The sequence below is a fragment of the Pituophis catenifer genome, unplaced genomic scaffold, assembly GCF_029215685.1.
Source record: "Pituophis catenifer annectens isolate HBS135680 unplaced genomic scaffold, rPitCat1.0.hap2 SCAF_1, whole genome shotgun sequence".
NCBI classification, from domain to species: domain Eukaryota; kingdom Metazoa; phylum Chordata; class Lepidosauria; order Squamata; family Colubridae; genus Pituophis; species Pituophis catenifer.
Genome location: NW_027256881.1, coordinates 298,581,735 through 298,725,913, shown reverse-complemented (window position 1 = coordinate 298,725,913; position 144,179 = coordinate 298,581,735). Strand labels below are relative to the sequence as shown.

The 144,179-nt window shown below is 36.8% G+C and overlaps 1 protein-coding gene across 2 annotated transcripts; it reads right to left on the bottom strand.

Moving 5' to 3' along the window:
• Positions 1-25,461: 25,461 nt before the first annotated feature.
• ESRRB (estrogen related receptor beta) lies at positions 25,462-124,745 on the bottom strand. 2 transcript variants are annotated; one of them, XM_070931419.1, is made up of 8 exons: positions 124,696-124,745; positions 118,426-118,488; positions 73,546-73,955; positions 56,780-56,896; positions 40,416-40,526; positions 37,623-37,784; positions 27,831-28,100; positions 25,462-25,706 (listed from the first exon to the last, which is right to left on the bottom strand). In XM_070931419.1, exons 1-8 carry the CDS (start codon positions 124,743-124,745, stop codon positions 25,462-25,464), a joined length of 1,428 nt encoding a protein of 475 aa, XP_070787520.1. The 2 variants fall into 2 exon arrangements, with proteins under 2 accessions (XP_070787520.1, XP_070787521.1); XM_070931420.1 differs by lacking the exons at positions 56,780-56,896; positions 118,426-118,488; positions 124,696-124,745 and having other exon boundaries at positions 73,546-73,942.
• Positions 124,746-144,179: the final 19,434 nt, after the last annotated feature.

The following is a 144,179-nucleotide window of genomic DNA, read 5'->3' as shown; positions in this document are numbered from 1 at the left end:
CTGGATCTTTTTGATTCAGACAGGTTTTGCCAGTTATTAACCAGTTAGGGTATGCAGTGGTGCAGTAGCTTAATGATGCTGGAACAGCTGGGCACAAATGGTTGACACTCTGGTGGATCAAGACTGGCTTCATGAGATGGAGTGAGTTCCCATCACACATTCACTAGCTCCTGCCCACCCCACAGTTGGAAAGCATGCAATATTAGGAATAGATAAAGGGGTACCACTTTGGTGGGAAAATCCTAGCTGCATTCATGTATATGCAGAGAGTGGAAGCACCACTGCTGGACCTCTCACTTATGTAGCAGTCTGAGATTTCAGAAACAGCTAAGATGATCTTTTAACAATCAGATCCAATATCTAACAAGACTGGATTTATTTGTATGTTTCTTGGTTATTTATAAGATTTAAAACCATCACAGACTGGAAACCTAATACATCAGGTTTCAGTAGCTTCCTTAAAACCTCAGCTATGAGGTCTATGACTATGAATATTGGAAGTCCACTCAGAGAGCAAATCTTAAAGATTCCTTGAATGTGGTTGAAATCCAGATCTTGTTTGATACTACATTGATCTTTGTGAGTACCTGCGCTGTAAGCTCACTCCATCTGAATCTATAGCAAGGACACCCATAGATGGAACTAAACTTGCAGATTTCCTCTTTGTAAAACAGTTAGAAGCTGGCATATTTCTGGAATTATACAAAAAATTATACAGTATATCTCAATGAGCTCAAGAAAGTTTATAAACATACCAAGAAAATTCTTTAAAAAATACATAGGTTCATCATGTACATATGAATCACATGGCAAAAGACTGATTACAATGTCTTCCATTTTCAGATCTTATTTCAGAAACTGGATGCATATTTGAACTCGCTAAGATATGGATAGCAATGTTTTCTAAATTTACGGAGGCCCTAGAAATTATAGTAAGCTATAGCTGCCATCTGAATTAATCCCCTAATTACTAGAAGGACATACCATTGTCTAGTATGTGGTGGCCGGCCAAATTACCAATGGGAAGTCAACAAGCAAAAATCACATCCATGACCTCTTGTAGTTTGTGGGCTTTGCTATGTATAGTGCTCTTTGAATTCCACGGGAAGTGTTTTTAATGACAAATTATCATTCATGTGCACCCTTAAGCTTCCTCTGCAGTTCCATGAGAAGGAAACAATGGAAGGCGAATAGATACATTGGCTCTGATTGACCAAAAATGACTAGACATTTTGAAGCCTTCTGAAACACAGCAGTCTCCTGCAGCAATATCTTGTTTTGTGCCACCTTCATTGCTCTGACAGCATGAAAGATGCTTAGTTTTATTCCTACTACTGTTGCTATTCATCATCTTCTTGTAAAGCCAAAACCTTGTGCTTGTTCCTCACTGGTTTAATACTGCCATTCCCTCTTTGGCACTGAGTGCTCTCTAGTCAGGAAGTCAAACACACCTCATTTGAAGAAATTGGGGGAGCTATTTAACAGTGCCTATTTTGCTTTGGATCATTATCAACAAAATAAGAGCGCAATCAAGAAAGCATAATGAGGACCATTATGCTTATATCGATTTTATGGACATCCACATGAGTGGGAGAGGTAACAACATAGGCACGATGACATAATCATACAAATGCTGCAACTTACTTATTTGACTCCAGCACCCTGATGGACTAAGCAATCATGGCATCTGTGTGATTGCATCATTGCGCATGTCATCAGTTTAACCTCACTGCAGTTTCCTGCTGCTGTTGCTATTTAGGATTAGGCAGAGAAGTTCCCTTATATTTTGCAGGGACTGTATCTATTAATTTTCAGGTAATGTGATGAAAGAGAGTTTGCTTTAGAAATGGTTTTAAAGGAGATGACTTTGGGGAACTTTCTACTAGTGAAGTGTGGTTTTTTTGCATGTGTTGATTATCAGTTAGTCAAAGTGTGTGTGTGTGTGTTATTCCTGTCTTTTATATGTACCATAATATCCCCAGCAATCTTAAGTCTCCTTGCCTTCTTATGTTTCCCTTAAGTACCAAAGGTAAGCACCCTAAGCAGGGGCAGGTTTCAAAACCCCTCGCTATCGGTTTGCTCGATAAATCTATAAATTCTGTCTAAATAATAAAGAGCATGCATTGTCCTATGAGCTTGTAGTTCTTCAGATCCCTTCTAGAGAGCTAAGTCAATTAAGACGCATAAATCAATCTGTAAGTTGGTTCATACTTAACCACAGTGTGGCATGCTTGTTTTTAGTTTACCATTCTATGTAAACATACCCATTATGATTTAGTACTAGGTATGAACCAAGCCAGTATAGTTGACGCAATAAGCCAGTGACCCCCAATTTTTTGGGGCACCGGGGACCGATATTGTGGAGAAAGGTTTTTTCACAGATTGGAGGGGGTGTGGTTTTGCGTGTTGCCTGCATCCCGCAGATGGGGCTTTGCTTGTTTGTGCGGACCAGTTGCTAGCATGCTGCAGACCAGTGCCAGTCCATTGTCCAGGGGTTGGGGACCCCTGCAATAAGCCATGGTTTATAATCCTGCTTGAGCATTATGAGGAAACCCAGCCTATCATGGTGTATGTTATTGTTACATATATTCAGAAATCTGTCTATTTTCTATAGTAAATGAATTTACTATTTGGTGCATTTTTTTGCACCAAATTTTGCCTTTATATATGTTTCTTATATGTCAATTTTGAACTAGGAAGTATCACATAATATTTGGAGGAACGTGCTATCTGAAGCACAACTATTGCAGTCTGTGTATGGAATACACAAAATAGATTCTATTAGATTTATTTACTTAAAATTATAGACCAACAAAATTTATTTGACTTCCCCTCTCTTTCATTTCATTTTTTGTTTCCTTTTGGCCATTAGGTTCAGGATCTAGAAGAGAATTGTAAGAGACATATACAAGATACAAAGTATATAGTACAGCAGGAAGCTTGTTTATTCTGAAATTGCCCACATTTATTTTGAAGTGCAGAATTATATAAACATCTCCTTTAAAGTTACTCATTTCAAATTTAGAAGCCCAAATAAGGAACTGTGTGTTAGGATATGATTTGAGCCTAACAAGTTGTCCAGGCAATATATGTGTTCTGTGACTTTAATATGAATATGTATTGTGTGACTTTAAGGCTTTACTACTGAATCATTGTAATGCTGAGTCATGCTGTAATTAGTTGTAAACGTATTTAAGAAAGGTACTGTAATGGATTCAGATGATAAGCTACCATAGTGTGTGGAGTTGCTATCATTGTGCTATCATCGTTGGATGGATCTGCTACCATCATGGTTTGTGAACCAGAGTGAACTTGTTATTCTAACCAACTACTGTTTGTGTTGTAAGAAGAATTTCTGTATTACTGGACTGATTTAACTGGCAAAGACTTGGATTGATTTAAAGACTATGAGATTGTTTTTTCACTATAAAGTAAACTTTTGATAAACCAGTTTGCACATCTCTTATTCATTGCTCTCAGCAACGTTTCTCTGTGCTCTACACTCTGCTGGTTGGTAACACAACAACAATATCCTTAACACTGTGTTAATTTTGTGTTACTTCAATAAATCTACTCAAGATTGCAGCCTTACTAATGAAGAAACCGATAGAACTTTTCTTCATGCAAAATAGTGACATAATAACACCATGATGCACATACATTTATCAGTCGCCTATCCTATTTTTCATTGAATAACTGCATAAAATTCTTTCACATGTCCCTTTTGCCTTCTGCAATTTTTATGTTCCTATTTTCCTTTTTTAATAAATCACCAACTATAGTAAACTATTATAGCATTGCACCAAAGGCACCGGCTTTGTAACAATACATCAATGTTACATGTGAGATTTTGCCTATACAAGTTGTCCTTGGCTTAAAACCATTTGTTTATCAACCGTTTGAAGTTACTATGCCCTTAGAAAAAGTGACTTATGATCTGTCCTTGCACTTATAACTGTCATACCATTCCCGTCATCATGTGATCATAATTTAAGTGCTTGGCAACTGGCTTGCATCATATGGTCCAATACGATTGCAATGTGCAAACTCCCCAGCTGGTTTCCAACAAGCAAAGTCAATTGGGGAAGCTGGATTCACTTAACATTCATGGAAAAAGTGATCATAAAATTAGGTTTGCTTATGTGATGGCTCACTTTACAACCGCACTGACTTATCATGGGATTGTGGTTGTGCAGCTGTTTAGAGTAGTGGTGGGATTCAGCCAGTTCGCACCACTTCAGGAGAACCGGTTGTTAACTTTCTGAGCAGTTTGGCAAACTGGTTGTTGGAAGAAATCATTAGGGCAGAGAACCGGTTGTTAAATTAGTTGAATCCCACCACTGGTTTAGAGGCTTCTTTGTTCCACTTACGCCATTCCTAGTGCTAAGCCATGTATGAGAGGAGCCCGTATAAGACCTAAAAAATGCTATGGGAAGGGTTGATCAGACATTATAGAAGCAAATGACTTTGTGGAACCTAGGTGGAAGCTTGCAGCCCTGCAACTAGACAGAAGGGTCATGTCCTCAGCAGCCTGAATTGATCAATAGGATATGGACAGATTCCAGCCACTGACATCACCGGTGACCAAATAATCAATAAAACATGCCAGATCATAATTCACAGTGAAAAAAATATGTTGGGAGAATGGGTGAGGGAAGGACATGAAACAGCTATGGATGACTGTCTCGTGTATAAGCTGGGGATGAGAATGAGGCAACTCCATGAAATGGCAGGAAATGGCAGGGGGAAAAAAAGTAGTAACCAGGACATATTTGTGCCATGGTTAGGAATAAATGAAGAAATGCCCGGTTTTATTTGTAGTTGATTTTCAGACAGTAAATACTTCAGGTAACCAATGGATAGAATTATGGTAAATTGGTCGACATGACCCTGACTTCATTTTAATGCTGTTCGGAAAAGTGACTACTGGAAGCACATTTTCTTCTGCTGAAACAGATGCCAATTCCTTCCTTTTCCTCTTGGGGCTATTGGTAACAACTTCTTATTGTCCTTATTTATAAGGTACCATAAACATTAACCACATTTTACAGACACAGAAAGGATAAAATTCTTGCTCTCAGAGGAGATGACAGTGTTGTTCAGACTTAAAAGATAAATGTAAGATAATAATTCAAAGTGATGGTGCTGAACAGGGAATTAACGACAGTGGGTCTTTGCATATAAGCATCTGTACAGAAACCTCAGTGAAGGAGAAGAAAATCCTCTGGAGCCATGAAATTTGGAAACCAGCCCAACAGATGTTGTGTCATATGCCAAAGAGGGAAGAGTAAAAAAGGTGATGAAATAACTATTAGATGGAAGAGCAGGTAAGGGCCACATGGGGCAGAAGGACAAGGAAAGGGAAATAGGGTTTCTCCAGGAACAATTACTGTACCTTGATACCTGTGGGACACAATAATGATAGTTGCATATGCTGCTGAAAATTGCGTGCTAGGATCTGTTAGGACATATTCATTTCTCAAGCCTTCTGAATCACTTTCAAGGTCTGTAATTGTCTTCAAATCAGTCTGTTTCAAATTTTTGAAACAAAGGAGCACATCCTACTTCATTAAATCTCATCCCATCCCACACAAAAGACAATAAAATGAATTGCTTGCATGCCTCCTCCTCCTCCCTCCCTTTAAATTGTAATGTGTTATACTTACATATAATGTACATTGAAGAATAGGACCAGAGGGTGCAATAAGCATTCCACAAACACATTGTCCTACACAGTGGTGAAATCCAAATTTTTTTACTACTGGTTTTGTGGGCATGGCTTGGTGATTATGGCAGGGGAAGGATACTGCAAAATCTCCATTCCCACCCAACTCCAGGGGAAGGATATTGCAAAATCCCCATTCCCTCCCCACTCCTGGGGGAAGGATATTGCAAAATCTCCATTCCCACACCACTCTGGGGCCAGCCAGAGGTGGTATTTGCCGGTTCTCTGAACTACTAAAAATTTCCGCTACTGGTTCTCTGAACTGCTCAAAATTTCCACTACCGGTTCTCCAAAATCTATCAGAACCTGCTGGATTTCACCCCTGGTCCTACATGAAAAGCACTAAGGCTAACTTCATCTAGATTACCCTTGTGCTATATGTGCAGAGCTTCTCAAGTATTACAGCCTCTTCTTTTTGTATAATTGGTGCACACTCATTGATCATGAACAAAAGCAAAAGCTGTGATGACATGTATTTAAAATAAGAGTGGAATTAGAGCAGTTAAAAGCATGCCCTTCAAAACCGTTAGGGATAGAAATAATTTAATATTGTTCAATCTTAGAATTTTCTAACTGGTTGATTAGTCCAGTTTTCAAGATGAATGCGTTTGAAATAAAGGACTTCTCCTGTGTTTTATAGATCAGAACTGGTTGGAAAAAACAGCCCACTTTATTGAGTGGGGTTTCTGATACCACAAAAAAATCAGAACAAAAATCAAGTAGACTTGAAGAGCCTGTTTAGAATTATGCCAGATTACTGTTAAGTATAGTTAAAAATGTCTTCCACCATAAATTCATGGGGGATGAGATGCCATTTGCAAATGTCCTTTACATTCCCTAAATTCATTTTGATATTACTTGCATTCTTCTTTGAGCCCATGGTTTATGTCTCAAGGCTTCTAATGTGCCATATTCCTTCTGCAGGACAAGCTTTTGGAACTTAAATTATTAATAAGGACAGGAAGGATACTTGTGGGAAGATATGCCCAACTTCAGCTCTCTCATTTAGAACTGCTAAATGACTTCTTATCACTTTATACTAATCTTTCCTGGGGCAGACATCTACGGCCCATCAGTGTTATAGATGTCGTCAGTCACTGGCATGAACATGATTAGGGCAGCAAGGAATGGCTTAGATAGGGAACGCTTCCTTATGGTAAGCATTTGCCTGCAGTGATTGATGCTGATGTACCCTCTAAACACATCTACATTTTGCATTTTAAACAAAGCTATTGCAACGGAACTGCTCTCCGTCAATCAAGGCAACAGACGTTGCTTCCTCGTTGTCTACCTGGAGTAGATCTTTTTTCTACTAAGCTAGGACAAACAGCATGGGGGGAATACAACAAGGATATTCCACTTTGCTACTTTTAATATTCAATATTCAATTTGAACAAATGGGGGCATCTAAATAAACATTGTATATTATTCTGACAAAGTAGTAAAAAGAGGCTTCTCAATGTGGGAAAAAGTGTGGCTAGTATTTATGTATTTTAGACTTATTCATTGCCCCAGACTCAAGAGACTCTGAATAGCTTATGAAACATAGCATAATAATCAAGTAATACTGCTAATAAATAATCATAATAACCAATATCCTGGGACTTCAAAGAATTCTTTTGAAAGAATAAAGTCTTCAGAAAATGTCAAAGTAGGGACCTCGCTCTTAGGAGGTTCCCATATCAGGGGGCAAACTGTTCCAACGGGGGCAGCTCTATCCAGAATTAAAAACAGGGCTCTTTTCATGGCAGAGTGAGCAGACAGGTCCCTTAAGCTTAGCATGATGTCACCTAGACAGAAAGGGCAAAAAGACTATACAGTCCTTAACCTAAAATCATGTAATCAGAGGATAATTAGAACTGCAGAAAAAACAATTGCTACCAACCTGCCTTCCATTGAGAAACTGTATACTGCATGAGTCAAAAAGAGGGCTGTGAAAATATTTATAGACCCCTCACATCCTAGACATAAACTGTTTCAACTCCTACCCTTAAAACGACGCTATAGAGCACTGCACACCAAAACAACTAGACACAAGAACAGTTTTTCCCGAACGCCATCACTTTTCTAAATAAATAATTCCCACAACACTGTCAAACTATTTACTAAGTCTGCACTACTATTAATCTTCTCATCGTTCCCATCACCATCCTTCCACTTATGACTGTATGACTGTAACTTTGTTGCTTGTATCCTTACGATTTATATTGATTTGATTGTTTCCGGATTGCTTATTTGTACCCTATGACTATCATTAAGTGTTGTTACCTTATGATTCTTGAAGAACATATCTTTTCTTTTATGTACACTGAGAGCATATGCACCGAGACAAATTCCTTGTGTGTCCAATCACACATGGCCAATAAAAAATTCTATTCTGTTCTATTCTATTCTATTCTATTCTATTCTATTCTATTCTATTCTATTCTATTCTATTCTATTCTATTCTATTCTATTCTATTCTATTCTAACTGCATGGTTAAGAGAAGAATGGGACTTGTAATAGTACAATTAGTATTTTTTAAATATATTTTGAGGACACTCAAACAAGTGTCAATACTTAACAGGAAAGTCAAACAACCTCCATGGATAAGCCCATTGACAGATAAGCTAACTTTCAAATTTTTAACCAAAACACCATGAAAAAGGCTTCACCCATAGATAAATCAACTGGGAAAATGGAATCTGTTTTGCAAAACAACTTTTATTGATACAAAATATGAAAAAAAGAAGACCTTCAGAATATATTGAAATAACAAATAAGAATTTTGAGAATTGGCTTCTCATACCCTTCTCTCATTCTCCGTTTCTTTATTCCTTCTTTTTCATTTGGTCCATGAGCCATTGGATTCTTTCCTTTGGACCTCAGCATATCACCTATGAGAGATGAGAAAGGAAAACAGATCGAGTGGGTCAATGGTAAGATGTTCGCTAAATTTCTTTGAGATAAAGATGAGGTTTGTAGAAAGGCCTCTGTTGCTAAAGCTTGGAAGCAGCTGACAGGAGTAAGTAATGGTAATCATAATTTGTAGTGCATTATCCACAAAGCAGCCCAGTGACAAAGCTGCAATAAAGAATGTGTCATGGCAAGTGACATTCATCATTTGTCCCTAATGGGCATTCTCTTCACATTTTTTTTGTCAAGAAACTAGAGCTCATTTCCTTTCCTCCCTCCAACTTGAGTGAGCGGAGATCACATTTGAGTAAGCAAATTGAGGAAGCTGGACACAGTTCCCCGGAAGACACTGCAAACTTAATTCCTCCTTTCTTCCATTCTTTGTTGATTATAAGTAATAAGTAAAGATATTCATTCATTCAATTTCTACCCCACCTTTCTACTCTAGCAAGTACTCAATGTGGTACTCATGCTGCTGGCTTATATTTAGGAATGTGCAATTGCTGTCTGTGTTAGTTCTCTGCTAGTCTATGAGTTTATAAGTGGATTTCTAATAAAAATCAGGGGAAATCTGCACGTTTTTGCTATTTGTTGTTGTATGTAGGGCTTTAAATAGGACAAAGAAGATCCTACAGCAGAGGTAGGGTGAGTCTGAGTGTGCATAATAGACAAGAGGTCTCCAAGAAAAGGTTGTCAGGAGACAAAAGGAACAACCACACAGGGAAATTTCCTCCAAATCAATTCCTCCCATATTGAACCTCAGCTAGTTTCAGTCCAAAGTTATGTTTAAAGATTTTTAAAAAATGGAAGAAGGAAGATCAGGGATCTTGAAAATGTCATTCACAGTAAACATCTGGACAGCAAAATCCAGCAGACAAACATCCAGGCCCCCTGATTATAGTCTTTCCTTTTAGGGTGGGGTGTATTTTATACCTCTTCAAATGGTAGCATGACTTTCCAAATTTATATCTGCATATAAATCAGCTTGTGCACATTTTGTGCCAATCTGTTAATCTTTTACTCATTCTAGCTACTTGTTAATCCTTACCAGAACAGATCTTGCCAAGCATATACACTCAAGAAAGTTTATGAGAATCTCAGATTAGGAAGTAAGGAACATATCCAAAAATCCCAGTGATAATTGAATTGAATTGAAAGCAATTGCTCCATTTCTCGTCAGACAAGTGGGATCCTTCCATTTTGCCTAAACAGAAAGCTAAGAATAGGTATCCTGTGAATTAATAGAAGGAACCTGTTTAAAGAGCAAATTAAAGGGTAAAATGGCTCCTTGAAACTTGGTGCCCGGCAGATACAATCTGGCTGTGAACCTCAGTATTCCCATCCTTTAGCTATCTTCTCTGAAATATTGCCGTCTGATGGGCCCTCAGAGAAGTTCCTTCTCCATGGACTGCCAACCTGGTTCTTCACCCAGGCTTGGGGCTAGAATAAAAGTGGGACCTGGAAATACAAGAGTATATACCATGTTTCCCCAAAAATAAGACCAGGTCTTATATTAATTTTTGCTCCAAAAGACGCATTAGGTCTTATTTTCTGGTTAGGTCTTATTTTGGGGAAAATACGGTACATTTATGCACCTATCTGGCTGACAATCTTAACTGGGGCTTATTTTGGGGGTAGAGCTTATGTTACAAGCATCCTGAAAAATCATGCTAGGACTTATTTTCCAGTTGGGTCCCATTTTCGGGGAAACAAGTTAGAGATTATCAGATATTGTGGCACTGTAGTTCAGCTATATGTTTTTATCGTGTTTGGGTTGTTTTATTTATGTTGGCTTTTAATGACTATTGTTGTGAGCCACCTTGGATTATCTTGCATAAAATAGGCAGTCTAAATAATAATAAATAATTATAGAGATGCCATCCTAACGTATTTGAAAAACAAAATATCAAGCTGTGTTCTTAGCTGTTTTGCAACATGTATTTTAAGAATAAAGCAACAAAATAATAGAAATCTCTAAACAATCCCCCTCTTTGGATAGTCTTGGATTTATTCTTAAATATAATCTCATAATCCACAATTCAAGGCATGTTTAACCACACAAGTAAACTTCTTAAAGAGAGATAAAAGACTTCAAATTTTATAGATATATGTAGAACCACGCATATACTGTACATAAGCGCTTAACTCTCTTCATGTAGGGAGAGGAAACAAGATCTTAAAAATGCATGAAACAGTCAATGTTTGAACCAAAAACATCCTCATTGAACATTTTACTATGACAATTTACGACAAGCAAACATAACCTATAACAAGGAGACAACGAATGAAAAGCTAGATCAGTTCTGACAACAAAGTAAAGCCTTTTGTGAAGCATCCTCATATATACTTTGGTTCAGCTCTGCTTTCAAAAGAAAGCAAAACTTGCTGACCTAAAAGATACTTGTCCTGGCTTCTAAGTATAATGGAAGATGCTCTTTAAAGGAAAGCAAGTTCCAGCTTCCTTTTAGTAGTTTTCATATCATGTTGCCATTAAATCAATACCAGGGATGAGATGCAAGCTTTTTATCCCTTGTGCCCTAGCCTTGCCAAAGTGTCCTTCATGTTAAGCCAGAACTCCAGAATTCTCATCATCATAGTGGAAAATGCTGCTTTTCATAATCTCATCCTGGGAAATACAGGCAGAAGTACAGAAGCCTCCATTCTTATCACATGAATTAATGCATGTAAGCAGTGGTGGGATTCAAATAATTTAACAACCGGTTCTCTGCCCTAATGATTTCTTCCAACAACCAATTCACCAAACTGCTCAGAAAGTTAACAACCAGTTCTCCCAAAGTGGTGCGAACTGGCTGAATCCCACCACTGCATGTAAGCATGTTTCTATGAGCTCATATTCTTGGAATGCTTTATCATGGCAATTTAGATAGTCATAACTGGTTCCAAATCTTTGCCTAATAGTCATCAAGAAGGTAAGTCCCTGAAACATTTTCTATTGCTGAATGATCACAGACATGCAATTCAAGTGCTTATGTACTTTCAAAAGAATAGCAATAGCAATAGACTTACAGGTATATACCGCTTGACAGTGCTTTACAGTCCACTTCATCAGGATCAGCCACGATCCGCGCAGGCCGCTGGCGGGCCACAACAATGTAGAAGTTGCAAGAGACCACACAGTTTGCCATGCCACTGCACTATTTTCTTATACAAGGTCAGTTTTGTATTAGATCTTATTACAAAACTATTGGAATTGTGCAGGGAAGGAGAAAAGCCAAAGGAATGAGTTGACAGAAAAGATGGAAAGACATAAGATCAGTTAGCTACAGTGGTGGGTTCCTCCCGGTTCCGCCCGGTTCCACTGAGCCAGTAGCTCTGACGATATGATGTCACCGAACCGGTTCTGCCCCCCCCCACATTATTCTTACCTTTTATTTGGCCCCACCCCCAATCTATTGCTGCCTCCTGAGTCCCAGCTGATCGGCTAGAAGGAAAAAAACTGTTTAAACTCTTGCCGCGGGGCTTCAAAGGGCCGTCCTACAGCTGATCAGTGGTAAAAGGCAGTTTGGTGGTAGACCGGTGCCTCCAAAAACAAATGAGTAGACCGGTGCCTGCAAAAATAAATGAGTAAACCGGTACAGCTCTGCAAGCAGTTAAAAGCCTGGTAGACCAGTACCTCTGCTAAATCCTAAAGAATTGTCACATGACCATCAAGCCACGCCTACAAAATAAGCCATACCCACAGAACTGGTAGTAAAAAATTTTAGAACCCACCCCTGGTTAGCTACCCCTGGTTAGCTAGTTAATTAGCAATTAACTTTGCTAATAAATAAAGCAAGAGAATCTAAGAAAGAAGTTACTTCTGTTATACAGATATAGTCTTCAATTTACCACCACACAACTACATGCACCTAGCATGCATTTATGGTGGTTGCAGCAAGGTCATCTGATCACCGTTTGTGACCTTCCAGTTGGTTTCTGACAAGCAAAGTCAGTGGAGGAAGCTTGAGTCACTTAATTAATAATTTAATAATTTAATAATTTTAAACTATTTTAACTGATGTTGTTTTGTGCTTTTAATAGGCTGTACACTGCCCTGAGTCCTTCGGGAGAAGGGCGGTATAGAAATAAAATTATTATTATTATTATTATTATTATTATTATTATTATTATTATTATTATTATTATTATTATTATTATTATTATTATTATTATTGACCATGTAATTCGCTTAACAATGGTGGCAAAAAGGGTATGACTCCTTCAGTAACCACCTTGGAAATTCTGGTGCCAATTGTAGTCATAAGCTGAAGACTTTTATTTATCAACCAGTCACTTGTATAGCACCAGCTTCCAAGCACTTGGGGCAGTTGACAAACATGCACAATATAAAAGAATAAAAATAAACTAACAGTAATCTCTCTACCAATTAACCCCAATTAACCCTAATCTCAGAGAGCAAAGGGTTCCATAAAATGGGGTCGATAACGGGTGGGTTCTAAATTTTTTTACTACCGGTTCTGTGGGTGTGGCTTATTTTGTGGGCGTGGTTTGATGGTCATGTGACAATTCTTTAGGATTTAGCAGAGGTACTGGTCTACCAGGCTTTTAACTGCTTGCAGAACTGTACCGGTCTATCCATTTGTTTTTGGAGGCACCAGTCTATCCATTTGTTTTTGGAGGCACCGGTCTACCCATTTGTTTTTGGAGCATTCTGGTCTACCTATTTGTTTTTGGAACGCACCGGTCTACCACCACACTGCCTTTTAACACTGATCAGCTGTAGGGCGGCCATTTGAAGCCCCAAGGCAGGAGTTTAAACAGTTTTTTTCCTTCTAGCCGATCAGCTGGGACTCGGGAGGCAGCGAATAGATTGGGGGCGAAGCCAAATAAAAGGTAAGAATAACGCTGGGGCGGGGGGGTGAGGGCCCAGCTCCCGAACAAAGAGAACCGGTTCAGTGACATCATATTGTCACCACTACTGGATCGGCCGAACCGGGCCAAACCGGGAGGAACCTACCACTGGAGTAAGGGCCTTAAGTAAAGGCTCTTTTGAATGCATTTGTAGGTTTGGCTGAATCTGGGCAGGAGAATTTCTTGTTAGTAATTAAGTGCTAAGCTATGTAGGACTTTATAAATAATAACTAGCACCTTGAATTGGACCCAGAAGCATATTGCAAACCAGTGCAGTGACTTAAGAACAGATGTAATGCTACTAAACTAGATCCTACCTATTAGGAGCCAAGCCAACGCATTTTAGAACAATTGCAGCTTCTGAGTTGTATTCCAGGGCAGCCCAATATAAAGCATGTTGCAGTGGTCAACCCACAGGCTCATGTTGGTATGGAATGGATCACAGTTGTACGGACTTTCCACTTCTGATTATGTTTGGTTTTAATCATTACGAAATCATTAGAAAAGGTTTTAATAGTGTAAATATATGTTATCTGCAAGATTTAGTAGCTTCGGTGATGTATTAAAATTGAAGTCAATTTACAACTTTGAAAATGGAATTGTTTGAAGTGATTTAATCTTGCTTTATCATTTTCTGCCCCAAAATAGCATTCTTCAGTCCAATATAATTATTCATAACAAGCTTGCTTGCTGTACTCAGTTGAATTGACAGGCTACAGGCTGTGCAAATCCCCCCCCCCCAATTGCCTATGAATATAACATTTATGTGCTTTGTATGGTTTTTTTTAACTTTGCTGTTACATTGAGGGTTGGGTTTATATCACTACCATCCCCACCCCTACTATTTCTTCTTCTTCTACTACTTTGCCTCTACCTCATCTGATCAAAGAATATATTAAAAACATAAATTTATATTCTGAATATTAATGCAGTTAATTTCAAACATTTAAAACAAAATTTAAAACAGTTTTTTCCTCAATGCCATCACTCTGCTTAACAACTAATTCCCACAACACTGTCAAATAATTTGCTAAGGCTGTATTACTACTATTCTTATCTTCCTTACCAGTATCTATCTCTTTCCACTTATTACTATGACCATGTTTCTTGTATCTTTCCTAATACGGTTTGATAGCTTATTAGTAACCTTGACTATCACAAAGTATTGTAACTTTTTATTCTTGATGAATGTATTTTATTCTCCTTATGTATATTGAGAGCATATACACCAAAGACAAATTCCTTGTGTGTTCAATCACACTTGGCCATTAAGAATTCTATTCTTTCTATTCTATTCTAATAAATCCATGTTCATGTTATTGCACAGAACAACTTTGGGCAGGAGTTACTTTTATTAAAATTATGTTGTTTTGGTGGTATTTCTGAAATAAGCAGTCTGATTATCGTATGGCACATACTGACATATTTCTCCATTATTTTTGCTAAAAGTTAGAGCAATATTATATGACAACCACAAAATGTAACCTGAGGCTGATCATATTGATGAAACAATTTCTTATTTTCTGTCTGGAGTTAAAACGAAGAGCATTCCATATACGAAATGGTGAAATGAGAGGGTTGGTCCCAATTTATAAGCAAACTGATCAATTTTAGAAATCAAAACTATTGTTTTGCACTCTTTTATGCTCCATGAAATTTTGTAATACACTTATAAGCTCAAAAACATGAAAATACATACAAAACATTTCAGATGGGTAGGAAGATGTGTAGGAAAATAGCTTTAAAAGTCAGTTTATAAATTTACATCATTTTGTATTACCGGTATATTATTAAAAATGTCAAAACCACTATGAATATTAGTGTCGTTTTTAAAAAGGAATAAATTGATATTCAAATGGGAGAGGACTGACTTATGAAAGAACAAATGTGTGCACAGGGTATGGGCAAAAGAACCAAAATGGCAGCCACAATGGTGTGATTTGTTTGTTTGTTTATCAAACTTGTACACCACCCATCTTGTTGAAGGTGACTCTAGGCAGCTTGCAGACATTGAATAAAATACAGAATAAAACATTAAAATGATAGCGATTAAAATATAATTAAAATAAAACTAAACAGGATGGAGAGGGAGAGAACAAAGTGCTCATAGAAGAGGAGGTGGGGTGTTGTCTACTTCATCAGTCACCTCAATGTGCCACAGCCCCATTAGGACCTTAGGCTAGTTGAGATAGCAATGTCATCAAGTCTTTCAGAAGGGTGGAAATGTATCTTGGGGGGGGGAGCAGGGAAGATGTTCTAAAGGGCAAGAGCCACACTAGAAAAGGCTCTTCTTCTAGATCCTGCCTGCCGAAATTCCTTGACTGAAATTCTGTGGCACAAGTGAGGCAGGCTAATCCCATCAGAGTGAGCCAAACCCATGCCATGTAATGAAGGTCTTTAAAGCAGGGGTGAAATTCAGCAGGTTCTGACAGGTTCTAGAGAACCGGTAGTGGAAATTTTGAATAGTTTGGAGAACCGGCAAATACCAGCTCTGGCTGGTCCTAGAGTGGGATGGGAATGGGGATTTTGCAGTATCCTTCCCCTGCCATGCCCACCAAGCCACACACACTAAGCCTCACCACACCCACCAAGCCAAGCCCACAGAACCGGTAGTAAAAAAAATTGAATTTCACCACTACTTTAAAGGTGATAATTAACACCTTGAATTGGACCCAGAAGCAAATTGGCAGCCAGTGCAGCTCATAGAATAGTGATGTAACATGGGATATGTGACAAATGTTTTGTCATTTTCTGTACTTACCGTATGTTGCACAGACAAAAGCAAACTGTTCTCTGCATATTGGATTCTCACGTATATGGATAAAAATTCTTCTTTGATGATGAATCTACTTATATACTGATTTATCACTAAATCAATGTGGAATGCAGATTTCCTTTGATAATTCATCCACATTGTCATAAGGGAATACTATGATGCAAAAAACCTTTTTCTGTTAATGAGTTATATTCTGGCTGTGCAATTCAAATTGACATACATCAGTCTTTCTCAATTTTTCTTCTGCTGCCTGAACCATGTGGAAACTGTGATCTGGGCACATCTGAAATATTCCAAGGTGGGAAAGTCTACATTAAGAACACAGGTAGTCCTCGACATACAACCACAACGGAGCTCAGAATTTATGTTGCTAAGTGAGAAATTTGTTAAGTGGGTTTTGTCCCATTTTACGACTTTTCTTGCCACATTGGTTAAGTGAATCACTGCAGTTGTTAAATTAGTCAAACTATTGTTAAGTGAATCTGGCTTCCCCATTGACTTTGCTTGTCAGAAGGTCGCAAAAGATGATCAAATGATCCTGGGATATTGCAACAGTCATAAATATGAACCACGTGTTAAGCATCTGAATGTAAATCACGTGGCCATGGGAATGCTGCAATGGTCATTAGTGTGAAAAATGGTTCCAACTCACTTTTTTCAGTGCCTTTGTAACTTAGAACGGTCACTAAATGAACTGTTGTAAGTTGAGGACTATCTGTAGTAAAAAAATTAGTTAGAACAATAAAGAATACAGTAAATAATTAACTGCATAAAACCGAACAGCAAAGTAGAAACCAGATCATGTCTGAATAGAATAGAATAGAATAGAATAGAATAGAATAGAATAGAATAGAATAGAATAGAATAGAATAGAATAGAATAGAATAGAATAGAATTTTTATTGGCCAAGTGTGATTGTGTGTCCAATACATACGCTCTCAGTGTACATAAAATAAAAGATATGTTCATCAAGAATCATAAGGTAACAACACTTAATGATAGTCATAGGGTACAAATAAGCAATCAGGAAACAATATCAATACAAATCGTAAGGATACCAGCAACAAGGTTACAGTCATACAGTCATAAGTGGGAGGAGATGGGTGATGGGAATGATAAGATGAGAAGATTAATAGTAGTGTAGACTCAGTAACTAGTTTGACAGTGTTGAGGGAATTACTTGTTTAGCAGAGTGATGGCATTCGGGAAAAAGCTGTTCTTGTGTCTAGTTGTTCTGGTGTGCAGTTCTCTATAGTGTTGTTTTGAGGGTAGGAGTTAGAACAGTTTATGTCCATATTTTCACAGCCCTCTTTTTGACTTGTGCAGTTTACAGGTCCTCAATGGAAGGCAGGTTGGTAGCCATTTTTGGTAGCATATGATAAACATTGTTCATTCTCCTATTTAGGCCACTTGCTTTTATTAAAGCAGTTGCTTTAATAGTCCTCTCTCTTCTCCAGGATGGACGGGCATGCTTATGAACTCCAAATTATACCATGGATTAGAATTGGCCACAATTTTAATTTTCCAATGTGTCATTGGAGACAATGCAAGAAATTTAAATGGTAACTAATTCAATTGCCTGGCTACTCAAAGCAGATTTTTTAAAAATATGGAAGACTGGCCAGACTGCAGCCAGACAGTGGGCTCCATTACAATACCAGGATCACTGAAAGTACAAAATGCCAAGCAAAGGACCTGGAAAGTAAAATAAAAAATTATCTCCGAAATAAGGTTCATTAAAGACAGGTTACCAAGTTACAGTGATTCATAGCATAAGAGAAGTGGCTAGCACCAATGTCCTTCCAGTCAAGTCATCTAAGGTAGTAGACTCTGACAGTGATCAGTCTGGACAGCCATTAACAGAGACAGAAGTCTAATTCTATATTTAGAGACTTTTAGAGTACACTCATTGAAATAATAGCACTTACGTCATAACTAACTTAAGGCTCATTGATTTATGACCGAAACTGGAATGCAGCCCAGAGGATGCAATTGATTCACAAAATGTGTGGAGTTTTTTTTTTTATTATTATTATTATTATTATTATTATTATTATTATTATTATTATTATTATTATTATTATTATTATTATTACTACATTCACTGATTTTCCAGCCAGGTTTTTTTTTTTAACTACAACCAAAGATTTCCCCTCCCCTCTTCATTTTCTACTGAGAATTGTTCCTTTAGCTACCGAATATAATCTGTTCTAATTGCACTTGGAAATAAAATCAGAACACCCCTTCCAAACTTAAAAGAAGAATTTATCCCAAGCTTATCTGACCTGGAAAAAGCATCTCTTGAGATTGCCAAACTAAGTGAAATTATGAGTTTTTGCATAGCTAGCACAATTTCATGTTGTCCACTTCTGTTTTAGGAGATTTTTGAAGTTTCCTGAATTCTCAATAGCAATAGCTATAGCACTTAGATTTATATACCGCTTCACAATGCTTTTTATAGCCCTCTCTAAGCGGTTTACAGAGACAGCAGATTGCCCCCAACAATCTGGGTCCTCATTTTACCCACCTCGGAAGGATGGAAGGATGAGTCAACCTTGAGCCTGGTGAGATGCAAACTGCCAAATTGTAAGCAGCTGGCAGTCAGCAGAAGTAGCTGCAGTACTGCATTCAACCACTGCACCACCACCACTCAAATCCTCAAATCCTGAATTCTCAAAATAGGAGATAACCCTCCTCTTGTGCCTCTAACACCCTGGCTGTGTTAGCTGTGATCAGGAATTGACAATTTCTTGTCATCCTCCAAATGAGAACTCCAGTCATCCTGACCCTAACACCTGAGGAGATTTTTACTGCCTTTGTAAAGGCCACTGTGGTTGGGACCAAATAAATGTCAGAGTGAAGATCATTCCAGAAGGCAGGTGCCCGGAACAGAAAAGACATACCTCCTAGTCTTGGCAGATGGTATAGTTTTAGGGAAGAACCCTGGGCACACCCACCCTGTTAGACATGTGGAACAATCCAATAGCATTGGCGGTGATTCCCCAGGCCTTGTAAGACTTCATGGTGATAAATAGGACCTTGAATTGCAGATTACAGACAGCCAGTGCAGCTTGCAAAGTAATGTATTACACTGTACGCATATAGCGGTATACCCATAAATATCCTGCCACTACATTCAGGATAAATTGTAGCTTCTGGGGTGCCTTCAAGGGCAGCCCATGTAGTGCACATTGCAACAAGCAACCAGGAGGCAGGAATAACAGTGAGTAAGGCCCTTCAATCCAGGTATGGGTGCAATTGGTACACATTACAAAGTTGTGCACCAAAGTTGTTCTCCTGCCTACAGTTGTTAGCTGCCATCTCTCAATGTCAGCAGCAAACAACACTGACATATAAATAGTATTATTTTTTAAAAAATGGAGAAGCAGACTTTTTTTTAACTCCACCACAAGACCAGGTGGGCTATAACTATTTGCTGCTCATATCCCCCGAGTCCCAAAATAATGTGTCATTGCCCAATTTGGGAAGATGTTCTACAATAGAGACCAGTGGTGAGTTGCCCCCGGTTCGCACTGGTTCTATAGAACCAGTAGTAAAACCAGGAGGCTCTGCCCACTGACCCGGATGTCATGCACACTTGCTTCGCTCACGCGCGGGTGCGGCCCCATTGCAAACCGGTAAGCAAAGGTAAGTAGAACCCACCCTTGATAGAGACCTTGTTATTTCTGGAGAGTAGCCATAGGAGAAGCCTAGAAACTTTTAGGGATTAAAGGGAGCAGTGAACTCAACATTCAAAAGGTGCTTCCTACAAACTTCACCCCATATGTTCAGTTGCAGATACTGGCAACAAAGTGGGATGAAAGAGGATTGCATTTATCCTTTATCCTTGGGGCCGACTTGAAAATGGAACTATGGAAACTATGGGATGGCTAAGATGAAAATCCAGATGCTCCTTGAAAAGTGAGTTTGCAAAGAAAATAATTAGTGTGAAAGCAAACTTGGACTATATAAATGTGAGCTGAGGTAGGTATATCCAAACCGCTATCGGCTGGACTAATTTACATGTATGCTTATGGCACTAATTTAGGTGTTTGGTCTATAATAAAAGGGAGAGTGCAAGGAAGGGCAAGGGTACCAATGCCATGTGTGTGAGCATGCTAGATCCATGATGGTAAACTTATGGCATGTGTGCCAGAGGTGGCACGCAGTGCCCTTTCTGTGGGCATGCAAGCCGTCACCCAAGTTCAATTTTGCTGTGCATGCGCGCGCACCTCCCACCAGCCAGCTGGTCTTCGGGTCTCTGCCACACATGCGTGGGGGTGGGCCTCATGTGGGGGGGGTGTGCAGATGCGCAGGAGCATGTGTGAGGGGGTTAATTGGTTAATTGATCTAACATGCATGCACGGGAGGCGGGCCACATGCAGGAGGCCACGCATGCATGTGTGGGGATCAGGCGTGGGGGCCACACACACATTGCATTTTGGGGGATTCGGGTGCTTTGGGCACTCGGTCCGGAAATGGTTAGCCATCACTGTGCTAGATGCTTCAGAATATGCAATAAATACCATTTCAACCAGTTTTCTTTGTACATTGTTTTATTTCTCAGTTTGTTTGAAATTATCTGCAGCACAAGAATACATTTTTTAAATTTAAACAGGGCCTTTTTCTCCCCCCACAAAGAGAATAGTAATTGAGTAGATATTGTTGATTTTGCTTCTGAACTGTGACAGTTTGCTTCCCATTTTAGAGGGAGGGGTGTGTCTTAAGCATCAAGCTATAGGAGCTGAGCCTGGTTTGGGCCACATTCATTAAAGAATGGCTACAAGTTGGAAATACAGCTTGAACATGTAAAAAATTCAACCGCTTACATTCTTCAGTCTTTCTTTATAATCTCCCCCCTTTCCCCTCTTCTTTTAGAGTTGTTTTAGCTTGGTTTCTAAATATAGTTTTAACAGTTTCAGAATGGGCATCTAGTTATGAAGAACAATACAATAACCCCTATTTGGCATAAACAGTATTGTTTGGCTGGGGGTTTGAAGTTCCTTTACATTCCACTCCAAAGTAATGCCCATTATTTCTCAGATACAAGTGGAATGAATGATTGAATTGATCTCCATCAAACCAAGGAAGTGATTTCCCCCCCCCCTATTCAAGGCCAGAGATCTCTGTTTCCAGAGAGGAATGTAAAATAAGAGCAGCATCTGTTGCCTTCTGGGCTCACAGAAAAGGTTATGTTTCACAGACAACTATTGTCTATGTATAAATACGCAAAGCTTTGGAAGGGAGAGAGTACATCACAGGATTTGGGTGTAGGCTCAGAAGAAGAATGATACACCTCTTTGGGAAGGTGCAGAGTTTTGCTAGCGTCATCACTATATCCTAATGAGGGCACTTACCTGCATGCCTTGTCCTAATCTAATCCTGGATTAGCATTTGGATAAGATTTCTGAATTGCTTACTCCATGGAAGCTATAATTGTACTTGCAGATAACAAACCATTCTTGTACTTAAAGAGACTTTCCTCACACTGAACCATTGTATATGCAAGATTGTTTAAACTGCTGTAAAGAACAAAATATATCTTTGCACATTCACAAATACACTTCCGTATGGGATTGCCTGTTCTCTATTGCTGGTTGAGGGTATTCAGCCCCTCAGAAATCGCTGCTGTGGCAAACTATTGTAGTCTTCCTTTGGGACATGACTGAACATGCTAAACCAAAACATGCTGCAAAAGCCCCCTTATATCCTATATAAGGCAGACTGGATCACCTACAAATACGAAGGAAAATGCTTTTCTTTTTCTTGTTCTCTTACGTTCACTGAATATTATATGGTCTATTTACTAGAGTGTTGCAGCTGTCGGCTTTAATGATCCTAAAAGGGCCCAGTGAATAGCAGAGAAACAGGATCCTCATTTCTTCTAAAACATATTGTACATCAGTAGAATATATTCTAGATGGCTCAAAGATATGAGCCCAGTTTTCTTCCATGTCAGAGTCAGAGATTCTGCTGTTACTGACAATTGAATGCTGGAAATTGTGGGTCTGGGTAGGTTAAGAATGGCCCCAGTCAGTTGCAGGGCTAGGCAATCTTAACTGATCTCAAAAGTGATTTAAGATCAAAGGTGATAAGTAATTGGATATCAGATTCCCAGCAAATCCCAGAAATGTAGGTTAGACTGGAAGCCAAAAAAAAAAGCCACTTCCATATTACTACTAAGAAAACTATGGAGAATGCACCCGTCAAGTCGCTAGGAGTTAAATTTAAGGTGAAGAGATTTTATTTTAGCTTACAAATGACTACAAGTTATGTACAATGAAAAAATAGGTTCACACATTGTACTAAATCATAATGTGACATCATCTGTATTTAGAATTAGAATAACAGAGTTGGAAGGGACCTTGGAGGTTGTCTAACCAACCCCTTGCTCAGGCAGGAAACCCTATACCATTTCAGACAAATGATTGTCCAATCTCTTCTTAAAAAATTTCCAGTGTTGGAGAATTCACAACTTCTGGAGGTAAGTTGTTCCACTGGTTAATTGATTTAACTTGTCTGGTTTTGCCTTAAAAATGCCATATGATTCAAACTCAGACTTACTCAAGATAGAATGATGAAGGAAATTGTGGCTTAAAAAATTTGTGAAGCAAATCATAGTTTCATCAGTGCAGGAACAAGAAATAATAGTTTCTACATTGATCTTCCTCCTTCCTGTTTGATTTTTTTATTATTATTATTTTCTCTAAGTGACAAGGAGGAATACTTCTTGGACATGCCTTTGAAATATACCTCTCAACTGAAATTTAAACCGTGCCTGTAACATTAGGTCATGAATAAAGAAATTATCTTATGAAATCAGACTATTGCTCCAGCTGACCCAGCATCTAATCTTTGGCAGTGGCTCTCAAAAATCTCCTTCAGTGGATTTTCACATCTGCAAACAGAGGCACCAAAGGATATACCTGGGAACTTCTATATGAGGAACAGGTAGCCTGTTTTTTCTTCTACCAATGATTACTGTCTTGGAGAAAAACTGTTGTTAGGACAATAGAAGCAGTAAGGGAACACACTGGAATTACGTGGAAAGATCTTCTCTCTCCTTTCACCCTATGTGAAGAGAGGAACGAAATTTCAAACTTTGAAGAGTAAAAATGAATCAGCGCATCCTTTGCCATTCCTCTAGAAGTGAGGTTTACACTTCCCCAAACAAAACTGCCAGGACAATATAACAAGATTCTACTATTTTAATGGACTTTGGCCACAAATAGTTGCCAGTGGGTAGCATAGCAATACTTTTTTTTATGAAGAACATTTTGCACAATTTAGTGTTCTCTTGTTTTCCCCTCTTTATCTTATTTTTTTTAAAAAAATCCTTTGGACTACAATCTCAAGATAGCAGAGACTAATTAAAAATACAAAGGTTAAAGCCTCTTTTCTCATTGCCTATGGAGAGGAGATGGGAAGAAAATGCATAACATCCACTTGGCAATAGGCTCCCCCCCAATTATGTCTTTTATTGCTTTTATTGGGGTTTTGGAGTGTGTATATGATAGTTAGTGTGTGTGTGTGTGTGTGTGAGTGTGTGTGTGTGTGTGTGTGTGTGTCAAACTCCTTTTCTAAACCAACTTCATTTGTTTTGTTACCTTGGCTCTTTGAGTGTAATTAATTGCTGGAACTCAAAAGGTGTCTGAAAACACAAACCCAAATACGATCGCCTTTTGTTGAAATATTACAAATTAGGAGAAAAGATATTAGCTGTGCTTTTGGTTCCAGGGGGTGATTTGATGAAATTCAACTAATCTCCCAAAGAGATAATCTGGACCCAGGTCAACTTGGAAGACAATTTTTGATGACCATGAGGCTCTACTTCTACCATCTTTCTCCTGGTGAGGGAAAACATACCAGCAAAGTTTAACCTGGCATTCATAAGAACTGAGAGTTAGGTCTGCAACTAAGGCTGGACAACTGCTTTTCCATCTTGTGACCAAAACTCTGGCAAGAGCTATCTGTCCTCCCAATGGCAGTTTTCTAGGAAGTAGGATTGTGATAGAAAGAAAGAGAGATAGAAGCCATCCCCATATACTGCTGACTTTGGCTTAGCCTGAAAATAATTTATTTCCCTACACGCAACTATTTAGATTGGATTCAAACAAATGGCTAAAGAATAAGAGAATAAGTATTAAACATTTCCCTTAAGGAATTTGATATACTGGTAATTCCCTTAATATGGAACATGAGTCCATATTAAGGTTTGAGATATTTTTTCCTAATCCATGAAAGGATCTATCTAATATCAGGATTTGCTGAAAGAGCTGAACAAAAGCCCTATCAGGACACGTTATCATTTTGGCTTGATTGTTGTGAGCAGTCTGAGTCTTGAGATTCATGCCAGGTGTTGAAGAAAGGAGGAGATTAGAGGTTTTAAAAATAATATCACATATAGGAGAAGAAAGGAATTGTGCTGGAAATTTTTTTGGGGGGAATAAGACAGGGTCTGGACTTGTTCTCTCTGCATCCTCTGAAACTGTAAGACCTTTCTCTCCCCAGAATGTATCGTATCTCCAGCTTGTGTAGCAACTACCACTGAGAAAGTTCTGATTGCACAAGAATAGGAAAAGCCAGATGCTCAAGATCACAGAATATCTTACACAGTCACACCTGCTCTTCCCAGTAGGAAATAGGCCTCTATGTACACATTACAAATAACTTGAATTTGGACTGAAGGTGCTCCTTTCCAAAGAAGCAACTGGCACATGGTCCTGTGCCTTGACACACTTTATCAAGTGCCAGGTCTACTGATGCCCACATTTTTTAAAAAAATCCTCTCATACCACCATGCTATAAATGCTGTATTTTTTTTAACCCCACCATTTCCTGCTTCAGATCTCCACATCCTTTCATTAGAAGGTGGAAAAAGCTAGGAATCAGCTGCCCTAGATAGTGCAAAGAGCATCACTGCTCAAGAACTCCAAATTTTCCTTGGTTCCCTCTGCAAGTGCAAGAGCTTAGTTGCGAATTTCCCACCAATTTAAAAAAAAAAAAAACTTGATTAAAAGAGTTTCCATCTCTGTACATGATAATCTTCAGATGGCAGGCTGCCAGATGAGCGTTAAATAATTCCTCCACGTAAATGATTGAAAATAAAAGCCAGCTGCCATTTTTGGTTTCCTCCACGGCTGCTTCTCTTTCCAGTTTGTTTCCTGGGCTCTCCAGGTGGGGCTGGGCACATCAGACCTTGGCCTCGAGCATCTCAAGGAAGAGTTTGTGCATGGGGACTTTGCCTTGCAGTTTGATGCTGTAGAAGTGCTGCACAGCTTTGGCAGCTGTTTGCCGCAGGAGAGGCAGGGTCAGCAGCAGCTTTCCTGCACGTCGTGGTTCCTCATGACGTTGACTCAACTCGTAGTCCTGAAGGGCTTCATGGAGAAGATCTTGTAGTTTCTGCACTGCCTCCATGTCCTCTATGTGCATTGAATCTTTAGAGGAAAAGCAAAATTAAGGAGGGAATCAGTCTAGATAAATGGGCAGGGAACATATTTAATCTCAGAACACAATGTTCCATGGTAGAAGGGAGTTATCTGAAGAACCAAGAGAAACAGCTTCTGGAAGGTGTATCCTATTTGAGAATCTATGCAAAAGGTATGTTGGAAGAAACAGACATATTACTAAATCAATCTATTTTTGCATTAAATTATGTAGCAAAGCGATTAGAATATAATTTTTGATATACCTGAGATATACATTCCTCTCTTCTTACATTTAATCTTTTTGATTTCAAAATGAACAACAACTTCAGCACTTGGAGCTTTATATCATGAGCTCAAAGACCGACCTAATTAATGTGCTACACTAACATTCTACATTCTCAAGAGATTTCTCCTTCTAGATCAACTTGAAAATACTGAAAGCTAATTTAAGAAGCCTTGAAACGTTGGATGGATTTGCCTGCTTTTTGATAATCAGATATCAGTTTGTTTGTCTATATTTCTGCTTTCTAATTTGTATACCGATACGTGGATTGGAAGAATCCTCACTGAATTATTTTCAAAGCTCTTGCTGCAATTATGTGGGCTGGTAACATGTACCAAAAAAGAAAGGCAATTAGGAACAAAAGTAACAAAAACACTAATAATATATTAAATTTATATGACTACCAAATCAGGGAGACTCAAAATCAGTCAAAACATTTATTTTACATTAAATGAGTGAAATGAGAAATATGTAGCTTTGTATATATGAAAAAGATCTTGGAAAAATAGTTGATTGTAAGCTCAGAATGTAATTTATAATTGTGTCAATTGAAAAACAAATTCTAAATCACTGGAACTTATTTTTCATTTTATTCTGCTTTTGTCAACCCACTTCTGAATTGCTCTTTTCCTGCAACTCGTACAAAGAAACGCAGCTGAGGGGGGATTTGATAACACTTTTTAAATACCTGAAAGGGTATCATACAGAAGAAGCCCCTGACCTGCCTTCTTTTGTTCGAGAGTGCAAGACATGAAATAGTGGGTTTAAGTTACAAGGGGGCAGATTTTAACTGAATGTTAGGGGAAAAAAATCCTCTTCCTAAAAATAAAAGCAGTTTAATAATCGAACTAATTACCTTGAGAGATGGTGGACTTCCCTTTATTAGATGTGCTCAAATGGAGGCTAGATAGCCATTCACATAGAGTGCTTTAATTTGGATTCCTGCACTGACTAGTGGGTAGGAGTCAGTCAATGGTACATAGCCTCTTCCAATTCTGTGATTTCATGAAAGGTTTTTATTGGCTTTCTCTTCTACCTCTGCCCACAACTCTGGGAATTTTTCCTAGTAGGACACTAGTATGAGCAGACAAAACAGTCCAAAATGCAGATTTTTGGATTGTTTTGTCTGAATTAAATTTTTGGAAGGCAATGGAATTTTACCAGCATGGTGACAATAGGGAGAACACTACTCACTTACTCTCTTTTATTTCTGAATAGAGTAGAAAGGGATTTGTATTTAGACATGGGTCTGAGGAACAGGTTTAGAGAGATGGAATGTGTTTACTGGCTGGTAAGCAAGAAAGTAATTGGCTGATAGCTCATTGTGCTCAGCTTTTGGGCAGAAAGTAAAATAACTGATTGGCTGGTAGGTCTCTGTAACTTTAGTGTCATAAATATATAAACATGCTATGCTTTTAGTGTCCTTTGAGCCAAAAGATCCAAAAATAATTAACCCACCCAGATCATTTTCAGGTGCATTTAAATAGTTCAAAAGCTCTGCAAGATGATAGGTTGGTGGAAGAGGAAAAAAACCCAAAACCATATATAGTGATTATAAAAATGAGCCAATATTATGGGATTTATTTCCAGCAAGCCAATGCTGAACTGTTATCAATATAGCTCTGACGAACTGTTAATTACAAAATCAATAACTATGATTATTTTTTCTTATAGATGTCAGGAGATGAGGAGCTATTAGTCTGAATTCAGATGGAGGGCAATTTCTTCCAAAAGTGTAACAATGGGCTTATGCCTCCTTTCAAAGCACAGGTATCATTTTTTATTCTTACAAAAAAAAATAATAATCTCCCCACATTCCCAGCTGCTGATTCTTTTGTCCATGACTTTACCTGAATTGGCGAGAGCCAGGGCCTTCAGAGTGACAAACTCTTCCTTCTCCACCTTCAGCTTTTTGTACCTCCGGACCAGCTGCAGGATGGCCAAATAGAGCTCCAAGAGCCCCGTCAAACGTGAATGTTCCTCATCCATGATGTAATCTTCAGCATAGACCAGTTTATCCTCATACGGTAATGAGCGATACACAATGCCCAGAATGAGGATTTCCATCCAGGCACTCTGCAGTAAGCTCATCTGGTCTCCCAAAGAAAGGTTAGAAAATCCTGGCAAGGCAAAGGAATAGCAGATTAAGAATATTGACCAAGTAAAGGCATCGGGTTGCTGCTTCCTAGAAAATTGGCAGAGGCAATTCATTTTTTTGTGGTTGGGTTTTTTTTTCTTTTGACATAGGAAATGAACCCCAAAACAAATGCAAAAGTGTATCTTAGGCCAGCCTTCCGAAGTGGGTTGCCCTTTGCTGTATTGTGATTGCAACTCGCAGAATTCTTTGGCTGTTACAGAAAAAATGTCCATAGACAAACTCCTCAGTGAAGTGGTTTTGACTCTGAGCCAGTCCTATAGATGTACTTTAATAAGACAGAGGCCTATTCAGATTTTCAAAAGGGAAAGCAGCTTCATATAAGAAGCTACTTCCTATTTATCTGAACATTTATTCCTAGGACTGGGCAAAGCATTCCCAAGAGATGCTTCGCCAAATACCATTCTTGAAGTGCTGGAGCAGCTGCCTTTGCTAGAAGGCCCTCCTAGATGACTCTACATACGTGTGCATATAAAGCCCCGATTTTCATCTGAATGAATAGCAAATTGAAGTGGTGGAACCATGCAAGTAAAGACAATGAGGAAAGCCTTCAAATCGGCTGCACTGATCCCTATGGAGAATGTAACTGCTTTAATATTTCAAGAGCTAAGTGCTTCAGTCTTGCCAGCATGCCTTGTAATATGCCTTTTCTGGGATGTTTTGTTCCGGTCTAGTCATTGCCGTGTTAACATAAAAAGGAGAGAAAGAGAAGGATGATGCACTATACTTGAATGCACCCTTTTGAAACCAGTTAGTTATGTTATCATAGAAAACACTACTTCAAATCCACTTGTATTAAAGCAGTATCAAAGTTGGGAGGGGATGAGGAGGATTAAAAGGGGCAAAATGGTAGTTGTAACAGCATTATCAAAGCCTAATATTTTGTACATGTGTGCAACATTATTATACAGAATGTACAAACGGAGAAAGGTCTGACCATGACTCAAAGAAATAGGGACTTAATATTAGCCATCACTGAATCATGCATTATTTCTCCTCTTTAATAAAGAGTTGAAATTTTTCTCATAGAAGAAGAGTGGGCCTTATTGGAAGATATAAGTTCTCACCTTATCTGGGTAAAATATCTTTGTAAGCCACTTCATCAAAGCAGCAACATCTAACTTTAAGAAGTCAAACATGATTTGATTGAGTGAAAGATGGGCAGCTGTATAAATGTTTTAAATAAATAAACAAACAAACATTAAATCACTATGAAATCCCAAATGCTATAACTGTATCTTCAGGACAAGGGGGAAAAAAACTACCCTACAGACAGGTGCACTGAATTAACTGTCAAAGTAAAAAGGTAAAACACAAACAAAAAGTAACAAACTGTAACTAAGTCCATCAGAACCAGTTAAGTCTAATGACTGAGAACAAATGTGATCATAAATAAGACTCTCATCTGCTTTCCAATCGCAGATCTGTGAAAAATCAAAAATAAGCTTGAAAAGGAACTATTCCGTAAATGAAAACATAAATTTAGGCATTCTAGCAAGCGTGGGAGAGGAAACGGGGAGATTTTGTGGTATAAAACATAAGGAAGTGTAAAAATAAGCTTTTTTCTCAATATTCCAATTTAAAATCCTTAAAAGTGCTAGGAAATTTACCCCAGTATCAGTAATGATTCCACTCTGAGATAAAACAATGTTACAATTATAATGATACTCAAGAGAGTATCATTCTTGAACTAATAATTCTATTTTCATTCTTGCAATATGAATATGTTTGCTTGTGGGATACTCTTTCAAAATGATTGAGAATAGGCAAGAGTCCTTGTATAAAAGATTTCCTCTCTTGCTAGTGATAGGAAAACAGAAGATAAAAACATTATTGGCAACTGCAGCCATGCCCCAATATTACAGCCATGCCCAAGATACCTTATAATATGTTAAAATACCATCTCCAAATTTGTGCCTTTCAGAATATTAGAATTGTATCTCCTAACACTTCTGAAGGTACCAATTTGGGGAAGAATGTACTAAGAGTTCAAAAGTTGGATTCCTTGTGTGAAGATTTAGTTAAATCAAAAAACATTCATGTTTCTTCTATAGAGGATACTTCAATTTAATTGCTTGGTAGCAAATTGTATATAAAAATAAAAAGTATGAGCAGTTTGGCCTAAAATTTTTCCATGTGTATTATGTATGAGATTATTCTCTTCTTATTTTAGTCTAACTGCTTTCACTGTTAGTTTAGAGTTCTTTCGTATGACTTAGTGATGTGCATGTCTCACTAACTGTGATATATCCTTATCCAGAAGCCTTTATTCCCCCCAAAAAACCCTCAGCTCATGCAGTTGTGTGTGCCTTCCTGCACTTGGGAACCAAGGGAGCCAGGATGTTTTGATTCCCTTTGCTATCAACCTGGCAATTAACAAAAGAGCCAGTGATTGCTATATTGACTGGTCGGGAGTTCTATTTTTCTATCTCAGCTATCTCAACTAAAGGAAGAGAGGGCAGAGGGATGGGTCAGTGGCATTTATTTATCACTATACCCTGTTTTGTATTTGTGTTGCCAAAGGAGGTAAGGGGTGATAATGGCACAGCAGTCCTTAGACATCCAATTTCCCTTATCGGGCCACTGAATAGAAAAGAGGCCGCAAGCCACATTAATTAACAGATACCAATCAGCTGTCACATGTTGTATGTGCGTGTATGAAGTCTGACGGGTAAGAGGTATGGATCAATAAAGCACTGGAGAAGAGGGCAAGAAGAAATTAGAGGACAGCTGAAGAGGAATCTGGGGCACTCTGGAGATGAATTACAAATTTGACCTTTGTTTGGCAAATGTGGAAAAAAGCTTCACTTGGCAAAACTGGGCTGCCATGCATTGGTGACCACCAACTTTTGCTCTGTCCTGTATCCCTGAGCAACAACCACCTACAGTCAGTCATGGCTGAGTAAAAGAGCTTTTTGACTGTTACACTACATTTACTTAGTAACATAATTGTGTTCCTAAAGCTGTACATTTATTGGAGAATTACAATATACAAAGTACACAGATTATTTTAATGTCCATGCTTCAGAAGAAGTTCTAATTTCGACAGTAAAATTAAGTTATGAAGATTGCCCATCATTTTAACGCATTAAAGACATTAAATCTACTCTGAGTCATCAAAGAACTCAAAATCTGAAGATGAAATCTAATATGAGATATTTTGCGCCAACCATATAAAAAGGTCTTCAGCCAGGTAAGGATTATATCAATTTTTAAATTCGGGTTCTTTTCTCATTTTGACAGGTACAGTTAAACATTTTAACTATGCACTTTGTGCTTGGATCTTGCATTAAGATATTCATCAGACAGTCTAGCTTGTTTTTCACTAATTTGTGAAACATCCCTTGATGAATTGCCTCAATATTGCTATATTTAACAGTACATACAACTTCAGATTTTGGCTGCAGGATTCTCCAGCTCAAACTGAAGTGGATGGTTAAAACTTCTTTCTCAGGTTCAGTTCTGTGTTCTGTCATTTATGTTTCCCCCAATCTTGTCATCTCAACTAATATTGTTAAATATTTTACATGAGACAAAGGTGCTTTTTCAGGAGGCAACTGGACTTTCTTGTTTTTTCTTTGAAGACATTTCACTTCTCATCTAAGAAGCTTCTTCAGCTCTGACAGGATAGTGGGGAATGGAAGGATGTATATTCCTTGCAGACAGCTGGTCATTTGCATCGTTTTAGAGGGCCGTTGAAGCACTTTAGGTTTATCTGTGTCCTCAGGGTCACTTGAGTAGTGCTCCTGGTTCCTGTAGTCTGCATTTTTTTCTCTTGAAATCCATTCCTACTCCCACACCATTCAAAGGGTGTCCATCCTAAATTGTATAGCTAAAAAGAACCAGGAACACTACTCAGGTGAAGCTTCTTGGATGAGAAGCAAAATGTCTTCAAAGAAAAACCAAGAAAGTCCAGTTGCCTCCTGAAAAAACACCTTTGGGACAATCATGACCTGGATGGCTGAGAATCTCTACAGAATTTTACATGAGAGTCTTTCCTTAGTTAACAATAAAAAGAAATAAGCATTGTTTATTCCTCACTGATCAGGCACTGCATTCATAATTTCTACTTCTTCTCTGGTGCTCTTGAATGACTCTCAGAGAGTCAACAGGTGCCTATTAGGCTCCTGTTGAAAACTGATTCCTTTATCCAGGCCTTCACTGAAAGTTTATTGTGGAGGAATGATTTTTATTTGTTCATTTTGCCTTCCCTTCCCCACATTTTAATGAAAGTTCTTTTGGCATTACTTTATTTCATTTTTATTGTTGGATTTTAGTATTTTTACATACTAAGTATTTGTGAGCTATTTTATTTTGATACAAGATTGAATGAAGAATAAATTTGTAATGCATTGCATCTTTTCTGAGACTCCACTGTAGTGATTTCATTTCCCATCTTTCCAATGCAAAATTTGAAGAGAAAACACGGGAAACTTTGTTTAATTCCCATAAGAAAAAAACAACTATAATTAAATTTAAGAAAAGAAACTGAAAGCAAATGTCCAATGTTGCATTTTATAAAATCTTGACTTAATAGGCTGTTTAAGTGGAAAGAAATGTCCATTAAATCCAAATGTCTGTTAAATCCAAATTTGTATCATTGACATAATTTATACCATCTGCCCAATTACAGAATTGACATTTGCATATTTGTGTCAGGAAGAGTGATTTGGATGATGTAAACATGTGATTTTCATAATTACACAAATGTCACTAATTGACACAAATGACTTACGGTACATTATGTAAATTGTCTACTGTAGTAATTTTTTTGCTATTGCACCAGGGGTGGGTTCTACTTACTTTTACTACTGGTTCGCAATGTGGCCACACATGTGCACTTGCTTCGCTCGCGCATGCATGGACTCTCCTCCACATGTGCAGAAGATTCTGCGCATGCGCAGATCGTCATTTATGACGTCAGGGCGTGTGGGCAGAGCCTCCTGCTGATTTTACTACCAGTTCTATAGAACTGGATAGAACCGGGACCAACCCACCACTGTATTGCACCAAGAGTATGCTTAATGGAGGTCTGGAGAATCAAGAGTTTACTGTATATGAAGCTTTACTGCAATTCATATTCAATAATGCAAATCAGGTTTGATCTGATTCATATTCCTAAACTGACTTGTAAAGTTGAACCAACTCGATTTGGACTTTTGATTTTGAAAAATCAACCCACATCATATTTGAATTTTTGAACTGATTTGGAAAACTGAATTGATTTGGACTTTCAAACTGATGCATAAAAAGTGTACTTTTGCCCATAAACAAAAGTCTTTCAAATTTCCAAACCATGTTTATATCTTTCTAAATCCATTTGGAAATGCAATCATTTTATGCCTTAAATCATCTCATACAGTCAATCTGAAAATTTAAAAAAAAATTTTTTTGGGCAGTTTAGAAACTAAAGAATGTTAGCCTTAGTGCAATACTTAGATGGAGAACTGCCAGGAAATTCCAGGTTTGTAGATTGGATTGGGAAGTTAAAACAAGAAAGAAAGGTATTGTATATTGTACAATTACTTCCATGTCACTGCCCAGAAAATGCATGGATGTAGTCACCAAGAATCAAGTTTGACTTGAGGGCTTTATTTTTTCAAAGATTAGCATTCTAAATTAGAACATTTTTTATTAGAAAGAAAGATTCAGTTGACTAATTTATTATATTTTAAAAAGATCATTGTAGGTGAATCGTTAGCTTAAAGTTCAGGACACATAAAAGAAAAGATGATGAAAAAGATTTCATGCATGGATAATCAAATTTATGAAGATTACAACAAATTGGTATCATTTAAAAATGATAGAAACATTTGATCTATTAATAAGTCTTAGACAAGACACCTAAGATAGGGCTTTCATATTCAGTGACAGAATGTCACCAATAAGATGGAAGATAGGAGCAAACAGTAGATATCTGTGTATACTATGATTGGTTTGTAAAAAATAATAAAGGCATCTCATGCAACTATTTGAAATGAAAGACCAGAATCAGATACAGAGTTCAAAACTCTTGCTCTGGGAGCCAGGAAAATCAGTTTTGCCCAAGCTGTGGTTCAGAATCTTCAAAGGCACACCAGATTGGACCATTTCTTTTTGGATATTAAGAATCTACAGAAGGACAACTTTTATTATACTGATGTTCTTTAATCCTCAGTTAAAGAAGTTTCATATAGGTTTAAGAACTTAAATAATAACTTTGCTATTTGGAAATAAACTTCTGGAATGTTACTTAAAAGGAATAACATTAGCACTCTTAAAAGTAAAAAAGATTTGTAAGGTTGGCTTATTTCACCAAGGTTAAATGTTTATTTTTTTTTTCTAAGCAGCTTTTAATGTTTTTTTCTGGACCGGAGCTCCTTCTCTTGAGTCAAAACTCTTCAATTAAAGCTGTAGTATTTAGGTTCATGAAGTCATAACCTTACATTCTTTTTCAACATTTGAAAGCCAGATTTTTCAAAGAGAGAAAACACATAATTTGTAGCAAGTTGAATTCATAATCTGTTAATTTATTATCATTTCTGTCATCCTGGAGGGCCATTAGCAGCTGTAATAAAGAGAGACTTAATTATAGCATCTGAGATCGCTATAGACACAGTTGCTGTCATTCCACTAGCTGTATTTCATCCTGTGTGTGGCTTTCACCTTCTTAGCCAGGGTAACACCAAAATAGGCACCTTGGGAGAGCCCCTCTCATCACAACATCTCAACAGACATTTCTTCTTCTTGCAGAGACCTATCATGGAAGTGGAAGCAACATTCCAGTCATTAATAGCTGGAAGGGATGAAATGCAGTTCAGTGGTGAGAAAAGTAAAGCAAGAAAGACCAAATGCACAGGTATAGAATAGGTGGTACCTGGTGATCAACAGCAATAATTGTGAGAGGAGTCCTAGCCTACAATCACTTAAGTATGAGCCAGCAGTGTGCTGCAGCTGCCAAAAAAGCTAATGCATTAACAGAGAGATAGTATTAAGATCATGAGAAGTGATATTGCTGCTTTGTACTCTACTAGTGAGATCACATTTGGAATACTGCATCTAATTTTGGTCATTATTCAATACACTGTATTGAATGTCTAGTCCAATGAAGGGAAGGACTAGGGATGAAATGATAATAGGTCTTCCAGTATTTGAAGGGCTGTCACAGATAGGAGGGAGTCAAACTATTCTCCAAAGCACCTGAGAACAGGACAAGATGTAATGAATGAAAGCTTAACAAAGAGAGATCCAACGTAGAATTAAGGAGAATTTTTTGTTGGTGAGAATAATTAATCAGTAGAATGGTTTGCCTTCAAAAATTGTGGATGCTCCATCACTGGAGGTTTTTAAAATGAGATTGGACAGTCATTGGTTTGAAAAAGTATAGGGTCTCCTATACTTTTATAGGAGTATAGTATAGGGTTGGACTAGAAGACCTCCAAGGTCTCTTCCACCTCTGTTATTCTGTAATTCTGAATCATATTTGATAAATCCCATAAATACATACAGTATTTTGATATATTCAGAAAAGGGGGTTTTAAGTTTTTTGCTCTCATAGCTTGATACTACAGGGAGTTTGCACTAGAATAAGGAACTTCTAGAGGCAAGTTTATGGAATTAATACAGACTTAAAACATGTGTGTTGTATATACACACACAGGGTTCTGACAAACAAAAGGGAAGTTCCACTATGCCAAGTTTAAAAAAATCTCACATGAGTGCAATTATATAGTATCACACGTAGCTGAGCTCTTCCTTTCGACTAAATATTATTGATGGATATATAATTCTTTATTAACAGGGAATGCAAATAATTGAATTGAAAAATCAGGTCAGACTGCTAACTTTTGTTAATGAAAGTACAATTTAAGTAAATGTTGTATAAAGTACTTACTGTATTATCTCATGTTGGAAATATCACAATACAAATATGGATGCCTACAGCAAAATGATGATGCACATGCAGTGAACTCATGAGGAAAAAGTTACTATTATGCACTTGACACCCGACATAGTATGTCACTCACAGTTTTGAATCATGTTGTTGTGATGCTTGTTTCATCACTTCCATCCTACCAGCCCCACTCTTCCCCACTTTTCTAGCTCCTCCAGATGCTGGGCGGTGGGGGGTGGGGGAGTTATGATGCACTGAGTTGGTAGATGTTTGTTTAAAGACTTTGATCGAATCTGCCACTAGACAAATGTACCTATAGCCTTTCATGACCATCCACATATTTCCCAATTCAGTTTCACTAACTTCATTAAAACAATTATCTTTATTATTTCACCTATGCCTATGCCAATAACAAAGAACCAGCAAGTGAATTATATGTTCAGAATTTTTATCCCCAAATGCAAAATGAAATCCAGAAATGATTCAATTATTCAAGGAACAAATTGCTTAAGTTATATGTCAATTTCCAAATAATGGACTGCATTTTACAAAATGGCGCACTTTGCTTTAATAAATAATAGAGAAGGATGCAGTCAACTGTGGATCAGAGAAAGACAACAGCAGTCCACATTGAATCCAGAAAATCAATAAATATATTATCTGGGAAATGTTCCATATATTTTAGGTGGATACATACAATGCACAGTATATATCCCAGCAGTTAAAAAAATGTGGTATTGCTGCAACTAAAACTCCATTTGAGCAACAGAGTGTCTGGTTAACTACAAAATGATCTCAGAAATTCTCAGGCAGGAAGAACATATCAAAATGAAATAATTGGTGTGAGCTTTACAGAAGCCATAGTCTGCTTTGGCCCATGATTATCCTTTCTATTAATTCTCTTCAGCCCTTGGGTCTTCAGGCTGAGTTGCCTTAATCAGTAGCCTAACTCGGTTTGTGCTGAATCAGGTCCTGGCAGATTGTACAACTAGTGAGCAGTGTAATCCCTAACAGAACAGGTCTCCTTCAAGAAGAGCACTACCAGGATTAAGATTTGCTGAGAAGCAGTGTCTAAAGACTGACCTCTTTCTCCAAATCTCTATCTACTCCAGCTTTTCAGGTCAAAGTTAAATATATAGTGCAATCGCCAGGAGCTATGGATACATTAATTTACACAAATAAATCGATAATTGTGCTGGAAATCATAGTACAAGCAAAAAGGATATTGAAGCTACAAATTGTCCTCCTGTAACCTTTGTCTGCTAAAGAATACAGATTTTCCCTGTATCCCCTATGTGCATTAGCTCAGGAAACAGAAGCAACACAATACCAATGAACTAGATATATTTGCACGGTTTTGTTTCCACTTCCTGTTCATCCTGGTGACATTGGAAAGTGGAACTCATAGATTTCCTTTTTAGTCCAAAATGTATGTTCCCCCTTCCACATATTGAAAGCAACAACAGAAAGAAACATTTTGTTATTTGTGACATGCTGAAGAAGAGTGAATTGCTCCTGTGCTATTCAGCAGACAAAGATCTGTTACAGTTTACCATTCCCCTACATGAATAATTTCATCCCCACTTTGTGTCTATTTTAGCTCTCCCTTCTTACCTGGGATGTGCTTTGCCCAGCCAATGATCACAACAAGTTCTCTGTCTGCCAAGTCACAGAGCGTTGTCAATGCTTTGATGTCACTTTCCGGCATGGTAGGGTCAGGCATAGCATAAATCTTCTCTGGCTCTGCCACCAGTAAGTGGGAGACTATTTTAGTCACTGCAAATCCCAAAGCAGAAATTAGAATATACTTGTGGTGAACTCCTACAACTAAAAAAATTAAAACCTTTACAAAAGAGAGAGCAAGACTTTTTTTTGTTTTTCTGTTTGTTTTGGATACGCTATTTGAAATGTATTAGAAATATAGTACTTTTTATCTAATATCTTCTCTTATGTTTATACATTTATATATTAATTTTGGATTCTTTCTCCAACCAATTATACCATCTATTCCATGTCTCGTAATAAATCGTTTCCTCTCGGTCTTTTAGTTCCATTGTTAATTTATCTGCTTCTGCACATTCTAGCACCTTTTTTATGATCATCGTATTTGATGGAGCAAATCTGTGTTTCCAATTTTGTGCAAATGAAATTCTGGCGGCCATAATTATGTGAAGTATAAGGTAATAAATTTCTTTCCTAATCTTCTCTTTTATAATTCCCAATAAAAATAGTTTGGGTTTCATAGCAATTTTTCCCCCTGTCATTTCCTCTAACCATTTTTGAATTTTTAACTAATATGCCTTTGCTTTGGGACATGTCCACCACATGTGGAAATATGTCCCATGTTGATATTATAGAGGAGCGAAATAGTTATTGTGTAATAGATAGGTATAAATTGTAGTGAATATAGAAATTAGTAAGTAATATATAAAATGTATGTGTATATAGTTGGTTAAAAGATAAAATAGACATTATCAAAGATGCTGGTATTGGAAAGCTGTAAAAATGTAACAAGGATGTTAAAGATGTAAATGTTGAATAAAAATTATTTTAAAAAAAAGAAAAGAAAAGAAATATACTAGTTTTTATCTTGACCCAGCAGCTCACTGGACAATTCTTCACCTGATATTGGGCCCTTTTAAAATGGAAATAGCATGCTGAACCTGTAAAATTAAGCAGGCAAACTATATATCCTACCACCAAATCTGTGACCCTTCCCTGATCCTCATATATCTTTACTCATGTTAAGTTTATTTACTTATAAAATATTTTAACCGCCCATCTTACTTTAGGATAACTCTTGATAAATTTAAGGTAATTACCGATATCTTTAAGATTCTTATATAAAAAATCAAGTTCTATTTCTGAAAATGCTGAATATTGTAACTAATCAGTGTTATATTGAAACAAATTTTGTTAGGGTATACTAGCGCATATTTTCTATAAAGGAAATGGAACTCTCCTGAAATAAAGTGAGGATGCAAAAAAAAAAGAAAAGAAAAAAGCCAATAACCTTTAACCCTGTGCCTGGGAGAAAATACAAATGAAAATACAAATGAATCATTTCTCACTTCTCTTTACAAATTTTTCTAATTATTCATATGAGCAATTTTTACGTGAAGTGCATTAGATTCTGTTAGTTCATGCACACAGAACATAATTCTTCTGATCTTGTTGAATCTATTAATTACAGACACTGCAGAAGCAACATAGATTCTCTAATGTTCTCTAATGAGGACAACGCCCCTATCACAAAGGGAGCCTTATTTTTTTCTGTATATTTTTTGCACATATATAATTTCAAGATGAACCAAGAAATTGTTAAGAGGACCCATTAAATTAGGGATGGGCAACATTTGGCAGTCAGGAATAGCATTAATTTGGAAGCGAGAAGGGAGAGAACTGGGAGATAAGAAGGGATCCCAATGGTGATTTGGATCATTTTAACATATATGGATTGAAATTTTAAGAATGGGCAGTTTTTAAATGTTTACTTTAATTATATTAAGTTTATTCTGGACCTCTTATCACAATCTTGTGTTTATGTACACACTGATTTTCAGCAATCACAATCAGAGGAGGTTCTGGGTGGAAAAAAGAAAATTTTGGGGCCATGCATGGTTGCAGGGAGATAATTTGCCAAAACCTGGTCTAGTTATTGTAGAAAAAGAGCTATGTTAATCTATGGTACTAGATAATTAATTCACAAGCAATAAAAGAAATATATTGATGAAGAAGGAGTATAATTAAAGTGTGTGCCTCATACAGGTGAAAACATTGAGCTAAATGTCCATTTGGTGTCAGCATTAGAACTATTTTTGTAGTTTGCCAAATGCTTCTAGAATTAAATATCATTATTACCCCTACGTCCTATCATGAAATACTTCAAAAATTATTATCAGCTGACTGAGGGAAAGAGTATTAGCAATGGACAAGCTGATAAATTGGCACTTTTTTTAAAAAACACCTCAAAAAAAGAATTGGTGATGGTAGGTCATCATACCTATCTGGAGGTTGATGACTAAACGGCTACAGGAGCTGGGAAATAATAGTGTATTCCTTATATTTATACAAATATTTTCCATTTTTCATAAACTATCAACCCTGCCCTCCCATTCCGACCCATCTCCCAAATTTATTCTGCCATCTATCCCATGAAAAATTGAGAGACCCAGAAAGAAAAGGTGGAAGAAAATGTTGGTTGTGTCAGTGGAAATGCTTTCTATATAACATTCAATTTAGCTTTAGACTTGCACACTATAGCCTCAGATGACCTTATTTAGGCCATGCTATTTAATTGCTGTATAATTAAAATTATTGAGAATTTGATTCTCTCAATGAAAAGTTAAGGAGATCAATGAAAGTTGAAGGTTTAATCCATAAAGAGAATGTGCAACTGGCACCTACATGGTTTTTTGGCCGGAGGAGAAATCTGTAAACTCAGATAAGTACTACTTTCAGAGTCCAGTCTTCTTTTGTACTTCTGGCGGCCTCCACGCACTCGATCCAAACGCACTCCTGCAAGCAAAAGAACGAGATCTTAAGGATCTTACATGAGATTCTGAAAGGGGGAAGGGACATTCCTTTACCATCAATAGCAATTATAAATGGAGAAAGATCGATAGTACAAAGAAAGGGGAGCGGGAACATATTCCTAGTTTAACTGTCGAATATTCATAAAATGGCTTCTAAGATTAAGTTTAAATAAAAGCATAAAATATATGTATACATCTGCAATTCTTTGACAGTTAATTGGAAAGGGAAAACAGTTTCTTCCAAGTTTGGTATATAAAACAGAAGCAAAGCTCAGTTGTTATTCCTGAAGTGACTCAGGAATTAAATAACTTCCTCAACAAATTAGCCTGCAAATACTTTCTAAAACCCAGATTTCTGAGGGCAAAAATTGTGACAGAAGATTTCATCTTCCTTTTGTACAAAAAAATGCCCAGTATGGCAAATTATCTTTGATAATATACTTGTGATAATCTAAAAAAAAACAAATTTATTTTTCCCATTCAGTAATACTGTTTTATTTCCATTAATTTCTGTATATATTTCAATTAATCTAAATATAGTTTTCAAATAATCAGCCCAATAAGAAAAAAAGACTTAAGATTGCATTATTAATTAACTCTAAAATTGGGTAAAACTGTTTTAGGTTTTCTTTCACTGAATATTAATGAATATATATTACCGGTATTTTTTCACTTCCTCTTCCAAATTAGAGATAAAAACATATAACACACCTTAAACGTTATCTCTTCCTGTCTTTCTAAATCAATAGAATTGTTTTTCTTTTGTATCAGTTGTTCACTAATATCCATGGCAACCTGGCCCAACCATTAGGCACAATGAAGCAACCATCTCAAGCAGCAAATACAGGAGAGCAGACAATGGCATTGATTTGGAAAACAGAGCTGGTCGTGGATGATGCCATCTTGGCTTTTGCCTTAAGCGGAAAAAATATTTGGGCATGATGAAGAGGACACCAATAGTTATTGACCCAATTCCCAGAACACCAGTCTGATTCTTGGGTAATCTACAGTTTGTAAAAAGGAGAAGCAATTAACCTTCATAAAAATTACTGAAAAATTGCAACCTTCAAATCACAATGAATTCTTGCAAAAATCACTCTCCTTTTCGGCTGAATCTGTAAGTACTTCCTATTTTACTTCACTGACAATCGGCATCCTTTTTATCTGTTTCTTAAACAAAGTCATGCTGAACTTTCATTCAGGCTCATAGACAAAACATTGTTCAAGGATCTGAAAACGTTACCATTTTATTTTAGGAATTTATGTATGAGTTAAAATGCTACAGCTTTGTTTATTAAGAACGCAATCAGTACATTCAGGTTTGAACACAATCAATAAAAGGCTTACAGGTCAATCTTTTCACATGTATGCTGAGATGTAAGCTGCACTGAGTTTCATGGAACTTCTAGATCATAGTGAAACACTGAAACCTTAGACATGAAATTATTTTTTTAAAGTGGGATCCTTTAAAAAGTTGAGGACCTTTAAATACCATTAGAAAAAGTATGTGACTACTTATTCTAATGCTATAATGCTATTATAGCCTAAAGTTTAGACCAGGGGTCCTCAAACTTGGCAGCTTTAAGACTTGTGGACTTCAACTCCCAGAATTCTCCAAACAGCATAGCTGTCTGGAGAATTCTGGGAGTTGAAGTCCACAAGTCTTAAAGCTGCCAGGTTTGAGGACCTCTGGTTTAGACAGACCGAAAGATTAGGCTAGATAAAGGGATGTCAAACCCAATCGCATCACAGACCATATTGTGACTTATTGTTTTTGCCCTTGTGGGGCCGGGATGGGCATGGCCTGCATGGGCCGTATCCAGCCCGCGGGCCACTTGTTTGACATGCCTGGGCTAGAATAATAGTTGACATAATTGTTGACAGAATAGTTTATAGTAACATTAGCTTAACTTTATTCCAGGTGTGTCTAACCCATGGTCCACAAGTCCCATGCAGTCTTGGACAGTTAGTAACGCAGCCCCATAAGTTTGTAAACTTTTAAAGGAAGTTTGTTGTTTATCAACTATATTATATATTTTATATGTGATCCAAGACAATTCCTTTTTACTCAATGAGGCTCAGGCAAGGCAAAAGGTTGGACATCCATGCTTTTTACTATATTTTCTCTATTTAAATCTGGATGCATCGGAGGTCCAAATCAGGACATTAATACTTTGTTTGGTTGTTTATGCAATCTATATGGCTTCCCAACCTGCAACTCTGAGTGGCCAGCATAAAATTAAAACTTCATAAACTCTCCAAAACTCCACAAAAACCTAAAAGCAAAACATATAACAGCACAAATTGAGATCAAGATCTTCAACAACACAAATTAATAAATAAATGGGATTACTAATATCCTGATCCAGTGAATTCAATGATCCAGTGGATAAAAACCAAATTTTAAAGTCTTATTTAAGACCAACAGGGACATTTAAATCTTGGGAAGTGAAATTAAAAAATGACTGTTATTCCAAAGGGCAGATGCTTTATCAGTAAAGGCATGCCTTCTGGGTCCATTAGAAGATGTTAGATTTAGATTAATAAAGAAACCCAATATATGCTTTCTTGGTTAGACGTCATGATTGAGGTAGATATAATCAAACAGTCCTTTTGCTCACCCTGTGCTATGAAGAATTTTCTAGTGACCAGAAACTTGTGTTATACCTGGAAACCTATAAGAAGCCAATGCAGCTCTGATGTTACATGGATGCATCCATAACTACCTATTCTGCATTCTGGACCAAGCACAGATTCTAAATGATCTTCAAGGATGGTAGAATACATTGCAATAGTTAAAGGGGAAGGTGACAAAAACATGAATAACCACGAGCAGCACCTCCTGAACCAAGGAATGGGAAGAGTTATACAAACACTGTTTTGGCTTATGCAAAAGACCCATTTTAAAAGTTAAGCAAAGACTCTTATTGATCATATCTCCTTCGCAAGCAGGAACTTGGAGTGAAGATCCAAATGGTGTACCAATTCTGTCTGAGAGAGTGCAACACCACACAGAACTAAGAGAACTAAGAACTAAGAACTAAGAACTAAAGCCCATAGCCACTGGAACCTGCTTAACAGATTAACAGAGTTGGAAGGGACCTTGTAGGTCATCTAGTCTAACCCCCCACCCAAGCAGGAGACCCTACACCATTTCTGCTTGAGCTTAGACAAAACCTACTTATGCCCATCCAAACACCAGGAATATTTCACTAGCATCATTTGGTTGACTGGGGAAGAGATTTATAACTGCATATAATCAGTGAACTGCTATTTAACCCTATGCTATCAGATATTATCTTTAATCTTTTTGTTTCTTAGTTTTACACTGATCACACAGATGAACATCATCATATGTCTTTACATTATGAATGATAAAATTCATCTTATCAATGCAGATTCATCCAAAAAGTAGTTTAATGTGCATATGGAATTTTTAACACATTTGCATAGCATACAAATGGTGAAACCTTTGGCTGTTTCTGAATTCCAAAAATACTACATCTGTAATCCACATGGTACTTTTCGGGGGGGGGGATATTTATTATTATGGTTTTCATAGCATCCAATTTCAAATTGGATTTCTGCCACAATCAGCTAAGATAATAATATAAAGGGATACACTATATATATATATATATATATATATATATATATATATATATATATATATATATCATATCATATCATATCATATCATATCATATCATATCATATATCTACAGTAATGTACCATATTTTCTGGCGTATAAGACGACCCCCGACTTTTCCTGTTAAAATATAGGGTTTGGGCTATACTCGCCGTATAAGACTACCCCTCTTCCAACGTACACCAAATAAAAATTAAAAAACATCAACTGGCTCACCCACAATGTAAAAGCAGCTGTGCTAGACCCAACATGGCCCCTGCAACAAGCAGGAACCTCACACAGCCACAAAAAGCCCCAAAAAAACAACTTTCACACTTTACACACACAAAATTCCACATACAGCTTTGTGAGATTTTGTGTGTTTGTGTAGTTAGAGTGAAACACTACAGAAACACACTAAATCTCAGAAAGCTGCACAAATATTATTTTATTTTATTCTATTTTTATTTTTATATGAAAACTAAATTTAAAACTTCCTAAACTTTAAATGGCTAGGTCTAAAAAAGAACAACTAAAAAAAAAACCCAATTAACTATTTTTTTTAAAGCTCCCAAAGGGGAAAAAAACTTACCCAATAGAACAGGGGTCTCCAACCTTGGCAACTTTAAGACTTGTAGACTTCAACTCCCAGAATTCCTCAGCGAGCTTTGTTTTGCTGGCTGAGGAATTCTGGGAGTTGAAGTCCACAACTCCCTGCCTGCTTGATTGCAGGCAGGGAGTGGCTTGCTGATGGAACTGATTCAGGCAAGCGAAGGAAGGCAAGCGTTGCGACTAGCAGCTAAGGTAAGCAAGTTGGAGGGGGAAAACTTTTTTCCTTTTACATGGCTCTGGCGATCCCAACTGCATTGCCTGATTAGCAGGCAAAGCTGGGATCGTCAGAGCTTGGATCGCCAGAGCCATTTAAGGCTCATCAGAGCCTTTTGGGCTGGTCTGCCTGGTTACAGGAGAATGACACCCAGCGTATAAGATGACCCCCGACTTTTGAGAAGATTTTCATGTATTAAAAAGTCGTCTTATACGACGGAAAATACGGTAATGATATTATTACTACAGTAATATAATCTGCAACTGCCTCAACCCAATGGATATGGAGTTTGTCATTCTGTCTGAGAACACAATGTATATGTGCTTATATTCATAGTGGAGAGGGCCATAAGGGTATGCAAATTGTATTCACTAATGTATATACCAATGCATACGAAGGAAAAATGGTTTCTGCTGGCTATGTTCCAATTGCCATGCATTTTCTTTTCAAAGGTGTCCGCTAAAGTCTAATGTGAAACTTTTCAGGCTAAATTCTGGTATTTGAAAAAAAAATAAGCAGATAGCAGCCAAATAATACTGAAAATAAAATATAACACAACAAAACATTAAAACATGAACCACACGAAATATAATAAACCACACAGATTGGGAATAGGTACAAATACATTTAGACCTCTCTGGAATTATCAGTATGTTTAACAGCTCTGGCCCTGAATTGTTCAATGTACATAACAGGGAACATTTGCACAAGGCTACGTCAAGTGCTATGATAACTTGACCATATCTTCCTTAGAACAAGAATTGGTTAGTAAATTGAACCACCCAAACTTCAGCTCCAGGGCCAAAACTCATTACAGGATAAGGGAAGGAGAAGATAGGGAAGAAGTCACACAATTTACTAAAGAAATATACATATATTATATTTATAATATAATATATTAAACTTATTATATTATATTTATAATATAATATATTAAACTTATTATATTATATTTATAATATAATATATTAATATATTATTACATATATAATATAATATATTAAACATTTTGCCCTCAGTACTTGGCTGGGAATGTGGCTGCACAGGTTGCAGAGGAATTAGGCATTCTCAATCAGATTAGAGAGGCACAAAAGAACTTAAGTGTATTAGAAGAGATAAGAGACAGAAGTACAAGAAGATTTAACCTCCACATCTCTTTTCCTTGTTGTGCATGTCTTTTCATTCAAGGACTTTACCTCATTAATTTCCATCAAGACATTGTTCTCCTCCTGTTCCTGCATCCTGTTTGACACTCCTTGAGACAAACACTTTAATAAGGTCACTGTTGTTTCATCCCAATGCAGACATCATCACAGACAGTGTTAAAGAGACAGGATGTAAGCTAGCTGATTTATAAACATTTCATTCAGCCTTGCAAATGCCATTCAGAGAAATTCTAAGTGTTTGGGCTGCAGAGAAATGAGCTCCTATTTATTCAACCAAACAGGCTGAATAAACAGATACATCCGTGCCCTAACAAGTTTGCAATCTCACTCAAAATTATGGAAATGCAACTCAGGAGCTACATTCTGCATGTAGCGCCTCGTCATCCTCATCCTCCTCACTGAAAACAAATGAAAGAAGCATGTACATTAGGACATTGTACAAACGTGTTGGATAGCGTAAAAATTATGAAAAAGTAATAGAAGCATTAGGCACTAGATAAAAAGATAAGCAGTCAGTCCATTCTACCACAAGACCACTCTCAAATATTAGTTCGTATGAGCAGATTCAATTCTGGCAAAGCATTGCCTGATATATCCTGGTCCTGCACTGTATCCAGGGCTTTGAAAACAAAATCTAGCACTTTGGACAGGTCCTTCAAGACTACTGGTAACAAGTTCATTGACTTCAAAATTAGTTTACCGGGATTGTCCTGCAAGCAATCTTACTCTCTCCTATTGTATCAACTGTAAACCAGCTTCCTAAAGGCAGCCACATTTTCCTCTACCTGAGGACAAAATAGATTTGTCTCTTTCTCTCTCTCTTTCTAACTTGCGCTAGCACTTGAGCGAGGAAAACTTAAATCCATAGAGTCTAAATACAATCTCTCAAACTTTAATTTCAATCTGCTTACTCTCCATCAGTCCATCTTAACTCACTTTAAGCATCTTGTTCTTTGAATGTCAATCTACTGTATGCCACAATTGTACACTTCTTTCCACCACTCCATGGCCTGACTTACACTGGATAAGAAATTCAAGAGAGAAGCAAACACTATAATGCTTGGATTTAGCAGAGATGGACAATTTACCTGATAGGAAAAATGTGATTTGTCAGATTATTGGTCATGATTTATAGATTCTGGAAATGTACATAGAATGATTTATGCAAATTATATAATTTGAACAAAAGTCTCAATTCACAGAAATTAGAAATGGAGAAGTAGATAGATGACAGAACTGAACAGTTTGCAGAAATGGGAATAGAAACAGGATGAATATACTAAGCATAAGATGCCAACAAGAGGATGCCAATTGAAAATGAGATCATAGTAAGTTTCTGCTTTTAATGATAACTGCTGAGATTTAAAGTCTGACATTAGCTAAAATTTCATAACAATAGAGCCAAGTCATGATCACTATGTGAGAAAAACTGGGAACTGTTAGCAAAAGGTTCTGCAGTGCAAGCTGTCATTCTACAATACACCTGATCTAGTTTGTTGCTTCACTAGACAGAAAACAAGAGGAAAACAAATTCTCCTGCTGCCTTTTGAAGCAGCTACCAACCATGATTTAGTACTTTTGCATTAGGAGAGGGAGGCCATCTAACACAAAGCTGTTTTAAACAGTCCCAATTAGTTTACTTGCCTAATTAAAAGAAAACAAAATTCATTCTCAATTGTAATTTATCTGAATCATTAAATCTCCATGCATTTAAATGACTTAGCATATGAAGATAACAAAATGTTTTTCCCCCCTCCGGGAAACATAACGGTGTGTGTGTGTGCATGCCTGCATGCATATACTGGTACATGGAGTGATATGAAATACAACGCTTAATCAAAAATTTTCAGAAGAGGCTTTTCAAAGGGAAAATTCTGAACATTTTCTTTTTTAGCCCTATGCCCAAACAAGGTATTTTGTTGAATATCTTCAAGATGAGCATGGATTGATCTCTAATTTCTTCTACAATTGTCTAAAAACAATGTTAGATCTGAGGCACTGGGGAAGATGCAAAATGCAGCTGGTGTGCCAATATAGTGATTTAGCTCTGTGAATGCTGTCACTTCTGACATAAATTCCTGGATGAGAAAGGGCCAAAAAGGAAAGAATGTCTATCCCTCACAAGCAAAAATGGGAATTGTTCAGAGAATTTGCTTCTAATTCTATCTCTTCTGAAGATGATGGAAACATGGGAACACCATTTAGCTCAGTTCCTGCATCTCACCATTTTTATGTAAAATCTGTTAGAGAATGTTTTGAGGCAATAAAGCCTGCACTGCATGCTAGAATGAGTCTTCCATGAAAGCCTGCTCCTCACTAAATGCAATCTAAACTGTTTGAGGATGGCCCTTGGGTATACCTTTGCCTGATCCCTCTTCTTTTGGGATGTCACTGTCTTCATGCTAACTTTATGAAAGAAAAAAAATGAATTTGATTTTATAGAAGGAAATTATTTATAGGAGATATGAGCACCTTTTGGAAACCATGACCTGTCCTGGATGACTGAGAATCTCCATAGACATAGGAGATACGATGAAAAACAGCAGACCAATTATGGTGAGGGACAAAATACAAAAGCAAGCAACTGGGCACCTCTCTGGGCACATCTGAGATTGTAAGAACTGCTGTTATTATTACCTCAAAAACGGTCTCCCACAAACCTGTCACAACCCTACAGCCAAACTTTAGGAGGCCTGGTCTCCTAGGGTTGCTCAATACCCACAAAAGAACTGCTCTAAGCTTGTCAGATGAAAACTGGGTTGTACTTCCAATAATTAAACATGAGCACTGGATCGGGGAAGGGAGTTTCTCATCAAATAAACTTGTATAATGATCAGCTTCATATGCTACACTTGTTCCTATTTATCAAGGTCAACCTCTTTCATGGTCCTTGCATCTCATAAATCACTGCCCCATCTCTATTTCTTTGGGGATATATCTAGGGAAGTATGAAATGCTAATTGTTGTTATTTTTCAGGGTACAATCTCCTTACTCTTGAAAATCTCTAAACTTTAAATGCTACCTTTGGGCATGTGGTGGTGAATGCCTCCTTATCTTGTATACAAATGGACTAGCTATATGAATACTAAAGCACGAAGCAGTACAAAGTCAATGAACTCATATCCTGAGGTTTGACTATTTTTCAAAGCTCTTGGTAAGCGTAGAGAAAAAAAAATATTTTGAACCCAAAAGAACAAATGGTTTCCTGCCTTTTAAATTAGTAGCAAGGCAGCTTTTTTTTTTTTTTTTAAATCATATAATTTTCCAGCCTGCTTGGTGATGTTTTCAGAAATTCTTCTCTTTCCTAGGCTTTCACTTTTTGCTTTGTTTTATGTTGTTTTGGTTTCTGAATAAAGTGTCATGCATGGAATCCTGCAATAAAAAAAAAAATCTGCCTGCAATATGCCATTACCTCATGTTTCAAATAAGTCTGACAATTTTCTAACCATCCTGTTGGTGCCGCTTATGTTACAGAAGTCCTTTAAAAACATCTGCGCCCATATAATTCCTCTGCCGTAAAAGGAGCTGTTCTGAGGATCCATTCAAGTGGAAATTCAGTGTGGCCGAGCCAGGTGACATCTGCCCAACAAGTTTGAGATCAGATGTTCCCTCACTGGTCTGATAACAACAGTTTTTGGAGAGAGATCTTTTTCCTTCTTTTCTTAATGGGTGTTAAACAATTCCACCATTTTATTTTCTTTCCAAAATATTGGCTAAAGACTCGGTTTGTTACAAGTGAAAACAGCCAGATGTGTAGAGATAGAACAAATAGTATAGTTACATTCCTTCCCTACCCCCAAGACTAAAATACAATTAAAATGTCCAAGAAACATCCCATACAATGGAAAATGAACTTCAGGCCTAATTTTAGATGCCATGTTGAATTTCCAGGACAGAATTTTTCTCAATTTTATCCTTATGATAAAAGAGGTGTACACACACACACAGACACACAAGGTTTGCTGTATGTTAACTTATAATACAACAGAGGGAGATAGTTGGGATCTTTATACTACAGGAGAAGTTGTTCTTAAAATAGCTCAGTGTCTTTACAAATACACTTACAGACCCTAAAATAATCTGTCTGAAAATGTGTGCTGTTCACTGAGAAAACTTTGCATCATTCGCTTCATTCATCTAACTGTGTAGAAAAATGGTATTTCTGGCACAGGACTGAAGCAGAATGCTCTATAAATACAAAGCCATTAAACCTGAGGCAACAGCAACCTGATCAGGGCTGCCTTTTAATTTCCTGACATGAGCTGGCCACTAACCCAATTACCCAGAATCCCCGGAGGAGTCTTCATCCTTCCCAGGAAGCACAAAGAGAAAGCACAAACATACTGTCTGGATGTCAGCAGAGCTTTCACTGAAATCAAATATCCTTCAGAAAACACATGGAAATCGAAAGCTGGGGGGAAGGGAACTCAGCAGGGACACTTGACAGACAGACAGTGTTCTAGAATGGCAGCGTGCCACTGAAAGGGATTTAAGGAGAAAATAGGGGGGGGTAGTAATTGTTACCAACTGAACATTTATTTTTTAACTAAGGGCCTTGCTTACAAGCAGTGGCTATAGCAGAAATGACTGGATTTCTGGTACTTGCAGACAAGACTATTCAGCGACGTAACATCTGTCTTGGTTTCTCTGGCTTTGATCTTCCCTCTGCCTTTGAGAACTGCATGACAAGCAGAGATTTAGCAGCTGAAGCATTTTTCTACAATGGAAATGCTATCAATGGGAAAGCATTCCTTGATAAAATTCAGCCTGTAAGTTAATGTTGAAGGCAACAGGGCAATATATGAAATAGTGCAAGGTCTTTGCAAAAAGAAGAGCAGCTTTAAAGTCAAGGCTCGGCTCAAACCATTTTTAGCTGAATTTTTGTTCAGAATGCAGCCAACCTACTGTATACTTATTTTCAATTCTGGAGCATCATTCAGCAAAATCAGAGCTCTGGTTTTCAATCAATTGTTAAAGAGCAAGTATGATCTCAATGTGCTTTCTCCACATACAGAGATGTGCCTTGTGGTACTCTTTAGATCTCCCTTGTCTTTATGGATGGCAGGATGATGGAGATTGTACTATGATATATTTAGAAAGCACCAAATTGGGAAAGATTTCTATAGATCAAAAATCACATCTACAACAGTCTTCGGGAATTTCCAATAGTTATCCCCCACTTGAACATAAAGCTGATCTGAAATAGGGTGATCCACATAGTACTTGATATGGAACTAAAATGTCTAATACATCCTGTTTCTAATACAAAAATCCTATAGGCAGCAAAAACTCTTAAAGGTGGTTGGGAGTTCAGTATGTGGTAAAGGCAGAAGATAACATCAAATTCCCCAAAGACAATTTCAAATAAGGTATTCTGATGTTTTCTTGCACTTCCAATACAAATTTTTAATTTTAGTTTAATTTTTAAAAAACTTTAATTCTGTAGGCTGCCTGGAATCAATGTGTATGAGTTGGATAGCCATATAAATTGTTTAATAAATAAATAAAATAAAATTACATAATTGTCTAGGTAAAAATTCTTAACACTCAAACTCATATTGCACTCATAATCTGTGTTCTGTTAACAGAAACATCTTTGGCAGCAAGTTACTGGCTACAGCAACTGACTGCTATTCATGAGACAGAACTATCAACGGTATAATAATTAGGTTGACTGCGTTGTATTCCATTCAATAGGTTTTACTGAATTTTAGCTTGCTATTGAACTTGAGCATCTTTGAATCAAATGGTAAAATGTGAGCATTACCAATATATAAGGACATTTTGGAAAATTAAGGACATGCTTCTTTGATTTGCAAGTCAAAGAGTTTGCCTTAAGACTAAGTGGTCCACAAAAGAGCACTGGGAGATGGATTGGAGAGGGAAACATTTTAAAAGACTTTCTGACATTCCTCCTTTCCTACTCCTGCTTCTTTTTCATTAGGCCCCCACAGGGCCTTGCAAATATAGATTATATCCAGAGTCCAGACCAGTGGTGGGTTTCACTTGTCTTTACTACTGGTTGCATGCGCAGAGCATATTTGATGACATCCAGGTGCATGGGAGGAGCCTCCCGCCGCTGCTGCTACCGATTCGCCCGAACCGGGGCGAACCGGTAGCAGCCCACCACTGATCCAGCCTTTTTCAAAAACAGGCTTTCCCAGAGTATAGGATTTGGTTGCATAAACTGCCAAGAGACCATTGCAATCCCGGTGCCTGCTAACTGCTCAATACTATCTAAGGTATTCATAGCTTTCCAGCAACTCTTTCTCTCTCACAGAGGAAATGTTCAGAATAGCAGTGAACCACTACTTCAGAAGCTGAAGATCACAAAAGAATGGCCTCAGCATAATACAGAAATATGAACTGAAACAAAAAATATATATGCGTATATGACATTTGATCTCAGTTATCCATTAGTGTGTCTCCTGGTTTTATTAAAATAATATCAGAATTTAAAACAAATATCTAGTGTCTTGCAAGAGCCTTGGTAGTACAGTGGTTTAATGCACCCTGTTATTAACACAACTGCCTGCAATTTCTGCAGGTTCGAATCTTACCAGGCTCAAGGTTGACTCAGCCTTCCATCCTTTCTAAGGTAGGTTAAATGAGGACCCAGTTTGTGGGGGCAATAAGCTGACTTTGTATAAATATACAAAAGTATGAAGGCTATTGCTTAACGCATTGTAAGCCACCCTGAGTCTCTGGAGAAGGGCGGCATATAAATCAATTAAAAAAAAAAAACATATCTTCCCTATTTCAAGCATGCTTGAAGGTCAAATTCTCCTGGCCAAAACCTGGAACCAATTTTTTTCCTCCAGGGTGATCTCTGAGAGCAAAACTGTATATTCAGCAAAAATACTTTATGTCACTTTGGACAATCTCTACAGATTTAAAGCCCCTGAAGGAATATTAACTGACACTTTTTTCTGTGAGAAGGATGATTAACTATAGGTTAAAAACCAACATACTGAATACATGTGCTCTGGACTTATATCTCAGAATTTAAATAGGTAGTTTTTCACTTAGAATTTTAGGTATATCAGTGAGTCTCTACTCTGCAGTATAAAGATGGAAGTAATTGAGATGGCTCTATGCTCATGCATCCTTTTAGTTATAGTGCATTGATTGGGGCTCTCTTAAAGAAAACAGCCACGATATCTGAGAAACCTATTGATTGTTCATTCTGTCCCTTCCTGCCTCTTTCTTATTCACTTTCTGCATTGCTCTACCAAGCCCCAGTATCTACATCACAAGGGTAGTCTTTCATAGTCTTGAAGTGTCCCTTTGGGACCTTACTTTTTCCCTTTTCCCTTCCATTGACCCTATTTGAAATGACAATCCTTATCTTCCGTCTTTTCTTTTTGGGGATGTCAAAAATTATTCCTCAGTAAGTGAACAATAATATGTAGATGATACATGAGTGGGACTGGAAGGCTGTGGTGCATGTGTTATTAAATGTGTGGGTGTGTGTGTGTGTAGGTCTTTGGTTATTCGGGTTTTCTCCCGCGTAAAATTGGACACTTCCAATTTATATATATACGTGTGTGTGTGTGTATGTGTGTGTGTGTGTTTTTCCTCTAGCCAGGTTTTTCCCTAAAAAAAACCTGGTGATACTCAGCTTCAATAGATTGTTAAACTGAAGAGTTTGCTGGACAATGATGTAATAAAGAATTTATAGCAAATATTCTGGAATTTGATTCCATATAATTCACTGTTGACTATTAATTTAGATTTTGAGTTTATGGAGAGATTAAACAAATTCATGGAGAATAAAGCTAATCTTGTTAGCTCTAGTCATGCTGGCTATATATTGCCTCCAATAAGGAAAGCACAAGGCAGTATGTCTTTCACTAAGGTACAGATCTGTGTGATACTATTACATTCATGTCAGCTTTTTAGCTTTGCTAGTCCAGCCAGACTTCTGTTGAGAAAAGAATGCTGAATTAGACAGGATCATAGTCTGAGGCAGCAGTTTTCTTGGGATCTTGTAATTGTACATCTACAATGATACTGATGAAAATGATCACAATCATTTTATTTAGAGAGTTTAGAGAGTTTGAAATAGCCCTAAATACTAAACATGGGGAAAAAAGGATCAATATTATTCTTTGTGTGTCTATCGGTCATTATTATAAAGATGAGTATTAGGCAACAAGAGAAACAACATTTTTTTAAAAAAAAACTAGAAAATAAGAAGACAATGTGGAAAATTGATATTTAATTACAAGACATCCTATAGTCTGGGGGTCACTTCATTTTCTGTAGTATATAGACTTGCTGCATGCCTTTCAGAATAAAGGCAAGTAGTGTTTAACTACTGGTAAATATTAAGAAATGGCATATAGGAAATAGTTTGATAGGTTAGTTTCTGGACAAGAGAAAAATGGAATATTAACTTGAATATCAACATTCTCTTCTAAACTATGAACATGTAAGTGAAGCTCCTTCCCTTATAACTGTAAAGATTGATCTAGATACAGAACGAGAAGATGCAGAGCTTCCACTCCAGTCCCTGAGAGGTAGAGTGGATACTCCAGTGGTGGGTTGCTATCAGTTTGCCCCGGGTCGGGCAAACCGGTAGCTGCGGTAGTGACGGGAGGCTCCACCCACTCGCCCATATACATCTGCGCATGCGCAGAAGCTTCTGCACATGCGCAGAAGCGTCTCGTGTGCGAATGCATGTGCGCCCATGAGCAAACTGGTAGCGACGGGTTTTGAAACCCACTAGTGAGATACTCTAATATAGCTACAGGAAGCACAAAGGAATGCCAACGACCACTTTAAAAACCAAAACCCCGACCAATTTTATGCCGTATCTCTGTAGCAAGTCAAGCAATTGTGGTTTTATTTTTTACAGAGTATTACTGATTCTTTGAACACTAAAGACGATGAACCTCTATTTCTTCCTTTCGGTAGATTTTATTTTATTTTTTCTGTATAGCCTTATTGACTGAAATAATATAACCAAAACATCTAAAACAGTTTTACATCAGGAATAGTTCCTAGCTAATTAGATACATTCATAGCTATCATGGGTAAGAATGGATGTTATGGCGAATACAGAGCTGTTGCTCTTCCACTTTATTTTAATGCATTTACAAATACCTCACTTTCCAAATCTTCCTGCAGCTTTTTACTCACTGTCCGAATGCGGGGAGAATGAAATGGCCAACACCATCAGGTTATATTTCAAGCACTGTATTTCTGAATCTTAGAGGAACAGTTTAGACAAATGGCAGCTGTGTTTATCTAGGTCTGCCATTATTCTATGAATCCAAAGATAAGCACACTATAGATCTGCGGTCATAAGTGCCTCCTGCCCCACCTCCCTAGCAGCCTCAATTCACCTGGCCAAAATTTGGTTCTGCAATTTGGCGTTCAAATGTCAAAATGTCTGCAGGCTTCAGTCTGAAATATTTGTGCATGTGTGTTTAGAACACACTGTACATCACCTGAAAGCATTTTTTTTTCCTCTGAGGAGACATTTAACAATTGGGTACAGCAACCCAGCTCAGGTTCTATTGCATTAGCTTCTGCAGCTTTTTACAATTACTTTAAGATCTCCAGCTTTTAAAATACAAAAATGATCTAGTTTCATTCTGATCTTTTTTCTCCTTTCTGCCCAAGTGCCCATTTATGTCAAATAAGGATGAAGACAGATACAGATAACAAACAGAATCTAACTCACCCCCCCTCCCCCCTTTTTTTTTAAAGGGCTATCCTAATTATGTTTTTCATCTTAGTATTCTTCGGGGCAGTCCTAGATGCAATCTGAAACTTTCACCATATCTAACACAGCCTAATTTGAATGGCTGCTACCTCTTTCACTCATTGCATCTTGAGAGCAACAATACAGAGACTCAATCACTCTAACATCATCCATCTTTTAACCTGTTTTCCTCTTCACACCTGCTGCTGCAGATGAAGAAGCCCTGAGGACTCAATAGCTTGCATGCTGTATTCTGTGGAGGATTTAATAAAGGAATTGCCCTAATAATAAATGGGCAAGAGAAAGCTGTTTCACAAATGAGATCTTGGCCTCCGCTCATCAGAGAAACAGAAATCTGTAGAAAAAAGTTTTTTTTTTCTCCATCATCTTCGTACAGCAAAACCAAGAAAATGATTTCTCTATGGTGAGTTTCTATATAGTATTTATTTATTGACTTTACCCATGGTAGTTTACAAAAATAATCAAACTATAACTTAAATAATCAAAATATAAATGAAAACAGCATGTCAGATTTTAAAAGTGACCATATATGATGATGGTAAGCCAGAACACTATCAATACATATCTGCTGATGGCGTATATACATGCACCCCTGGCCAAATATCATTTAAGGTTGGGATGAGTAAAAAATAAAAATAAAAATCAAGATGACTGAAATCCTGCAAACCACAATACTGCTTCAATAGTACTGCTCAATCTTGATTTTTTAAAAAAATCTCCCTAACTCTTCCATTATCTGAAGACCTTCCCTAGGATCATCCTCCACATTCTGAGGCAAGAGACAGTGAGATCAGATTAATTGAACTGCTCGTTTTTTAGCCATTTTCTTCTTTTGTTTCGCTTTTGTATTCAGACCGAAAGCGCAATGCAGCCCACCTTACCTTCTTTCAGCATCCCCACTTTGAGGCATTTCATAAAACGACAGGCCTGACAGGATTTGCGCCTCCGTTTTGTGATTTCACACTCATTGGTAGCTGGACAACTATATTCAATGTTCCCTGCAAATAAGAAGTGAAACAAAAGTGAGGACAGATGTAAGCATGCCCTTTAAAAAAAAATACAAATCCTGAAAACAAATAAGAACGAGAACATTCATCAAAATCTTTCTGCCGGAATCAGAGGGAGTAGAATCAGAGGAGCACCAATCTACCTAAGTTCCTTGCACCAATTCACTTTTTGCCCTTTAAATATATTAATATTAATGACAATATTGTCTGAGGATTCCTATACTGGACCTAATATGTCAAAACATAAGGGTCTAAATAAAACATTGCACTTATTTATTTATTTGTTTTGGGATAGAACAATCCCAAATGGTGCATGTGAATCCCAGTCATTTCCTAAAGAGCCTCCCTTCCCCCCTGTGAGCTGCTTTATAGTATATTAATATAAAGAAGGGTAACCAGCCCAAGGAGAGATTTGTGAGTCAACAGGACTCTATCATCAGTCTCCAATGAGAAATTGGCTGAATCACATCGATTCATAGTAAACATGTTTGGAGATAACATAATTCCAGTAAATAGTTCCATCTTTAAGACAGATAGAAATAGTGGAACTATCAGGGCAATATTTTGGCTTCACTCTTCAGAATGACTCAGAAAGCACATGAACAGTTGGGCTGGCTCACCACACTGTGAAGTGATGTAATTCATGTTTCTATCTAAAGAGCATCCTTCTGCCCAAACACCATTTAGTCTAAAGCTGAACTATATATCTGGAGGCAAATATTTCTTTCTTTCTCTTGGACACATTCATACAAGCACAATTACGTAAACGCAGCTTTAAATTTTTCTTGGCTCTGATTAACTCTAGCAATCAAGACTATTTCACAGTAGTTTGCAAAAGCCCTTTGCATGGAATGAGGTTTGATGAGATTGATGGAGAAAGAAATGCCAGAGTTCTTGGGCAATCGAGTATTAATTTCTTTTGCTTTCTTACCAAAATAAAAACACTGTGTGCACAAGCTAAAACTCAGCAAGGAAACAGGCTGGAAAAACTAAAAGTATTTCCCCATTTCAGCTTCTTAGTTTGTGGTGTTAATGGATTTTGAACAAAGTTTCCACCAGTAAACAGTCATTCCAAAGGAAGCATCAAACAAATCAGCTCGATCTTTATCTTTTATCTAAAAAATAAAAAAGATTTTAATGGGCTGCTCTAAAAATCATCTTTGTTGGTCTTAAATCAAACTTGTAAATTTTCCTGCCATTGTTGTAAGATCCCTCTAATGCAGGGGTGTCAAACTCATGTCATCACGGCGGTGTCACATGACACATCGGGACTTTTTTCCCCTTCAATAAACCAAGTGGGGGCAGAGCCAGCACGTGACGCATCTGATCTGCGGGCTGCGAGTTTGACACTCCTGATCTAATGGGTCTGCCTTAACAATTTGGTAAAGAACACATCAAAGGGAAAGGGATTCTCGGGTCATGAATGAAACGAAAAAGTAACTCCCGAGTTAATCCATCAGAGCCGATTCTGAGAGTCAAATGATTTTCAGACCTCCAGGCTGCTACTCTGTGAAATCTCCAGCAATGAAGCCCGTCCATTCCCATTCCCTTCCCTTTGACTTTCTTTGCATTGTCTGATTTTCTCAAGAGGACCAGCACTTCCTCTTGGCCTATAATATATGGTCTCACACTTAAATTCAAAAACAGTACAGTTAGAACAAGTACTGTGGCTGAATGAACTCATGACAAAAAAAACCCCTGTTTAATATACTAATACTTCAATATTAGTAACTGCAGCCTCAATTTCCTACATTTGGTGTTTTTCTCACAAAGGGCGGTATTTGCGGATTCAGAACCAGGCACAAATACAAACAGAAAACACTCTGAAGAGCAAATTACATGGTATGCTAAATATACTCCCTGTACCATCTTTACTCAAAAGTAACTATGAATGCTGAACTGGATTAAGGTCACTGTGCATCGGAGGGGAGGAAGAACCCTCCCCTTTCGATTTATGACTACCACATCAGAATCTATCAGAGGCAGCAAAAAATTATCCACTCTACTTAGAGAGCGATTCTAGGAAGATGGAAACTATGTGTATAAAAGGAGGATCAATCTTCTGGATACCATTCCAGTCTGTAATATCATAACACTGAAAAAGGTGATTTAGACTGAAAGTATCCAACCCTTTCTTCATGCAAGAATCCAAATTAAAGCACTCATGACAAGAGATTGTTTAGATTCTTATTGGATACGTTCAGTGGAAATGAATCCACCACTTCTTTGATGACATCTAATTACACATTAAACTAGTCTTAATGTTCAGAAGTATTTATCATTTGACTAGAATTAGACTTGCGGTAAAGTAAGATTGTTATTTTCCAGTCAGTACTCTGGGATGATAGAGAACAACCCTTGATATTTAAAGAGTGCTCTGATAACCTCTCCCACTCTTGTCTTTTAAGAGCTACATATTCCTAATCCCTTCAGTTTCAAAACTGTATTTATTTTTGAAACCATATTATACTGTTACTTCATATTCCATTTATAATCAACTATTGTTCCGATACTGTTTTCTCAAGTACAATTTTGTGTGTGTGTGAGTGAGTGAGTGTGTGTATATATATATTAAGTGTTTTTCTATCAAGATACCTGGTCTACCCTAATATGTGGGAGGAAGCATTCTGCTTCCCTTTCGCCTTTCAGCTCCAATCCAGGAGCCCTCAAGCAGTCGCATTCACGACAAACCATTTTATATCAAATTTATATTTTGCTGATAAAGATAAATAAAGTCTCCCTTTATTTCTTTATCAGCGAAGTATAAAATAAATAAATATATATATATATATATATATATATATATATATATATATATATATATATATATATATACTTTTTAATTCATAGGTTTAAATGTATGATATTTTTGTAATCAGGGTTTTTTTTCCTATGTAGATAAAGTTGTTAAATGGCCATGGTGGGATGAAATCTCCAATCATCACTTTCAGGCCTGTCAGACATTTTCTGTTGTTTATTCTGAGAGTTATGGGAGACTGGGATAGCACTATTTCGGTTTTTTTTTTTTTTTGAACCTCTTCAGCCAGCCACACCCATATTTTATGACTCCTCCCTGTAAAGGTCAAATATTTATACTTTACAGGGAGGAGTCATAAAATATGGGTGTGGCTGGCTGAAGAGGTTCAAAAAAAAAACCCGAAATAGTGCTATCCCAGTCTCCCATAAGTCTCAGAATAAACAACAGAAAATGTCTGACAGGCCTGAAAGTGATGATTGGAGATTTCATCCCACTATGGCCATTTAACAACTTTATCTACATAGGAAAAAAAACCCTGATTACAAAAATATCATACATTTAAACCTATGAATTAAAAAGTATAAATATTTATACTTTACAGGGAGGAGTCATAAAATATGGGTGTGGCTGGCTGAAGAGGTTCAAAAAAAACCCGAAATAGTGCTATCCCAGTCTCCCATAAGTCTCAGAATAAACAACAGAAAATGTCTGACAGGCCTGAAAGTGATGATTGGAGATTTCATCCCACCATGGCCATTTAACAACTTTATCTACATAGGAAAAAAAACCCTGATTGCGTATTCGGATCTTTTCCCGTGTAAGGTTGAGAGTATCTTGGCGACGTTTCGACAAGGTCCTACTCGTCATCTTCAGGCTGGTGTCTTTGGCTTCATGCTTGTGTGATCAGAGATGCCGTCTCTCTATAAATACTGGTGGGGAGGTGGGGAGTGCTGGCTTTGTTGTTGTAAGCAGGTTGGTTGGCTGTGTTGTTACATCTTGATTAGTTGATGGAGTTGATGTTTGCAGTTTAGTCGGCTGTTTTGTAACATCCTGTGTGGGCGAGGTCCTAGCTGTGTGCCCATTAGTCTTTTATGTTTTAACGACTTGGGTAATGGGTTGTGTGGTAGCATCCTGAGCTCTAGTGTTGTGACATCCTGAGTTCTGTGATGTATTGTCTTGAGCAGATGGCTGTGATAAAACCTCCCGGGCTTTGGTTTGGCTCCGAGTCTGAGGTCTTGTTATGTGCTCATGGCGTGTGTTAGTTTGCTTTGTGTAGGGATCGGAGGGGGGGCAGCAGCTGGCGATGCCGCTGTGGTCCGGCCCCTGGACAGTGGTTGTATTTCATCTATGGGATGGGATTGGGTTTTAATCTGGTGAGGATGATTGGTGGTGGTGTCATGTGTTATCCAAGGAGCTGCCCTTGAAGACCATCCAGAAACTTCAGTTGGTCCAGAGTGCAGTGACACAAGCAGTGATGGGTATACCTCTGCTCTATGAGCTGTACTAGTTGCCAATTAGTTTCCAGGTGCAATTCAAAGTGATGATTACAACTTAAAAAGCCCTTTGTGGAATAAGGCCAGGCTATCTGTCACTGGTATCTTTCTGCCTGTTTGATTAGACAAAGTTGGCATGTTTCATTGATCAAATAATGTCATCTGATGTGGGCCAGGAATCAGGTTTTCTCTGTTTCTGAATCTTCTTATTGCTGTTCCTATCCCTTGAATCATAAGTTCCTACCATAATTTCTGCTTTTCTATGGTTCTATGTTATTTTTATTGATGACACTCAGAATTATCATGGAGTTGTGTGAGCTCCTATGGAAGGAAGGAAGGAAGGAAGGAAGGAAGGAAGGAAGGAAGGAAGGAAGGAAGGAAGGAAGGAAGGAAGGGATTGGTTGGGGAAAAGTGTTTAAATGAGAGTGTGCAGAAGGTAAACTTAGGGTTTGAAGGACGTTTTGAGGTTTGTCAACAAAAGGACTTTCCTGGGTGCCCCTTCCTACATTACTGCCATTTTAATTCCACAGTTTCTAGAGCATTATGGGACATTTTACACATGGCTCCTAGCCACCTGACATTGTTAGAGAGCCTGGAAAATAATTAAAGGGAGTACAAGAGGAGTATTAGAAGTGGACTCTTCTTCATCATTGGAGTTTTGGTATTTTTCTGAGATGCCATACAATGTACCTAAAATGAATAAAGTAGGGGAAACTGAACAGTTTATAGTATTTCTGGCTCACATGGATTAGATTTCTCTTAACCAGCAAATACAAATAATGCTGACATGTAAATGAGCAAATATGGCCTTCCCCGTTAAGATCACTTTTACCTAAAGGGGAAAAAATCTGTTTGGAAACAAGAATCAGCCATCAGTAACATGAGGTCATTCAAAAATCAGAGATCACTCTAAACCTTCTCCCAAGATCAAAATACATGCTGTACCAGGAGATCTTTTTGGGGGGAGGGTGCTCAGAAAGCTTCCTGAGACCATGCATTTGATCTTAGATTTGATGCTATACTGGGACAACAAGCAGTTGACTCTATAAAGATTGTCTCTGCAATCAAAACTGCTCCCCTCAGTCTTCCTTTCCAAAACAGGCATTGGAAAAAGGGGAATTAAACACGCTAACAGATACAAATACCTCTCTGATACATTAGCAAAAATAGTAATTTTCATGCATTCAAAGAAATAGCTTAAGAGGCTCATAGGAAATAGAAGCCTCAGGTGGCATAAAACAGCCTGAGAAATATTTTATTTTTGTATTTATTTATAACAAATTTAGCCTGCTTTTCATTAAAATTAGTACCAAAGAGGATGCAATAAAACAAGCCAATAAAACCATATAAAATGTCATTAAAACAATTCAAAGGCATAATAAGACAACTACAGCCTCACACTAAATGATGCATCAGCATAAATTAATCCTTATGGTGAAATAATTAAATCTAGAAATGGCACGGTCTCTGCCCAGAGGTTTGCTGACTAGAATGAGACAAATATGTGTTTGTTGGAAGAGGAGGTTGTGGATTTCTAAGGTGGGGAAGTGAATTGGAAGATTATGTTGCAAAGGAAGAGTCATGGGTGTTGTGCAAATGCTTTGATATAGACCTGGTCAGATATTTCCCTTTTCACCAGCGGTGAAATCCAGCCGGATCTATCCGGTTCACATGAACTGGTAGCGCCTGCGGTGGGAGGCTCCGCCCACCCACCGGGATGTCATTACGTCCTGTTTTTGACCCTCTGCGCGTGCACAGAAGAGGTGCACATGCAGAGAGCACATGCACACTCCCGCACGCTCCTGTTCCTGAACACGTAGTAAAGGTAAGCGGATTTCACCACTGCTTTTCACATACCTGCAAAGACAGGTGCAACTTCCATATGCTCTCCAAAATGCTTTCTTTTTTACAAATCTGAAACTTAGAATATTGCAGGGCATGTAATTCTTATTTTTTCAGCAATTAATTTAATTTAATTTAATATTTAAATTTATATACCGCCCTTCTCCCGAAGGACTCAGGGCGGTGAACAGCCAGAAGTAAAAAACATCAAATACAAAATATAAAAACAATTTAAAAATGAATTAAACAATTTGGTCTGACAGTTAAAATCCCCCATTAAAAATCCAAATTAAAATACACAATTGGAGAGATTAGGCCAGCCTGACTTGATGAAATAAAAAGGTTTTGAGGGCCCGACGGAAAGTACGTAAGTCTGGAATCGTCTGTATCTCCGGGGGGAGCTCATTCCAGAGGGCAGGTGCTCCCACAGAGAAAGTTCTCCCCCTGGGGGCCACCAGTCGGCATTGTTTGGCTGATGGCACCCGGAGAAGCCCCTCTCTGTAGGAGCGTATTGGCCGGTGGGAGGCTCTCGGTGACAGAAGGTGGTCTCGTAAATATCCTGGCCCTAAGCCATGGAGTGCTCTAAAGGTGGTCACCAACACCTTGAATCGCACCCAGAGGACCACCGGGAGCCAGTGCAGCTCACGCAGGAGAGGTGTTACATGGGAGCGCCATTGCAATGAAGCATTAAAAGAAAGATGAACTCTTCCAGAGAGGTAAAACTGTGACAGACGTGATGAAGCCTCACAGAGGGTGATATGGACGTTAATATGAAAGAATGGCTATTTGCTGGGTGAGGGGAGAAATGGGTCATTTGGATTGCCTTAAAAACACTTTCACTTTCAAGTCAGGAGTCAGACTGATCAAACAAAGCTCCTCCACTGCAGCAGAGACCTCTGTGGTAAGGAGGGGGATACCATATAACATTTCTGTCTTTTTTAGGGACAGACTCGAATGGATTGAAATGTGCAGCGATTGAAAGAAATATGATTTGGTGTAATTGACATAAGAAGTTAGGACCCACTTAGGATCAACAACAGGAGCAGGTGTTTTCTTCCTTGCCAAGCTGTATGCTGACAGCCTTGCTGCTACTATAGATTTACATTCAGGATACAGAGAGATTGATTAGAAGTTCCATAAGCTATATGCATCTGCTTCCATTCAGTCTACAATCTGGCACTGCACAGTAATTTCAATAATCGGGGCAGTATCAAATACCTCTAAAAGCTGGAATCTGAAATGCAGGCTTGATCTCCAGTGAAGAATTGAACTGCAGTGGCAAGGCAATCAGTCCATTCAGCTGCAAACTTATTTTTTCCAAGTTTGCAGTTGAATGGATGGATTGCCTTGCCATTGCAGTTCAATTCTGAATCTTTGCTTTTTTTTATATGCACAAGAAGTAGAATTTTAAAAAATAACAACAGTAAATGACTGAACATCAGCTTCCAGCAACTCCAGGTACCATGGACAGAGGCAATACAGGCTGGGAATTGTAATTGTAATTGTAATGCTATACTAGGAAATTCATAGATTTCTAACCCCTGTAGCAACTTAACAATGTCCAGTTGTATAATGACATCATTGGACATAGGTTTTCCTGTATGAAATTGATTCCACATTAAATATACTTTTCAAGAACTGCATTCTGAGATTTGTAAAAAAAAAAAAAAGAAAGAAAGAAAGAAAGAAATGAAATAAAATGAAAGATAAAATGCAGGAATATGGAAAGGGCAAATTCTACAGTTCCATAACTTCTCCACCAGTAAACTAGTGGAATGACACTTCTCCACACTCTGCCTAATCCCAAATCTGCTCCACATGTGTGTGTGAGAGAGAGGGGGGAGGGGGGAGGGGGGAAAGGGAGAGAGATTGCAGGCATACATCCCCCCCCAAGATCTCACCAGCCAGTAAATTTGAGCTTTTTTATTATTATTTTTATTTATTTATTTTTATATGCCACCCTTCTCCGGAGACTCAGGGCGGCTTACAATGCATTAAGCAATAGTCTTCATACTTTTGTATATTTTATACAAAGTCAGCTTATTGCCCCCACAAACCGGGTCCTCATTTTACCCACCTTAGAAAGGATGGAAGGCTGAGTCGACCTTGAGCCTGGTGAGAATTGAACTCGCAGTAATTGCAGGCAGCTGGATGTTAAATGCTGCCTTAGTAGGAGACATTAGCCTCCTACGCCACTCAGGTTCCTTTTTGTTTAAATATTGCTTTAAGTCATATTAATTAACCAGATTGTGCCTGGAGATCATCACATTTAAAATACACCTCATTCAAAAGGAAGAATCTAGACAAACACTCTCAAAATATTAATGCCCACTAGGTGACCTTGTATGTATTTATAAAGGCAACATGCTGTAATTTGTGAAGATGGGCAAGGACATTTTATTTATGAATGAAAGTGGATCAGCCTGTTTGTTAGGCTTCCCATACACAGCAATAAGCAGAGTTTCAAGAAAAATGCATGTTTTCCAACTGCTCTGCCCGTTTATACATTTAAGTCTGCACAAAATTTATATCCATTTTTGTATATCCCTAATTCCCCCAGCACATGCGTTGTTGCAAGCAAATGTTCTGCATATATGCATTATTACTGTCTTATGCCATTCATGTATGCATTTTATGATTGGAAAACTACAATGCAATAATTGTGAGCCAAAGTAAATGGCATTCTGGTTTGTATTTTGGAAATTATATATTAAGCTTGTATTAAAAGAAAACAAATTTCTCTCCCATCCTTATTCTTATCTGAGGAAAAGCCTACAAAAGCAGATGATGTATTCTCCACAAGCAAGCAATTCCAGGACAAGATAAACTATTGTCTTCAAATATTTAACAAAGTTCTCTGCTCTGTTGTTATTTTATTTTTACCCCCATCACAAAGTATGTCAATTTCTTTTATGAGTCCTGGGCTGTCTGCCAGAAGAAAAGAGCTACTCACACCACCTTGCAATTTCTGTAAGTGCCTTGTGATAAAGTGATGAGATTAACTCATCAGGATTCCAGTAGCCTTCTTCTACCTGGCAGTCATGCTGTCACTTCAGTCACTGTGGACTAGGGGCAATCTGGCAGACAATGATGGAAAGAGCTCCAAGGTATCCTCAGCAGCTAGAGGAGGAAGCAATGCATGCCAATGAGCAAGGAAAGCTACATGGATATTTGCAGGCTTACACTTGTCCATGAGAATATGCTCTCTGAACGTGAGTTATTCCACTGTACCACATCTAATTGAATCAAATGAACATTTCCCAACAATGCTTGAGGATCCGCACAATGAAAGTAGAACCAAAGCAGCTCTGAGCTTTTTCAGATAGAGAAAGAGATAGGAATGTGTGAGATTTAGCCTTCCTAGGTTGGTACAATTACATAGGGCCCTTGAACTGCAAAATATGTGCCCAAAGCCCAGATTTTTTTTTCCTGGTGGATAAACAAAATCAAATGTGTATCCCGACACTCAAAATTTTGGTAAATAAGGCAGGCAATCTCATGTATTAAGTAGAGGTACCTTCTAGGACCTACTATAGGCCTTATTCTACTTCTACTTTTCTTTTCCCCTTCCATGTCAAACAGCTGGGACTAGAAGCTACTATCTACTATTTTTATATTACAATGCCTTTGGATATCAATTGTTTTGAGATACAGCGAAAACAATTTCTTTTATTCTTTTATATAGATTTCAACATAGAAAATGTTTGGTAAAAATGCTGAAAATAAATAAATTGTTCACATCCCATGACTGAAGACTGTCATTTTTATTTCCCATGATTTTCTCAAATATTGTATAAACTATAAGAAGATTACTGAATGACCATTGTAATGTATCAGTTCCTTCTGATTATAAAACATCATCACATGTTATTAAGGATCATCTCCAATTCAAAATCCTTCATGGAAATCCTTAGAGACACTCTCCATAGGCTGTTTTAAGAGCAGTTTCCACATGCTTCTTTATTTTATAGATGATGGTGGTGGTGGTGATTATTATTATTATTATTTTATAGATACAGTTTTCAAATGGTTTAACCAACTGGAATGCACCAAACAGGGAAATTTCATCAAATCAGTTTTTAGAAACTAGCTACTCAATAGCATTTATGCATAATCTCCAAACAGATTATACTCTTGGGGGTTTCCCAGATTTCCTTCATAAGGTATTCTATTCTTCTGAAGTAATGATCTATTCTTCCAAATGGCCCATAGGAATCATAGGATTGAGACAAACAGCCTCAATGAGAATATTGAGAAACAGTTTACACTCCATTATTGCTCCAAACTTTACTCAAGCAAATGCCATATGCCCATGAATCTTGAAGAACTGTCCTTCCAAATAACTCCAAGGATGCCTTCTCAAATAACCTGGTGACCATTTATGAGGAATGCATCATATTACTTCCCATTCTTTCAATGAAAAGCATAGTTCCTAACCACCTAAAACACATCACAATATTGCAGCCAATAGAGAAATCTTCCAGAAAATGTAACAATACTGGAGGACTTATCAGGTTGCAAGCTATACCTACACTAGCAGTAAAGCCATTACAATAGTACAGTCACAATGGGTTGATGACAAATTAAGAACATTTTATTCCATTCCCTAGACTCTGATTCAAAAGTCCTTCCTCTGTTGGGATTGAATAGCACATGGCTGCAGTTACACTAATGTACAGATATTTCTAATGTAATTCAGAAACTATTATTTGAAAGTAATTGTCCATTAAGTTCAGGAGGAATTTCCATCATTTGATAGACATTACTGCCTCAATTCAAGATCAATACATCTATCATTTCTATCTAGTTTTGAAAAAGCAATAGGTACTAAGATTAAATTTAAACCTTCAGCCTATCTGGTGTTTCTATCTTATAGGTTTATTAAAGTAATAATTAAAAGCATGGGAATCCACTGTGAACATCTTCTTGGAAGTTGCTTTGTCTAAAATCACTTTCACAAACAAAATGTTGAACTTTGATGCACAATAACAGGCAAGACTAAATGGTAAAAGTGTCACAGGCTCTTAAAAAATCTTCGCACAGTTGTATGTAACAAACCATGATTACATTCTTATTTTAAATGGGAAAAAGTGGCTGGATTAATCAAAACCCTTCATTAGAACTTTTTGATCACTTTTAAGAAGCTACATGAAGGTAAAATTTGTTATTGGAGCAGTTGCATTGGGAAGAGTTAAGCTTTTCTGCACTACAAACCTGGTTTACACTTTTATACTCCAAACACCACTATGCAATAGGAAAAAGATAGACAGGGGGAAAGTACATGTTTGCAATGGTAATAGCTTTCCTGATGGTTAATAGCATATTCAAAATGAAGGATTTTGACCATGGAAATGGAGCAAGGGAGAATCAAAAGCATCTGCATTTGCTTATCAAGTAAATAGGCAATCAGAAGAACCTAACAAAAACTGTCTGCTTTGACCCCCAACAAATTAAGCAATTGGTTACAATTAAAACTTTCTCATTAATCTCCTATTGCTATCACCCAAGGATGGAGGGCCAGTTATGAGATTTGTTCCAACATAACTAATAGATTTCAAAGAAAAGGGTATGAGCTGAGAAAATCTAGATGATCTAGATGTCCAAGATGTCATGCCTATAACTGATTATTTTTAAAGCCCCATGTGGTTCATAGGTAGTTAGGTGGGAAACCATAAGGATTAGTCCTGGGCCTGTCAGTCTCTAACATTTTTATTCATGATTTGGAGAAAAAGGTAAAGAGAATGCTGGTCAAATATTCAGGTGAAATAAAACTGGGTGGAATAGTTTACATCCTTGAAGGCAAAAATGAAATTCAGCATGCTATTCCTCTGCTACAGAAGTCAGCTAAAGTATTAGAATGAAATTTAATAGAGACAAATGCAGATTTTTCCTCATTTAGTAGTGGTAGTTTTACTTAGAGGAAAAATCAAATGAGCATATATAAGATTAAGCATACAAAGTTTGATAATATGCATGAAAAAGATCTTTGAATTCAACTTGATCTAAACGTTGATGTGTGCAAATGCAAATTTGGACTGCATCAACAGAAATATAAGCTCTATATAAATTGCAGAAAGTAATAGTTCTAGATTGCCAAGCATTTGTATTTGTATTTTTGTATTTTATTAAATTTGTATACCGCCCTTCTTCTGCTAGACTCAGGGCGGTGCACAGCCAAAATAAAAAACATCCCAATACAAAATTTAAAATTTGTTAAAAGAATTACACACTTTGGCCCAAAATTTAAAACATCCCAACTAAAACCCACAGACAATTAAAATCTAACATCTCAAAAAGGGGGGGGGGGTTATGCCAGCCCTGCTTGGTGGAAAAGAAAAGTTTTTAGGGCACGGCGAAAAGCCCGGAGATCTGGTATCATGCTTATCTCCGGGGGCAAGTCGTTCCAGAGGGCAGGTGCTGCCACAGAGAAGGCCCTCCCCCTGAGGGTCGCCAGCCGACACTGCCTGGCTGATGGCACCCTGAGGAGTCCCTCTCTGTGGAAGCGTACTGGCCATGGGAAAACATGGGACTAAAATTAAATAAAATGAAGACCCAAGCTAATGACAATAGATTGAACAACAAGTTTTAGAACTGATAATGAAGATACCGAAAAGGTAGATAGCTTCTGCCTTTTTAGGATCAACCAACAATAATAAAAGGAACAAGCAATCAAGAAATACACTGCAGGCTAGCACTTAGTAAATCAGCCATGAAGACATTGGAGAAGATATTCAAATGTCACAATGGGTCTATATCTACAAAGATCAGAATTATACAACCATGGTACTGTCGGTGATGCTATGAAAGGAGAAGGTGGACTTTGAAGAATCAGGATAGGAAGAGCATTGGCATCTTTGAACTTTGGTGTTAGAGAAGATCTCTGATTGTGACTATGTCATGAAAACAAATAGATAGATTATTGAACAAAATCAACTCAGAGTTGTCACTCAAGGAACAAGTGATCATATTAAAATTATAATAAGTACATAATGTGTATTTCAGACATATTATGTGAAGACTAAGTTCTCCGGAAAAGGCTCTAATACTGGAAAAAAATGAAAGGAAAGAGAAGAGAATGAGCAGCAGCAAGGTGGATGGATTCAGCTTCAGTGGCAGTGACTGCACCATTGAAAGACCCGATATATCAGGCTAGGGACATACCGTGTCTTCATAAGAAAAAATACCTTTATGGTCTCTAAGAGTCAACAACAACTTGATGGGACATAATCAATAAAATATATAACTTCTTTAAAAAGAAAGAAGTTTAGAAACGAGCATTTGGAAAGAAAATACATTTAAAGAAACATACTTGGGAAAAAATAGACTCAAAAATATATAATGATATAGAACTTTTATATGAATTATTAGCAGATACAGAAAATAATGGATTTATGAATAAACATGCAAACATGACATTGATTAGAAATAAACTGAACCATCAAGCTTTAGAGAAAGATAATCTTTCAACTGTTCTTTGACAATTTAGTATTTCAATATTAAAGGCCTCTTTTCTTATTTTAAAAAAATTGTAAGAGAAGATTGCGAAAAACATTTCTTATATATGTTGAAATTTTCTTTTGTTAAGCTGAAAACACTAATAACTTGGTTTTCAGGTTCCAATATTCATGCATATGTTTTAAACCAAGGGTCCCCAACCCCAGGGCTGCCACTGCAGCCCATTCCGAACTGGGCCATGCAAACAGTGAGCGCTTGCATGTATGTGTGTGTGCGTGCGAAGCTCCACTTGCGCAAGCAGCGGGCGCTTACAAAATGCAAAATACTCTAATTTCAAACGCTTGTCAGTTTGCAAAACTATAGATAAGAGAATGCATGTTATAATATATTGAGTCTAGATAAGATTCAGTTTGGTGTAGCAGTTAAGACATCAGGTTAGAAACTAGGAGACTCGGAGTTCTGGGCCTGCTTTACACATAAAAGCAGCTGGGTGACCTTCGGCCAATCACTCTCTCACAGCCCTAGGAAGTAGGCAATGGCAAATCATTTCTGAAATCTTGCCAAGAAAACTGCAGGGACTTGTCCAAACAGCCACCAGGAGTCAACACTAATTTGAAGGGACAAAGAAAATGTCTGTTCGTACATTATTGATATGCACACATATTGAAAAATGAAGCAGATATACTTTTGTAGTTTGAAATGTATTGATTAGAAAACTGACAGAATAGCAGATTAATGACTACAGTTTACCACATTATATTACTATAATAAGGTCAATAAAATGCAGCGATTTTTGTAGCACGGCCATTCTCTAAATTGAAGATTTAAGTTTTATAGCAGTTTTCAGATACATGCCCTTATAACTTTTTATAATTTTTCTTTTGATGTAAGATCAATTTTCTTTCTATATTATAGAAGGGAAACTGAGTGTGATCTCTACAAGTTAGTTCATCTGGAACAAATTCAGTGTTTATCTGTTGGTTTATATTTTACTTGTTTGATGTATGCATAAGAACTAAAAGCAGCTAGAAAGTCAAAATGTCATATTTCTTCAACAGATGGTTTTCACTAGTGGTTAGTTACTGCTGACAGTTTCAACATCAATAGGATATAAAGAAAATAAATTCGTCCATTTAGGAGATTTAGTACAATAATTATATTACGTGATATAATTAAAATGATTACCATCATTTTCTGTTTAAAAAAGAACTGGCATTTGAATGTCTAATTATTTATCTGGATCTAAGAATAACTGTTCACAATAATTCCTAGGCAGCGGATCAGTAGTTAACTTACCGGGATGTTTACAGAAATAGTTAAAAACAATCAAGATGGCAAGCCTGTAATGGAATAAGTTTGTGGCCTTGAGGAAAAAGAAGGAAAAATTCTGCCTTGGAAACCATCAGACAAGAGGGCCTGCCCTAATGGATCAGGCAGTTAAAACTGGTAGGCGGGAAGTTTGTACTTACAAGATTAATGTCAGCCCCCCCTCGTCCGTCCCTCCCCGGCAAACCAGACAGGAAAAGAACTAGAGCGGCTCTAGTCCTTTATGGTATGGCTACATTAACAGAATCTGTCTGTCCCTCTGGTTTGATTGTTCCCTAGGCAGCATCTCTCCTTTTTCCTCAAGGCCACTAATGCATTCCATCACATTGTCACAACCATGTGATCAGAACTTCACCCTTTTTTTTTTTTTTTTGCATTCATTGCAACACAGGTAAAAGAGGATAGAGCTTTGGGGGCTGCCATCTTCAGCTTTTTGATTGTCTCATCCAAAATGCCCGTTATAAATTACATTTTATTCTTGAAATGTCAGTATTAATCTGCAAAAATATTACTGATTTCTTGGTCTGGCACGAGCTTCGTAGTTCAAAAAAACGTTGGTAGTTCAAAAGTAGAAAATGTTCCTAGCAGTCTAAGAATATTTCTCTCTTAGAGAAGCAACAATAACTGAATGAAAGAGTGCCCTGAATCTGCAGGATGAAAAAACTTAATTTAACTTTCACATGGATAAGAAAGAGTTAAGCATCTACTTCTGAGGGTGAAACATTTAGCGACATCTTTGGCACTCAGTAGATTTCTATTTGAGCCATGGTGGCCCAGTGGTTAGAATGCATATTGCAGGCTGACTCTGCTCACCAGCAGGAGTTTGATTGTGACTGGCTCAGAGTTGACTCATCCTTCCAAGGTCAGTAAAATGAGGACCCAGATTGTTGGGGGCAATTGGTTGACTCTGTAGTTTAGAGAGTGCTGTTCAGCACTATGAAGCTGTATATAAGTCTAGGTGCTATTGCTATGAACTAACATCCCCAAACATGCTGGCTGGGGAATTCTGGGAGTTGAGGTTCACAAGTCTTAAAGTTGCCAAAGCTGGACACTTCTGATTTAAATATGCAAAATTTGCAAATTCTACTTACTCGAGACTACCCAATAGCCCTAGAGAGTTCTCTAAATTCTAAATCCATTCTGGAAGGTGCTTTTGCTGAATATATCTTCCACGCACAAAAACAGACAGTTCTTCTGGCCTCAGAACAGGGTTATTCTTGTATTACTTCCAAATTTTGGAATGCTTTTAGTTCAATTACTGATTCTCACCCTTAACATTTTGAATAGGATGTAAAATAGATCTCTTTAACCCAGTCTTTTATAACTGGCAGCATTGTTTTTCCAATTATAAATATGACTCAGACTATTTTAACAGTGAAAAGAACTTTTTTTAAAAAAACACATTAGATTATGTGAATGAGGTAGCAAGCATAGAAATCATATAATCTGATTTACCCAGAGTTGCAAAAACTGAAATAACATTGACAGCCAGGATTTAGAAAATTCACTTCCAAATTATAGGACGACAAGAAAAATGTGGCTAAGGTTAGCAAAAGATACCATTAAGCCTTTAGTGTGACCCTATGCTGTCTAAATTCACATTGCCAAATTGCTTGCTTTTCAGGTTTAATCTCCCTTGAATATTCAAAATATTTAGCCATCATCAATTCCAATATAAAATCCTATAGTGAATTCTGCCTGTCAGTCAACAAAAACAGTGTTTGATATAACCATTTCACTTGCATTTTCTCTCACCAACCTCCTACCTTGAATTGTCCGCTTGAAGAAGGCTTTGCATGCTTCACAAGAGGCCACTCCATAGTGATATCCAGATGCAATGTCCCCACACACTAGACATAGCCTTTTTGGGATGGCATTGAGCATATATTCGCATTTAGTGGGTGAATCTTCCATAATAGCACTGGCACAGTCGTCATATCGCTTGCGGCAAGGCCCACCACCAATCCCTGCACTGCCGAACATGGGTGGTGAGTCCAGGCCATTAGAATGGCCACCTATAGTGATGCCATAACCACCACTGGCATCAGATGAGCCACTAGGACTGTGATGGCTAATGGCGTCAATTCCAGAGGATGGACTGGATGGCTCAGTCTTGATGAAAGATCCACAACTGGAGGTCAAGTGCCGCTCATCTGTGGACATTCTGCCTAGTAGCCTGTGGGTTGCAAGAACAGAAAAGAAGCCCATTAGCTGAGGGAAGCATCCTACCTTATTCAGATAGATCCCATTCTGGCTGTTGAATAATGCAATCACTGCCAGCATACTTTTTTGATAAAGCCCAGATAACTTGTGTTAAATCTATGGAATGGGGAGCAAAAATGGAATCAGTTACCCTTGTAAGTTGGGCAGCGATAAACATTAGATTTATAAATAAATAAATTGTAAACACAATAAAACTGAGGCACTGAAATTGACAGATTTAATTTCCTTAAACTTCCCCAACCACCAAAATACAGTTATCCCTCAAGATTTACAATACTGCAACTTATAGAATTTTCCTCTAAAAACTATATTTGTTAAAGAGAACAATATACAAAACTGAATTGGGGAAAATGGCTTGGAAAAAAATTAATTGGGCAAAATAATAAAAGCATGCTAAATGGACATGAACATTCATATGAAAAACAGTCATAATAATCACAAATTGATATGGAAATCTGATAGAAAAATATCAGTAAAACTAAAAGAAAGGAAATTAACAGGTTCATTTGTTCTTGGCTTTTTGAATAATGTAAGATAGTTCTAAGGAAAAAATGCATCTTAACTATAACACCAATCTGGGAAAAATGTTTATGTGATGCCCTCATTGTTCCTAACCAGAGCATCACATAAACTTTTTTCCCAGTTCCTTCTCAATGAATCACTGTCTATGTTTTTGCAATACTACAACATGTTCCCTGATATTTATTCTTTTCTTCTGTTACATCTTTTTAGAAATACACATATAGCCAGGGGAAAAAAGCTGCTAAATTTTTAAGGACAGAGCAGACACAGCAGCAGATGTGTGACTTTAGGAAGTGGTTTTTCCCAGCTCCTCTATATGCATGGGACTTAGACAGCGATGAATACAACTTTTGCCCATATTCAGCAAACATCCCTGACACCACTGCGGTACAAACACTGCAATAAGATTTGAGATTTCTGCTAGCTGCATCCATCTTTGTAAGTTCCATATGAATCATTTTCTGGCTAATTGGCACGATTAGTGCTTTAAAAGCTTCATGCAATTTTTAAAAGCCAGAGCAATGAATCATTATCACACCAGACCTGCATGCAGATAATTTTCATGAAATCATACTGAAAAGCCAATCAGGAGCTTCTTTCCAACTTTTTAAAGTTCTGGTTATAGTAAGAATTAAAACAAAACAAATGCAAAGGAGGCATACATGCGGTGTTTAGGGACTTATTTTAAAAAGGGGAAAATGATAGAAGATTGCAAAATAAAGAATATTGTGGAGAGAATTAATAGGGAAAATATACCCCTCTGTTGGAACACTAAAATTCATGCAGTGGCTCACTATATGACGTACATTCAGGGCAGACAAAATCCCACGAGACTGATACAGAAGACAAGGAAAAGAAGACCATTTCCTCAATTTTGCTGACAGACCAGATCTCCTTCTCCCTCTTCCATCACCCTGTCAATTCAATCAGTTGGTTTTATATAATGCAATTTATCTATTCATCATTTTTTTTCTCCCCATCCATTTTTTTCTTTTATACAATGTCTTTTAGACCGCAACCTTGTACAAAGAGACTTCATTCTATATTTCACTTTTAACAAGTAGATGCCCAGTAAGCCCTTCTAAGAACCTTTTTCATTGAAGACTAGAATAAAAATCCCATTAAATAAGGAAATAAAGAAAATGGAGTAACCAATACAAAATGAACCTACTGAATTTGTTGTCCTTATATGTTATGGTCCTTGGATGAGAGAGTTTTAGGATTTATCAAGAATTATTAGACTAAATAATAATAACCTGGCCTAGCCTCCCTTTTTAATTGTAAATTTTAAATTTGTCTAAAATTTTAGGGTTGTTTTAATCTGTTCTGGGCCAAATTTATTTAATTAGGTTTTTATACTGTTTTTAAATTTTGTAATTCTGTGTGTTTTATCTCTTGGCTGTTCGCCACCCTGAGTCCCTCGGGAGTAGGGCGGTATATAAATCAAATAATAAAATAAAAATAATATAAATATAAATATATAAATAGCTAAATAAAATCTCCATGTTCAGAAACAATATTATAGTAAAAATGGATGCAAGAAACCAATAACAATGGAGAGCCTTTGTCAGAATAGAATAGAATAGAATAGAATAGAATAGAATAGAATAGAATAGAATAGAATAGAATAGAATAGAATAGAATAGAATAGAATAGAATAACAGAGTTGGAAGGGACCTTGGAAGTCTTCTAGTCCAACCCCCTGCTTAGGTAGGAAACCCTACATCACTTTAGACAAATGGTTATCCAACATCTTCTTAAAAAACTTCCAGTATTGGAGCATTCACAACTTCTGGAGGCAAGTTGTTCCACTGATTAACTTTCAGGAAATTTCTCCTTAGTTCGAAGGTGCTTCTCTCCTTGATTAGTTTCCACCTGTTTCTTCTTGTCCTACCCTCAGGTGCTTTGGAGAATAGTTTGACTGCCTCTTCTTTGTGGCAACCCCTGAGATATTGGAACATTGCTATCATGTCTCCCCAATCCTTCTTTTCATTAAACTAGACATACCCAGTTCCTGCAACCATTCTTTATATGTTTTAGCCTCCAGTCCCCTAATCATTTTTGTTGCTCTTCTCTGCACTCTTTCTAGAGTCTCAACATCTTTTTTACATCGTGGCGACCAAAACTGAATGCAGTATTCCAAGTGTGGCCTTATCAAGGCATTATAAAGTGGTATTAACACTTCATGTGATTTTGATTCTATCCCTCTGTTTATGAAGCCTATAACTGTGTTGGCTTTTTTGGCAGCTGCTGCACTTCTTGCAGTGCATCCCGATGCATGATAAATAATCCTTGTAAAGCTGTTACACTTTCATGTCCATCCTGCAAGGTTCATATTCAATACAACCATCATTCTAATAAAAACACCAGTTTTTTAAAAGTGAAACACCATCCCACATTTGCTCTTTTGCTGGACCCATATAAAATGAATGTAAGTATAAGGAAGACACATAAAATCCAATACCATTCAGTAAGACAAGATTGACGGGACTTTTTATCCAAGGATACATCCACAACCAAAAAGTATTTTGCTAGGAACTCTTTATTTAAGCAAAGATGTTAAATGAAAGATATTTAATCCAGCTCTCCTAGGAATCGATGAAGGCATCTCCAGAGCTATTTCTGGTCTGAATAGGCTTACAAAATCTAAACATGGCACTTTTCATCCTTCCTTTCCCTTCGTTCTTTCCTTTAAATATTTTCATGGCTGTTCTCTGGATTCCCTCTAAACTGTCTCAGGAATAGTAATGTACCTAGACATGAATACTGAAACTGAAATATAGATGGATTACTCAGGGGAACAGAGAGCCTGCTTCCTAAATATGAAGTTTGAACTATTACTTATATAGTTGTCCCACTACTTGCTCAGTAAGACTCATATCAACTTGCAGATTGATATCGTTTCTATCCCCTCAGATTTCTCTAGCACAGCATATTAGCCACTTTGCAATCTATTAGCTGTTGCAATACTTCCTGCCTGCTACTTTCAAACTCATGGCTACTGGCAGAACTTCTATGCAATCCTAAAAGCTTCTTAGGCACAAACTTCTCCTTTCCTAGTGCGACAAACACAAGCTGCTTCTGAGACACCAGGAGAACTCTCCCAGAGAATTACTTGTGGGTTGAGAAATCATGTGGGTCCAATACAGAGGCAGTTATGTGTGTGATACTTTGGATTCTAAATGCATCTCTTTCCTTCTTCCCCAAGCCAGTATTTCCTCTTGAAAGCAGCAAATGTTACCTGTAGGTTTTGCTTACATAAAGACAGCAAATGGATGGATTTCCTCTTTAAAAAGGTTTAGTACTCAAATGCAGTGGCTATAGAGATTTTCAGTCATCCAGGTCATGGTTGTCCCAAAGGTGCTTTTTCAAGAGGCAACCAGACAGTTGCCTCTTGAAAAAGAAAAGTCCAGGTGCCTCTTGAAAAACACCTTTGGGACACTCAAATGCAGTCTGGATTTTTAAAAAATCAAATCTTTTCATCTCAGCGTAAATGTACAACATACTATCAGTTTAGCATCAATGTCAAAAATGACACATTTTATACTGGCTGTCAGCTTTAACAGGAAACATAACCAAATGAACTAATTCTATTTTATTGTAAGGTTATAACAGAACCTTGCAAGTCTGAGAGTGCAAGTTTCCTCCCATATCCTTTACCCCCAAGAAATTAGAGAACGTCCCTTCTGAGCCTCTTGCTCACCCACTGTCCAGCTGGGGAATCTGCTACCTCTTATCCGACCATTCCCTATGCAGGAATTCTGGACCCAGTCTCTCAAAGTCATTTCCATATATCATTACACTGTTCTTAGCTGTTAAGAAATAAAATGTTCTTCATAAACCTAATCCTCTTACCAAAATACAATTGTATCTTTTAGAATTCTTTGAATCCTGTATTTATTTTATCTTATCCTACTTCATTTTGGCATATTTTTATAGACTGCATTTTTTAAAGTCTTGCCTTTCTCCTCCCTTGCCTTTGTATTTACTCAGCTCGAGTCAAAGGAAAGGAATAGAGGATTGCCAATTTGAGTAATAATGTATTGCAACATTAACAACAAAAAGTTTAAGAAAACCATTTAAGAGAACTAATTTCGTATATTAAGGCACATATTAGAAACTGAGAGACTGTGAGTTTTACCCCTACTTCAGGCATGAAGCCAGCTGGGTGACCTTGAGCCAGTCATTCTCTCAGTCCTAAAAAGGACACAATGGCAAACGCCTTCTGAAAAACCTGCCAATATAACTGTAGAGACATGTTCAGTCAGTTGCCAACTGACTGAACTGCCAACGCAGACTTGAAGGTATTCCCCCCCCAAAAAAAATGCAACCCCCTCTTTTTAAATAAAATATAACTCCCTGAATAAATTATAAGGAAAGCTTTCCATTTCAATGAAGAAGTTCCTGGAGCTTAACATTAAACTTTTTCCATTCAAAAGGCAGCTCTGCTCTGATACTACAGAAAGTAGTGAGTTGAATGGGATACCTTGGCTCACCCAGCTCACAACATTACTTAAGTTGCTCAGTGCAGAAGAGGCAGAAGTCTAGCAGAAAAAAAGATCTGTAAAAAATATAAATGATGCTAGTAATTATTAAGTTATACTCCCGTATCTGATTTCTTTTTTAAAAGACTTGTCCTAAATAGACTGAGGATAATAATGGACATTTGTAAATTCCTTCGAGAAAGTAACTAAAAAGCAATAGGCAGGATTAATCGAAAGAAGATTTTCACAGGAAGATGGCATTTGCATCTCCCTGTACTTATGATGAGATGCATACAATGGTTAAGAGGGAGGGGATACGATATTAATTGGCAAATTGGATTTGCTTGGAGAGTTCACTAATGAAACCCTGGGAAGCTGGAGATTTTAGATCTTCTCATTTTAGCTTCCTCTGGGGATGAGCTGCATAGAAGATGATGAAGTGATTTTGAATCTCTGGGATAATCTTAGTCTTGGATAGCTGGGCATGTGATATTGTGGAATCAATAAATTAGGATTTCCTGTCTCAGGTTGATTCATGGGATGAGTTTTATGGTTTTAGAGTCCAAAGGGAAAACAAAAATGAATTTGCATCCCAAATTAATTAGCACTATACTCAACTGAGCCATGCACATTGATAGTTTCTTGGTCTAAATATAGTTGCTGCAGCTTTTTTGATGCTGCAGCTGACAGTGCTAATGAATTAAAGCAGGAAAGTACATTCAAGGGTACTCAGATTGGTTGGATTGATATATTCTGATTTCCAGGTTTACACATACAAAATAATACCAAATATTACATATTGGATGTTGGGGGGAAAATTAAATAAAGTTTAGAACTTTTTTGCCAACCGTATTTTGATTATCTGCCATGTTCCTCAAGATAATTTCCAGAGGGCAAGGCTGACAACAAACAGGATATGCACACAGACTGCCTCAAAGTTGAGGTCCAAAATTAAGATTGTCCTAAAAATCAGCAGGTTTTATAAAGTAGTATTGACTGGTTATCTTCCATCCAGTAGCATACCTAGAAATATTATTTATTAGAAAAGCCTCCCTCTTCTGAGACTAGAACCCCCTTTTAAAATATTAGTTTAACAAGCTGCTCACAAGCATCTCAGTTACCTGCCATCTATGGGCCAGAGGGTGACCATGCCTGCTTTTAAAATATACTTTTGATTCTGAGAAATGAATCAAATACAGTTCTTTTCACTGTGACTCAAAAAATGTAACATGAAATCCACATTACATATTTGCACCATAAAGTTTATGCATATAGGTATTCTTCAGAGATGCATTGTTAAAAGCCAGGAAAATACAGGATAATGGTTTTATAAATAAATAAATTTCATATCCATAATTGGATTAAAATAGCTGGATTTTTTTTTAAATAAATCCAGTGTTTTCACATATTGCATGTTTATATTACAGTACAAGAAACTAGAAAATGGTAGGGAGTATAGTGTTTTTTGGAAATTATATACTGGTAGTCCTTCACTTATGGCCACAATTGGGATCAGAATTTTCATTGCTAAGCCAGGCAGTTGCTAAGTGAGTTGTGCCTGATTTTACAATCTTTTTTTGCCATGGTTGTTAAACAAATCAGTGCAGTAGTTAGGCATATTCCGCTTCCCCAATGACTTTGCTTGCCGGGAGCTGGCTGGGAAGGTCACAAATGGAATCGCATGACCCAGGATACTGCAACTGTCATAAATACATGCCAGTTGCCAAGCACTGAATTTTGATCATGTGACTGTGGAGATGCTGCAACAGCTATTAGTGCGAGGGCTGGTTGTAAGACACTTTTTCAGTGCTGTTGTAACCTTGAACAGTTGCTAAATGAATGTTGTAAATCAAGGACTACCTGTACTTCAAGACTTTCTGCAGAGGAGGCCTTTAACAAAGGTGAGAAACCTGTGGCCACAGCATTCCACAGAGCTCTTGTGATCCACTTTGGCATTCCTATATACCCTTCTAACATGGTTCTCAAGAGAGATTTTGGTTTCTGTAGTTTTCCATTGTTCTACAATAATAAAATCTTAGTGAAAATCCTTAAATAGGAATATCTTGCTTTAAACATCTCTCCATACTTGTGAGTTGTGCCTTCCACATACGTTTTGCTATTCTTGGTCTGTTAAGAAATATTAAGTACCTCCTTTAGACACAAAAACAATTGTTCACCTTTAAGCCAAACAGCAAGTTATGTGGGTAAAAAGAACTGGAAATAAGGAAATTGGAAATAATACTTTTGTCACATAAATAAGAACCAAATTTTGATATTTTAGCTTCTTCTTTTTTTTTTCTTTTTCTTTTTTTTTTTTTTTTTTTTGGTTCAGAAAGTGTATAGAATCCTAATAAATGTCATGGTATAGTTGATAATAGAAACTGCTATATTATAAAGAAAGAAAACAGAAACTAAACTAATTAAAAACAAAAATACTAAAACCTAAAAACAATGCTGTTAGATTTAAAATCAGAGAACAGTTTTCAGAAGCAAATATTCTTTCTCAGAAGAAAATATTCACAGATTAAAAATCCCATTGGAAAATTTACTGGATTTATATGGCAGTTTCTACATTCAAAGATAAAATAAAATCCCAAAGTAAAAAAAAAACATGACTTAAAACATGTGATACATCAGTGAATAATATAAAAAATAAAGTGGCACAAAGATAGTGTGCACTAAGAGAATGGTTAAGAGAAACCATAAAGGCATACTCCAAAGGGGCAGTGTTCATTTGGGAACATGTAGCTACTTCTTGTTGGTATTTCCCCATCATAGTTTCATGCAGGAAAATATGGCAATATTATCACAATTACCAAAGAGATAAACAGGAGTGATTTAATCCACTGAACATTTTATAAAATGTTTATAGAGGTGCTAGGTAATTTACATGATTTATTTTATTTATTTATAAAATTTATTGACCGCACGTTTTACCACCGGGTAACTCTAGGCAGCTTACAATTATAAAAATCTATCTATCTATCTATCTATCTATCTATCTATCTATCTATCTTTCTATCTATATCATCTTCAGTATCTATCTATAAAAAAATAAGTGATAAAAGAGAAAATAAAAGGTATTAAAACCTACAGTAAACACAAATTCACAGCAAAAAATTAACAGCATTATACAAATATAAACCTAAAACAGAGAGATAAGTTATTAAATAAATTTAGATCTAAATAAATTTAAGATCAAAGATACAACTAGTGTAAACTACTGTATGTCTAAATGCTGTTTATTAATTCTTTTTGTGTTAATTCTTTTTTCAAAAGCAAACAAGATGGAACAGAAATATACATTGGTATACATTTCAAAACCAGGAACTACCAGAACCAGGAAGCAGCAGAAAATTCTCTTGTTGTTACTGGGACCTCAGTATGAAAAAATACTTGGGCAAGAGGAGTCTATATTGTAGCAGATGATCTTGGTATCAGGGTTAGATACAATTGGAAAGCATTCCATCAGAGATCCAGAATCTTGCAATTTAATACATTTTTAAAAGGTAACCTGAACTGGGACTGAAAATAATTGGAAGGAGTGTAGGTGACTGATTTGCATAACACGATTGCAACATCAGGTCCTATTCAGATTGACTTCCATCTGGACCAGACACCTGTTCTATGCATGCCGGAACTAAATAGCCATGACAATCAGGTACTGAGTAGACAAGTGGTCCTTACTGAGCATTTTGTTCCATAAGTTATTTAAAGTCTCAAAAGCTCTTGCAACCCATTTACTTTCAGTGACAGGCTATCCTAACTGATCCCCCATATGGAAACTGTCACTGTTAATTTATATCTCAAGCAGAAATGAACTGACAATTACACATTGTAAATTTTTCAAATATTATTCTCTTCCAATTAGAAAAAAGTCTACTATGTATTCTGCTCACATGTTAAGACTGCATGTTTGCCACAATAACCAAAGCTAGTAAAATATGAAGAAGCTAGGAGCTAGTTCAGCACCCTGGACAGCTCCAAATGTGCATTCATTGAAATCTATAATACTGAACAGGACAGTCTGCTCAAATCTTGAGGTAGCTTGTGAATTTTGAGAATTGTTAACTTTTCTCAAAATTTAACTCTACATAAATTGAAGTGGGTGTAGATTAGAAAAAACTGTATCAAATAATGCCCGCATACAAATAAGAAATGTGAATTTTTTTTGTTACACTTTTAGAGGTTACCTCTGTTTGCTTAAGAATCCATTGATTATGCATTATTGACAAAATGGGCAATTGTTTAATTGCTTTGTATCAAATCTGTCTTATTGAAAATAAGTTATCAATAACTTATAATAAAAGTATTTGCTTAAAAATGTCCTACTGATTATATTTTAAAATGCAAAATGGAGCTAAACAACATTGCTTTGACATTACCCTTTTATTCTATATTGTTAGTTTCCCTCTATTTAAAAAAATAAGGAGATTAAATCTTAATACATACTAAATTAGGTTGCAATCCTGCCAAAGTACTATTGAATTGTGTAAGATTTACTATTGGAAAGATATGGCTAGGGTAGTTTATATGGGCTTAATTAGTATCATAGGGAATGAAAAAGCTCCTTTTTCTACCTAAAGTGTTCTTTAAATTGCCACCTTCAGCACAATAATTTTTTGAGAGAATTTCTTAGTAAAGAATAATATACTTATCTATACAGATAGTCCTCAATTTATGACTACAATGCAGCCCACAATTTCTGATGCTAAGTGAGACAGTTGTTAAATGAATTTTGCCCCATTTGCCACACTTGTTAAGTTAATCATTGCAGTTGTTAAGTAAGTAACAAGGTTGTTAAGTGAATCTGGCTTCTGACTTTGCTTGTCAGAAGGTTGCAAAAGGTGATCACATGAGCCCAGGACACTGTCATAAATATAAGTCAGTTTCCAACCATCTGAATTTTGATCACATTACCATGGGGATGCTGCAACAGTCATAAGTGTGAAAAATGGTCATAAATCTCTTTTTCAGTGCTATTGTAATTCAAGGACTACTTGTGTTCTTAAGTAAATGAAGATAGAAATATTCACATCAGACATTTTGAATGTTTAAACGTTTTACATGCATCTATTCATATATTCAGGAGAATATTAGTATTTTATGTGCTTAAAGGATAGGGCCATGTATATTATCCCACACTGGGTTCCTTCTGTATATTTCAATCCCGATCTGCCAACTGGATTTGCTTTAAACATCTGAGATTGGGACCCTCCATAAGCATGAATCTCTCTTCAGTAATCTTAAAAATAGTAACATTTATCTGTCTTCATATATAACTGACAATAGGTATCTCCTCTACTTTCATAAATTTTCTAGTTCCCCTCTAATTCACTTAAAATGCATAATACAATCTGTGAATTTATGTGAAAAAATATGCTTTAGAGACTAATCAAGATTTATTTCCACAGGGGACAATACAATCAATAATAATTGTAAGCTTGATTTTAATACTTCAGTGTATACTCAAACAAGTTTACAATAGAGATTAACTTTATATATAAGATTCTGGGGATGTATCTTTTTAAAATATAATAGAATATCTATCTGGATATTCCCTCTACAGACAACATTCCGCAACCTAGGAGATAAGGTGACTTGATTTCTTTTGCGAGACTAAGTCTTGGATTCAGAATTTGGAACAACAACCAATCAGCAGATAAACTGTATCCAGCATGCAGGAGATGGCTATTATCTACCATCAAGCTGCCATAAATACAAAAGGAAAGCTAAAATATATACTGTAATTCATGGAGCTAAATTTATCCATCCATGTACTACTTACCAAATCACATAATAAATAACATGAGGATATTTAGCTCATTATCAAGTAATTAAATCAGTTGTAAAATGAATATTTTCTACTATGTCTAGACCAATCTTACAGATAAATTATATTAATATCATTGAGGCTAAATTTTTATACACATCTAGGAGTAAATACCATTTAATTCAATGGGATGTACTTTTAATATGTTTTAGTAAACATATTAAGATTGTATTACTAATTTCCTAATTTTCATAGTTTTCTGAAATGATCAATTGCTAAAACTTTGAAAATTAAGTAGGCCAGATTTACTTTAAGATGAATTGATTTTGTTGAGAAGGAGTAATCAGAGAAGCAGCCAGCTGAGCTTGGGTCAGTTGAGGCACAGCTGCAGCAGGACAGCCCTGAGGCTTCAGGTTGAGAGAGTATGAAGCTGCAGACAGGCCAGCGAGGAAGAGAAGGAACTGCCTCCCCACCCGATCTGAGAACATGCAGGGAAGACAAGAGACAGGAGCAACAGAGGTTGGACTAGCTACTCGTGAGGTGGCAGGCTTGCCCTCTTGATAGGCTTCACCAGGAATCGGCTATTTAGTGCAGCAGGAGAAGGGAAACTACGCTGGAAAAAACACATCCATTTTGGAGCCTAGTGTTTGCCAGTCTCTTATTTGAGCTTCCTGACCCTGACTGTGGATTTTAGACCCTGGATTCATGGCTTGACTCTTGGACCTGCCTCTCAGATTTGCCTTTGCCTTGAATTCTGTTCTCCAGACACTGAATGGTGAACCTTGGTCTTTGTATCCTTGCCTTGCTTCTATTTTGTCTTGCCTTGTGGACTGCTCCAGCTTTGTGGATTCCGGAATTGAGTTGGGAATTTGTTGGGGGGGAGGGTTGCCTTGATGCTGGACTGGGGATTTTCTGAGAAAGATTCTTGGAAAGGACTGGAAAGCTTCAATAAAATCCTTGAAGTCTCTATGCAGTGTGTGCATGTAAGCTGGAGCAGGAGAGAGTTGGACTTAATACATTTGTGGCCACATAGAGATTCTAAGCTGATTTCTGTTTTAACTCCCCCTTCCCAGGTTCTGCCACTCCTCCCCCTGCGAGTACTTTCCTGTACATATTACAAATTGTTCTACTGTCAATCAATATAATCTAAAACTTAGATAAAATTATAACTTTCATGTTATGGTCTGGTAAGTGATAAGCAAATAGGATTTCCAATCAAGATTGTGATCTATGACTTGATGTGAAAATGTAGAATAACTTCACATAAAATCATTTATATGTATGCCAGACTCAGAACAAATTCCCAGACTTCATCACTGCAGAGGTTATAGGAAAAGAAAAAAGATATATAACTATTCTCCAACCATAACCTATTCATACCAAGTGGATTGGAATTCCTCTTCTTTTTTTATTGTCTTTCTATGAAATAGTGGGTCTCTTCACTGATAACAAAGGAACTTGCAGGTGGTTACTTATAAAATTAACTCCTGAATCCTTATCAGTGTAGGAACTGACAACTAACCAACAGAGAAGACTTAATAGATGAAATAGAAGTAGCAGAAATATTGCAGAAAACTAGGTACGTAAAATTGAAAATCTTGATTTCTAAATAATAGAAAGTAATAGTTCCATTATCTTGAGTACTGTATCTATTCTGAGACCATACTTTTTAATGGAGATGCAGGACATGATTAAATTTAAATAGACAGAGGAGAAAAATCTTGAAAAATCTGAAGGAATATCACACAGGAGGAAATCAATTTTTCTCTGTTGTTCCAGATTTCATATCACCAAACAATGTGTTTAAAATATAAAAATATATTCTAGTTGGATGTTAGGATATATTTCTAACAACATAATTTGAAAAATTATCTAGAGAAACGTTGGGGTATTTTTCATTGGCTATCTAGCAGGGATACTTTAATTCAGATATCCTAAAAAGCCTCTTTCCAACAGTAAGAATCTGAGATTCTAGGACTGAAATTACCTTGATATAATTTAATTTTAACTAGAATGGTTCAAGAGAGATGCTTGCAGCATTACCAATCAAAGGAATCATGCTATTATTCCATCCTTCACTGGACTCTTTCTGAATAGAAAAATTGCCAAAGTATGAGAGATGATGGAAGGGATAAAAATGGAAAATGACATCATTTTGTACAAATATATGAATGAAGCAAGTTACTTGAAATTCAGTCTCATCTGAAAACTTCTTTATACATATATCATGCCCAATGAATGTTTCCCTGTTTTGACTAGTTCCTTATTCTCTGAACTGTTGTTACTTATGAGAGCAACACATACATAAGGTCCAGAATCATGTACCATGCGACCTATTTATTCAAAGCATTTATTTATATGCTATAAACTATTCTGGAGCAAATTTTAAATGTTCATTGTAAGTCATAATTTTGTCTACTTTTCCTCATTGTAAAACAGAGCTATGAAAAAGAATTTGCTATTTATACTGAATACAGCCACTGTAAGAAGTGAAGCAAATGGCAAGGCAGAAATCAGCAGTTCTCAGGCCAGACAGAAGCTTTATGTTAACAAATGGATTAAGTTATATTAACTGAATGAATGGGTGCTTCCAATGTCATGACTATGAAAAGAAGGCCAACTCTGTGCTGATTCAAAAAGATGAGACAAAAGGCTAAGAACTGAAACCCTGCAGCAGACATACAAATACAGGTTTTGATTTCTGAATATGGCAGCAGACCAATCATGCACACGCACAAACTATTTTCACACCTTTTTTCCCTGCAATGAAGACAAAATTGCGTCTATGGGATTCTTCTATCAGTAAATTCCTGAATATGAAAAGAAGTGTTTGGAGAACTGAGACATATTGCTATGTTTTAAAAGAAGCCTGATACACATACAAACACATCATATTTTGAATTTTAGTTATACAGACACTTCTGATGTAGAGAATTTATTTTATTTTTTAAAAAAATATCCTTTGATCACCCTGAAGGAATGGTAAAATACAATGTTAGTATTGTAGGCTGGAAGTGGTTGATGCAGTGACAGAGAAGGTACATTCAATCTTTTGTAATTTTATTTTGTTTTTATATTTATAATGGTTTTTATATTTCTATGTATTATGTTGTAAGTCACTCAGGGTCATCTCAATTAGAGAGATGGACACTATGTAAATTGAACAAAGAAATAAAAATAAATAAATAAATAGCTTATATAAATGTTTGAAGAATTGTTTGAAGAAGAGTCATTCTGGGAAGCAAAATGGACAATATACAAATTTAATACTAAATAAATGAGATAAAAATAAAAATTCAACACAAATATCATTCAACATAATACCACTGTTGCAAAAGAAAGTTTTCTAATGGATTATATTAATTATTTTGTATAGATGTAATAGGATGATGATATAGAGGATTATATTGGTACATTTAGATATTTATTTCAGCACTCACATATTTAATCAAGACAAAATAACCCAAGACTGTCTAAAAAACAGCATGGTCTTCTACCTACTTTCTAATCTCAAGTTACCCTATAAAATTTCTGTTAAAAATAGCATACTATAAACTGAGAAGAAATGCACATCAGGAAAGTTCAGGCAGTTGAAGTTAAAGTCAGGCAAAGAAAGCCAAACTTTCATTTAATGCAACAAAACCACAAAGGCCAAGAGTTCCCAAGGCAAAATAAACTGGACATTTTTTGCATGAAGACATAAACATATAGAATTACATTCCAACATTTATACTCTAGTTGAGGCAGCCCATAATGGTACAAAGAAAAAAAAAGGGGGGGCTAACAAACCATCCTCTGCTCAAATAGTCATAATTGCGAACATTAAAAACACATTATACCTTTTATAAATTCAACTACTGTATATTATGAATCAAATGTGATTCTTTATTCCAGCCCAATTTAAAAGTGAATATTCCAAACTATTTTAAAGAAGCAATTTAACATTTTCTTCTTACTTTAAATACAGTTCTTCAATATTCAATAATTAGATATTAATTCTTCTATTTACTACTTCTTTAACTTGACCTCTTGTGGTATGATGTTGCTAAATTGCTAAAATGCTGTCATGTGTTTTGAGCACATCTTTTTTCCAAATTAAATGAGTATTCTTATGCTCAAAACAGTTTGCCCTTGTTGCTATCTTAACAGTGTTTGTTTTTCCTTGATTGGAGGCAACATTATGTCCTGTAATGTAAGGATACAAATTCAAATTACTTTTTATTTCATCTTCTGAAAAAGGTGAGAAAATTTAGTTCACAAAAATTAAATTATAGTCAACACTGCTGGAAAATATCTCTTTTTTAAAATACAAGCTGAGGTGAATGTTCATTTCTCAGCTATCTATCAAACCACCAGATCATTTTCTAGTCAGAGAGGAAATGCATTCAGCAGTAAATAGGACAAATAAGAAGTTTATGTTAGATGTAAAATTAATATTATTTTTAAACAACCCACAACCATATATTATTCTAAAAATCTTATATTATACAGAAAAGAGGGTCAAGCAAGGTGGAGGGGGAAGGTGACTGAAAAGATGATCACGATAATCAAGATGAGAGAAAATCAAGACTTTGCTTCCAAGCAGTGTGTGGTTCGCTACAGGCAAGCTGAAAGTTTTTCAACGTATTTTTCTCCCCATGGCAACAAGCAAGTTGCTTTGAAAGTTAGGGGACCTTCAAAGATTATTTATCTTGTGATTAAAGCACCAGAGGGATGTTGTTAGTCTTACTGAGCCCATGAAAGCTACCTCTCCTGATTAACATTTGATAGTTTGTCATCCAATCAGTATCAGCGCTTGTCAATGGAAGCAATAGGGATAAATTCCATTATATCTTGTTACTTATAGCTATTGAAGGCTAAACATAGACATGACATCAGAGAAACATGAATGTATCTCCTGTTGTGTGTGTGAGGGGGGTGTAACAGCAGTTCTTCTGAGGAGTAATTTGAATGACAGCAAAGCATCTGTCCTGCATATTAATTACATAATGAATATAATGCTTCCCCATAGGCCTAACATCAGAACTGCTTGCCTAGCAACTAAAGAGGTTACCTATTAAATGCCAACTAAAAAAATCTTAAGGGACTTAATAAACAGAAATTTGGGGTTGATGTGATGACTTTCAGATGACAATATAACCTTTTAAATTTGATTTCTAAAAGTGAGCTGGAGTTCACGATAAGAAAAATATAAAGAGATGGATCTGGCTATCAAAAACACATAAGGAGTAACAAAATATGATGTGCTTGATTCTACAAAGAGAAAAAAAATAAAGTTATAGATGAAAAAAAGCCTCTGTCGTGTATTCAGCTATCAGCAACAACTCTCTTAGCAGCTATTACACCATCCCAGAAAAAAACATATTTACTTTAAATAGTTCATGCCCATCCATCCGCTGAAGCACCTTCTTCCCTTCAAAGCAAAACAGAAACACTCAAAGCCTTACTAGTTAGGCTGTGCAAAGAAAGTACACACAGATCACCTCTTTTTTTTTAATCATTAAAGCAGCCTCTTCCTATTCCAATCTGGTGTAACTGCTCCACATACTGCTTAACACTATCTCCATAGTATGTGCAAGGACAACCAATTCACTTTTTTAGTGAGGTAGACTTTTATTAGCTTTATTAGTTTTGTTGACTCTTTATTGAGTCAAATTCTAAATATGTCTGGAATCCAGGTCAGCAAGTTGTTTAACCATTTTAAACAAGGGATGTTTAAATATTTCCTTTAAAGAAGGAAAAGAAGGTACATGCCATTAGAGTATTTAGACCAGAGGTCTTCAAACTTGGCAGCTTTAAGACTTGTGGACTTCAACTCCCAGAATTCTCCAGCCAGCTATGCTGAGAGTTGAAGTCCACAAGTCTTAAAGCTGCCAAGTTTGGGGACCCCTGATTTAGACTATCCAGATTTGTTATCTGGAAACTAGTATACACATAAATTGATTGTGATAAGGTATCATCTTGACTCCCAAAGCATACAGACCCACACACACCATTCTAGCCTCTGAGAACCCAGCTCTTTTTGGAGGCTAGAATGGTGTGGGTGGGTCTCTGTGCTTTGGGAGGCAAATTATACCTTGTCCCAAAACCTGGCTGTTCTCAGATCTTCAGGGACCTAATGGGGTGGGGCAGGGGTGGGGTCTACTTATCTTTACTACCAGTTCGCAACGGGACTCACTTCGCTCACGCACTTCTGCGCATGCACAGAAGCTTCCTGATGACATTGGGGTCAGTGGGCGGAGCCTCCCACTGGTTTTACTACCGGTTCTATAGAACCAGTCTGAACCGGGGGCAACCCACCACTGGTGTGGGGCCAGCCTAGTTATTTACTTTTGTTTACTTGAGATTTTAAGACGGTATTCTTAGCTAATGTATCTGCACTGAGTCCAAGGAACAAAACAGTTTATAACTGTGCAACAAATAATATATAAAATTATTACACCAGCTCAATTTTATACATAGTAAAGAAAATCCTTATAGTTATTCTAGATGAATGGGACCCTAGGCCTGAGTTCTGCCCCTCTTGTGCAAACCAGAAAAGAAACTTTTCCCTCATGGAATCTAAAATTGAGTTTAATGGGCTATTTAAGTGGGGTTGGATTTCATGTAACTATATGTGGGAAAAACTGCTGTCCATGGTGAGCTGCTAGGAAGACCTTTGAGAAGAAAAAGAGATGGGGGGGAAGCATGTTTTGAAGACACCGACCACATTGCACACCCCACCCTTCTCACTGGTCTTCCCTACTGTGCATGTTCCACTTGCCCTTGGAATCCTATCACTTATCACGCTGACTTCTCCAGATGGGGCATCTGGGCTATTGATCTGATAAATAAACAGCCTGCTCGCTCGATCAAAATGTTATTTTGCATTTCAATTACTGTTCACTAATGCAACCTTCATCCCGCCAAGAGTGCTGCTGGCAATGACACTCGACCTGGCATAGGCACTGTGAGGAAGCTCAGCAGCAGTGACTGCTGCAAGCACCTAACGGGACTCAACCCCCTTTCATGAAATATACTGAACGGAGAAGGAAGAGAGTGTCCTGCAAGAAAAGAAGGCAGAAGGGACAAAAAGCGGAGCTTGCCTGAGCCTATTATGGTCAGGAGAAAGGTCACACATATCTGAATCAGAGTTATTCCTGGCTTTTACTTAATTGGAGAGTTCATTAGATCTTTGGTGGGTTGTTGAAGCTGGATTGAGTCCAGTTAGTTACAACATCCAAGAATTCAATGATACAAGGACTGGAAATCAATCTGCAGTGATGGGCCAGCAGTGTAAACATTGAAACATAAAGGATGGGGGTGTTGCAGTTGTTGTTGCTGTTTCACTTGCCATTTTGGCAACAGAACTCCACCCAACTTTTAAATGTGAACTGCTTTTCTTTGCCACTCCCATCACCGTCAATGCCAAAACCACAGAACTGGCTGTGTTACGGCTTGGCCGACTGCCTGGGCTACAGCTTCTTGAGGGTGGCTGCAAGGTGAAGCAAATGCTCTGCTTTCTACCTGCCCTGTGATCTGAGTTTGACTTTGAAGGGCCACGCTTGAAAAGAGACATTCGTTTAGTACATCCGTTAGGGAATACAAGGCAGGATGACTGGAAAAGATACGAAAGAGGTTTCCAATGACAAGCCTCTAAAGAAAAGTTTACAAATCAATAACAACAGAGGAAAACAAAATAAAGCAGCAAAGCCGTGTTGCACCAAAAATAAGAGGATATATTCTACAGACCATCAAGGTTTAGTATTTAACAACCATAAGTAATTATCCAAGTGGATGAACCAACTTTGCATTTCCTAAACCATTGTAAGTGAATTACAATCCAGCAGGATCACCTACGACACCTACAAATGTCCTCTGTCTCCCCTTTCTAGGTTTTATTGATTTCATCACTTTAAAAAGATCTATTATTATAACAGTAAACATGGCTTAAAACAATTAAAGGTCACATCATAAAAATCAATGAGGTAACAGAAAACACTACGAAAAACAGACAGACCAAGAAAAGGACAATAATAAAGTGCCTGAAAACCTCTGCAAAATGAAACGAAGTTAAATGCCTGGGACACTTCTTGACAATGAGCAGGGGAAGGAAACTGCTTTGGGAAGCAGGAATGTGTTTTTAGTTCTGTTCTTTTGCCCTTGTTAGCAGCACGTCCACAAAATGACTCTGCACCAGTTCAGAAACAGTTTCTGGATCTCTGTGATCCCACGATGATGGCTAAGTTTGGTAGCTGAGCCAATTTATTTCTGATTCAGCTGCTTTGTAACCCAAACTGCAACTTTAGTTTAATCCCTCTCCTGGCTCCTGAAAAGCAGCTGACCTTTTAAGAGAAATGATCTCACCCATATTGAGTTCCAGCCTCTGCAATCTAAAAGGTTTCTTTAGAACTAGCCATCCTCACTTCAGCCACCACAGCATTCTGCAACTATGCAGTGCGGAGTTCCAGTGTGATATTAGGGTTAAAATATTGGACTGAGAATGGGGAAACTGAGGCATTGATCTCCTTTGAACTGGAGGCTCATTGGTGGCTCTGCATCCTTCAATTTGTCTCAATCTCATCTACAAGGCTCAAGGCTTTTGTTATGGGGGAGAAATAAGAGGAGGGAACACAATATGTGCCACTTCAAGTCCCCGAATGAAAAGCAACATAGAAATACGATAGATGATGATAGGCAAGTAGGCATTAGGAGAAGCGTTAGTAAGACTGAGTGAAAAAGTCTGAAGAGGGCGTGGCCAGACCAACGGTAAAAGATTTGAATACTCAGTCTCGAGCTAAGAATGAAGTGATTACCCATGTGAATTGTCAGAAGCTGGAAAACTGATTGGATGATATTATGCCACATTCATGGCTCTCAGTAAAAAAGGAGAAAATGATGTCTTGGTAGTCAGGCAGCATCACAAGCAGCTCCAGAGCTGTGTGGTTCTGGGGCTGCTTTTGTCTCACAAGGCAAGGTACAAGGTGGCCAAATTGGCAGTTGGACAGGTGGGGGGAACTAAAGTGCCCCTGAAGTCAAAAAGTGCCCAAATTTTGATGATGTGGCTGTCATAGCACTACAATAGTGTTAACTTTAGACTTGGAACATCATAAGTCATTTTTTTCAGCACCACTGAGCCAATAGTTGTAAACTGAGGACTACCTCTATATTACAGTTACATAATATAATTGACAAGCCAACTAAAGAAGATAAGCAATAAGCCTGTATAGATCTAAATGAATCTATCTTAGAGGAAGACAAGAGATAATCCTGTCTATGGAGATTCTCAGCCATCCAGGTCATGGTTGTCCCAAAGGTGCTTTTTTTTTTTTCAAGAGGCAACTGAACTTTCTTGTTTTTCTTTGAAGACATTTCGCTTCTCGTCCAAGAAGCTTCTTCAGTTCTGATTGGATGGTGAATGGAAATTCTTTAATTCAAGGACTCTCATTGAAATTCTGTAGAGATTCTCAGTCATCCAGGTCATGGTTGTCCCAAAGGTGTTTTTTCAGGGGGCAACTGACTTCCTTGGTTTTTCTTTGAAGATGTTTTGCTTCTCATCCAAGAAGCTTCACCTGAGTAGTGTTCCTGGTTCTTTTTAGCTATACAATTTAGGATGGACACCCTTTGAATGGTGTGGGAGTAGGAATGGATTTCAAGAGAAAAAAATGCAGACTACAGGAACCAGGAGCACTACTCAAGTGACCCTGAGGACACAGATAAACCTAAAGTGCTTCAACGGCCCTCTAAAATGATGCAAATGAAAGGAATCCTTCCGTTCTCCACTATCCTGTCAGAGCTGAAGAAGCTTCTTAGATGAGAAGTGAAATGTCTTCAAAGAACAAGAAAGTCCAGTTGCCTCTTGAAAAAAAAAAAGCACCTTTGCAACAAGAGATTATCCTCTTAAATTGGTCCATAGGGTGTAGGTTACCTATCCCTGCCATAGGCCCAAGAAATGTATCCCAATGTATTTGAGTAATAATGACCCATATTTGCTTTCTTTGGTGACTATCATGTATAATCATTGTATGATACTATTTGGGAGATTACGTCTCTTAAACCATCTCATTCCAATAAATATTGAAAAATATTGAAAAATGAAAACATGTTTTAGTGTTTTTACACCAAGGGGAAAGAGTAGCAAGAATCAAGAGGCAAAGTATCACTTTTTCAATATCAGTTGGTGGCTTCAGACAGACAAACCTTGGTATGTATAACATCACTTCATCTTACTCTCCTCTTCCCTGCTTACTAGCACCTATAGCTTTAGGAGAAATTTTCCAGAAATGGGAGACAAAGCTCCAAAGTGTAGAGAAATCACACAAAGTTCTGGGCTATTTACCTCTATTCTCCTTAGTGATCTTCATATTTTTAAATATTTAGTAGTCCGTTATTTTAAATGTTATTTTAATCAATTGGTTGGAGGTTTTATTTAGCTATTTTTATGGATATTTGCACTCTTACTCTATTAATTTGATCAAACATTATATACCTTATGATGATACTGTTACAAGTATGCTGTAAACTGCAATAGTCAGATGTTAAGAAGAGTAATATAAAGCATATTATAAATGCAGCTAATAAACTAAGCAAAAATGAGAAGACAGGAAAGTATATGCCTTCCTCTATTAAATGAAGAGCAAAAGCTGGAAAGAAAGGGAGGAGCAAGGAAGATAATCAATTCACTGCCAAACACTTTAGTCAAAGTAGCTTCCAGGGACTATAAATTGGACCCCAAAAGCAGCTCTTCTTACAAACTAGATTGGGAGTGATGAAAAGAACCAACTGGGCTTTGAGAAGTAGTAAAAGCCAGGGAGACATGGAATCAGGAAATTTTGGGGAGGAAAAAAAAACCTTCCATTGATACAATATATTGTTCATTCACAACCTTTGAGGATTTTATCCACTTTTTAAAGTTAAGCAGCCTGATCTGATTACTTGAATTAATATTTATTTATTTGTTTATATCCTGCCTTAATTATTTTTACAAATAACTCAAGGCAGCATCCAATACACCTTCGTCCTATTTTCCCTATAACAACAACTCTGTGAGGCGAGTTGAGCTGAGAGAAAAATGACTGTCCCAAGGTTACCCAGCTGGTTTTTATGACTAAGCAGGACTAGAACTCACAGTCTCCTGCTTTGCATCCTGATGCCTTAACCACTATATACAATATAAGATCAAACAATATTATCGTCTGATTTTCACAGTACATCGGGGAGGAATGGCTTGACTATATATTTATATGCATACACACATAAATAAAGACATATTTCTCTGTGTTAGGCTAAACTATATAAAGTGCACATTGTAGCATTAAACACTTATGCAATGTATATTTTCTGGAAAACTAATGCAAATTTTGTCCATTTTTTTATAAATACTAGAAACCCATGCAGAATTGTGAAAGAAAGAAGTTATACATGCAAAAATGAAATGGACCAAAATAAAGTAATTCATCCATCTTACATTTAAATAGAGCTGCAAGATTTCATAATTATATTAATTTATTTCAAACCTTCTTATTTAATTAAAAGTTGCTTTTGCTGAATTGTGCACCAATTTCAATTTTTTTTCATAAACACACATATATATCATGAGTCCAAAAGATTTATTCTACCTTCTCTCACATATAAGGGAAATTCTTCCAAAAGGATGAGTTAGAATGTCTATATGCATCAGCTGAAAATAAAGGAATCCTTCTTTTTTCTTCAAAATAATGTACCTATCCAGATGCAAAATTCCTCAAATGATGGATGGATTAAAGCTCTTACAATTAATCACCTTAGGCTGTAACCAAAAGATCTCTGCAAGGTGTTGCAATACTCAGACAATTTTTTTAGATCCCTACCTTCAAGGGTAGGAAAGAGAGTTCTGTTTTCAGATGGTAATATTCTCAACTTTCCACCACTTTAAGGCCATAGAAAGGGCCAGCTAGCATTTGTAACATTCCAATATATGGTCAATACTAACAGGAGACATTTCAGGAAACACTATGGATCCCAACTCTCCCATTCCACCACCATCACTGCTAAAACTAGCCCCATAAAAGTCTGAAATGCAAATAGAATTACTCAAACTTTGAATTTCACTTCATTATCATCAATTAGGGAAAAGTTGATATGGGGAGAAAACCCCCAAAGTGTAAAAGAAGGAAAGTGTTACTCTTCCCTCACTTCTGTTCCACTATAAAACAGTTCTTTCATCTTTGGATTTTACCCCCAGAATAAGATTTCTTTGACTAGTGATAAGTCATTGGAGCACCATTTTTCTGGTGGTTTTCAGCTCAAATATAGGATAGCCATTCTGCAAATTATATCAAGACAAAAATATTAAGGAAGGAGAAAAAAATGTTTTAAAAGATTCTTAAAATGAGATGTCTAGTAGAATATACTGCATTACAGTAGGTTTACCAGATCTGGGCAGCAAAACTTAACAGCAAAGGGAAATCTAACCCTTTGCTTCCAATCAGTGGCTCTCTGGACTTTTGAAGTCCAGATGTGATCACAAAAAAGAAAGTGTTGGCTGGATCAGATATGGGGTGGGAAGAAAAAGTATTTTTTGATGTGAAGTGATCTGAATGCTGGGGAAGTAAGAAATTAATAAGAAATTAATCACACATAGATATAAACACCACATATGTCACTCAAGCAGAAAAAACTGGGTTCCTTGGGAAAACCACAATTGTGCAATCCTTGTGCAATAAATAATACACATACATTCATTTAAATCATGTGGATAATTTGTATTGGAATGTTACATGATGTAACACTTCATGTAGAGATGCATATTTATGTATTATGCATAGGACTATCACAGATAGAATGGAACTTTGCAGATTAATTTTATTTTTTTCTCCTATTATATTCAGCCTATACTTATTTCTTTATGTCCACTATAGATCTCAGGGTTTTTTCCGACCCATACACTTCTGACTTCCTACACCTTCTTTTGCTACATACCAAGTTTGCATTTCAGGCCGGTAGTGCTTTGATCTCATCTGCAGCCCATTGATTCAGCACTTCGGTGTATTGTAGACTAAAATTTGAAAATTCAGTTCCAAGTTTAGATGGGTAAAAAAATGTACACATAATTCAAACTGTATCCAAATGATACAAAGGCTAACAGAATATACCATAGAAACTGTAGAAATTCAAGAGTCTGATAATAATTCACAAGCAGTGCATACTCATATATACATATGCTATATAATTATATACTATATGCAATTTTTAAAACAATTAATTAATTTTTAAACTGTATATGCCATACAATCTGCATTTTCTTAAATAAGCAACTTGGGAGAGAGCTGACAATAATCATGAATGCAAGCATAGAAGACAAGAAATAATAGAGGTGTTTCTTAGGATTATTAGGCATACAGTTTCATTGGCCATTCAGCATATAGCTGATGCTATTTTCATTTTCATTAAAAAAACATTCTTCTACTTATTAAATATCATGGTTCACTCATGTATTTGCTAGATATCAATCCCCATATTTTAACAAAGAATCATGAGTTTCAGTATGCAAATTAAAAGATGAAGTTATGCAAATAAGTGTCTTCAAAGTCACCATGTGTGAGGGAAAGGTAGTTCTCTGGCTGATGATTTGCCATTTGCTCAAACCGGGAACAGTAAAAAAAAAAAAAAAGCTACATTTACCCACCATTCCTGACCCTGAATGGCCCTGCTTCACTGACAGAATGCAAATCACCTGTCCCAGTGGAAGATTTCAGGAGGGCCTCGAAGCAGCCGTGCCAACCTTTCAACAGTCTGGGCTGCTTGGCTGCTTCAAGGAACAGAACCAGCAGGGCACTTGCCTCAATTAATGATTTGCACTACTGTTGTCCATAAGCCAAATGGGAACAATATCATCCCAAAATGAAACGTACCCTATTTTTAAAGTAGGGCACATATCTGATGTCACTGGAACTTATTACACACAAGTGTTCTGCAACCTGACTTGTCACCATTGCCAATATCTGCAAAGTGCTTGATTTAAATAGGTTGTTGTGAAACAATTTATAGGTAAATTTCTCCCTTTCATTTTGATTAGACAATAAAGGTTACTTGGTGAAGCCACTGGAGCACTGGAACTTGAATCACTGAATTTTAAGCAGTTGAAGCTTGCAAAGGCCTATCAAGGTCATAGTAAGCTAATTTAAGGTTATGAAGATATAACTGACAATTACTAGGGCTGAAATGATATAAAAAGCCTTTAAAGGAAGATTATTTAGACATAGATTTTCATACTTCTGACCCAGAACTAATACAGTAAAAGACCATCACTGCAATGCTTTCCACAGAGGCTTCCAAAATCTCCATAGAGAATTAAGGGAAAACACTGCCAATACTAAGGAAAGCCATTGTCAGTCCATGTAACAATACTGAATCAATAAAATTAAGGCTCTGACCTTAAGCTTTCTATATTCAACATGAACCATTTCGTTCTGTCAATGCCCATTTTACCAGGGTTATAATTTTGCCCAATTTACATTTACAAAAAATATATAAACCCCTGCATCACAGATTAGAACACCAGATTTCAGGACTATTCTGTGTATAAATATGGGAACAAATTCTGAACATAATTACTATAGCAAATTCTCACAAGACTAAAAGAACCATGGTTTGTAAGGTTAAAAGATGCAAGGACTGTACCATTGGGCAGAATGAGGAGAATCATACAAGAGTAGCATCATGCCATTAACTCTATAGCAACACATATTACTGGCTGCTTCTTCAGTGTCGGTCAGTGTCATCATAACAATATATTCTGCAAAAGTTCAGATCTATTCACTGCACACACAAATCCACACAGTTGACTATACTAGCCTATTGTAATAGAAACAAATCTCATAAGAGCCCAAACAAATTCACGTCATAACAAATTTGTTCCAGAATTTACAAGATTTTTATATTATTGGTTGCTATTGGCATCAAGTTTTGAGATCAAACTTTTCAATAGAATCTTGAAGCCTATCATTTTTAGCAGTTTATAAAAGACAAAGAATTCTGAAATTCAGCATTTGTATATATGTTCAGTTGTGATGCAAATGCTAGACCTGAACATAACCTATATAAATCCTGTATATAAACTTTATTACTCTACAATCTCATTGTTTAACTAGAATAATTAAAAGTGGGGCGAAGCATTTTATTGCTAGCATTGTTATAGAACAATTCTTACTAGAAATTCTTACTAATCTATTGCAAAGTAGTCAGATTTTTCTCTACTAATACATGTCCTTCAAAATGCTATTCATCACTGAATCTATTCCACTTCTCTTCAATGCAGTCTCTCCTTGAACATTCAAGAGATTGGAATCATGAAGGTGTTAGGTTATAAGGTGTGCAATAACCTGTCAGATCACTGTTTATTTTAATCAATCGACTCAAAATAACAGTAGGGACTAATTATTAATAATCAAAGAAAATTTGATTATTTCTCTGCAATGCAGTGCTGACTGGATAGAGATGTAGATGCAGAACTAAAGTTCATTGATGCAATCTACAGAAGTTAAAATGCTGACTGCTACGATTTGATGAGGAAGGTGGAAAGAAGAAAACTAAGCACAGACTGATAGCATCTTCCAGATACAGTAATACATGTATCTGGTTCATGTTCACTGCTATTTTTCAGACCCATCAACATTCCTAAGCACAAATAACTGTAATACCAGGCCAGACCAATATGCCACTGTTCCATAGCATTTCCTCTTACTGATAGTGTTTCTGGGTCTCAAGAACCTAGTAGTATTCCCTAGTTATTAGTCTTTTGCATGCAAAGTCTATCTTCCAATCATGATCCAGCTCAAACAGTCCATCATCTCTAGCAGGTGGATCCTCTCTGGAAACCTGAATCAGTCTAACTACAGAATACAGGAATACAAAATAACAGAGTTGGAAGGGACCTTAGAGGTCTTCTATGCCTTGCTCAAACAGGAGACCCTACACCATTCTGGACAAATGGCTGCCCAATTTCTTCTGAAAAACTCCTGTGATGGAGCACTCATAACTTCTGAAGGCAAGCCGTTCCACTGATTAAATGTTCTCACTGACAGGGAATTTCTCCTTAATTCTAAGTTGTATCTCTACTTGACAAGTTTCCATCCATTACTTCTTGTCTTGCTCTCAGATGCTTTGGAGAATAGGTTGACTGTCTTTTCTCTGTGACAGCTCTCCGATATTGGAAGATTGCTGTCATGTCACCCCTAGTCCTTTTGTTCGATAGACTAAATATACCCCATTCCTGCAACCGTTCATCATGTTTTAGCTTCCAGCCTCCTGGAGGCTAATCATTTTTTTGCTCTTCTCTGTACTCTTTCTAAAGTCTCAACATCTTTTTTGTATCATGATGGCCCAAACTGGATGTGGTATTCCAAGTGTGGTCTTACCAAAGCAGTATAACACTTTGGTAAGTGTTCACATAATCTTGATACTATTCCTCTTTTGATACAGCTAGAATTGCATTGATTTTTTTTATTTTTATTTTTTTTTGGCAGCTGCAACAGCCTGCTGGCTCATATTTAAGTGGCTGTCCACTAGAGCTCCTATCCTCTCACAGTTACTGCTGTTGAACCAGGCATCACCTATCCTATACCTATGTGTTTGGTTTTTCTTACCTAAGTGTAAAGTATTACTTTTCTCATCACCGAATTGCATTTTGTTGGATAGGGCCCAGTGTTCAAATCTGTCAAGGTTCTTCTGGATCTCAAGCTTATCTTCTAAAACATCAGCTATTCCCCTCAGCTTGATGTCGTCTGCAAATTTGATGAGTTCTTCTTTTATCCCCTCATATAAATTGTTTATGAAGGTGTTGGAGTACTGGGCCTAAGACAGAATCCTGGTATACCCCACTGCATGCTTCCGTCCATGTAAATGTAGTTCCATTGAGGACTACACTTTGAGTGTAGTTGGTCAGCCAGTTACAAATCGTTTATTGTTTATGATACAGCTTTTAAAAAGAAGCAGTTTGATAGCCAAAGGCAACCAAGAATTCCATGCAGGCAAATGAGTGGTTGATGGAGGAGGAATACATGTTTCTAGTCTTTTAGCTCATTTCTTGACCTAGTGTCTGTCTCTCTCCCTAACTAGACAGAACTATTTTTTAAAAAGAAAAAATTAGCCTAACTAGCTTATAGTCTGCCATGCTGGCCATTGAATAGGAGGCTTTTTTTCTTCTACCTTTTCCCAACTTTTTCAAACTTATTATGAGATACAGTAGAGGAAAAACAAGTAGAACAGATTTCAAGACAATAATTTTGATGGTGAAAACTAGCCCTTTTGAAAATCACCACTCAGAAATGGTGTTTAAAATACTTCTTTTTTTTCCCCCAGTAATTTTTAAAGGTGACCTATTTCCTGTAGCAATGTTATCTCATCCAGGATTGTTATACAAATAAGTGAGAAACTCACATTTTGTTAAAACACCAAATTTCTGGCTCTGTGCCTCCATCCAAGAGCAACAAAAATCTATGGGCTACATAATGCCGCTTTTTCTGCATAGAAGGTTCGCTTATATTCACTAAGTGAATCCCATTTGTTTCACTTGAGCATCTATCAGTGGATTTTACTCTCCATCCATTTTAAAAAGGAAAACAAAGTGCCTACAACGTATATCCTTATTTAACAACATATGACAGCAATAAATTAAAGCAGATAATACTGTGATCCTATGAGTGTTCTATATGAGTAATACAGTTGGAGTTCCTTGTTCCTGATTCATTACCGGCAGGTCTGTCATTAAGACGGCTATTAAAATCAAAGTACCGTAATCCACAGAGCTACTAAAACTATGGGACTAAAGATATTCAGTAAAGGTTTGCAGTGAAGTTTGGAAAAGAGAAAGGAAGATTGTAGAACAAAGAAAGAAAACTTTGCACTCAAAACCCCATTGCTGGTTCTGTTTTTGACTGCGGATTAAAACTGCTTAAAATTTTTCTTTGTTGTTTATGAAAAGCTCACACATAATCAGGAATGTCTTGCCTAGTGTCATGACTGAAACCTCCACAGTTTATCAACAGATCTTTTCCCACCCCCACCTCTCTGGAATGCCCCACCCCAAACGGGGCCTTCTGAGGTTGTTTTGCTAATGTATTCTCAAACCAAATTAAGGGCCTTGACTCTCGGTAAAGTCCATGAGTTAGTTGCCACAATGTACTGAATTAAAGATACCATCTTGGACTTAAATTACATTAGAGTCCCCACACACACACATGCAAAAGCCCAGTTTCCAATCAATTTTATAAAGGGCCATCAGCAGAGATACACTAATGGTATTGAGCTGAGATCTTTAAACTTAGGTCTTCAGAAAGAGTGCAGAGATAAAACAGGCACTGTAATAAAGAAAGAGCCCTTTGCTATTCCTTTCTTCAATGAGATTGCCCTACACACTACACATGGGAAAATCGTTTTAAAACACCAAACTCCTCCCCTGACATCAAAACATGTCACCCAAAGCCTCCTGGCTTCTCTGCATTATGTAGCTACAAATACATCCTTTTCTCCTTCAACCACATCCCTACAACATTTGCCCTCATTTAAAAGACTTTAAATTATTTTATACTATTATTCAAATATCAACACATCCAATAAAACCTTACATTTATACCACAATGCTTATGTTCGAGCTCAGGTGTTTTTCTTTTTAGAAGAAAAATTCTTGAGAAAACTGGTGTATTAAATCTTTGACAGAGAAACAAAGAAGGGGTTACTTGCATTGATTTAAATATTAAGGATTCTGACTGAAAATTGCAAACCTTTCTCTCAGTTCCCTTCATTGTAACAGCCTGTCACATTCATTACTGACGTATTCAATAATCTCAAACTCCCTCCCCCAGTTCAGGAGGTAATTTAGATGTAAAATCTTTAATCCTCATAATGGGTCCTTCTTACCATTTCATTCCTGGTGCAGCATCCACCATGCCTTCTGTGAGAACCAACAACTACCGATTTACACAATACTCTGAAAAGTTGCTCGGTATGGGTGCAACATCAGCATTTCCAGTCAGTCCAACCTTTATGAAGTCTCAGAAGAATATGTGCTTCGCTGAAACAACCATTTCCTTTGTTGTCATTAAAAACCTTCAGTCAGTGATCTGTCCAAAACCCTGCTTAGTTCTTGCTTGATTCTGCTGTTAACTTTGGGTCTTTTCCTTTAAGAGTTAATGTTCAAATTTACCCGCATCAATTGCTATGTCACACAGTCAAAAGTCACTGGGATCATGGTTTAGATCCCTGAGAATTCTGAAATGAGATGGAACTAACCATGTCATGCCTTTCCAACCATATCATATTCAAAACTTCAGGAGAAAGTTCTTGCGCATCATCCCCATCCAAAGCAAGGAATACCAGCTGAAACAGGATTTTTTTTTCATATGAATTTGAAAGGTAAGGTGCAAAACTAGAAACTTGGAGACTGTGGTTAATTTATAATTTATAATCCTTTAGGCTTTGAAGCCGGTGACTTTGGTCCAGACATTGTCTCTTAGAGCAACCCCCTCACAGACTTATTGTGGGGAAAACAGGAGGAGTATTATGTATATGCCTTAAAAATATCTTTTCATGCACACTTCTGAGGAGATAGGGCCATGGGAAAACACATGAACACATCTACTTAAGTGAAGAAATTTTAAAAAGTTCTAGCTTCTCCTTCTCATTCTAGGCTCTCCTCTCAATATGTTTACTTTCTTTCAGTCATATATAATAGTTATATATGTGACAGAACCAAAAGTTGAAGACTTTCTCAAAGAAAAAAAAAACATAGTTGTGCGCCAGAAGTGTGCTTGTGCTAGTTTATTTGTGTCTCCTATAAAAAGGAAGAACTTTACTTTGGTGGAGAAAAATAATAGAAAGGAAGCATTGATACTTGACCTAAAAACAACTTTCTAATAATTTTCTAACTGGAAACACTGCAATTTCCAGGGCAGAAAGTAGCTTTGAGTTTTAGCTTCCCGAGTGTTTTCCAGGATTGGTTCTTGTTACTCTACACCAGGGGTGTCAAACTCACATCGTCACAGAGGTGTCACATGATGTATCAGGACTTTTTTCCCTTTCACTAAACAGGGCATGGGCGTGGCCAGCGTGTGATTAATTAGGGCATCTTTCGGAACCTTGACATCCTGTTCTACACAGATCCTAATGGGGCTGAACCTTGTGTGATTTTGCAGGACAAAAGCCCTAACAGCTTTGTGCAGCCTGACATTTTCCTGTGATGGAGAAAAGCAAAACTACTAATGTTCCTTTGCTTTACTGCTATCCCGTTTCTCTCCTTCAAAGAGAAAAAAATGAAACATGAACAAATTGACATAGGACAGACTTTGGGAGAGGGGGAAAACCTTCATCAAAGTCCTGTATGAGAAATGGTTTGGTTGGTGATCAGGTTGAGTTTGCAAATGGAACTTTCTTAAACTACAGAAATCCATAAATTCTTGGAAATATGCTTTTTCCAAATACCCTTCAGAGGAATTGTTGCAATTGGTTGGATTTGTCAATCAAGTAAAACTCAGCAGTTCCAATTGTAACAGATCTGAAACTGGTTGATCAGTTAATATTGTTTTTAAATCACCAAAGTGCTGAAGTTTTCTAAAGTGCTGAGAACTCACAGTACTGTACACTGCTACCTGATTGTAGAACGCTCAGTCCTGAAAATAGTTTAATATTGTAAATGTCCAAAGGATGTATTAGTTCCAGGATTTTTTTTTTCATTTTCTTTCTAATCTATGATTGAAATTTGTTGCTGGCAATTACTCATATAGTTTGCTTCTTTGCCAAGCCACTTGTGTTGGCAACAGTTTCCAACCATTGATAAAATATCCTCAAAACAAATAAAATAGAGGAAGTACTTTATAAATGAAATATTAAAAAATAAAATAAAAGCAAAGCTGGAAAGCTAGAAAGCCCAGTAGAAAGGATATATGAAAAGAAAACTGGCTTTGGTATTATTTCTTTCAGGTATTTTTAAACACTTATTTATTGCTGTTTATTTTTGCTTCTATTCTGAGTAATCAAAATCCTTTTGAACTTTCTCCTATGGTACAATTTTGCAATAATTATACAGAGAAAAGAATGCTAGCTAGCTTTAAATGCACTTAATTTTTTCCAATTAACATAATGTTTTCACTGGCCACGATGGTGCGACCTTTGCCTTCACAGCAGGTTCCTGAGAAGGAATCACATCATCACAGCAGGTCCTTATCAGCATGAAAGAAGTATTTATTTTTATTTTATTTATTGGAATTTGTCAAACAAAAATGAAAACAAGAATAAGAGAATAAAAATACAATGAGAGGGACAATAGGCACTTTAGTGCATTTATGCACTCCCCCTCTACTGACCACTTAAGTATGAAGTAGGATCCACGGAAGTCAATTTGTGACTGAAACTGTGAAAATTTTTAGCTGAGACAACTGAATCTGGTAGGGCATTCCAGACTTTGACAACTCTATTACAGAAGTCATATTTTTTACAGTCAAGTTTAGAATGATTTACATTGAGTTTACATTTACATTTGAGTGAGGAAGGACTCACTGGAGAAGAACCTAATGCTGGGAACAATTGAGGGCAAAAGAAGAAGGGGATGACAGAGAATGAGGTGACTGGATGGTCACTGAAGCAGTCGGTGTGAGCTTAAATTGACTCCAGAGGATGGTAGAGGACAGGAAGGCCTGGAGGAACATCGTCCATGGGGTCGCGATGGGTTGGACACAACTTTGCAACTATCAACAACAACACATTGAGTTTAAAGCGGTTGTCCGCGTAGACACAGTTAAACTCATCCCTGTGTTTAGAGTAATCCAAGGACGAAGGGAAAACTTGAATCAAAGTTCATTGACTTCTTGTGTCACAGACAAAAGGTTTCAAAAATGGATCCCTAATGGAAAGAAGCAAGAATATATTTATTTAAATAAATTTTAGGGAAATGGCGTAGGAGAAGAATACGTGAAGAATATGTGAAGCTAAAATGATATAATCCCCACCTCTAGTTTATGGATCCAACAATGTCTAAAGTGCAGTATTAATCACTTCAGAATTTGGTAGTTATATCATGGCTTTATAAAGCATCATGTTCCTTGGTTTGTATAAACAGGGCTATTTTAACAAATAGATTTGGATCATTAACATAATAAATATAGATATCTACATTCTTCTTAAAATTACTCTCCAATAACTTCTTTTCCAGAGTAGAGTAGAGGCTCTTGTTTGCATGCACTCTCTTTCCTTACATGAAACCTCTGGGCTTTAATACAGTTCAATTATCCTTCCCACAGTTCTACAATGTAGAGCAAAATCAGTAGGATAATGGCAACTGCTGTCTTTATCCTTTAAAATCCTGGGGAGTCACCAAGTCACCAAGTTTCTATTGTTTCACTCCAATTGTGCATCTTTTCAGACAGCATGGCTCCTTCCTCAACCATATGTGTCTAGTATCACCTGAGAAGGGGCTGTCACACAGTTCTTTCAAATGATATCCCAGCATTCCTGGATTTTGCCTCCTTTGCATTGGAAATGAATCCTGCCAATTATGCATTTGTCTACTCTAAATCCAAACTGTTGTTCTATCATCTCTAATTTACAAAGCAAAGGGTATAAACACCTACTTTTAAGGTATATATGTTTTCTCCAAACATACTAATAATTGTATGCTTTTTAAAAAATGTGATCGGTTTTGTTGTATATTTTTAATCTAATAGCCACATCATAAAATTCAGACACGTACACAATCTGAGGTATAATTGAATTCCAATTAATGTATATTCCAGGAACTGAAAATCAGGTCTGTTTGATTTAGAATCTAGGCTGGAATACGTTCTCCAATAACTTTAGTTTTTAAAATTAATAGAAATTATTGAAACAATATTCCAATAATAGTTTTGTCTTTTTCTATTAGAAATTCTGTTAGCAGGGTTTGTTATTATCTGGGATTTTTTGGGGGGTGGGGGGAGGAATTCTCTTGAGTAAAATCATATGTCAAATTAAAAAGAACCTTTCATCACAGAGAAAAAATGAATTATCAAAGACATTCTTAATGGGAGATTACAAGTTTACCTTTAATATAAATGTGATGTGTGTAAAACAGGCAATTGTGACATGGTATAGAGAAATACTGCCATGCAATCATGGAAGTTACTGCGGGCCAATCATCATGACACACTCCATGGCCACGATCCAGTACTAAGTTAAGTGCACTTAAAGCTATTACATTGGCCAGTGGCCAGTATATGGCCTATGAAGAGTGTATCTAAAGATGGTGAAAGGGCTTCCATGGACAAAAAGTGTAATATTTGAATCAGCCCTAAAATATTCTGAAATCATCTAAGCTCTTGTTTTTCACAAATAAGTTGCCTGACAGAAAATAAAACTATGCTCAAGGCTTTGCCTTCCTTTTTCAAACAAGCTTTTACACAATATCTAGAAATTTCTAGCACAGCATACAGAACATTGTTTCTTCACTTTCATTCTAAAATCTATCTTTTCTGGTAGAAGTTGAGTTTCAAAACCCAAATTTTCATCACAGAGACACTACAATTTGTTTTTAGTAAGCTTTCAGTTATAATATGTAAATAACATAAATATCTTTATGTATTCTTAAAAAGAAAAGTATTATTAAAGAAGCTTCTGGCAATCATTGTACATAACTTTAACTATTGGCAATACATTTATTCCTATGCATATAACTAAACAACTATCCCTATTAAAAAAAGAAAAAGTGAGGTCTTCTGTATCTTATTTGGACCCCAAATGGAAATAATGCCATCTGATGGGATCTAGGAGGTATATCGTTTTTGTTGTGGTGCCTGCCCTGATTTATGGATTTTTTTTCTTGACATTATATGTTTTTTATTTGCAATATTGTTTTGGGGTTGATGTATGCTGCATAGTCGTGATTATGTTGGGTGGCAACATAAATCTTTAAAATCAATAAATACATTGAACCATGGCAGCAAAATGTTGCCCTTTTAATCTCTGTCCCCAAATTATACTGATGAAAGGAGGAAAGCTTTGGGTCATCAAGAATCAATACTTGTGTATAAGAACCATAGCTCTCTTCAGTTTTGAGACTTGAGAAAAATTCTTGGAGTTACCATACTTTAATTTTACTTATATCCTTCATCAGATTCAGATTGTGGGGGTCTTGGAGTTCTATTTTTTAAAAAAATAGATCTCACAAAGTGGAAACCATCTCAATCCTGATGCTGAAATGCTGTTTCTAAGAAATAAGGGGAAGGAACTTAACAATGAAAATGCTATTTATTACAGAAATTGAGTGTACCTATGTTCCTGAGCGTTCCTATGCTGAAATAAAAGATTGATGTATTCTATAATGTACTTCCATTGTTATTAATTTTACTGAGTGCTGCCATTTGGTGACTCTTGAAAAAACAACAACAACAACAACCCTTTTTGATCCCACAAAGATATTAGCTGTACTGCCAGACACCAATATTTTGCTATTGCATGCTGGATCGGGCAATTCTAAGCTTTTATAAAAGTAAGAAGAACAAGAAAGCTGCCAAAATATTTGGATCGGCTAGTCCTTCATGTCTTGCAAAGAAGCACAATCGATGCATAGTACTTTTCTACTTCAGTCGTATCTGTGTTAGTGTGTGTTTGTGTGTAGTATGAAGTTTACCAGCCCCTGCCCTAAGTTATTGACTAAATGTTCCTAAAAAACTGTAAGGATAAAAGAGAACTGCCCTATGTGGCAGTGACTGAAACTTGGTGTGATTCATCAAACAGAGTCCATTCATACTTAAATCTGACTGCAGTTAATGAAGTATGCTAATATGTATCAGCTTCCACCCAAAAATTCAAACAAAACTAATGCATTTATGAAAGCTGCAGTTAAGAAAAATATTGTATCCATTTGAAATTACATAGGGTAACAAAGAGCTTATTTAGGGATGGTTCAGCTTTAAATGTTTATTATCAAATCTTAATAGATGTAAAGGAATGTTGCATATAAAGATCTATATATTAAGTAAAATAGTCATCTTCTGATGTACTTCAATTAAATTAATAATGCAGAATGTTTGCATTGTTTATTTATTCATTAAACATATGTTTATGTCATCACAATCAAAAGAGACTCTTGGCAGCTTACATAAAGCAAATAGAGTTAAAACACCCAGAGTTCCTTTAAAACAACTACAAAGATAATTAAAAGAAGCATACAATGTTACATTAAGATCAGGGATCATTCAAGGAACAGGAAACATTCAGATCATGGAAGTGCTCTCTGAAACAATTATCTCTTGGACCAACCAAGAGGGAGGAGCCAGTATGCCCTCTATGGGGTGGGGGGAGAAGTCTACTCCACAACATTGACGCTGATACAGAGAACAGCCTCGCCTCAGTCCACAAATCTACTCTCCCGAAAGGCCAGAGTTTGCAGCAGTTGTTCCCTGGTTCATCCAATTGGTTGGTCAAATGCTGAAATTAGGTTCAACGCTATTTATAAATAGCTAGTGTAATTTATTAAATGATATGATTTTTGCCTTTTTCCCACTCTGAATTCATAATTTATTTTTTGTTTTCTCTGGACTGATATGTGTAGTCCTAGGTCTGTGCAGGAACTCAGACTCAAAGGTGTTCAGCATGTACAAGAAATATCATTTCCTGACTTTGCACACCTGTCCTTTGCAGCTGGTGTGTGATTTTGGGAAAAGATGTTGTTTCATTTATAGCGCCTTCGACAGGTGCTACGTGTGCCAAATTGTGCTCCTAATCACATTCTGCTCTTTGAATCTGCATTTCTGTACAACCCTAATATATATTCCTGCCAACTTGCGATATGTCATTCATCTTATGATGCAAACTCTAGTCCATAATAGTTGATGCCTTTCTAAATATATCAGTCAATCTGACCTTTTAACAGGCGTCAAATTTTTTTTGTTTTGTTCCTCACTGTGTTTTATTTGAATTTTAAACATGAGTTGCCTATTTATTTGACTGGGAAGGAATACTTATTGTTCACTGTTAAAGAGTTTTTTTCTGAGTTTTTTCTGTTTCTCTTGGCACCAATTGTTTGTATTTCGTGAATCAATAGGGTGTGCAAAATATTTTGCTCTGAACCATTTTGAGCACAAAATGTCATGAAACTTCCCTTAGTTTTCTATTTCAAGCTTTAAATGTGTTCAAGTTTCACGTATTTTAAAAATATTTTAAGTTAAGTTTATGGGGACAAATATATTTGTTGGCACTGGAGCTCAGATTCTACCCATGATATTGTTGGTTTGTTTGCCATGTTGCTTACCTTTGAATCCCACCAATTTCATTCCTGTGATGGTGGAATAAAAAATTCCTGAGTTTAAAAAAAAATTGATGTTAATTTTTTTAATTCAGATTTTCCTTAGCTCACTTCAGGAAAAATGCTTCTCCCATCACCATCAAATCTATAGTTTTGTGAAATGCTTATACTTCCCAAAATTCCAAATATATTCAATATCCGAAACAAGGGGCTCAGTTTTCTGAGTCTGCTCTTTTTTTAAAAAAAAAAAATTGCTTCTTTCAATAATTCTATCTAGATTATTCTGAGCTTGATTCCTGTTTTTTTAACATCTCAGCTATGTTTCCCATTTTTGTGCCATGTGTACCATAAAGATCTCTCCTGAATCTATAATAAATTATCTTGGATTTGGATTTCCTCTTGCTTTATGCCTGTTGTAAAGGTCTACATTTGAGCCCTTAGTTGTAGAAATCTTTATGTTTTAAATTTATGCAATTTCAGTGAGTTCATGCATCATTTCCTCTCTTACCTCATTTGCCTCTTCTGTTCTCTGAACAATTTACCAGTTAAAAACAAGTCCCCAGTTGCTATTCTGGAATTTTCTCCAAAACACTCCAAATTACCCTCATAGATTTAATGGGATCATTTTATACACTGGAAGAACAATGAACCCAGAGCTGTAATTTCTCAGTATTGCCTCTACCATCATGGATTCTTAGGTATGAAACAGAACTAGAGGAAGAGAATGGTAACAAATTCCAATGTGTGAAGCCTCTGAGTTCCTGACCTCACTTTGTTTCTCAGAATATTTCCCTAGGAAGACCTATTACAAGTATTTTTATGGAGTAGGAGAGGGCAACAATCTTCAGCCCTAAATTCACAAACAGTTTTCAGCTTTATTTCATGTATCCCTTAGCCTCTTTTCATTCACACTCACTCATACACACAGAGTCTTATGAAACAGTCATAGTCTGCTAGGAGTTCTTTGTTCCTGCATTGCTACTTGGAAAAATAAGAGAATGATCACAAAGATGGAAAGGAGAAACAGAATAAGTTTCTCCCCGCCCCACTCCCCATTTTAATATTGACCCCCATGCCAAATAAACAATCTCAAAGGAATAGTACCTTCAAGTACAACAATAGTAAAATTAGATGCCTACATTTAAAACAGTGCCCTTTAGTTGTCCTTCTTTCACATATCCAATAATTTAATCACCTGTAGTTTTTGAGGTGGCTTTATGATACATAAGTAAATTGGTCGAAAACCAGTCAGACTTGCCATTAAACAACATACAATACTTAAGAAAATCTAGCTCAGTTTATGCAGCTCCCCTCACTTGCATCTTTAAAAAAAAGTAATTATTACAAATGTAAAAGAATTAAAAGATATTTAGATTTAAAGGTTCCCTCCCTCTGTTTATCTGAAGACAAAGATACTCTTTAGATTTACACTTAGAATCGAGAAAGTATTTTTTTAAAAAACAACAGGTTTCTCTATTTTCATCTTAGCTGCCTGTTTTAAAATATTTTTTTTGAAAGCAAGGACAATTTTCAGAAATAGTAACTTTATAAAATAACCACAATTATAATTTAATAAGCAACAATACACAGAAATAAATTTTTTATTTTTTAAAAAAAATAATAACCTAACAGGACAGTTTTAAAAATCAGAGTTGATCCTTTTTGAATTCATTAGGGATGTTAGGCATTTCAAAAATATGTTTAAAAATAGTACATACTCATATTCTACAAGATTGCTTTTGAAAATTTAAGAATCATTCATAAAGCAAAAATGTATTCTTATGTCCAATGTAAAAAACAATTAAAATTATTTCTGCTGTAACGCTAACCATTTTACCTAGATAGCTGTCCTCTCTTAAGCACTTCATAAGCAATGCGAGAAAAGGAATCCTAAATTTTTGGCTCTAATGTCTGTCAGAAAGATTTTATCATGCAATAAATATAGAAAAGTTGACATATGAAGGTAATGTTTAATGCGTACTGAAAACTCTCTAAAACCCTTGAAATTTTGAGCCTGCTAAAAGTTATTGTTTACCATTTGTCAAGATTAGCACTGAATCAATTGCATTAAGATTACATTATAAACACGTTAAGAGCAAAGTTTAGCATTTTAATGAAAATATGAAGAAAATAACTTATGACAGAGGAAAAAATGGTCACGTTATTACTTGTAGAAAGAAATACTTGTAGAATATTCAGCTCACAAATACAGTCCCTGTTTGAATGGGAAAAGAAGTGCATTCTATCACTAACATTTTTACAATGAATTAGCTTAGAAGCTCTTTACTTATCTTGTCAGACTCGTGTACCAAGGATAACAACAGCCTATCTTGGGCAACCACCAAAGTGGCAATAATTAGTTCTGTGGCTTAAAATGTCTATTAACAACATGCAAAATGAGATTGCACCAATATCTTGCAGGGCAGAATCCCCACCTTACTAAGAGAAAGCCACTTTGATAAGCTTCATTCAAATATTAGAGATCTATGCGGGGGGGGGGGGTGGAATTTAATACATCAGAGAAAAGCGTTATTTTACCTTTCAAACCACAGTGTAATTTCATTACCATTCTGGATTACATCTGCACAAAAATGCCATAACTGACCCTCCAGGACAATTCATAGCAATAATGTCTCTTTGCTGTGCTGAAAATTGTGTGCTGCACAGTGTTAGCTAAATCCTGCAGGGGGCTGCCGTGTTCTTCTGTATTCACAACTTATGGCTATTATAGTATAGGGACCCCAAAAGCAATCAGAGCAATTCAGAGGAGGTTTCTAAAGATGTTAAGCTGAACTACTTTGTATCTGCCAAAACAAAGCCCTTTGTCCCAACTCCTCTAATAAAAGAAACAAGTTTGTACTAAACAGGTCCCTGAATATACCTTCCTGACTAGGCTTTGGGGGAAACAACTTTACACAACTGTCACAATGAATTTAGAATTTTCATCTTTTTTACAAGCTTTATTCAAAATATTTCCAGGAGCCAGGCTATATGAATACATGATTTGCAGGACAAATTAGGTGCATGTGTATTTATAAATAAAGTATATCAAGAAATCTGTCTGTGTTCAATGTATTTGCATCCAGGAAAGTGCTCGGCTACATTCTTACTTACCTCAGAATATGTAGGCATAAACAAGAATGAAATAGTTGTTGGTTTTCTCTTTTGCATTATGAATGAAATTTCTCATCACCTCTTGCTGTACACTAGTCACATAAGCAAATAATACTCCACATGAACAAGTATTCTTGTAGTGCCAGTTATGAAAATGGCTGAAGTTTGAAAGCATCTACAGAAAACCAGGTTTTTCTTTTCCCAAGATAGTTAAATAAGGCATAATAAATAGGTCAATATAATGTAAATATACATGTAAACAATAATGTAAACTATCTCTATGTATAAAGAACTTTAAAGAACAAACAGGACAGGCCCTGGGATGAGTAGCTAAAAAAATCAAATTCAATACAGCTTAAACAACAAGAAAAGGACAGCAATGAAGTAGATTAACAGGTAGAATGTGTCATTTTCAGTAAAGCATGCTATGTAATAGCCACAAAATAATTGGACTGAAATATTTGATGATCTAAGTATCCAAAGGAACCCCAAATCCTTTTTACCTGATTAATATAGCACCACCAAATAATTGGAAAAAAATTACTTCATCATTTTTAATACTAGTAGTTATAAGAATTAGACTAGAAAATACTAACAAAACATTCCTTTCTACCACTTTTCTTATGTACATACAGAAGATGTGTGGAATACTTATTTTGTGAAATGCATGTACCATCTAAAAGCATCTAAAATCTGAAAAAAATAGCTTTATTCTTTGACATGTTAAGCATTATCGGTTGATTGGTGAATCACTGAATTAGTCAATTAAGATACTTTAATGAGGTGGTGGTCTTAAATCAATAGGGGAAAAGAATTCTTAAATTATTATGACTTGTATAAAGAATATGTTGTGGCTTCTACCTATATTAGTATTTCTTATAAGGAAATACTGTGGGTATTCCCCTGCCTTTTCACATCAGATCTTTCAGAAGAAAATTGCTATTCTTGATCTCTCATAAAAATCTCTCCAAATCAGTTTTAGTAACTTTTGTAAAAATTCAGTGCTCACGTTTTGATTCTAATGCATTGTAAGTTCTTGCCATTTGGAAGGAATCAAAGCAACAAGTTCACCACTTTTTTCCTGAGATAGAACAAAAGAATCAACAAAAATGATTTTGCACACTGATGAATCCTACTTGGATTCCACCACATGTTTAACTTTGGTTAAACAAGACACAAAACTCAGGAGACATTGTTCCAGTATTTTCGATACATTTTTGCACATGCATGTCCACACAAATACTTTTGAGCTCCTTCTGCCTTTCCTTCTCTCTGAACTACGATCAGGGAACATAGATGAAGACTGTAGAAAACTGCGGTGTCTACACCATGTAATAGTAGAAGCAAATGAATACACTGTGGGAACACTCAAATCTTCAAATGGATTTCAGTGATAAGTGACAATCAAAATCACAGTGAAATTTTCTTAATATTAGCAAACCCTATTTCTTATTTAAACCTGCTTATCATTCAAACCGCTTTCAAATGACCTGAATTATCTTAGCTTGATGACCTGTATCAAGCACTAGCTCTTGTGATGTCTTAATCCATCCAATACTAGGCATGTTAAAGCATGACAATTACAACTGTGCTGTATACATTCGTCATAAGATAAACCAGTGAGACCCAATACAATGTCCAATAGTCCAACCACACTAGCACTAAGATATACAGTATAATTTATTCTGTGCAAAAACGTATCTTTTAATCCCTTTTAAACTCACCAAGGCTGATTAGTCTTTATTATTCATGAATTAATTTTTGTTTTCTTATTGTTACTCAACAACCCTACTCAAGTAACAATAGGGAAACTGACACTGTAATATTTTATACAAATTTAAGAAAAGAACCTAACAACTTAAACCTGATTTTTGTTTTCATTGTTTAATCAACATTTAAAGAGCCTTCCCTAAATTCCTCAATAAATAAAAAGGAAATGAAAATACAATGTAAAGTTGTTTGGGCCGCGCATGTATTTGCCAAATGTATTTCTCAAGCATATTTATCAACAAAAATTCAGAGAACAAAACACTATTAGGACCACTGTAGTGTTTCCCTTAAACAGTATATTGTTTCTCTTGGAAAGATTTCATTAAAATAAGAGCATGGATTTACTTTATTCAGTATAATTCTCCCTGCAATACTAGGCTGCGACTGATGGTTAAGAATTCAGCAAGAAACCACCATTAAATTATAACTGTATTTTTAAAAGTTAAAAAGATAAATGTTATGTGACATACTGAACAAAAATATAAAGAACTCATCGTCTACAACAACCCCCTTAAAGGGGATTCAAATATTGCAACACCTTAAAATATTGCAACAAAATTCCTGTCTTTAACCAATCATGCTTCTTAATGTTAAACAGACAACAATCTAATCACATTTTCTTATCATTTAACTAAGGGACAATCTCTTGAATTTTTCTATAATGTAGTACTTGCTCTCTTTCTGTATTTATTTCTAATAATTCAATTCCATCCAAAAAAAATTAATATCCTCTATTTATACCTTTTTAAAAATCTATAATTTATTTTTTATACAGGTGACTTTATATTGTATCAAAACTGGGTTCAGAAGAGAGATTAATTCCTTACAACTCAATTTATTTAAAGATACCAGCATAGTGGTATCTTCTATTCAGCATAGATAAATATTTACATTCACGCTAGCTGTAAGGAAATGCATAGCTAGATATGCTATTTATATTAATTAAAACATATACAGGTCCCAGTAACGTGCACAGACAGTAAATCTCATAAGCTTTTGTATGACACAGAAACTCATAATGTATAACTCATAATGAAAAATAAGATTTTTCAAAATGATTTTTGCTTTTATTCATGTGACACTTATATGAGAAGGCAGGCACCATGTTTATTTTATTTTCTGCAACATTTTTAAACCAACCCAATCTACAAATGTCTTTTGCTTACAGAAATACATGAATATACGATTACATCTGACTCCATTTTTAATATTTTCAAAAACATTTATTTCTATATTCTCCTGATGATAAAGAAATTGCATCAAAGGGCAGCTACTGTACACTTTCTGAAAAATTTTAGGGAATCCAAGACAAATGCTTATCAAATATTTTTTATTAGAAAGTAATGTTTAATATCTCCAATAGCGTATGTCTAGTGCTGTCAATTTAGACTGCATTGCAGGCAATATGGCCTTAATTGTCACCACTTTCTAAACTAAGGAATTACATGTTTTTCTCTTCTGATACCTAAATGCCCAGTTGACTACTAATGTTTGACATTAAGGTTTTAGGTTTTGCTTAAATTGCCACTCCAGAATATATTGCCCCAAAACTAATCTGGATTTTTCTCACATATCACTAAATTTACTATAATGAAAGAGTCAATATTACATAAAAATAGAGCACTTGAGATGTTGAATGAAATCTAAATCAAAGAAGTTCAGCAAATTTTCTCAAGACTATATTCCCCCAAATAATTTAATACCTATCATAGAAGAATATGAAAAATCTTCCTAGAATTAATTTTTTTCAGAAATAAATATCCAATAATTTAATAGTCTTATACCAACTTTATGATAAATTGTATCACAAGGTAACTTTTACAGATTTTGGACAAAATAAAACTTTATTGTCTAAAGTCTCCCTCCTGTAAGCTATTTTCATAGACATTTAATTTTTTCAGACCTAAAAAATGGTACAAATATCAGTGGAAGAACGATTTGTATATGATTGTGATATGTACATTGGACAAACACAATGAATTTAAAGATAACTATTTTGCAGATCAACATAAGTGATGACAATAATATTCCATTCTCTCTGTATTTTAAAGAGGAAATCAGCAATTTTTCAATAGAAAAAGTAAAGCTTTTTGTAAAACCATTCTTAGGATTCTGTTCTCAAGAAAATAGAACAAAATATGCTTTGTGGAGCTGTTCATAAAGGCTGTTACACAGAATTTATCTTTAAAATATAATAATGGAGAACTAGTTTATATGTAGATGTGTCTGACTGTCCATCTGCCTGCCTATCTGCCTGCATATAAAGGAATGCACAACACACAAATATGTTTGCAGGAGAAATTATCACACATGGATTATAACATAAACAATTTGTTAAATTAACATACAGGGAAGAGGCTAAAAAGATAATTTTAGCCTGATAACCTAATGGTCATTCTAACTATTACTTAGAAGCACATAGAATGAAAGATCACACTTCATTCCAAATTTCAATAGTCTGTCTACAATATTTCCTACCCCAGAAACAGGATATAATGGTATGGAAATACCCTAAAAATCAGCACCTCACCAGCAGTGCAGAATCGGACAAGATACGCCGCCTCTGTCTATTCTCAATCCATTCCCTTCCACACTAAAAAACAAAACAAGAATAGCTTGGTCATGGCATGTTACTGCACACAAAAGGGGTAAAACAGAATCTCTAGCATGCTAAAATTTGCATGAGAAGGCAAATACCCTCTGAATATACAGTCAAAGTTTGTCACTTATGGATTACATGTTTACCGTTAACAAAAAATTCAAGAATATTCTGATAAAATGAAGACTAGCTTGAAATATTGGTGGGAGATTACTTCAAAATCTAAACAGAGATTTTTCCTTTTTAGGAGGCAGGAGAGAAGGACACCAAGGTGAACACAGTAGACACGAAGAATGCAAGAGGAAAAATGCAGTACGCACAAGTTACGTGACAATAGAAACTGCTTTTTTGCAACTTGTCCCTGAGAAACACAAGATAATGAATGGCAAGGTTGATTGTCTGAACTATTCATGTGCACTAGCAAGCCAATATACATTAGTGCAGTCTTCCTTCATATTGTTTTGAACAGTACCCAAAGCTCAGAAAAAGAACACCACCAGTTCCATTCAAATGGCATCCAGAAGCAGCACCCAAATCAAGAAAAAAAAATGCATATCTGGCATGGAGTAAAGGGCACATACTACTTTTCTTTGGCTAACATAAGGTTAAGTCATGTGCAGTGAAAGTTGCCTTAATCTGCAAGAGCTTGTTTGTAATTACATTTGCAATTACAAATAGGGCAAAGATACCATTTCTACAATATGTTCCACTTCAAGCGGTCATACTTTCCTAATAGAAAGTAGTCTCAAGCAGCAGAGCTCTCAAGTGCTTCTTGATTGACAAGTAATGGGCACTTACATAGAAGGGCCACTTTATGGGCAACCCAAGTGCTCAAAGAATCAAAGGATAGAATAGGACAGATAAGGCAAGACAAGCCCAGGCAGTCACCAGGAGTCAACACTCGCTTGTACATCATCATCATCATCATCATCATCATCATCATCATCATCATAAATAATAATTATCTGAATGCCATCAGCATTGACAAAATCACCACCAGTCAGTTGCAAAAGGCAGCGTTAGTTGGACAAGCTTACATCCTACGATGACACTTTTAACATACTCAAACAAAAACATCTACCCGTCCCAGGTCCTTGGGAAGGACTTGACAGGTGGATAAAAATGCCAAACCCAGTATAAACATTTGGCGTACTGTGTAACCAAACACAATAATAATTTCAAAATCAGATTTTCCTCAAATCCTGTATTAATTATATCCATAACATATCAGATCAGTCAGATGGAGTATTTACTACTTCATTCTGAAAGCTGAGGTGTGTTTCTCTCTTACAAATTCCAAACACACCTGCCCAAAGAAATAGAAATACATCTGGATTTCTTTGCTGATGATCTGCAAAAGTTAATTACTACCAGCATCTGCTGTTGAGATACCCCTAAGTCAGCATCCAGGAAAGTCATGAATATTATATACACTAAGAACTAGGAATGACTGCATTGTACAACTGCTACTTTATAAATGCTGCACTATTTTCCTAAAGATACAAAAATATAGGAATATTTTTAAAACTTAAAAAAATACTTGTTTTGCAGTTGACATAGAAAAATAATCTCAGTGTCACCGAAAACCCGTTTACTCAGCAGTATGATCCAATGAAATCTATGCGATTGCACCTTAGTAAAGGACTGCAGCTTCTTTACAGTAAGCTGATGGAGCATCTAAGTATCCCTAGAGTACCCTAATACTGCCCTTATAATACTGCCCTAAGCACTTCTTTCCCCTCTAGAGTATTAGTTGTAATACAGAGTGGCAGAATCATAAGTGTATCTGGCTTATTTGGCTTCATTTCTTTCTTTCTCCGTGTAAACACTTTGCAAGGTGGAGATATTTTAGAAGAGATCAGTTATTGGTGCATTCATGATTTGGATTCCAGTTCTAAAAACTCTATCAGAGAGTAAATGTTTAAAACAATGGAACTTTTTTTCTATGTAAAACAAAACATTACGTAGTAAACAAATGTATATTTCTCTTTCAGCATTTATTAAAACTTAACTCTATCCAAAACAAAGATGTTACCAAGATTTCAGCACTTAATGAAAAGCTTCAGTATGGCATTAAGAATGGGGAAATTATCAAAATTTGAAAAGAAAAGAAAAAGAAAAGTAAATCAGAATAGAAATTAATGGAAAGGAAGCAGAAAATTCAAGGCAAATAGTTTCAAGTCACAAATATTGTCTTAGGAAAAACAATCCAATCTGCTGTAAAAATTTCTATCCCAGCAGTTTTCTTTGATGTAAAATGCTCTTCTCTCAGGCTAAATGTGATAACCAGTGATTCCTTTCAATCAATATAATGAAAAAATCCTTGTGAGGCCATTGTTTTGCCTAAAATGTTAATAATAAGGCATGTTGTTATTATTTTAAGTAATTGATATGGGAAAAATGGAAACCAAATGCCAGGTTCAAATTTTCTTTTAATGTTCTGGGCTATATACACAAGAATTCATTTCATGGAAATTAACCCACTCATTTCTTTACATTAGAATTTCTTCCTGAACTATTATGTCAGACAGAGAGAGCAGCTATTGCCTACTATAGTGGTCCAGGAGTATCCAGACCACTTACAGCATTATTCAATGATTCTGTTTAGATTTTGTTTTCAAATCACAGAACTGGAAAAAAATAATTCTGTCCTCCTAGATTTCCAGAAAGGCCTAGAACATAAGAAATGGATTCATCCAGCCTTTCTGACTTGGATTTCTTCTTATCACAAAAATATGATCTTACTATAATCCTTCAGAAACCACAATGATCAACAAAAAGCAGCAAACATTAATAATGAATCTCCTTTCTCTAATCAAATAGTTCCATCTGATCACATGAGACTAACATTAATGTGGCTTCTTTACCCTACCAACAGAATCTTTAACATGCATATTTGGTGATATATTTATGTACCAAACTAGTCATCTTTATTTAATCTATTTGCCATCAGCCATTATCTTAGAACTACAGAAACTCCTTAGCAAGAACTGGAACTTAATGCCAAAGCAAATAAAAACTGGGAAATTTCACTCTATATGCATGACCATGTATAGCATAATATTCAATCATATATTCATCATGCATCTAGATAACAGACATATACACAGACACACAGACACCTATGCAGAATTCATATATTACATAATTACTGTACTGCAGGGAAGCACTATCATTGCAATTGAACTAATTTCACGCACTACATCTTTCTTGACCTGTAAGACAAATTGGAGGCTCATTTATTTTGTATCCTTACTTATTAATCCTACTTGGCCAAAGATTTTGGTTTCTACTTTATTCTCCTTATTAAAGTAAAAAAAAACTTTTTAATGCTATGTCTTAAAAATTACAGAAAAAAATCCGCTATGTGTATATAAAGGTCAAATTAATAAAAAAATATATAGATATGCTTATTGTTACATTCTTTAAGGGTAAGTGCTTGCACTTTGTGAATTTATACTGAGAAGATGATTGTTCATAGTCTTCTTTAGTTATTTAAAACATTCCTATATCATAATACATATGAACAGATGGGGAAAGATGTTCCTTAACCCAAAGGAGTAAAATGTAAGCATCAGTAACCTAAGCCTAAACAAAAGCTGATTTTTAGAATTAAACCACCCCCTGATTAGAGACAGAACAGAATCAGAATTCAACAATGTATAGAATTTTGCCTTTCACTTCCAGCACCTTAATGGATTGACTGACTGACTGACATTTATTCCCTCTCCCTCTCTCTCTCTCTCTCTCTCTCTCTCACACACACACACACACACACACACACACACAAACACAAACACACACACACGCGTCATTAGTGGAAAACCAAATACAGTAAACAAAAAAGGTTTTAGTTATGCTATGCCATGCCCATTTTTAATAATGCAAAAGAAAAAATACAGGTCCTTTTTATCTTTACAAATTGCTATTATAATTAAACATACAGTGTTTATGTATAAAAATGGCAACTATTAAAGAAAATTAAAGGAACAACTTTATAATCATTGGGTAACTGAACTAAGTTCATTATACAGGTTTCGCTTGACAGATGACGCATATGTGCAGAGAGAAAAATGATCTTGTACCAATATTATATATTTGCAACATCAGATGAATTATTATTCACATAATTATAGTTATAGTTATGGTCTTCTATACTGTATAAGCATGTAAACATAAGTTGAAATAAGATCCAGAAAGGGAATTTTAGAAATGTATACTCTCTGTTACCATTTTGCATTTCAAAATCATCTTAAAGATTAGACACCTCTGAGTCTTATTTAATAGCAGTTCTTTCTCTTTAAAAACTGCAAAGTCCATTATTTCATAGCTGAAATAATACAGTCCTCATTTTGGATCAGATCCAGTTTTGTTTCCTTTCCTTTTTAATTGCAAACTAAAACACAACACTGTTGGCTACTTTATGTTACTGTAATCCTCTCAGAGTACAAAGTCATTAAGAAGAATCAGGTAAGGAGCTTTGTTTATTTTCTTGAACTGTTATCTACTTACATTCAACAAGGTGGGTACAAACAAAATGTTTAAAGGAAAAACACAATGTCAGTGGCTGTAAATAGTAAGCATCTTTTTAAAGGCAAGCATGCTTCACTTTTTTTTCCTAGTTTCTATTCTAGTTAGTATTTCTAACAAAATATTAAAAGTATCAAATACATTCTTACATTAAGCCACCATTCATAAAATGTAAGCAAAGATTTAATGATACTTTTATTCAGGAAGGTAGTTGCCACTTACCAAAACATTCATAAAAACAAAAACCTGAACATTTTTTATTGGCAAACAAATGGAATGAACACTAAAATACAATGAACAGACAAAAAGAAAACATAGGAGCGTTTAGTCTTTTCCAGGAAAAGAGAGATGTCAAAAGGAAACAAGAGAAAATGCTAATTACTTTTAGTAAAACTGTGATTTTCCTTAACCGCTACTAAAGTGTAGCTGTTGAAATTATGCCATATAAATCCACCCAATTGATACCTCTGATGTTTTTAAATTGTTTACCGTTCAGGTTTTCTCAGCTGAAGGCACAAAGGGGGAATGGCTTAGAAACTCATTTGTTTAAAGAGAAGAAGCAGACAGGAGAAAGAATCAGAGCAACAAGAGCAGACCGGGATGGCAAGCGAACTCAATCCGCTTTCCAAAGTTCACAGCACAAGACTCAAGACTTTCGCCAACAAATTCACGCCAGAGCCGCGTCGCTCCTCAAACCCATCACACGAAGGGAGAAGCCACCAGCCAAGTGTCAAACCGACATCAGTTCCAGCTTGGATTAACTCTAACCGCCGCTGCCCAGGTTGCTCTATGCACAGAAGATCTGGAGAACTTCAAATCATCTACACACCTTTACTTGAAAACAACAACTAAAAGTATGCAAAGTGGTTTACAAGGAAAGAAAAAGCTCAGCTTTTTGAAAGCAGAGAAGGCGATCTGGCCGTTTTAAATCAATTTGCACGCTCCAGAAAGAAAGAAAGTGGCGCGCGCTGAGCAAACTGCTTCGCAAGTCTTTTTTTTTTCTTTTCCCTCTCGCTTTCTTTCTTTCTTTCCCTTCCTTTATTTCTCCCCGTAAGCGCTATACCTTACAGTATAGGAGACCCTATTCTATATAAGAGAAATTGCATTCTTCTGGACGGAGCAAAGTAATAATAATAATACACGCGCGGCGGTCGCCTGCACTTTCAGGAGATCGGGGAGCCTCTCCTTCGCATTGCAGAAAAGGGGAAAAAGTTTGGGCGCGCGCGTTTAAAACACTCACACTCGCACACGCACAAAACGTAAAGCCCCCCCCCTCCGGTCCCCTTTGCAACTCCATCTAGGACGCCTCTGAACCCGAAGCCTTTCCTGTCATTTCCATCAGAAGCAAGCAAGCAAGAGAGAGAGAGAGAGAGAGAAAGAGAGAGAGAGAGAGAGAGAGAGAGAGAGAGAGAGAGAGAGAGAGAGAGAGAGAGAGAGAGAGAGAGAGAGAGAGAGAGAGAGAGAGAGAGAGAGAGAGAGAGGAAAGAAAGAAAGAAAGAAAGAAAGAAAGAAAGAAAGAAAGAAAGAAAGAAAGAAAGAAAGAAAGAAAGAAAGAAAAATAGAATGAATGAATGAATGAATGAATGAATGAATGAATGAATGAATGAATGAATGAATGAAAAAGAAGTAAGACATTCCGGCGAAAAGAAGTAAAGCAAGGAGGGCACCTACTGGTTATGGTAGCTGAGAGGATCTGAGATGCAAAGTTCGGAAATGTCCATCAGTTCTGTTTTAGCATTCCCAGTTGGTAGAGAGAGAGGAAAAAACGACTAGGTCGCGGCGAAGAGAAAGAGAGCGGAGGGGAAGGAAGGCAGGGGACGGCGAGGCAACTGAAATAAAGACCAGAAGCGGGACAGCGGGGGTGGGGGGGGAGAAAAACAAAAAAAAAAACAAAAACGAGAGTGACCGGGAAGGCTTCGGAGGAGGGAGGGGGGAGACGGACCAGAAGAAGCGGGGAGAGCGCAGGGAAGACGGAAGAAGGAGAAGGAGAGAGAGAGAAAAGACAGAAAAGCATTCAGGCTCATCCACACGCGGCTCTTCCTCCAATCACACTGAAGCGAGCCGGCAGCCGGGAAGCCAGCGAGCGCGGAAACGGCGGCTGTAGAGATTTAGACGCCACTAACCCCTACTGTAGCTTTAAGACGGGGGAGATGGATGAATATGGCACCGCCGCTATTGGCTCCCTCTCGGGGGGTTGGACTTAAAGTGACAGAGCGGCCGCGCGCTGGCGGGGGGAGGGAGGGAGGGAGGGAGGTTGCAAGGGGCAAAGCGCGGGGAGTCGCTAACCTCGCCGCACGTGGCCGGGAGGCCTCCGCCTGCCTCACCCTCACAGGCCGGATCCCGAGCCGCCACTTGAGGGGGGAGGGGGTCACGTGCGACGCCCGCTCCTCCAGCCTCTTTCAAACACCCCCCTCCCCTTTCCCGCACGGGGAAGCCTTTCGCTAGGAACGCGGCTGGAGGTGGGGGGGGAGGGAGCCGAAGCGCGAGGCGGCCCGAACCCTCGTGGGCTGCGGGTGGCGGGCTGAGCGCGAGCCCGCCGATTTCGAAGCCTCTGTTGGGGGAAGCGGAGGAGGAGGAGGAGACGCTTCTACGTGGTGGCGCCCGGTTCCCCGCGTCCGTCGGACTTGGCTTGGCTTGGCTTGCCACGCCGGCCTCGGCGAGCGAGTGAATCGGAAAGCGAGCGGATCAGAAGAGAGGGAATCGGACGGAGGAGCTGCGTCCGGAGCCTCGTCCCTTCGAGCAGGCAGAGCGGACCTTAACCCGCCTGCGATTACGGGCTGGTGGAAAGTGAGGCTTTGAGCTCCTAAAACTCCCGTTGTATAGTGGTTGGGTGGCCGGGGGGGGGAGCGGGGGGAAAGCGGTCACGATTGCTTGCGATTAAATAAGATCATTTTATTTGCAACTTTTGAAAAGAATTGGTTTCTGTCCTCGCGTAAACTGGCGGGAGATCATCTCAAAAGCTGTCGGCTGGTTAACCGGCCCTCCCGGTTTATCAGAGCGCGTCTCGGGACGGAGGTCAAGATAACTTTCTTAAAAAAAAAAAAATCTTGCTTTTCAGAAACAAGTTGTACCTAGTTTTTTTTCTTGATGCACGAATTAATAAAAACGAGCTTTCTTTTGTTCCCTTAGATACGAACGCAGAATTCTGTAAGGCGAAAAGTTTTTATTTTTCGGTCCAAGATGGAAAAGAATGATGTGTGTTAAAAGAGGCGCTACACTAGTGTTGGCGTGTGTTGTTATTTTTATCAGGCTGCAGGATGGAGGCCTCTTGGCTGAAGGTTATGGGAATGGAGTTTAGCACATTGGTCCATAGTGGGTTGGGAGAAAGGGAATGGCCCAAAATCACCTGCGGATTTCTCTCCTTTTTAAAAATATGTTGATCTCCCAGCACTTGCTTTGGGTATGTATCCCATCCCAACATTGCAAACCCCTCAAGTAAACACCCTCCTGGTCAAACTCCGTCCCTCAAAAGCCAAGAAAGGCCAGAGGGATAGGGATTGATACCTAAGGTAAGTGTCTTGCCCTCATTTAATATTAGCATACAAAAATAAGACACATGGGAAACTGACGGCAGAAAAAGATGCAGTAATCTACTGGCTCTGCCTTTTGAGTTTTTTGTTTTTAACTAAGTAACATCACTAGCCAATGGGTACCAATGATTGCAAGAAAACAAGCTCAGAGAATAGCAAGGAACACCCTCTCCCTCTCTCTCTCCCTCCCCCCCCCTGTGTGTTGCTGAGGAAATAAAGAGACCATGAAATTGAATCTTACAAGACTCTGGATCCAGCAGGCGTTTTAAACATGCTAAATGTTAGCTGGATCATAAACATGAGCTGCATTCCCAAGGACGTTTAGTTTCAACATAAAGGGAAGATGGGAGCTTGCTGTGCACTATATCGGACTATTGGTATCTTTTAGTGCGCCAAATGGCAGTCTCTAGTATTGCTCTCTAAGTAGAAGCTTTTCCCAGCCTTTGGTGTAAATGATTGGGATTGAACCTTGTACCTTCTCCCTGTAAAACATTCTCTGATGGTGCTCTGTCCCTTTTTGTTAAGAATTAATGCACTGAACTGGGATATCAAATGTAGTACTTATAAGCCTACAGCTGCACTGGAGTTAATTTTATTATAAAGTTTGATGACTACATTTGCTTTTTGGCATGAAGCAGATCACATATGTAAAAACACCATTAGCAAGTGTCAAGTCTAAAAAGTTGCTTGATGGCATCCTAGGAACTAGCAGCAAACAATGATTTGTCAATCCAGCTTTAGCTCATTAAGTGATATTAAGCAAGATACGCATCAAACATTTTCCATGTTCATCCAAAGAAGTATTTATGAAAATCCTAAATATGAAGTACTGTATCATAAATGTACCTGATCACCTGCCCAGAGTTGCAGAAAATCAGATTTGGAGAAATGAATGGGCATACAAATGTGCGTATTTAAAAGGAATGTCATTTTCTTGCAAAGCATCAAGCAACCAATGCTGCAGAGGATGAGGAACAAGTGGAATTTTATCCATGCTATTCTGAGAAGTTCACTACAAATTAAGGAAAGCAAGATCATTCTGTAATTTTTATATAGAGGAATAGGTGAAAATGGACAAAACAATAGTTCATCAAGACAACCTGAAGTCAGTAAGATTTTATAGCTGTAAGGTATCTTAACCTAAAATTGCACATTATATTATGCAAAAGGCATCATGTGAATACAGTTGACACCATTTCTTTCTTTGTTATTTTAGTCAACTAAAAAAGAAATGGCAAAAGCAAAAGAAATGCAAGAAGAAATTCCAAAATATTGTTTCTTAAACTTTATGTACTTAAAGACCAAGCTGAAAAACAGCATAGTGAAAGAAGCAGGAGGGGAGGATTTGGGAAGAAGAAAAAAGGGTTTGGGGGGTTTTTTAAAGGTTGCACCATAGTATGAAAGCTGGCTCTGAAAATTGAAACACTTCTAGCATGTCTATTAGAAATATTCTATTAAAATAAATAAGATCCATCTTAAAACAAATCTGAAGACAGCTTGCAGTAATATAAAAACCACAAAATAAAAATTCAACTCACTGAAAGACTAAATTGTCAACAAACCTATAGTAGAACTTTCATGCAGCAAAAGTGCAAAAATAAGGATTTAAGAGCTTGGCATATTGTTGACTATGAAAACATACTCTATGATGTCAAGCTCAGAAAATAGCCAGATTGCCACAGAGAAAGGCAGAAATAGCCAGGAATAGCTTACTGTATTGCATATAGATTTCACTTTAGCTAATGAAGACTGATATACCTAAAAGCTACAGTGCTCAGATTAATAAAATCACTTTTAAAATACAAGAGATGTTATGATGCTTTATATAACGTAATGGGCTTTTAAAGAAGCAAGATTTTATTAATTGATGTTCCATATAATGCAATTATTTGTTGACTTCGTATGATGTAAATCTAATAGGTCATTCAGTTAAAATATATGAATGCATAACAAAGGCATTATATACATGTAATATATTGTTCATCAGTGGAACTTGATGTTCCTGGAAATAATAATTTTAAAGGGGATAGATATTATATGTTGTAAGAGTACATGAGACCAATTCAATAGCCTTTACCATCACATTGCAACAAATGCAGTATCTTTCAGTCTTAATTATTTATACTTTTGGTTTGAGGTCAGATGAAATTAAGCTGTTACATAGCCTATATGCATCCAATGTATGACCAGGGAAAATCATTGTGCCCAAATTGGCTCCATGTTATGATATCCAGGTGTTTGTGAATTATTTGATACATTATGAGTCATGAACAATACAAAAATAGCAAAACTGATAAGCAATTTATTTCCAATAGTCACATATAGGAGAAGCATCTTTCACACTTTTGAAGTGATCATATCATTCAGACAATGTTGTCTTAAATGCAACACATCAGATTTCAGAACCGCAAAGAATAAAACTGTACAGTGATTTTGTGGTAAACAGCTATTGGAGAAAAAGCTAAACATACTGTGATACTCAAAGTCAATGCCTCCAGAAATTAATTAATTTATGTTCAAACATTTTTTCTAAGTGTGTTAAAACACTGTTTTAAAAAATGCAGCCTTTAAAATTGTCCTACTTGTTTTGGTGTCTTCTTATATTTATATATATAAATAATATTGATTTTTATAGTTCCTGTGTTTTATTTATTATCTGCTTTTAGTTTCTCTTTTTAACAAACAGTACTCTAGTACTGATGAGAGCAGCAAATGTTACTGGGGAATTCTAGAAATGACATCCACAACAACTGCTCTAGAGACATAACCTGAAACTGATAAAGGAGTATGGAAATTCTGTCATGAAGCATAACTAATTAAGAATATGCAAAGGAGGCATGCAGTTTCCCTTTCTAAATGTAGATTTAGAAGCCTCAAAACCACAAATTCCCAAGAAACTCAACTTTGTCTCTCAGGGAGGAATGTTTCCTGTCCTGATCCATTTCAAGATTGTTGGCTTGCCATTCTCAGATCCCATAATATATCTGAATGGCAATCATGAACAGGATTCACCATTGAAAATTGCAGGAATAGAGGGGAAAGTAACACTTTGTGTAAATGTGGCCCATTATTTACATATTCTTAAATGCTTAGCTGGACCTCCAAGAACAAATACTGAATTTTAAGGGAGGTGCTGGCTTTCAGTAGCAGAAGTTTTTAATTTATCAGGGCCTGGTAGAGTAAACCACCTGATTGGCTGGCACTGATTTCATGTGGTCTAATTAACTGATAACAGAAATACAATGAAGGTTTGTGCTCAGATAATAGACTCCTGCTGACAGGAAAATGCCCATGTAAAAAAGAAAAGGATTTCTGAAAAGGGCTCAATAGAACTATTACTGGTAGAAAAATTAATTTTGCTTTATAGTAAGTGTAAAAGGAAAAATAGAACTTTCCCCTTTTCTGGACTAGCTTCTTCAGCCTCTAAGAGGCCACTAGTCTAAACTGTCTCTTATTTTTCACGAACTTCCCAAAATTCATACGTAAGAAGAATGGCTCATGAAGGCACTGGAACAAGCTCTTACGTAGGTGAACATGGGCTTATACTAAGCTATATAGATCTGTTAGCACAAGATCCTCAAAATGAGTGTTATTTATGAAAAATACATTTTAACGTCATGACAAAAATAACTGTCAGTTTATTAATAAAATCCTAGACATATTTGTTCGGAAATCAATTCCAGATAAATAGATAAAAACATTTCTCCTACATAAAGTTCTCGGATATGTTGGCGGAAAATAATAACCTACATTTACTGTAGTTCATACCTAGAAGTTTACAGCATGATTATTACAGGCTGTAATACAAATTATTGTGTTATCAAACAATTTATATGTGTAAAATGACTATTTCAAGTCAAAAATGTTGAGGCAGAGTTCTATAATATCACATCCCCAAAATCAAATGGATACAGTTAACATCTTTGGTTGAACATTGCTAGATTATATACCAAAGTATATAAGATGCACAATTGATCCAACCATTTCCCACATTGGGAAGTATTCTAAATCTGGGATGGGGAAGATTTTGGCAACCTGACTGATAGCAATACTACTTAGACTTATATACCACTTCACAGCCCTTTACAGCCCTCTCTAAGCAGTTTACAGAGTCAGCATATTGCCCCCAACAAGCTGGGTCCTCATTTTACTGACCCTGGAAGGATGGAAGGCTGAGTCAACCTTGAGCCGGTGACATTCGAACTGCTGAATTGATGATAGAAAATGAAGCCCAATGACATCTCGAAGACTGCTGATTCTGCATCTCTACTTAAATAAATACTTTTATAACATCCTGTCTTTGACTTCAGAAAACATAAAAATAACTTCCACACTTCTGTACTATCCTGCAAAAATGTAAGTGTAAAGTACCGTAACTAAAATGTAGTTTCCTGTTTGTAGGAACGCCTGCCTCATCCAGTTTAGCAGATTAAATTACCAAAAGTAATTTCATTTTGTCCTGTAGATCTCAGTCCATACTTGCTGGCTTGTTCTTTTTTGTGCATTCAAAACAAACTCTGCTTTAAAAAAGAAAAAAAAAAGTGGAAGTACTGCAGGTGAAGTAAATAAGCACAGAAAGTCAAGTGTTAATATAGATGTTGAAGAAAGTTGATTTTATCTCTTTTTTAATTAATCGATCATATTAAACAATAAGTGTTTTCAGCCATACTGTCAAAATGCAAAAACCAAAAGCCCAGATTTTTGGACTTTATTCTAGCGCATCCCTGCATGTGTCAAAGACACTAGTCTGTTTGAAAGTCACAGCAATTTGAGCAGTTTGGTTAATAGCACCTCTTCTCATCCTCTTATCTGTTGTCAAACTTTGCAATCAGGAAGAAAGGACTACAGAGGAGCACAAGATCCCTCAGAATAAACCTAAGGAAGCAGATCACAAAAAAGAGAATGTGTCCCACTGGCTCTATTCTCCCACTGTCAACACAAGAAAAAAATGGCGGGGGGGATATCCCCAATACTTTCTGGCTTTTTCCAATCTCTTCCCAAATTGGAATGCTAAAAGCTTTCCATTCTCCCAAGAATTGTCTCTCCTCCCTTAGGAAGATTTTCCAAGCAGAAAATCCTTATGAAGTAGTTCTGCCAGTCAGGTCAATCTTAAGGCATACAGCAGCTTGCTGGGTTGATGTGATTCTTGCACTCTTCTGCCCCTGGTGAGATGTATAAGCCTTCAAACTGAAGACACACAACTGCACAAATTTGTACACTGTAAAGCCTACAAACAAACTTCTTAGGTCTGCAATTTGATCGTTCCTCTCTGATCTTTATTGAAGGTCCAATTTGGTGGGTCCAATTTGGTGGGTCCACTTTAGAACATTTATAAATTTATATTCTGTTTACATTTATATTGAAAGACAGATTAGAAATCATTTAAATTATCTGAATTCTTAAGATTAGGAATGAAAAATCTGTAGCCCTTCTAAAATTGGACTAAGTACAAGTTTGTTAATATGACTGAACCCGATCAGATTCATTGCACAAAATATCTGAGGAACGCTGCACTCTCTACCCTGGCCTTAAAATATAGATGAACTTTGATCACACATTTTAGCTACCTTCTTGACACGCAGAAACACATCCCGTGTAGATGTTTCTGAGACCAAAGGCAGACTGAAATATCAGATGAGCCTTGAAAGCAAGTGATTCTCATCCTTGGCAACTTTTAAGATGTGCATGCTTCAACTCCCAGAATTCCCCAGCCAACATGAACTGAAATTCACACATCTTAAAGTTGTCAAGGTTGAGAAGCACTTCCTTAAAGCATACAACAATTGTTCTGGTTCTCAAGGGAATGTTCTCCTAACTGTAATTCCCAATTCCTATTAGTGCACATCCCAATACCCTTCTGTTTTTATTTGTCAGTCTTTCTCCAACCAATCTAGTTTGTTGATATTTATGTTATTCATTTGTAGAAAGTGCTTCCACCTTACAATGCCTGGAGCTGTGGTACCATTGCAACAGTTCAGTCTTCTTATTGCAAGGTAACTTTTACAAAGATCAGTTCAAAAGCTCCAAACTCATAGTTTAGTTTGTTCAGCTTTTGATTTATATTTTTTGTTGCCTGAGGACATTTTCCCAGGAAGGTGGGGAATCTGGCCATTTAGAATTACAATTCCTAGCAACCTGAACCAAAATGCCAAAGTTGTGGTTTAACAAGAACTGGAAGGCCACAAGTTCCCCATCCAAGTCTTGAAATAAATCTGTAGTTTGATGGAACATTAGAAAATATTATTATTTATAGAGGTATATCCATGGTGTCTAATGCATTTCAGAAGTTCATTCTATGCCAAAGGAAAGCTAGAAAAAGCTGTTCTTCCTGAGACTGGGCCCATTCACACATGGTATTTAGGCCACTCCAATCTGCATGTTCAAATTGTTATCCAAATTGGGCTGCCTACCAACTGATTTTGATGACTGAACACTGGAATTTGAGGGCCAGTGGTTTTCTCTTAGTAGGAATTCCTGCTTCATCCAGTGTAGCAGATCAAAGTACAATAAGTGATTATTATGGGGATAGAAGGAAGTCGGGAGTGAATGAGGCTAGGTCAAATCCCAACTTTCCTCAGAATTGTTTTAGGTGTCCTTCCTATCAAACCATAGCATAAATTAAGACAATACAGTTTGGTTTTGAATAAAAATAATAGTTTAGAAATGGGTTTGATATAAGAATAATCACCATAAGTAGACATTATTGCTGACAGTTTGCAACAGGCAGTGAGTCACTGCTTAAGATTGCAAGGAAAAAGTTGCTACAGTTCCTCTATGTATCTATCCACAGAAATATGAATAAAGGGGCTACAAATTTTAAGAGAGATGTAAGTACAAAGTGGAATGGTTTATTGCCTTAAATCAGATGCAACTTTAGCATCTTCACACATGTTCATTGTGGAACGCAAATTCAACATTGCTGAGCACATTGTAAGCCGCCCTGAGTCTTCGGAGAAGGGCGGCATATAAATCAAATTAAAATAAAATAAAATAAAAACATCATGTAGGAAAAAAGAAAATTTAGCTGGCCCAGGACTGAATGGCAGTGAAGTTAAGATTAAAACATGACCATAACAGGTAACAATATCTTAAGTGTGCAAAATGGAAGGGGGGAAAAAATCAAATTTGAATCAATATTACATGCTTTTCTCTAGTTTCCATATCTCCTTAACTTTGACCTTGAATGATCTTGAAAAGCTAAAGAGGCTCAAATGTGGTTTTTACTTGGATGAGAGGCCACCAGGAAATCCTGCAGCTGCAGGGTGGCTGGGATATCAAAACCTAGAAAGCAAGGGCAAATCATTTGTATTGTTGCCAAGAAAATTACATGGATATGTCCATGATGTCACCAAGAGTCAAACTCAGTTTGAAAGGTGAATGATGTTGGGAAGTAGTCTGCATTGTCAGAAAAGAATCCAGCAGTACATTATGATCAAAGATATACTTTCATTTCTGAACTACAGCACTTCTAACTTCATTAGTGAGAAAGAATTATATCAACAATAAAATAGTTTCATCCCTGTTTCTGGTAAACACTGGATGTTGTCAGGATCTTGTTGTTGATGACTATAATGGTTTTGGTATGCTATATTTCACAACCGAAAATTTTTTTATAGCATTGCTCTGAAGATCTGCTACAACTTTCAGGTATGCATAGTTCTTGTGCTTCTCCTCATTGCCATTAAATACCTGGAAATATCCTCCCCCAGTATTTTCTGGTCTGTCACCAAATTCTGCTGTTTCTGGAGACTGGGCAACCTGAAGTTTCTAAAGCACACTAACAATGAGGTGAGATTTGTTTCAATAATCTTACTGTCTTAGGCCCAGTATTCTTCAACGTTTTCATAAATGATCTAGATGAGGGGATAGAAGGAGAACTCATCAAATTTTCAGATGACACCAAGCTGGAGGGAACAGCTAACACTAGATGATTCAGTCAACTTCACTCAAGATTCAGAAGGACCTTAACAGGCTTGAATACTGGGCTCTATCCACAAAATGCAATTCAGTGATGAGAAAGTTTTTACACTTAGGCAAGAAAAACCAAATGTACAGGTATAGAATAGCTGGTACCTGACTCAACAATGGCAAGACGGAGAGGGATCTCTTAAGAATGATCCACAATGTGCTGTAGCTGCTAAAATGCTAATGCAGTCCTAGATTGCATCAACAGAGGGATAGCATCAAAATCATGAGAAGTGGTAGTGCCACTTTATACTGCACTAGTGAAGCCAAAATTTGAATACTGTGTTCACTGTTGGTCACCATAATACAAAAAAGATGTTGAGACCCTGGAAAGAATTCAGAGACGAGAATTTTGTTTTCAAATCTGAAGAGAAGTACCTGAATCTGGGCTTGGTTAAGTATTAGAAACTCAGTAAAAAAGATAAAAACCCTTTAATCTGAACTTAACTCCTGATGACTAAATAAATAAGTGTGCAATTGGGTGAATGGGTGATTTTTATTTTTTTGTTTTTTGGCCAATATAAATGGGATTGGCCAATGTCTTCTCCAACATCCCAGTTTACCTATGCTATCCTGGTGGTTTCCTATTCAACTACTAACCAAGTCCATCTCTGCTTAGCTTTTTTTCAAGATCTGCCAAGGTCAGCCAGGTGTTTCTGCCACTTGAACAGGACCTAAAAGGTAGCAGCCTATAGTAGAAAATTTGCCAAGCTGAAGTAAAAAAAAAACAAAAACTTTCACTAGAGAAATAAAGTGAAACTCTAAACCCCAAACAAATTCTCGGCTTCCTCTAAATGGGCACAAGGCCTCCCAAAATGTAAAACCCTGATCTTGTGCCATGATATGCAACCAGACTGAAGTACCTGTCATCATAAAGCTCCAATTTCCAGCTGATGCATAGGTAAGATAACCATTTAATATAATAAATGGGCAGCCTTAGCTACTTCTGGGTGTGACCTTGCCAAAAGACGGCAGAGGGAGGACAGGAAGCATAGAGAATGGCAGGGAATATGTTTTATATGCAGAATGTCCCAGTTGAATCCCTTGGCATCTTCAGTTCAATAAAACCAGTAGAAAGTGGGTGAAGGAGAGAGATGTTCATGACCTGTGATTAGAGAGCTATGGCCAGAAGAAATACTGCTAACTGTCTGAAGAGGAGCATCCTAGCAACAAAATGAAAACCTTCTTAACAAGGAGGGAAATGAACCAACTTTGATACTGGAATAGGGGGAACTCTTATCTACCTGTTCCCTGCTTGGGCAATTCATACAAGTGTTTGTTGTGTGATTGTTGCATCACAAGGATAAGGAGTAGTTACACACACACACACACACACACACACACACACACATCATCCTATTTTCAGATATCAGTTCATTAAATTGGTTTTATATACTGTTCCTACTCAGTGTGATAGATTTATTTTTAAATTTTTAATTTTAAAAATTACTTACTTTTTAATTTTAGATTTATTTCTTACTTTTTAATTTTTATGTTGCAGTAGTGCCAACTTCCTAATGAGTGACACGATGACTGACAGAAATTGCATTTGTTATAATACACATGAGAAGCTGATAGCCATGCTAAGTAAGTCTGATTTTATTGCTTAATAACAAAATATAGCAAAATAATAAAAAGGATTATTAAGGATTGCATTTTCAATGGCCTTCTGCTGACATCTTAAGGCACTCAGGCCTAACAAGGTGCTTTCTAGACATGTTGAGTCTGCAACTTTCAAACTTCCCAGCCAGTCAATTATCGGCAGTGGCTATTAACTTTGCTGGTTGGGAATTCTAGAATCCCAGACCTAACATACCTGGAGGACACCATGTTGGGAAATTTGTTCCACTGAAATTTCTTAGGGGGCAGGGAAACATGGAAACATTGCACAATCCTACAGAACAGGTTAAAAATCAACACAGTGTAAGTCACATGAAAAATAATTGTCCATATTTTCCATCAGATACTGTAAAATGGGCAAACAATTATGGGACTGAAAAGGGAAGAATCAAGGAAAAAAATAACTTCATTTATACATAATAATTCAAAGCCAAGAAAGGGCCTACATTCAAAACTATACTGTCTATATTATAAAGTGTAGAAGAATTTGGGGCTTTAACAAAGATCAATGTAAGCATCACCAAAATGCAACACAAATGAGGGCAGAGATTTCATATTTTATTACATAAATATAGATATATCATATTGTTAGAAACACAGTGTTACATAGTGCAAAAATCCAAACTAAACAGCTCCGTACAGATAGCTGACCTGCCTCTACTTATGTACAATTAATGAAGGGGAATTCACCACGTTGAATTCACCAACATGGTGAATTCCCCTTCATTAATTGTACATAAGTAGAGGCAGGGCAGTATTTGGGTCTGGTGCTAAACTGCTGCTACACTAGGAAGTTTTTCATTATATCTTAAGGGACTCTACCTTCCTACGACTTAACACCATTCTACCTAAGATAATTGAGAACAAGTCCTGACACTCTTCTATCTAAGACTACTTCAGCTACTTGAAAAGTGCTATCATCTCACCCTTCAATCATCTTGTCTCAAGGCTAAACAAACCCAATTCCTTCACTTTTTCCTTGTACAGATGTATATGCTTCATTATCTGTCAGTGACACTAGCCCACTTTAGTTGATCTCAGAAAGGCAAAGCCAAGTTAGAGTGGGTTAGTATGTCTGATGGGGATCACCAGAAAATTCCAGAGTTATATGCTGGACTGAGAAGTATAAAGGGAAATTGCAGAAAAAAATAATAGCAAAGACTTCCAAATTGTGGCAAAAACAAACAATTCTCAAAACATGTGAATCCATGATCAACAGGAGTTAAGATCTAGTCAGAGGTATTTTTTTACATCTTAATAATCTTGTTTTTAGAATAACTTTTTCAAAAATGGCAGATACCGCTGTTTAACGAATAGCGAACTGGTACTACACAGCATTCAAGATCTGCCTAAGGCCTTTATCTGACAAAGCTGGAATTTGGACACAGATGTTCTGGGATTTTGTTTCTTTACTGGATAGCTAGATTTATGTCCCTGCCTTAGTTGATTTCTAACATTTTTTAAGCCACTGCAGAACAGGGAGGTAATCTTTTACAATTATATTAATTTCATTAGTTTCCCAAAGTTGGTAATTTAGAATTTACAGAGCTGACCCTTAATGAGTAACAATGAGCCATTGCAGATCTGTTAAGCAACATGTTACACATACAATCAACTATACCTTGGACTCTATTCTGTTATTACTTATTTGTGTATTCTCCAGCTACGTGGACAACTGTTGATTTGCTATTATCTCCATTATCTACCATGGAGATCCACCATCACTTTTACTGCACAAAAGTAATATTTGCCTTCCTTCAAAGATCTCTTCGCTACAGACTATATCTCATTCTGAGAGGGTATTGTGGACATGACACTGTGCTATCAGTGTTTTCCACAATAGCGGCATATTACTGTTATAAAAAGTTGTTAAACAAACTAGAAATAGTATTTAATATTAAAGTGAAGTAAACGCAGCAATATATACTCTAAGGTCAACTCACACCAAAAACATAATGCTGATGAAAACTCTTTTTTATTGAATGTGGCAAGATGCCCTCCTCCCAAATTGTCAGATAGCCTATGCTATAAGTGGTCATCTGTGTTTTTGTAGCAACAGTAGTACTCTTATTACCACAACAATACATATGTTTTAATATATATATAAAATATAGTTACACAGCTAGCTAAGTAAGGGGAGTGTTATCAAAATTATAGCTTTGTCGTTTGCCACCAATGAATTCCATTGTGCATGTCACAATATCTCTATTCTTTCTTTTTCAAGTACATGTTTTTGTTTTTGTGCTGTTTCAGTGCTTAGACAACCTTGGGAACAATTTATTTGGAATTTTTGCTCAATCTTTTTGAAATGAATGGGTGCTGTGCAAGAATGCAGCAATTTCCATTCATTTTTATGGAGCTGGCTTCTTAGTGAACTATAGCCTTTTGTACGGCATCGTAAGGAAAGATAAATGTTACCACACATCTCATTTAATAAAAATTAATTAAAATTCTGGCTAATCACTATTCCTTGTTAGCCAGGCACTACTGGTTTTCTGTCACTGGGTGCCTTTTTTTGCTCCCCCATTAATTTCATCATATTTAGAATCATAGAGCTAGTGATGCCTCATAGTTCATTTAGTCTAATCCGTCACCAAAACAGAACACCTAAAATTGAATCACCGTATTTACTGCAATCTTTAATATCACAGTTCCAATTGGATCCTGTTTAATGTCCATTCCGGTTTGTGTTCATGTCTATGCAAAGAAATGTTCAGAGCCAGTGCCCATGCATTTGGCACTCTACAAATCAACTGAAGTCACTCTTCTCAGAATGCTGGGTGAGGATTTATCCAGTTGCAGCCTCACTACATCTGGAGGGCACCAGCTGAGGACAGGCTTTGTCAAATGTGCTTATATTTGAAGATATGGGGTTATTTACAGTATATAAAAAACAAGGCACACTTTGGTCAGCCCCAGAAGTGTGTTCACAACAATACACCGAAAAACAAGAGTTCTTAAAAAGAAGAGTGACAAAAAGGCACTTTCAGGTATGGCCAAAAGCACATTTACAAGTAATCATCTTCAGAACACCAAGACATTGCCTCATGAAAATATTTTGTATTTGTGGAAACGGGGCAGTGTTTGCAGTCACTGTCATGGTATAATCTCTTCAAATCCTGTACAGAAGTTGATCATCTAACAAATGTCATTTCAGGACTCTGCTGCAAAAGAGATAAAAGTACAACTTTGCAAAGGGTTCTAGAAGAGGAAGGACACCTCTTCTCAGATTAGCATTCCCGTTTTTATCTCTTGCTCTTGCTGCAAACATCCAGGAGAACAGATTATGTTACTTTCCTGTCCCAGCTTCTGAGCTGGTCCTATGTGAGCACAAGACATTTTGCAATTTGACTCAGAGCAGCAAATGGATCCCCCATTTCACCACACACATCCCGATCCAGGTGCCTAATTCCTAAAACCAGTCAAATTATTTGCATATATTAGGCAAACAATCCAGAAACACTTTTTCCCTCTGAGTGGCAGTAAGTATATAACTTAGATTTTGCTGGTTTCCCATGATGCACAGTAGATTTCATTCTGCCTAACAGCCAAACCAAGTTTGCTTGGTTTCTCAAAATATGTCTCTACTCTTGTCAACTTAACCATGCCCTAAAATGAACAGTGGAAATCTTTTTTTTCAGGTGCCCCTTTCAGTCGGAAATCCCAAAAGATATCTCTGAGAAAGAAAGCTTTTTAAATTTCCCCTCCAGGTGTAGAATGCTTTATGGCAGTAAACTATGGCAGCTCATGCAGTTAAATCGGAGATTTGCAGCAATTTGGTTTAGTCTGCACATAAACACACATTGGCATTTCATCATTTCAAGGACACAGCAAGCAAGTTACAAGAAAAGATAAGCTATTTTTTAAAAACAGCAAACAGTTAAATATTAAGTATATTTATTACAGTCACTGACTAGTATTAAATGACATTTATTTGTTTCAATTTGAATTTCCCAGATAGGTTTTTTTTTTACATAAGTATTTCCTAACTGAGTACTGAGAAGAGCCAGTTTGGTATAGTGATTAAGGAATTGGGCTAGAAAGCAAAAAAACATGGGTTCCAGTCCCACCTTAAGTACAAAGCCAGCTGGGTGACCTTGGACAAGTCCCTATCTCTCAATCCTAGGAAGCAAGCAATGACTTATGAAATCTTGCCAAGAATATTACAGGGACTCATCAAGGCAGTCGCCAGAAGTCAACAATAACTCAAAGGCAACACACAGACAAAAATGAGCACTGAGATGGCCCCGCAATAGGATAAGTAATAGTTTCAAAGGCTCTTAGTAGATCAAGTAGATGTTAGTCATTTCCTTCCTGAAATTGTCAGAAGTCCCTCCTTGTGCTCACATTAACAAGAATGACCTCTTTCTAAAGATCCTTAGTTGAAAGATAGCGGAAGTTGTAATTGATGAGTATAAATAAAGGGTGATTTTAATCTTAATTCATGGATGGATGAATTCCCTTGATTGTCTGCGCGGACAGTTTTACATCTCTAAAAGAACAATCACGCCAAGCAATCCAGAGAATAAAAATCTTATTTGCCTAACCGATACAATAGGCAACATTTCTGAATAAATAACACTAAAAGGAGAGTAAGCAGGCTCATAACCTATCATCCCATTTCCTGATCCATTATTTTATAGACTGACCAGTTTAGGAAAGCAGTTAATCTTTCTCTGCCTTTGTGGGGAAATAGGCATCTTAAAGCTGCCCTTGCAGCACATGGTGAGGGTTAATTAATTAATACTTATACATGGAATAAAACTGTCTTTGAATGATGGGTGATGATATATGTTACATGCTGAAATACCCATGGGAAGAAACGGCACACTGTAAAAAGTAAAAGCCTTGCTGTGTGTTCCCTGAATGTCATTCGGCCAGGCCACTGTCAGATGGCTGGGTAGAAGAGCTTCAACTCAGCAAAGATTCCAGCCTCAAGAAGAATCACCAATTGGAATTGGAAAAATGATAATATACCATCCAAAGATAATCTGATCAGAAAAGTTTCAGAATATGTGGAGATGGACAAATTAACAAAGGAGATACAAGAAAAAGAGGAAATAGAATATTACTTAGTGTGGGAGAAATGATATGAATGGTTGGAGGAGAGAGATAAAAGGAAGGGAAAAACTAAATAATGGTCAAAATAGGAGTTGAAGTATAATTGCTAATATGAGGAAACAAAAGCTGTAGAAATAGAAGTGGGTAGACGGGTATTGTTATGTATATATGTAAATAAATAAATAAACAAATATTAGAAGTATATGTATAAAAAATATAGTAGAAATGAAGGAGGAAAAAATGTATAAGTATGAAATTTTTGACTGATGCGAAACTGTTGAAACAGAAAAAGTGTTAAAGCTTTCTTTTCTTTATGTTTAATATTAAACATATTAAAAAAATGTTTAATAATTTTTTAATAAAAAAAAGAATCACCAAAAAGACAAGACCACAAGGAGAAGAATAGGGAGAGGAAGGACAAAGACTTGCAAATGCTGTGCTCTAATGAATTGGCAGGTAATAAATGAGTGAGATAAATGCAAAAAAAAAAAAACAACCCCCAACTCCATAGAAAACATAGTATCTGGATCATGAACAAAATTTAGATACAGCTCCCAGAGTTTACAGTACCCCAAAATCGAACGCGGTGTTTGGATTTCCTCTCAAGAGCAGGTCTAGCCCAGATAACCCCATCTAACGACTTTACACTAAGAAAATTATTGATTGCTGCCATCTCATTCAGATAAAGTTCTCCATGCAGCTACAGTATACCAGTGTTATTCTCACTCCAACATGTGTTTGATGGCAGTCACGAAAAATGTCATAAATGCATACATTTGTCAGAATTTTTTTTAATTACCAATGTCTGTAGAGATTCTCAGTCATTCAGTTCATGGTTGTCCCCAAAATGTTTTTTCAGGAGGCAACTGGACTTGGTGGTTGTTGTTTTTTTGAAGACATTTTGCTTCTCATCCAAGAAGCTTCTTCAGCTCTGACACTGTCCTGTCAGAGCTGAAGAAGCTTCTTGGATGAGAAGTGAAACATTTTCAAAAGAAAAAACAACCAAGTCCAGTTGCCTCCTGAAAAACTACCTTTAGGATAATTATCAATGTATTTGCCAGTGGTCACTAACCAAGGTAATCATTAAATCATGAGTGGCTATATTTCAGTACTGCATTATAAAATTTCCACAGCATGGCAAAGGAACAACTTCTTCTACCATATACAGCCATCTATGCACTAAGTCTTGCTTCACTGTATCTTGTTATACTGTAGACCTGGGTGCATATCACATTAGGCTTTGCACAGAATGCCAAGAATGACTCAAACCAGGATCCCAATTGTTGAGTTCTTCAGAACTGAAATGGTGCCTTCAGATTTCCAGCTTGAAAACCAGTTTCAGTACAGCTTTAGAAGAAAAAAATGTTTTCTTCTCACAGGCATATTGGCTTTTGAACAATGTTGTCTGAAATGCTTAAACGCTTTGCAATTGGTCGAGAGAACATTTGATAGCGACAAGATTTTATGTATATAGTAAACATGCAATTAATTGATTAATTAATTAATTAGATTACACACCAGATTAGTTATCCATATTTACACTCCAAATGTTTTCAGAGCTGCCCACCAGCATCAGCCATTGGGTTACATAACAACCCAAAAGAGTATAAATGGAATTAGGAAGCTATCCATATTCTTTGCTTGCTAAGTTGATTTAACCCAAGGACTTAAATTCCTCTATTTTATATTCACACACACACACACACACACACACACACACACACACACAACTGGAATGAACTATTTTTAGGGAAGGTGAAAAGAATTAGATTCAGGGAAGCACTTGAGAATGTCAGTCTGGAGAGGACTGGGAATGCTATGGGGGTAGATTCCCTTGACAAAATAATGTGGGTCCTTATGCCCCTTCTCCTGTAAGTACATATGTGATTTCAATTCCATATTTAGGTCCCTTAGGAGGATTGCTCTTCATGTAAAAGAATAGATGTGCATGTGCAGAATAGATAAAAATAGCAAGGAACTTATAAGGCAGGTTTTTCACTTGTGAAAAATGGTCTTCAGATAAAAAGATCTTATATATGCTTTCTGGAATACTTTGGAAGACAAGCTGCTGCCTGAATAACACGAAGGTGTGATTCACTGAAGAAAATAGGAAGCTTGGTCAAGAGTGTTTTTAAAGCAAAATCCAATGAATCTGGGGGAAAAGGGGGGGAATATTTTCTTACAAGTTTCCTTTGGAACTTCATATTTTCTGGATTCCCTTTCATCTTCTCCATCCAGAGAAGTCCAAAATATACCATGACTCTTCTACATTAAAGGCTAGAAAATGACTAATCCCCACTCACTCTCCTAGTTTCCTAGTCCTAGGAAAGTTGTGGGGATGTCATTAGCCACTAGAGGGTGCTAACCATCTCAAAGACAGAGTCAATGTCACAGAGCACACTCCCAAGTCACGAAATAATGGAGTCAGTTAAGAAAACCCTTATTTCCAGCAGTTGGAGAAATACGAGCAGAGAAAAATTAGAATATGAATAATAAATAAATCCAACCATGTATGTCTCTCCTTCTCTAGCTGCACCACGCAAGCTAGAGATTTTTTTTGTCCCATTTGTCCTCTGCTGTTTTGCCTGCCTGCCCAGTCAGATGATTCCCAAATCCGGTTTATGCTTCCCACCTAAATCTGGAATCCAAAGCCAAAAAATGAGCACTTGATCTGCATGAAAGATAGAGATCTAGAGTAGAATCTCTACCCTAAAAACAAGGAAGATGTTTCTGCAGCATAGTAAGTCATTTCAGGAAAAGGGCCCGTTAAAAAGCAAAGAAAGAATAATCCTACACGAGTTCTGCCAGACAAACCCTGTTCGTTTTTACCCCTTTGAAATGGAAGACTAATGGTGACTCCTGCACTGTTTATATACAAATCCATACACTGGGCTTGCATTGCTATAATGATAATCTGTAATGCAGCACGAAGCAATATGAGTTAGTAAAAGAAGAGCGGAGGTGTGAAAGCAATCCTAC

Coding starts and splice junctions, on each gene's coding strand:
- ESRRB (XM_070931419.1), bottom strand. CDS start 124,745: ATGGACATTTCCGAACTTTGCATCTCAGATCCTCTCAGCTACCATAAC. Junction 40,527..56,779: donor AGTGGGGATGCTGAAAGAAG/GTAAGGTGGGCT, acceptor TTTTGCTTGCAG/GAGTGCGTTTGGATCGAGTG. Junction 37,785..40,415: donor TCCTCCGGCCAAAAAACCAT/GTAGGTGCCAGT, acceptor TGGGATTTGCAG/TGACTAAAATAGTCTCCCAC.